Consider the following 129,897-nt stretch of genomic DNA (forward strand, 5'->3'; position numbering starts at 1 on the left):
GATGAAACTGAGAAAGACTTTGCACACTTCCTCTCACGTGATATATCTTACCAGAGTAACTAAAGAAGCATTCGACGTCGCTACAGATGACGAAAACTTGATCTTCGACCCCAGTGATTCGGTTTTCAACAGTGAAGACGTGAATGATCTTAAGTCAGAAGGAAGGATCTCACAGCAATATTCTAGCCATTATAGAGCTTATCCCCTTTTATGATCACATTTTGCAGCAAGTTTTTGATATGCCCAAAGGTAATTTTGATTATATTATTCTCACTTCTAAGTAACTTCTTAGCGTTTTATTCTTTACTTTTTCAATTGCTTACATTAGAAAATATTTTTTAAGTGAAGCCATTTTGTTTTTAGTTTCCACAAGCAGTCTCATTCCAACAATTCAGAACGAAATGATTGCTTAACGAACGAACCTCAAAAAAAGCTGCTAGCAACAAATTAGAGCTTTACCGATTTCGCCATCGTAATGGTTCATTCGAATGTTCACTCATTACAGAAACATCTTCAAGAAGATGCAAAGCACCACAGAGACCAGTTTGATCGACTAATTTTAAACTGTGATGAGAAAAGAAGAAAAAAGTCAGGAGTGGAAACTGACGAAACGAGTGAAAAAGCTTTAAAGAAACTTCAAACGGGTTGGACCTTAAAATCATTTGTGTGTTTTGTGGCCTTGACGACTAAAAAGTCAGAAGCATTGAAAAATTTGTTAATATTGAAAAGTAGTTTAATGTAATTACTGAGCCCGCATCTCGTGGTCGTGCAGTAGCGTTCTCGCTTCCCACGCCCGGGTTCCCGGGTTCGATTCCCGGCGGGGTCAGGGATTTTCTCTGCCACGTGATGGCTGGGTGTTGTGTGATGTCCTTAGGTTAGTTAGGTTTAAGTAGTTCTAACTTCTAGGGGACTGATGACCATAGATGTTAAGTCCCACAGTGCTCAGAGCCATTTGAACCATTTTTTTTGTATTTATTGACGATCTTGTAAATATTCCAGTTTTTCTAAATAAATTTAATAGGAGACGAAAAGACACTACAGTTTGGTGGTGGTCACTGGAAACGACACACTGTGAGCTAAATGTCTTTCGAAAGTTGTAAAATATTTTATAATGCAGACTGACAAGACAATGTGAAAGTCCATACCTTTTCCATCGAATATTGGAGCTTTCGCTTTGAGAGGTTCTTAGAATCGAAACCTATGTGGACGGACACCGAATACAAAATGTATGCTATGGAAATGCAGGCGAATGACAACCAATTAAATCCATGATTGGCCTTTCCGTTAGAAGATCAGTGAACCAGCATGAAACTCGTAAAGAGAAAATAAATTATGATACGAAAGTGACCGGTCACAGTTTTGCAACCCTTCAACATACGTTGAAACTAATTGCTAGTAACGGTTAACTGCAACAGGCCTGTTCTGGGTGCGGCTGGTCAAGCCAGGGCGCTCACGCTTGCTCGCCGCGTGGGCTGTTGTAAGTAGGCTGTTTAGGTTTCTCTGTTGGTAACGCCACGTAGCGCTCTTTATGAAAATCACTGGCTGTGCAGTGTGCAGACTGTGGCTGATTTGGATTGTTGGAATATTTGTTATTGTAGTGTCGGGCAGTTAGATGTGAACAGCGGGAAGCGTTGAGCAGTTGGAGGTGAGCGGCCAGCAGTGGTGAAAGTGGGGAGAGAAATGGCAGATTTTTGAGAGCGGACGATCTAGACGTGTGTCCATTAGAAAGAGTAAATTTTTAGTACTGTATATCATGAACTGATATATATTTATGATGACTTTAGAATATTATTAAGGTGAATACAGTGTCTGTTCTCTATCAAAATCTTTCATTTGCTAACTAAGCCTATCAGTCGTTAGTGCCTTCAGTAGTTAGAATGTTTTACTTTGCTGGCGGTATTGGCGCTCGCTGTATTGCAGTAGTTTGAGTAACGACGATTTTTGTGAGGTAAGTGATTCATGAAAGGTATAGGTTATTGTTAGACAGGACCATTCTTTTGTAGGAATTAATGAAAGTCAGATTGCGTTGAGCTAAAAAATACTGTGTGTCAGTTTAGTGATGATCAGAATAAGTAAAGAGAGAAATGTCTGGGTACGTTCAGTTTTGCTCAGCTGTTAGAAAATCAAATAACGTAAGAGGTTTATCAGCACTGTAATTGATAAATTTTTCTAAGGGGATGTTCCACTAGGAGCGCTCGCTGTACAGTTTACGTGCCGCAGCACGGCCCACTGGTAGCACAGGAGGAGTGCAAATACTGTGCTGCCTTCAGAGGAATGAGCACAATGAATTTCGGCATTTTTATGGTGCGGTGCGTACGCGTACACTTCACTCAAAAATTTAACTTGTCTTCCACTTTACCGATAGCGTAAGACATTTTAAAATCGTGTGTATTGTGAAAAGATGTAGCAGTACCTAAGTTATGAAGTACACGGCGTCATAGCTTTTCGAGTTCTGAAGTTTTAATGCGATTTTCATGGTGTTCTTGAAAACCAGCTTTTGTTACTGACACCACAATTTTCGCATGCTGGATTCTGTACGTACATCCACCAGTCATACCTCAGTGGTTCAGTGCATTCATTTTATGAGAAATAATAGTAATTTGGTTTCAGCGTTTATTTCAAATTTCAGCTTTAAATTTTCTTTAATTATCGATACATTAATGTGATGATGAAATAAACAAATTACATTTTCTGCAATTTTAATACGCAGAAGTATGTCAACATTTCCAGACTACTTTCTGCAAAAATTTCAGTCAGGTTGGTTGGTATTTATAACAAAAATGCTGCCACTCAGCTTAGAAAAGCAAAAAAAAATTTTTTTTAATTTATCAAAGAATGAATGTAGCTGCAGGACACATAGCCTTTTAAATTCACTGTCCCCATGGTGGTTTCCCTTCCTGGTTACATGATGCTTCTTCTTATCATTTGAAAAGCAGGGTAACCTTTCCCTTGAATTTTCTTGATAAAGATCTACTAACGGTCTTCTTGAGGAGATGCAGTGGAAGCGATATCTGATTGTAAGCTAATGCCAATGTGTTTGAACTTATTCACTGTACTGAACAGGACTTCAATCTATTCCCCAAATTTAATTTACACATTCAACAATGAAAGTAACGGATTTCCAATGACTGGCTTCACTGGCTGCCAATTGTTTCACTTCAGTTTCCCTGGAAATCTGGCAACTTGTTTTTGCAGTCTGAGTTATGCCAAGGCCAAAGTAAAGATGGTTGTGTTTGATGCTGATAGAAATGAGAAATTATTTTTGGCATCTTTCGGTATGCCACAGCCCCTTACGCAATCAGTAATTCAAATACTTCTTAGACGCACTTGTAATTCTAATTGGGTTTTAAGAGTCAACTCTGCAAAAGTGTGAGTTGCCAGTAGTTTTCTCTAAATGAAAGGGAAGTTTTAGGCTCAAGTCTTCCTTAAAAGGTAGGGATGAAAGCTAGCATGGTTGTTGCATTAGGAACTTCAAAGCGGTCAGAACATCAACATCTATGTGAGAGTGTAGGATGGCTAATCTACACTCCTGGAAATGGAAAAAAGAACACATTGACACCGGTGTGTCAGACCCACCATACTTGCTCCGGACACTGCGAGAGGGCTGTACAAGCAATGATCACACGCACGGCACAGCGGACACACCAGGAACCCGTCGAATGGCGCTAGCTGCGCATCATTTGTGCACCGCCGCCGTCAGTGTCAGCCAGTTTGCCGTGGCATACGGAGCTCCATCGCAGTCTTTAACACTGGTAGCATGCCGCGACAGCGTGGACGTGAACCGTATGTGCAGTTGACGGACTTTGAGCGGGGGCGTATAGTGGGCATGCGGGAGGCCGGGTGGACGTACCGCCGAATTGCTCAACACGTGGGGCGTGAGGTCTCCACAGTACATCGATGTTGTCGCCAGTGGTCGGCGGAAGGTGCACGTGCCCGTCGACCTGGGACCGGACCGCAGCGACGCACGGATGCACTCCAAGACCGTAGGATCCTACGCAGTGCCGTAGGGGACCGCACCGCCACTTCCCAGCAAATTAGGGACACTGTTGCTCCTGGGGTATCGGCGAGGACCATTCGCAACCGTCTCCATGAAGCTGGGCTACGGTCCCGCACACCGTTAGGCCGTCTTCCGCTCACGCCCCAACATCGTGCAGACCGCCTCCAGTGGTGTCGCGACAGGCGTGAATGGAGGGACGAATGGAGACGTTTCGTCTTCAGCGATGAGAGTCGCTTCTGCCTTGGTGCCAATGATGGTCGTATGCGTGTTTGGCGCCGTGCAGGTGAGCGCCACAATCAGGACTGCATACGACCGAGGCACACAGGGCCAACACCCGGCATCATGGTGTGGGGAGCGATCTCCTACACTGGCCGTACACCACTGGTGATCGTCGAGGGGATACTGAATAGTGCACGGTACATCCAAACCGTCATCGAACCCATCGTTCTACCATTCCTAGACCGGCAAGGGAACTTGCTGTTCCAACAGGACAATGCACGTCCGCATGTATCCCGTGCCACCCAACGTGCTTTAGAAGGTGTAAGTAAACTACCCTGACCAGCAAGATCTCCGGATTTGTCCCCCATTGAGCATGTTTGGGACTGGATGAAGCGTCGTCTCACGCGGTCTGCACGTCCAGCACGAACGCTGGTCCAACTGAGGCGCCAGGTGGAAATGGCATGGCAAGCCGTTCCACAGGACTACATCCAGCATCTCTACGATCGTCTCCATGAGAGAATAGCAGCCTGCATTGCTGCGAATGGTGGATATACACTGTACTAGTGCCGACATTGTGCATGCTCTGTTGCCTGTGTCTATGTGCCTGTGGTTCTGTCAGTGTGATCATGTGATGTATCTGACCCCAGGAATGTGTCAATAAAGTTTCCCCTTCCTGGGACAATGAATTCACGGTGTTCTTATTTCAATTTCCAGAAGTGTACATGTTTCTTATATGCTATGGAGTCATGATAAGTTACTGTTTTATTAATAGACTTAAAAACCTTGAACACGACGGATAAATTCAGTTTACAACTACAGCACAACAGATTTCAGTGCAAAAGATTATGGACACTTGGATGGTAAGCACTGAGAAGCCGAAGTGAAGAAACAAAAGGAAAGAATTCTCTTTTAAGCAGTATGACTGAAGATAAAACATACGAGACCAAAGAAAGAAATGTCTCAATAATTTTCCCAACATATTCACTTTGAAAATACATTTTTGTTTTAAGGAGGAACTCTCAGCGAATGAATATGCAGTTGGGTCAAGTTACCATTTTGCTTTTCACGTTGCAAAGGATAGCGCAGTTCCACTGATTCTCCGGTTATGTTGACAGTGTGGAAACTCTGCTACAGCAGGAACCTACACACCTACATGTTTCGCTGGACGAGTAGTTTCAATGCGAAAGAGGTCTCCTAGACTCCAGTTGAGCCAAAGTAGTGTTGTAAAACATTTCAAGTATGTTGGTAAGATAACGTCGCTGTTTAGAATTACAAGTAGATGCTGCTTTTTTACGCGATAAAGAGAAGGAATCCACCCACAGAAGCTCACTGGCAGACTTCAATGTAACAGCTTGTCTTCGAATTAGCATTACTCGAAAAGTGGTAACAGACATTGGATCGTTCAGTGAACAGCAAAATAAGTAATATTCATTCATATTCCGCTTGTTTACGTTTAACGTTAAATAAAATTGTAAAGAAAATAAAATTGTCAGTTTAAATTTCGTCCTAAACCGGCAACAGTCGTAAGAAATATCAAGTTTCTTTCTTAGCCGTACTCAGTTCTTTACATCAACAAGATATTAAAAAGAGGAGTTCAATTTCATTGTCGGTTCTCATTAATGCAGCAGTCTTAGAAATGAACTAGGGAGGAAGTGTTTTAATGAGCCACCTTGAAGAGATGCACTTGTCTGTCTGTATAACACACTGGGCTGTGTAAGTGGCTAATCTGAGATGTAAGCATATGTCTGAGGAGATTTTCTCTGAATTACCGTTCTAAAAGAGGAGCAGCATCAGACAAATTTTCGTAATGCCAGGGTACCTGTGTCTGCTGTTTGCCGGATATCGCGTGTGGCGGAGAGTAACGTCGTGCGGCCGCCACTCGTGCAGGCGCTGACCTCTCGGCTGCTCCGCCTCCCTCAGCTCGACACTCACCGCTACAGAAGTACTGGGCTGATATCACCTGTGGGCAATTCCGATAACGGGGACTCGTGTATCAGCTTATCTCTTACTGGGAGTGTCTTATTGCCAGCTGCGGCGTTTGTAGATAAATCCCGCTGAACTTGACGACAGACTCGCAACAATTTAGGTAGTCCTACTCTCTCTTTTTGCGTAAAATAATGTAATTTTTGTTTAACAGTATATTCAATGTCTTTAAGATTTATAAATTATGTTACTGCTCATCCACCTATCAAAGCTGTAGAACATCTCTTGTTACTAGAATCTTTCAACTGAAACGGCAAATCGTCTCGAAAAGAGCTCAGAAACAGATGTTCGATTCAAAGCATCATCAAAATATTTTTAAAACTTTCCTTGTAATTCCTTCGAGACCACCATGAACCCTCCAAACCTGATGTTTTCTTTAACACCAGTGATCGTAGGGTACTGGACTGTCTCTGTCAGAGTGCGGTCCTTCTACAACGCGATTTTCTTTTTAAATGCCACCCCGTCAAATCAGAAGGAAGAGGCCTTGTAGTTTCTTATTGTGGGCAGTGTGCAGTCAATTCCTCTTAAAATGTAGTTTCTGCAGATCGTTGCGGATGGTCTAATTGTCGTTCTTGCATTGCGTTTTCCTTCATATAGCGTGTTTTACGTAGAAAAATCGTGGCACGCATGCCTCTTGACTTAGTCAGCATACTTTCCAGTAATACATCATGTCTCCGTACCCTTCGTTCAATTCGACTGAAAACTGTTCCAACTCACAATGCATGTGACTTCAGAAATTTCGCCATTCTTCAAATGCTTCCGGTCTGGAAATTTCATAAAGTGCTTCTTTATATACAGAACAATGAATTCCATCTCTGAACTATTGTAGTTTTCGCCCACTAATTGTCAATTAAATTTTTAAATTCTTTCCTTATGTTGTTGTAGAGTTGTTTCACAACAAGTGTGTAGTACCTGTCGCTTGTGTAAACTGAGAATTCTCATCCCTCCTCCTTCTAAAACAGCCACTGGACTTGTGAACGTCCTTCATATAAAGAAAAAGTAGCGAATGTTGAACAGAGCTGACAGCACGGGTCTGCCGAACTCGAGACTTGTGCCGACCGAAAAAATGCCGCCCAGCAATGCTGAATGCAATGCAGCGCTCTTCTGCACACTTGGAGAGGTTCCGAGCACAGCCGAGTGACGGGCCTAACCTCGGCTCACACGTGGCACGCACACACTGCACGTGTGGTGTCTGGCACGCCGCCGCCGGCCCTGCCCTCCATAAAAGCTTCCAGGTGAGGGCTGTAGGCGCCAGCACACTTCACACTCAGCTGTTCCATGAAGTGTACCACGTGCTGCTCAGTTACTCTGCGTGGCACCGAGTCTGTGCTTTATCGGCTGCTTTGGACACTGAAAAGTAACCACAATGAAGTCCAAAAGAAAAATCGTTAAGAAATAGTTGAGTGAGGACTACACAAATACTGAAACATTCTAAAATTTTCAAAATTAATGTGTTCTGTGACAAGTGGTATATTTGATGCTTTAAGATCACACTGAAAATCTCTAAGCATTGCTAAGTATGAAGAATTCAGAATACTCGGACACAAAGTAACTGTTATGTCATCATCTCCCGCTTCAACAGAAAATACGACACTCTTGATTTAGGCAAAATTTTCGGAGGGAAATCGAAACGTTGGAACGCAACATTAAAATTAAGGAAATTTGTAAGCTGATTTCAGAAATTTCTACTGATAATTTCGTGGGGGACATCGGCTCTAACCGCTGAATACAAGTCGTGATGCGACACTATCAGTAGTCATTCAATTTTATTTTCCATTCAACATCACAACCATTAATAAGAAATCTACTACCAAACTAGGATTCATTATTTAAATAAACGGCTTGACTACCCATATCCTGTTGTTGGAATTGAGGAATGATAATTACGTACATTCCTCTTTAGAATAAATAATGACTAACCTCTGATTACGATATTGCTTCCAATTAATCACCTGCTACCGCCTGCTGGTAACAGAAGCTGTAAATAAGCAGTGTTTGAGAAATACGAGTTGCCTGCAGAAACTAAGTTCCCAGGGCCAAGTAGTCGCATCAGTCTGCACCTGAGCGTCGTTGTGGTGGATGAGATGAAAGTCACTAGGGGCAGGTCGGGGCTGTAGTGTGGATGGTCGAAGACCTCCCATCCAGACTGACTCAACACATTTCCCGTGTCGTTTGCTGCACGGTGTCTTGCATTGTCATGCACAAGATTAGTGCCTCTAGTCAACATTCCATGTCTCTTTCTCTTGGTCACCCTCCTCAGATATTTCAATGCCTGATAATATCAGTCACCATTTAACGTCTCCCCTCGTGGTAAAAACTTGCACAGAAGGACACCTCGTCGATCACAGGACAGTGCACGTGATTTTTTGACAGGCTGCCTAGTTCAATTTGGTCCTTACACGTGAAACACTATGTCACCAATACATGGAATCCTGTATCGTTTCTGGTGTGGTATGCGATACGCCTGTCTCTACTCCAGCGACAACATGGTTGAGCAACTAGTCATATTTCTCTGCTTTCTGCTGCAGGAATACCAATGCTCCAGCCAGACTTTTATTTTTGTGTTTATGTTTCAGTTGCCTTGACACCATCCTGCACGCACTTTACGAAAACCAAGCAAGTGGGAGACAATTTCGGGAAACAACGAGCGAGACGTCTTGGGAATTGACGAGAGAGTTCAGTAAATTTGAAGCGCCGATTCTGCAAAATTCCTCGCCGCACACATTTCCAGCTGTTCTGGTGTCACCAGGCACGGTCGGCCACCGACCACTGAGGTGGTGAATACTGGTTCGTCCTTCAGCGAATCGCCTGCACCATCTTCTGACAGTACTGTCGCTCATAGCGTCGTGTCGGTACGCATGGCACACCTAGCGCTGAATCTCTGCAGGAGTGAGCTTCCGAGCATGCGAACATAGGATAACTGCACGAACCTCGTAGTTGGTGGGAGACAGTGTTAGGGCAACCATTTTGTCCTAGCACTGTGCGGCAACCATTGCCGTCACAACACTACAACTGCACTATATTATTTGAGACGAGCTTCTCTCCGTCTCGTTTAAACAGCGCAGTAGTTACGCCTTGGCTTCCCGCCGGCGCTTTTCCGCGTGGCGGCGCCGTCTGTTCTCCTTGTCTCATGCCCCGCCCCCTAGGTCGGTGGGTTGGAGTGACTGAGTCGTGAAGCGAGGCAGTGCGCCATCGACTCTAGAAGTGCTTCTTTGTCTTACTTGCGGTGGTTTGTTTGGTGTCGGCCGGCTCATTCCACCGGGAGGTTCTATGGCATAGCGTGTCTGACTTGGAGAAGCCGTTAGCTCCGATTATGCTTGTTCTTGTCGGAAGACAATTGAAATAAGGAGCTGTGATGTTGCTGTTCCGGAGAATAGTGGGAGTCGCCGAGGACGGTCGCTCCGGGAATGTTTTGAGCACTGAGGGCGGCAGGTTTTCCTCCGGGACTGAAGTTGGGTATATTTCGCTATTGCCGTTGTGCTTTTGACTTGCTATTGCCTTGTATTAGTCTGGTGTTTGCGACTTCCTTTATGTTGCTGCCGCCGACATTGTGTGTTTTCCGTCCACCGGTTACCTCGCCGGTTCTGAACCTATGAAGGAAAAGGTTGCGTATGCGGAATTTGACTTCGAGTGTGTAGGTTGTTCCTGTACTGCTGGGCTGGTTCCTCGGTTAGGCGTCGACGTGAGCGTGAATTGCTTGGTTAAAATTTGCAGTAGGCACTCCGGGCATGGTAGACGCTGTACAACGAGGATAGTAGAACATGTTGAATCAAAGGTTGTGAATGTGAACGGTTGCTCTGTCATGTCACACCAGGAGACTTTCTAATTAGGTACTGATGTATTGGTGGCTATCTATTGATTCTTGTGACCAATTTGGTAGTCAGTTCCAAGCCTACGTGTTCATTTATGTGAGAGAAAGAAAAGAAATTTGTGTAGTACGTGGGTGTGCACACCTTCAAAGTTGTTGGTGCATGCATTTATCTTAAAGATTGTTTTAATACCGTAAGTTATTATCAGCCCCCTTTTAGACTGAAAGTTTTACGGGGTTAGAGAATATTATTTGCATGTTTGCCTATATGAGCAGTGTCGATTGAGCTGGTGGTTTTTAAGCCAGTTTGTGAAATGTGGCAGCTTTACGCTGCGGTTTAATGATTTGTAATTGAAGGGCATCATTTCATTCCTCTTTGGGGCTCGCCTTGTATTTTTCCTGTTTCGTACTACCTGAAGATTGAAATCATGATACTGGGGCAAGATGACTGATTGGTAGCCCTGCAGCTGCTTGTATCTCATAATCAGCAACTGTGGCTAAACTTTCGTAAATTTGCTGGCCATGTTGGTGTGCGATTGTTTGCATTTTAAGTTTAGATTTTATGCAAGTTTACCTTTTAGAAGTATATGCATGTATTGTTGTCCCTAGGCTTTAAGCTGTACAGTATCAATTGATTTATATAAGGTTGCTAAGTTTTAGGGAATTGCTTCGCTGTATGATAGTTCTTAATGCTTAATGTGGATTCTAAATGTACTGTGGTCCTTAAGGCTCGATTACTGATAAATTTGTTGATTTGCCTTCTATTTTTGGGAACTTGCCTAACCTCAACCATCGGCCAGCCCTTCAGGTTGAGCTGTTTATTAAGTACCTTGATGAATTGGCCCTTCAGGTCCCCCTTTGGACGTTCTACAGCCCTTAAGGCTTTGAAATCCAGTTTTAATACTTAACCTCCCTTGTTAGCGTACTGGGGCCCTTAAGGCCGGCTTACTGATAAATTCCTGGCCATTAATTATTTATGGCAGAGTATGTTTGACTAATTTCATTTATTGCCTGGCCCTTAAGGTCGAGTTGTTAATAAGCACTTTTTATTTTCCAGTTGATATTTTTAAGATTTTCTTATCTTGTTAATTTGGCCCTTCAGGCTTTCTTTGTGATTGCAGCCCTTAAGGCATACGCAATATTATGTTGCGTGGTACAATGTTAAATTGTTGATGAACTAGTTTCTTAAGGTTGATTCTCCCGATATTCATTATCTTGGCAGATTGTACATTGTATTTTAGCTAGTTTTAATAAATGCATTAGAAGTAAGGTGTTGTGTTACTTCTACCAGCACTTGGCCCTGCTTCCTCGCTCGATCCGAGTGGCTCCTTATTTCCTTGATTGTTAGAATTTTTGCCCGTTAAACTATTATAGGTTTCACATCCCGTCTCTACTCCTTCGCGTGTACATCCCTATCACACGACTCAAGCCATCTCAGCACGTGACTGGAGCTTACTTTATGTATGCACCTCACACCATCTCTTATAATGGAGCGAGTCCCATCTTGAATATGACTGTGTCCACGTCTTCTCTTGTTGTTCTTTTTCCCATTTCTTCCACTTTTTCATGGGAGACATATTAGCTTCAAAGAACTAATAGTGACAAATCTACAACTTCACTCATTTTCTCATTTCCTGACCTTAACGATTGTTAGTGTTCATTTGATTTTGTTTTAAAATCACTTCTTTCAGCATCATTTTCTAACCACAAGTTCAGACAATAGCTGCTTTCGAATGCAAAGAATTGAAACCTCTTCAACGTGTGGCTAATATGAATTAGAGCTCATGTCATTGTTACGTGAGGAATGTACTTAGATGCACTATGGCAATTGATAAATGGCCTGATAAAGCTAACTGGTACCACTGTACTTCATTAGTCACACGAATCAAGAGATAACACTTTCCTGAGATGTCCTCACTTGATGAAAAATCTCAGCTACAGACAAGTTGGCAGTTTCTGAGGGTCTCTTAATTTTTAGAGCTTTCTGCATTGTTTTATTGGTAATTAACGTTGTGTCTTCTTTCCTTTTCAGACAACAAATATGCACTGTAGTACTAACTTTAATAGGTGTTGAGGAATTACAGACCTTGGCTGCCAGCGTGTATTGATTGAAATCAGTGAGAAAAGTTGAAAATTTGTGGCAGACTGCGATATGTATCCGAGTCTCCAGCTTACTAGGTAGATTCTCTGATCATTAAACTTCCCGGATGTGCTGGACATTGCAACCGCACGAATTGACCTAACATGCCTTCTGTCCAACCGAAGTATTCAACTTCTCGACATACTACTAATTTAGAGACACCTTCCCCATTATCAATATTACTCGTGGCATTTTGCCGATTCCCGTCAGAGTTCGAGCGTGCTGTGCTTGTGCACAGAGGAGATCATTGGCCATCTCACCTTAATTACATATACACTGGAGACGCAAACAAACAGGTCCATATACCTAATATCATGTAGCGCCCCGCGAGTTCGCAAAAGTGCTGCAACACGACATAGCATGCACTCAACTAATGTGTGAAGTAGTGCTGGAGGGAACTGACACCATGAGTCCTGCAGGGCTGTCCATAAATCCCTAAGAGTATGTGGGGTTGGAGATCTCTTCAGAATAGCACGTTGCAAGGTAATGATCTTGTCTGGTGAGGTCGGTGGACAGCGGGAGCATTTAAACCCAGAAGAGTGTTCCTGGAGCAACTCTGTAGCAATTCTCGAAGTGTGGGTGTCGCATTGTCCTGCAGGAATCGCCCAAGTCTGTCGGAATGCACAATGTACATGAATGGATGCAGGTGTTCAGACACAATGCTTAGCTATGTGTCACCTGTCAGACTCGTATCTAGATGTTTCAGGGGTCCCATATCACTCCAAGCGCACACACCCCTCCATTATGGAGCCTTCACCAGCTTCAACATTCCCCTGGTGACAGGCAGGGGCCGGCCGTTGTGGACGAGCGGATCTAGGCGCTTCACTCTGGAACCGCGCGACCGCTATGGTCGCAGTTTCGAGTCCTGCCTCGGGCTTGGATGCGTGTGATGTCCTTAGGTTGGTTAGGTTTAAGTAGTTCTACGTTCGAGCTGACTGATGAGCTCAGATGATAAGTCCCATAGTGCTCAAAGCCATTTGAATCATTTTGACAGGCAGGGTCCATAGATTTATGAGGTTATCTCTATACCTGTACATGTCCAATTGCTCCATACAATTTCAAACGAGACTCGTCCAACCAGGCAATATGTTTCCAGTCATCAACAGTGCAACGTCGGTGTTGATATGTCAAGGCGAGGCTTAAAGCTCATCGGGAGTACACCAGTGGGCCTACAGCTCCAAAAGCTCATATCATAACGTTTCGTTGAATGGTTCGCACGCTGACACGTGTCGATGGCCCAGCACTGAAATCCGCAGCAATCTGCACAAGAACTGCACTCGTATCAAATTCAACGATTCTCTTCGGTTGTTGTTGGTACCATTATTGCGGGGTGTTTTATGGGCCACAGCGATGTCGGAGATTTGATGTTTCAATGGATTACTGATATTCACGATACACAAGTGGTCGCACGGGAAATTCCCCACTTCATTACTACCTCAGAGGTGCTGTGTCCCAATTGCTCGAGCGCCGACTTTAGCTCAAACTCATTAAAATCTTGACAGCCTGCCATTGTAGCAGCAGCAACCGACCTAACAACTGCGTCAGACACTTGCTGTCTTATATTGCCGTTGCCGACCGCAGCGCCAAATTCTGCCTGTTTTCATATCTCTGTGTTTGAATACGCGTGCCTATACCAACTGCTTGGTTGCTTCAGTGTATATGTGGTTTCTGATATTCCAGACATGTCCGAAATAACAGACACCACATATTCATTTAACAGGTGTTTTGTTAAACTAACATAATTTTTCTAGTAACGATGTGATACTAGCAAATTCGGTAAGATGAGTTGTAGTATTTCCCTCAGTAGTAGGCTTGAAGTGAGTGATAAGGCTCCTCCTATTAAATGCGTCTGTGCTTTGCACGTGGACTCTGTGGTTTGTATCAGAGCCTGCCAAGTCGTTCCCGTCTCGAGCGTCAGTACGGTCAGTGCCTTCCATTCCATATCTACGTCTGCATTTTGTAAGTCGCTTACGGTGTGTGGCGGAGGGTATCTCTGCTACCTCTATGATTGTTTGCTCCCCTCACCTGCTCCATTCGTGAAAGGTGCGTGGACAGAACGGCTTCCTATAAACATTCGTATGAGCTCGGACGTCTCTGATGTTATGGTCGTGCTGAGTTACATGTGGGAGGAAGTGATACGTTCCCCGTCTTTTCTTTGATCGCGCTCTCTCGGGCTTCCAACAGGAGCTCTCTCCATGGTGCAAAGCGCCTGACATGTAGCGATTGCCACTCCTGTCTGCTGGGAATCTCTGTGAGATTCACGCTGCGAGTGAACGATCCCGTGGCAAAACGCGCAACTCTTCATCGAATCTTCTCCGCCTCTCCCGCTCATCCTTCCGTATGACTCTCGTACGCTGGGGTGGGTGTTCTGCTGTCGGGTAGAGGCTGCGCAGTTCACCCTTACAGCCAGGAATGGCGCTCTGTGTGTTTGCGTGAGCCCACACGAACACTAGTTAGTTGACCATAAGATTTCTACCAGATTTCCGCTGTCAGCAGCTCATCCCACGACCCTTTTCCATTTCTTGATTAAAAATGTTTATTTATACAATTTTGTATTAAACGAGAGATAAAAAGTATCACAGAGGGTATTCTGGCATTAGTTTAATAGTGGAAAGTAATTAAAGAAAAACAGCACATTTTCAGTGGACCTGCAGAGCTGCGAAAAGCGTCCGAGATTGTAGAGTCGATACCTAAGGAGATGTAGGTACAGGGTGACAATTATTCGACTATATGAAACAAAGTCGTCACAACTTCTGAATAGTTTACGCGGGGCAAGATGGAAATTAGTATGCGCATGAGTGGTTTGTCTTAGCGACGAAGCCCACCTCATTTGGTTGGGTTCGTCAATAAGAAAAACCGTCAGATTTGGGGGGCTGGGAATCTGCATTGTCTCACACATGGTTTATGTAAGTCGAGATAACTGGGGGTCCTTCTGTAGTGTCTTCCGACACACACACACTGGGACATAGGTTTCTGTTGAGCTGTCGTTTTCTGTATGAGGTCTGTAAAAAATTTCCGTAACGTTTGTAATTTCAGATCAGTGCTGTGCTGGAACGAATTGGGTTGGCATCCCTGAACACGCCTGTGTTAAACGTGTAACTGCTGAAGTTTCATTGCTGTATGTCCGTTAGTTATGGTTCAGTGCTGTGGTGAGTAGAAATTTGTGTCCTACAGCGTGCGAATTTGGAGATGGCAGAGTTAAGGGAGCAACGCGTCTGCATTACATTTTACGTCAAACTCAAGAAACCTTTACAGAGACACACCAAGTGATGTGGGAAGCCTACGCTGATGGGTAGTTAAGCTGTGCTCGGCGTTACGAATGGTTCACATGATGTAAAAACGGCTGGACGGAAGTTAAAGATGATCCTCGTTCAGGACGCCCTTCGACGCCTACCGACGACTCTCATGCCAGGAACGTGAACGAAATTGTAGCTGTCAATTGAAGACTGATTGTCGGAGAGATTGCAGAAGAATGTAACATTTCAGTTGGATCATGCCACGAAATCCTCACACAGCAACTTGGAATGCTTCTTGTTGACGACAAGTTCGTCTCACAGCTTTTCGTTTGGACAAATGAGAACGAGATGTTCTTTAAAATAATCATAGCTGGTGATGTGAGGTGGCTTTCTTGTTATGATGTTGAGACCAAGGGATGATTGGATGATGTGGAAAGAAACACCAGGGCCTTCGAATCAGAGGTTGGAGAAGGAAAGTAAACGAGAGGGCACAATGCAAGGAAACTTCTGGGAAGTCTAAGAGCCATGCAGCGTTGTGAAGGGACAAAAATAATTTAAATGGTTTTGCAGCATCATCAAATGCACATCTCATTTTTGTGTAGTTAAGAATTTTTGTAATGAGAACTGGTCTTTTTTTTCAACAGACTCTGTTAATAACGTGTGCTTCTAGATAATTAATTATTGATTCTTCTCTCAGAAATGTAACTCGTATGTATACAGGGTGCTTGGAACTATCCATTACAATCTTCTAGGACTTGTAGAGGGGAGGGAGTTCATAATATCTAGAATAGGAAGCCGTCTCTGGAAACATTCTGTGTCTCTTCTATTAGAGTTTCAGTTCAGATATTTAACTCATCCACTTATACTTGACGATTTGAATGATCTGTGAGACAATGTGGTTATCAAGTAACAATTCGAAATGAAACATAACGAGAGTTGAACTTACTACTTAAGTACATTTATTTGTATTAGGACTTTAACCTTAAACGTTTACATAATACATAAACAAAAAAGAACCCAGCATGCTGTATGCATAGAAGACTGTTGATGCATTACAACAGGTGCTTGATGTGGCGACCACCTGCGTTGTTATAGACACTGTGCCTATGAAGCATGTCTTGATACACACTCTCCTTCCCACCTAGTGTCTCTTTAATTTCTAGTGCAGTACCCAGAACTTGTGCCAGCATATCTTCCTCTGTCTCTGCAGGAGTTTTATATACCAAACCTTGCATATGACATTAATGACATCAGGTGACCATCAGGTGCAGTGCACGTCATCCTGACTACCCAGCTGCATACCAGGACAAGAAAACTCTGAGGCTTTTCTCTTCCCCTCAGCAGATGTGGACACGTTACACATCTGAAGTGAAACTGTGATAGAACAGAAAGAGTTGATTTCGGGATATAAATTGCTATTCAAGATATTACATACTCAGTCCCTTCTACAAGTTCTAGAAATTTTGTATAAATGCAGATTCTTATGTACGTGGTGCCTTAATACGTACACACAGCAGTAAAGTAATTGCTTTTTCCCTGCAATGAACAGTCGTCGCACTAACATGTCATATAATTTATTGTCTGATATTTTCTACATGGTTGAAGCTGCAATTCTAAGCGGACTATCCCTGTTACTCTATAATGACTACCCATTTTGGGTCCACATGTCTATACTTCAGCACCGACCTTCTGCCCAGGAGATAATAATCATTTATGGTTTGCTCTTGCCAAAAGTACTTCGAGTTACTAACCAACCTAAAAACATATAATTTGTAATTGCTATAATTGTTATTCATCAAATGATGTAAATATTTATGTAATGGGTTCAGTACATCGTACCCAGCCACCGATAGAAGTATCAGAACTTAACTTTCAGTATGTGTATATAAAGGGCGATCAGAAAAGAGGTTCAAATATTTGCAGAGGGTGTAGTATGCACCAAGAAAAGAAAAAATGTTCCCAGAAACATTTATCTTTGGCGTCATGCCCTTTGTGTGTTTACGAAGAGCATATCTTGCCCACCATATACTTTTACACAATACAAATGAGAAAACAGCGTATGTACTAGACATTTATGCAACACATTGTGTTTGCATTCGTATCAAGCATCCACCCAAACCCAAGAACATTTACAGTGTTCCGTAGCATACTACAGTATGTAATGTATTGGTCAGGTATATTATTTTCATCTGGTGTACCCATAGGGCTCGTATGGTGCATTGTTTGCTGTGACAGGGCAGGACATTCGCGTAATTTGTTTGCATGTCTGTCACTGTATGTACAGTATCCAAAGGAGGCCCAGCCTACTACTCTGTGTAGATGGCACATATGGTCTTCTCTTTCTGGCAGGCAGATAGCTTATGGGCATGTAACCTTTATGTTACGAAATATGCATGACATGGTATACCATTTGTAAAGATATTTATTACCATTAAATAATAATGAAATCCAAACCTTCAGCTGCTTATTGGCATTGATAAATATCAATGGGACAGATAAAAAATATGCGCCCTAGACTGGGATTCAAAGCTGGGACTTCCTGCCTACATGGCCAATGCTCTAACCACCTGAGCCACCCAGGACACAGAGGACGGTGGGACTGCAGTGACTTATCTCTGGCATGCTCCCCGTGAGACCCACATTCCCAACTTATTGTCCACACACTACTCGGTCCTTCGTAGCTCAGACAGTGAGAGTGTCTGTCATGTAATCAGGAGGTCCTGGGTTCAAATCCTGGTTGGGGCACACATTTTCCAACTGTCCCCATTGATATTTATCAACGCCTGTAAGCAGCTAAACGTCTGGATTTCATTATAATTTCAATCTTTGAGAGCTGCAAGATCACCAATGGTATGTTTACAGGTACCAACTTCATACGCTTATTACCCTGTTCCAGTGGCAATCGAAAGTGTGATCCTTTGCATCAGGATAGTGGCACACCTCCAACAACCCAAACCTGATTTGGAGCAATGGATATTAGAATGTGTGGAAAATAATTCTGGAACAATGGAGAATAATGTTGGAATGAGTGTCTGAAGAATGGCTGCAAAGTGTGTTGTCTGGAAAATCGTCCATGAAGAGTTGCTCCATCCCTACCAAGTTCAGTGAGTTCTGGATTTGCGGCCATTTAGCCATTTTGCCATTGGTTTTTACGAAGGTGCACTCATATACTGTAGTTCACAGAAAAAATGTTGTTAACTAATGGACTGGGCTACACAAGAGATGGTATCATAAATTGCCATAATACACACACATATAGGCCAATACCAACCCATGTGGGCGTGAAGAGATGTGACACCACCACACATTTAGTATCAACATTTAGGCAGACATTCATTGGAGCGGAGTGCTATGTCCTTACATTACACACCACACAGTGAATTGTCCTAGGAATCGTCATTTTCTTTGGAACCAATTACATGTGTTGCTGGAGAATGTTGGTACATGCATTAGGTGAGGTGATACCTATCACGTATCTTTTAGGTGTGATGGATTGGTTGAAGGGGATCAATACCTTTGCCTGCCTGGCTTCTTGACCTTATTGTTATTGGCTTTTGGCTTTGAAGACTCTAAGGACCTTGCCATATGCAGCGCCATAAATGATGTCGATACACTAAGAGAATGCTTGTTCAATATCTATGACACAATCTGGCAGCAATCGGAAGTGTACCAACAGATGTATGATTCTGTCTGATGTTGGATTTGGATGGAAGGATGCATTGAAATGGCTGGCAGTCACACGGAGCACAGGAACACATCTTGTTTCATACTACATCCTATATATATATATATATATATATATATATATATATATATATATATATATAGGGAGAGAGAGAGAGAGAGAGATTCCTGGATTTTGAAGGTGCTAATCACGCAGAATCTTGTCTAGCTAGGCAGTTTTGCCTATCTTATATTCTGCTATTCTTAAACAGATGTGAAGAACCTTTTCATGCTAGGCGAGCTGACTTGGGTCTGAATTGATGACCTTAATACAAGTATGATATGTCATAGGAGTGAGTACAGAAAAAATATCGCACTCTGTAGAAGCCATTCCTGTAGCCAAACAACTAAGCTCGTTTGCCTGAGAGGCTGTCAAATGTGTGGTACAAAGAGGTTGCCATATGCAGAGGTTGGAACATTCTACTGAAATAATAGGCATATCTGTAAAGGAATTTGGGAAAACATGACTGCACTTACGGTATATTCAACTAACACAGATCATAAGTGGTTTGGGGGTTGTCTAAATTAACTACTGTATGTAACTGATAAGGAACAATGAGTTGTGTAGAACTGCTGGAAGGGATCTCACGTAGTACAGTTCTGAAATCACATATCGCGGACTGATGTATCAGTGATGAACATATTATGGGCAGCGTCATTAGAATAAAAATGTGAAGTTCTCACTGAATTCTTACAAGCTGATGCTGTGTGTGTCTACCCTGCTTCTCGAGAATCACCTCATATGGAACTGTGTTGTGGCAGTAGAAGAGGAATGTGAGTGTGGCTCATTTGAGAACTTTTGTAAGTCACCTCTGATGTTGTGCTGCTTCGAAAGACACTTATGTCTGTACTGTAAATGCACAAAACAAAAACGGAATATCGGGCAGAAGGAAAGTATGTAAGGGTTTTTTATTTTATATTAGTGGCATTTTGTGAACAGTGACCAAAAATTAACGGAAATGGATACACCACAACACATCACAATGAGACTGCCACGCCAGAAGAGGAAAGTGAGTGACCGTTACACAACATTTTCTAGCAAACATCAGTCCAGCTTCCTAAGTGACATCACCTCTTCCTAAGTTTTCTCTTCTTCCACAGGATGACCACAGCATTTGCGTAAAGACTATGTAAAATCAGTATGACCCTATTGTAAAGTTGTTGTTGTAGTGACATGTAGCCTGAAGATGAAGTTTAACCCTCCAAACATGTCGCTAAATAAATAAGTAATACAATAGTTGACAAAGTTTGTGACTGGTAGCGGTAATTTTTTTTAAACTTTTACATTTGTCTTAGTCACGGTCGAAAAATAGTCAAGAAGGAAAGCAACTGGTGTGGCAATCTCAACATGATGCCTGAAATGATTCAAATGGCTCTAAGCACTATGGGACTTAGCATGTGAGGTCATCAGTCCCCTAGATTTAGAACTACTTAAACCTAACTAACCTAAGGACATCACTCACATTCATGCCCGAGGCAGGATTCGAACCTTCGACCTCAGCAACAGTTCAGTTCCGGACAGAAGCGCCTAGAACCACTCGGTCACATAGGCCGGCATGTTGCCTGAAATCGGGCAGTTTTATGATGAGTATTCTGAAACTATCAATTCATGTAAATAACTGCTCTTAGCATAAATCCTGTAAAGACAGTGTTTCAAAGTTAAATTGTTTGAGGAAACACCACTGCGATGTATTAAGCGATTCCTTTTCAAAGGGCACTAACATGAGTTTTTGCTTGGACTCATCTTAAAATACTGATGTAGTACAGCACCATGTCAGGCATGGCACCTTTTATAGTTGTGTTGTCCATCTCTGAGAGTGTTGCTGTCACTAAATGGCGTACACCCATAGCTGAGGATCCAGTATGGCTCTTCTGAATGTTCAACAAACGATCTCAAACATTACGCAACCGACAATATCGCCGATGACACAGTGATGTAGTGATGTGAAGAGTCAAGTATTTCCATCCCCAGAGGAGAAGAAGACTGATTAACTCAAGGAATGGTCTATTGCTTTGCCTACATTCTAATAAAAGTACAACTGACGCAGTCATCGCAAAACTCAAGAAAAATGAAATAAAGTGTACAATTGATAGTGTCCGTCTTAAAGTTCTAATAGCCGATCAGAAGTCATTATCACAGCCATACCTCGTTATGACACAGAAAGTGATAACTTTGGTGAGATGTTTCAATTCGCTTGTGGTTTTTGAGCTTTGATTTCTCCTTAAAACTGGTCTAAATGGGGAGTACATTTCCAGTAAATTCAGGGAATAAGTGAAATCCAACCTTGAACACCGCAATTGTTACTAGTAGGATATCATAAATGTTAAAACCATATATCCAGTCAAGTTAAAGTTTGTAGTGTCATATGTATCTTAATAATGACAAAGACATATTTTTGTAGCCTTCAGCCAAATTATTTCTGACGCTGAGTGGCAGCAGGTACATTCAGTTCAAGACTTCTTAAAATTTCTGGTGCCATACAGTACATTATAAATAATGTTAAATGCTTTATGCATTCCAGAGTATAGTTACTGAACTGGGGGCACAGTATTAAGCACTCCCTGCCTATGGTTATCACTGGCTCTGCTCAATTGTCCGGGATCACAACTACAAACGAGTATTGTATGAATACTTTTATCTAAAATGCGAATCTTGTAGGTCATGATATAAGGCCGTGTAGTTGAATTAGAAGCATGAGTGACACCATTTCGACAATGTGCAATTTACAACTGTCTCGCTGATTACAACAAGAGATTAATAAATGGTCATTATACTACATAGTGAGCTAACCTTAAATTAATCTTTATTGTTCATCTCACTTGATAACTACTGCTTATCTTCAATCATTTTATGCAAATATTTATGTGACCTAATGATGATTGGCAGCTCATGGTGTAAACTAATAGAGCCTTTAGAAAGTTCAGTGATGATATTTCATTTATTAATAAATACTAATTAGTTGAATGACAATTACTACAGCCACCAACCAATCAATGTGAGACATTACTGCACGATGTTGAGCTCTGTCCCAACCAGTAAATGTAATAAGCCTTTACACTAAAAGAAGACAATTTATTTCAGACAAGTTACACAGCTTACCACGATACTATTTATATTTTTCTGTAGAATCACATGGTACAATGAACATTTTTAACCTAAAAATGAATAAAAATATTATGTAACAAAATGTGGAATGGATGACTTTCTGTAGAAAAGAAAACCATGTGTTTTAACACAAATATCTGAAAAGCACAATATATTGTAGAGGAAACATTTATAACCCTACTTTTACTCATTCAAAACCACCTGCTGTGCCGTGACTCCTCACACAGTTGTATTCAGCATTGCTTGAACATGGTCCATAAACATACTTGTCACCCATTATACATAAATGCTTGCTTCTGTTGTTGCCTCTACACCCTCCAATTTGACCAGTCCTTCGAATGCTGCGATGTTGTGATGCGGTATGAGGAAGAGTACTTTGTACTCTTGTGTCCTTGTATACAAGCCAACCCTTCTGCCAATCAGTATATAAACTAATGTCTGCTTAATTTTTCTCCTACTTCCTTACAGAGTACCCAAGCATTTATAGCTGCTAAATCCAAGGCATAGGAAAAATCGCGCATGGGCCATCTGCGGCATCTATGCATCACCATGCAAAGCCAAGCCATTTCATCGTTTACGTCAACGTCATACTTAGTGTTACTGCAATAGGCCACTGACTGGTAGCTTTTTAAAATGTCGTTCATCGATAGTTACTGTGCCACGCATTTAAGTCAAAATAAGCACATATTTGTTCTTTTTCCCCTGATAGCATGTTAGAGTCATATCACGTGACTGGTAGCGGTAGTTGCGTGCAAAAGTGCCACAGCAGATTTTGCTGATCGAGGTATCTCCCTTCTAGATTTCTTCACTGTGCCTACAATGCTTGTACTCTTACGTTTCTATATTTCTGCAAGGCATTTCGTTGTGAAAAAACTGTCGCAGGTTATGCTTCTTCCTGCGGAAACAGAGGGCTGCATAAGACACTTTATGACGTGCTCTGCAAGGGGAACACCTGTGCGACGTTGCTCATCTCTGCCTATGTAAGGAAACCCATTCATCAGATGCTTAGAATTCGTATCAACTGCAAACGAAAACCTTATTCCAAATTTGTCTAGTTTACTGTTCGTGTATTGAATGAAAGAGCATCTAGCCTTGAATGGAAACAGTTGCTCATCCACAGTGATATTTTCACTTTTAACATTTATATTGGAATATAACACCAAAAGGAATTGGCAATGAAGGGATTCCACACAGGGGTAGCAAGTGCAAAACGGTCTGCCTTTAGTCTATGTGACGTGTGCTCTTTTCGTCAAATCTCATAAACCGAAATATTTCGGTGAACTTATTTCTGTTCTTTATGTTCCCAAAAAATGCTGGCCGCCCTATGTATTCGACCATAACAGCATCAACGGAAATTTTTTTTCTATATATACGCCTTGTAAACACGTAAGTGATATTGCGGCTTTTATTGAATCGACGCTAATGGTCTGATCATCATCATGTAGCTCTTGGTTTGCTCTATCATCTTCACATTTCCTTATATTTTGTAGCACCCTGTCATCAATTAGCAGTCTCCATGCACTACAATATACACCTTTCCTGACAATCTTCTTCGCATAGCCTGTAGGTCTCGGTGCTATTTTCAAGTTGTTCTACTGTGGACGTCTTCAAGGAACAGCTTTCCGTATGTGTAACAGTCCATGTTGTTGCGTCATTAGCTGTCCCACTACTCCCAATAGAAGGATTTCCTTCCATCTGAATTTTTTCTTTCACTCTGCCACGGACCCGTCTAGTGCTGTTAGCTGGAGGTAAGCGCACAGTGTTATTTGATGTACCTAAATATACAGAATATAATGGAATAATTCGGTCACTACAAGAACCATGAACTTTAGATTGTAATACAGAAAAATAGAACACATTTATAACGCTTGCTGAAATATCAGTTGCGATAAAACATGAAATTTTAGTAAACGGCTATATAAACTTACCTGCTATAGGTAAAGCAACCCTGGTTTGCAGCTTCTCGGCTTGCTCTTGTCCGGTAGTTGCAACAGCGCTGTCTCAAGAGTCACTGATTTCATTGATGGGTGAAATATATTCCTCACCATCAACAGCGCTTGCAGCGTCGTCTTCTCGTAATTCACCAGCCTCACAAACATCGTGACGATCTTCTCCTTCGTATTCCCAGTATGACATTGAGATCAAATGTTTTAAAATTTGTTCATCAGGCAAACCGTCTCTTTGAACCGCCATTACGAAACAACTGAAATGTCAGCCACACAAACTGCGCCACTTGAGCAGCAAAGCTTCGTTGCTCATCGTCAATGGATCTGCAGAACACAATAATCAAATTAGGGTGATAAAAACAATAGCTTTGTACATGTCCGAAAGCTATTGTTTGGGACACTTTTCAGAATGTTCCTACTGTGTAAATTCTTTGCAGACGTCTACCTAAGAAATATTTATGAAAAGTCATAGAAAATGGAACCAATAAAGATTCCATTTAGGAAAAATAAATCTATACAAGTAGCATACCCGTCAGAATGACAATAATCCTTAAAGCTGTTCCAGATATATGAACAGTTACTGTAGTACTATTATAGTGTCTAGACTGGGTAACTAGTGAGGAAGTACTAAATTGGATCAGGATCAAGGACCATCAATTTGGTAATGGAGGAAAGTTGTGATGGTCTTGGGGATGTGATGGATACTGTAGTGAGAGACCAGGGCTTTGCTACAAGGAACAGGCTCGAATCGATGTAGGTTTCAGAGCTATGCAGAAATGGAGGGACCTACAGAGGGTAGAGTAGTGCGGAGAACAGCATCAGACTGGAGCTGGGACTGAAGCCCACAGCAGCATCAGGGAGTGGTCCACGGCCAGAGGCCGTCTGGTGAGGGGAGAGCAGTGAGCTGCCGCCCACCCAGTCCAGCACTGTAGTGGTCTGAGAGGTGGACCTGCTAGAGCGTGAAGTTTGCCTGGACTGATGTTCGCTGACAGTGCTGCCAAAATTACTTTTCGAGTTGATGTTTGGTTTTGGGGGTGCACAAGTGCATGGCCATCAGCGCCCACACAAATTCCCAATTTATACACAGTCCAATTCTTTTTTTCGCAGTCCAGTCCAGCCATTCTCACGAATGGTGATGATAATGATGAAATGATGAGAGCATTAGGAACACCAAGACCCTGTGTAGAGCAAGTCCCCAACTGGGCTGGGAATCGAACCTGGGACCCCATGATCCAGAGGCAGCAATGCTAGCCACTAGACCACGAGCTGCGGACATTACTTTTGCGTTGTTGAGGAGAGTGAGGAAATATGCCTCCTACTTTAGTAGCAAGATTAAGCTCATTGTCTCTGAGAGAATTTGTTGTGCAGAATGGGCCATTGTGTAACATACTCGCCACACTGCAGTCTAAGGGAACAACCTAAAGCAGTGTATCAGGACAGGAGGAAAGATGAACAGCTGTTCATGTTCCAGAAACATAAGAAAATTTTTCGGATATGTTAGATTAGTTGCCGATATTTTAACATGCAAATGTCAGAGTAAATGTCAGTACCAGCTTTGTGTTCCTAAATATCTGCGCTTCCTATTACAAGTGTCAGCACGTAAGATATAAAAGTCTGTTTCCATTGAAGAACCACAACTTCAGTAATGGCCAGCTTTGAGAAGCCTTATCGAAAAAAACTTTGGGAGATTCATACCTTGAACTAACATATTTAAATTTGCCTTAAAATCGACGTCTTCTGCCTGTTTGCCATTTTACCATACGGAAAGCTAAAAAGGCAGTTATCGATTACTTTCAAGCAAATGGCAACAATACCAACAACATAACTATCAAACTATAATCTAAAGCTTATGGTTTTTTTTCGTATGCGATGAGATGTACAAAGAAATTTTAAGAAAACCTCCAAGTGTGTAAAAGCACTGTTAAGTATATTTACAAAATGGTTCTGAACAATTTGTTTCATATTTGTCAGCACTATAGCCTTAATAGTTTCCAAGCAGATGAAATTAAAATTCAGCGAGAAAGAGCAGCAGCAGACGAGAAATCGGAGGAGCAGGGAGTCCCAGCAGCGGCTTTAGAAATGAGTGCCTATTGTTCAGTAATAACTTGGTGACAGTACTTGTTACTATATTTAAAGCTTAGACATAGCTATTTTTGAAGCCTTTTGCTTAAATTAACTAGCAAATCTAGGTCGTTCGTGTCTGATAACGTTACACCAGTCTACCATTTACCATACACTGCTCTGCTGGGAAGCTCAACATTTCTACATCAACACTGGTGAGTATTGGAACAACAGTGGTACTGGGGCAAAGTACCGTTATCTGAGAGATGACGTCATCCAAGAAGGCGGATTTTGGTGGGAAGTGAATTTTACAGGAATGTGCAACAACCCCCTTCCCCAGAAAAATGGTTGGAAGTTCAAATTCCAACATGATAATGCGTCATATCTAGGAAAATGGCGGGAAAAATCGACTTGTCTTTATTATGTAACCAATTTCAAGAATGTGTGTTCGCCACTAGGTCTGGACTTCAACTGACTTAGTTCGTATCGTCGCCACCAGAGAACACCACCGTGATGTCAGATCATGAGCAAGTACCTTTATTCAAGATGGCTGCTCCAAGTGTATCCACCACGTGGCTTGGTACACAGAGGACGCTGTCTTGACGTCAGCTGATGATGCGAGTACCGTTATCCAAGATGGCGACAATTTTTTTTTCTCCACTCAGGTGACTGGAATTGGTGGTGCACATTCAGTCTTTGCTGAACCGTCGTTGTCAAACCATTGTCATGTGTTCGATCATCGAGATGATGAGGTCTGGACTCCAACTGACTTAGTTCATATCGTTGTCACCAGAGAACGCCACCGTGATGTCAGATCATGACGCAAGTACCGTTATTCAAGATGGCTGCACCCAATGTATCCACCACGTGGCTTGGGACACAGAGGACGCTGACTTGACGTCAGCTGATGACGCGAGTACCGTTATCCAAGATGGCGACAATTTTTTTTCTCCACTCAGATGACTGGAACTGGTGGTGCACATTCAGTCTTTGCTGAGCCGTCGTTGTCAAACCATTGTCATGTGTTCGATCACCGAGTTGAATGTGAATGATGCACTTTCAATAGCTGCACTCCATGCAGACATTCGAGGGAGGCCTGTAACCACAGTTCACTACAACACGTATGGAAGAGTATGATAATGGAGGAGTATAGGAGGAATAAGTACAAGAATTCTGTTCAGCAGATTTCTGCAATGCAGAGTGATGGAGCCAGGATGCATATCATAACCAGCACATGCTCATGTGCATGCACAAACTGCCGAAATATTCATACAGGCAAGAAAAAGGGTTCAATATGCTTTCAACTACTTTTCAAGGTCATCCTACCACTCACTTCCACATCCGAAATACTGGAACATAGATCGATGTATGTAGGAAATGTGATATGATTTTTTGGTAGGTTAGCGAGTAAGACACGTAAATATCCGCTTACAAAATTTTTATTAACTTTTGCATATACATTTACACACAGAAAACATCTTTTTCATTATTTTTGTTAGGTGTAGCTTTAATAATGTCCAACTTAATTTTTAACTTATAGGTTAAATCCACATCTGAATCATTTATTTCTTTCTCAACCACTAACTTGACAAATACAGAGAAGATGTATTCTCGAATTCTAATACTTATCTAAGTTTCTTCCTGTAAAATACTTGTTTTATGGCTTTAACTACTAGCTCTGTTCCTTCCTGCAGTTCTTCTAGGCGAAAGCACTCGAGAATTTTAATTTTTCCTCGTATATTCTCCATGACGCTGCTGTTCAATACTTCCACATCCTCCAGTGTGTATCTCGGCAACTCTTCTGCTCCACATTCTTGCGGGATTTCTGTATAGAACTCTAAGTTTACTACTTTTGCAAGCGAGTGGCCATTAAATGTAGTTATTCCATCAGTTTTAAACTTGGCAAATGGCTGTTCTGTTGCTTGGTGGACAACATCCAGCTCGCCACACTTGGAATATAACCATTCTTTTTCAGTTGATCCAAATGGGAATATAGATTAATAAACACATTTTTCGTGTATCCCTTAATATAATAAACGTTCTCGATTCCACCGATTTCGGACAGTACTCCAACACGTGACCAGTTTCTATGGCTGTTTACTATAAATGCCAGTATTTTGTATTCCCTTTCGTAGTCAGATTTTTCCATACAGAATGTTTAAATCCATACGTAAACCTGGCCTGCACATTGGCAATAGCTTCTTCCTTTACCAATTGCAGCTTATACTCTTGCTTTATAGCAGTTGTCTTTTCCATACACGCCTGTCCCTCTTTGTTTACTTCGAGTTCCTCCATTTCCAGTATTCGTTTCCCTACACTTAATACATTAACTGCACTTATTGGAGTAATTTATTTAATGGGGAATGGTTTAAGTCTGTTTGATACATTGGTCCTTTTTCTTAAGACGTGGGGTATAACATTATCTGTAGGAACCAGTCCCAATTCAGCGATATCTAAATAGGACGGTACTGTGGGGAATGGGGTTCTAGACTGGAAAAAATAAATTTCTCCTGCTCTAACATAACACTTCTGCGTAATACTTATATTGTCTTTGTTGGAGTCAGAGTAAGAATCTCCACGTAGTTTACAGGTAGATAATTAAAACTGTATGCAGACAGAGCATAATTTATAAGCTTTTCTCGGTCTTGAGGGTCCAGCAGACTTACTTGCACAACTGTCAATTTTCGGGTGTTCTTATTGCCCCAGTAGACAAATTGTAGAACGTTGTTAAACATCACACAGCAACTGTTCCGTAAATTATTAGTTAGCTGACACCACATGGATGCAATTGGCATAGAATAAAGTGGGGCACATCATAAATACTGATTGTTGGTGTCCAATACATTTAAACAACTTAGCACTGGGTCGAACACACGATCCATTCTGTAGTTGTATATTGTGGCCTCCAGCCTGGTAATGTCATGCTCCTTAGCCAAAGAAGATGGTGTCCAATACACTTAAACAACTTAACACAGGGTGGAACACACTATCCTTAGTCAAAGAAGACGTAAGAGTTTCCTGATGTCGTGTGTCTGGACACTGTAACATCTATAAGATGGTCACTTAAAACTTTCTTTACTCCTGGACTTGTGATTTGACATATAAGTTTGTTATATACTTTTACCCTACAATTGGACGTCATCCACGTTGAAAAGTCTCTTCCAGCTGTTATATCGTTGTCCACAATCACATTGCTGCTTCCCTGATGGTCTCCTTCCATGTAGAATTCGTGGGTTGATATTAGGTACTCGCACATCTCAATTTAATTAAAAATTCCGGCAAAGTCTATCGTTATGTCTAAATCCAAAAGGTATTAATCGTCCACAAGTAGATGCTACAATATTCTGGGCAACTCCTTCATTAGAAAATCCAATTTAACGTCGGCTAATTCCACTTTATATGGTAAAGCCCCAAGATTTTTATATTTTTTCGAAATCATCTCCAGTGCTTCTTTGCCGATTTTGTCAAAAATTCCTCTAGCTATCACACTGTCGCTTTCATGTAGGAGAAATGGTAGTTTCGCCTTGACGCCATGTCTTGCAGTGACGAACTTGGAGAATTTACTACGTAGATAATAGTTAAATGAGCCACACATCTTCTATTTTAACATTACAGATCATCCCTTCTCTAACTGCTCCTGACAGTCATCTTGATCACAGATTTTAACTACCACAATATTATCGCAAAAGGGTTCTGTAAGAGGAGTAAGCACATTTAAATTCTTCTTGCTAAGGAGCGTACCATTTTCGGTGTAATTTATGTTACCAATGTCAGAAACCAGATTGTCAAGGTTCCCCAGTAGTAACCATAAACCAAACCATAAAGCATCAGTTGGTCTCGTCTTCCTCCCTAATAGTTGAGGCATGTTAAGCACTTTGGAGGAATCCATGTTGACTGATTAGATACGGATGTCATGCATCCTTTTATACCCTACAAATCCGAGATGATTGTACTTCCGGTCACATGATTTCGGGTCATACACTCTTCTTAGACTCTAGTCCTATTGCGCTATTTTGTCGCAAGGTGTCCATAGGAGGGAAGGCGACTACTCCATGGTGGAATTTGAACTTCCCGCAATTTTTCTGGGGGAAGGTGGGCTTGGCACTTTCGCGCCAAAATTCAAACTTCCCACCAAAATCCGCCATCTTCGATGATGTAATCGCCCCCATCTTGGATAACTGTACTTGTGAGAAAACTGTAAGCTGGAATTTGTATGATCAATGTTTTAATGGTTTGTACAGATTGGCATGGATGAGGTCAGATATTTGGAGATACTCAGCCGATTAGTACATTAAACCAAGATAAATCTATATTAGTAGTTCTAATGACATTCCAACAGACATAATATATACAAAACCTGAATTACCTGCAGATAACTCTGAAATATGTTTGCAATGAAGTCTCCTTATTCACTGTTGAACATGGGACAGGTGATTGTATGAAAAACATAAGTTACACACGATCTTGATACTGAAGTATGAGGCACTCATTGTCTGCCCCTGATTTTGCTTGGAGCTGCATTTGACACCATACTTTACACCAAAAAATGAGAAGAAATATTCTGATTTAGCAGGGCAAGTCTATAACTGTGATTAATAAATGTATTGACATTTCAATTAATTACTGAAACAATAAATTCATTTGAATTATGTACTTGATTTATGGGCCAAAGTATAGAATTTTATTTCTGTTACTTTAATTACAACTGTAATTGCACCCGTCTGGCTGATGTGTGTGTCCAGCATCGTGGACTATATGTTGCTGTTTTGTGTTCATAGTTGGCAGTGTGCCTTCTGTCTGAAGTGCAACTTCAGTTCTTTTGACGGTTGTACTTTGATGTCGCAAAAGTGACTGGATAATATCAAGAAAACACTCATTTTATTTTCCGCATACGCCGTCATTCATTCACGACTGTATTAGTACATCTGGTCACTCCTTCATCTTTCTTTACTCTAAACTAAATTGATCTGTGTTCATATTTTATTGAATATAACGTGGTTTCCGATAGTCTCAAAGAGTATTATATTACATTGCCATTGTATCGGAGCTTGTTAGATATTACCTGGCAGTCACTGGCAGTCCTCTGTTTGAAAACTGAGTCTGTAGACTCTGCTGCCTGTTTCGGCAGAAGGTAAACAAATACCTCTTTATCTTTGCAGCCGTTTTTTTAAATATTATGAGCGGTTTCGGGTTTTACCCCTTGAGAGATGAATGGCATTCACGCACTATCTCACATGTTAAATTTTCTGACAGAATTGCTTATGCAAATTCCTTCATTCAGTTGTACACTTCCCGCAGGCTGTAGTTGGGCAGACCGATGCCTGAGGCAGTGGAGACGCTGTCGGCAGGGGCGGCTGTCTGGCCAGGGCTGCTGTGCAGCTGGTAGCGGGGCGGCCCCAGACGCGTTGTAGACGTGATGCCTGACAGAGGAAAATGCACTGAAGACGGGCAGAAGCAAAGTGTGGAAAAAGGGAAAAATATCTCTAGCTTCCTGTCATGTGATAGTGGAGATCAATATACATGATACGTGCTAATACATCTCCTAAGTGGAGTATTACTGCTGTGTGTTCTACTTGTGATTATATGTCATTCTACAATTCTTTCTACTTTAAGATAAACTTTTCAAATGATTAGAACATAAAATAGTTTGATTATTGCTACAAATGGCACACTGCAGTTATACAGATTAATCTCTAAGCTATCTGTCACGCACATACATGAGTCAATTAATTCCAGTGTAAAGTCAAGTGCCGGCTCGCCAGTCGGGAACGTTAGAGCAGAGAGGGCTGTGGAGAAGACGTCTGCAAATAGCACGCTGACTTACACCTCTCTAAGACGACAACGCGACAGCAGCGGCCTCTGAGCGAAGAAAACATAAGGGTAGGTCCCGACTGGTCGCGACCACTTCTGCAACAGCGTCAAGATTAGCCACTTCAAGACCAGCGACTTAGGAATTGTATATACTGAAGAGATTTTTTTTTTTTTTTGCGTGTCGCCCTTTTCTTGCAATACTTCTGTGTTATTGTCAAAGTTAAGTGTTGCCATTCGTTCATTTTGTAATAAAACACTTTAATACTATTTGCTTGAACTGCTGTTTAGTGATCCGAGAAGCAGGTTCCCTAGGCACAATGTCTTGGGCATCTAGGCATGATACAACATTGGCGATGAATGTTAAGAAGAACTCAGTCCCTGACGGCCACGGATTTCCTTTTCTATTTTACTGGCGCCTTAGTTCTGAGTTGGCTTTTCTTTGCAAGGGTGTGTTTACTTGCTTTAACCCTGTGACACATAGCTCCCACTACAGTGGACAGCTGTTAATGGTCGCTTCTCCGGTATTTTCAATCAGTCCTGAGGCTGCTAATGCATCCAGTTCACTGCAGTCGTCAGTCCCTACTGGTGTTGTGCCCTGCATGCATTTGCAACCACATGACTGATTGAAAATGGCAGAAAATTGACCATTATAAGTTGTCCACTGCAGTGAAATTCACGCACCACAGGGTTAATACTTTCTCTCATATTGTTTTCGCAAATCAGTGTTTCCAGGTGGGCGTTGCGGAGATTTTCTTTGCTTCTGTACTTATTTTTATCGCTTGCCTTGTCTGTTTATTGCAGTTCTCTCTTCCAAATCGAACGATATATGCAACGCAGCTAACACAGATGTTTCAGTTTCAGAGCCAGCAAATCGCAATTCTGCTGAGTACAGTACAGCAGCTATTCACCGCTCAAGCCACTAATGAAGCGCAAAATACCACACCTCTAGCTCCGAGTGCCATACTGCCTTTCCGCCAGTTTAATTAACAACAAGACGAATGGTTCGAGTGGCTGCAACAGTTTGAAGCTCACATAATTGGTCACAACATACAAGGTTCTCTGGAACCTCATTATTTCTTACCAATAGTAGGAAGTGCTGTGTTTTGTCTCATTCAGAGATTATTCCCTACCGCTACTCTGAGTGAACTTTCCTATGATAAGGCTGTAGATTCACTAATTAACTATTAAGACCAACAAGTAAATGAGGTAGCAGCTAGATATCAATTCCTTCGTTGCAAGAAACGGTCAGAACAAACTTACTGTGAGTGGGTAACAGATTTGCATGGTGTGACGAGGAAATGCTAATTCAAAAGTGCTTGTGGTGCTTTATATTCAGATGTTATGTCACGTGATGCGATCGTGCACAATGTAACTGATGTCACACTTAGTGATCTGACTTAGAAACTGTCTGATCCATCATTTCAGCAAGTAGTGCAAATACTAGATCAGCACAATTAGGGTGCCACGTCGGCTGATAAATTTAAGCAGCCGCCAATCCGTGAGGTTGAGTCCCTTAGCCAGCCAGAGTGGCCGAGCGGTTCTAGGCGCTACAGCCTGGAACCGCGCGACCTCTACGGTCGCAGGTTCGAATCCTGCCTCTGGCATGGATGTGTGTGATGTCCTTAGGTTAGTTAGGTTTGAGCAGTTCTAAGTTTTCGGGGACTGATGACGTCAGAAGTTAAGTCCCATAGTGCTCAGAGCCATTTGAACCATTTTCGAGACCCTTGCTCCCGACAGGCCCATTAGGCAGCATCCACTAGCGAGCGCCACGCCATGTAAACAGCTCTCTACACAGGCATACAGAGTGAATTCATGCCCCTGGTGCTGTTCACAGACGCCAAGACTGCCTGTTTACACAATCACAGTGTTATGCTTGGGGAAGAAAGGTCATGTACAATCCATATGTATGCAATAGAATAAACATAAACTAAATTGTAGTCACAAGGCCCAGGTAATCAATGCAGTGTAGTCAAAGCCTGCTACAGGCATCAGCATAACTAGCAAGCGACCAGTTTCTTCAGTGCAGTTTCTTCAGTGCGCACAAAAAGTTTGTGGGCAGACTTTTTGTTCATTTGCACACTAGTGGAAAACATGTGAAATTTCAGTTGTACACAAGTGCATCAGTAACATCGCTGAATCGTAACTTTTAGGTTCCCCACGCCTGTATAAACCTACCATGTACCTGATAACTTATAACAGACAAGCCATTCCCGTTCTCAGAATATGTACTTTGCCTGCCATGTATCGCTTACATTAGTGAACTTTAACTTTCACTGTGGTACAATCATGCGATTGTGAGAGGTTATTTGGTCTTGATTCATTTGATTTGTTTGGCTTTCAAATTCAGTACAATGTGTTGGCAGTCAATGCATTCACTGCTAAAGACAGTGTAGCTAGTTTGCTAGAAGAATTCCGTTAACTCATTTCTGAACGTTTCGGCAAGGCTAACAGTTTTGTTCCACATATTAGTCTACTCTGAATGACAATGATCAACCGAAATTTTATCAGGCTAAAACTGTTCCTATTGCATTACTTGGCGAAATAGCCACTGGAAATAAAGACTTGCAAGCTAGCGGAGCTATTGTTCCCATACAAGCTAGTCAATGGGCAATTCCATTGGTTTTTCTTCCAAACTTTCAGGTACATGGTCACCCCACGAACTGTGATTCATACTTACTCCTTACCTCGCTCAGAGGATCTCTTTGATAGATTAGGCGCTGGTCGCTACTATTCAAAAATTGATTAGTGTGATGCGCGTCTTCAAATAACGCTCGATGAAGAATCTCGAAAAGTGTGTATAGTGAATACTCATTTGGGCTTGTTTAAATATTTGCGTTTGCCTAATGGCAGAGCTTCCACACATGATGTTTTCCAATGTTATTAGGAACAGCTGACTGCTCAAGTGCCAAACTGTTGAAACTATTTGGACGATATTGTTGTAGCAGGTCGTACACCTGAAGAACACACTGCAGATTTGCGTGCTTCGTGTGTTACCTGATGCAGGACTGAAGTGTAGAATGGACAAGTGTAATTCTTTTTTAAACATGAGTTACAGTATGTTGGTCATGTCATAAGCAGTCAAGATTTACATCCTCTTCAGTAGCATTTGTTAGTAATACGAGACCTGCCAGTTCCTCACAATGTCACAGAATTGCAGTCAGTTTTAGGGAAAATGAACTATTATTCTGGGTTAATACCGAATGCTGCAGAAATTGGAGCTCTATTCGACCGCTTGCGTCGCAAGAATGTCCCCTTTGTTTGAACAGATAAGTGCCAAGTAGCTTTTCGAGAACTTTAAGATGCGTTGCTCAGTGATCGATGCTTAGTTGACTTTCATCCTGACAAATCAACTGTATTGCCAGTTGACGCTCCCTCTTATGGACTCGGTGCAGTTCTTTCACATAGATTTGGTGATAAAGACAGGCCTGTTGCATTCGCATCAAAAGTGTTTTCCAAAGCTCATTGTAATTATTCACGAATAGAGAGAGGGGCACCGGCTATTGTGCATGGTGTCACCAAATTCCACCACTATTTGTATGGCATGAAATTTTACTTAGTAACGTATCACAAGCCTTTGCAGTCGTTGTACCTACTGGCCAAAAATTGCAATGATGGGCTTTGTTGTTGTCTCAATATCAGTACGAGACTGTAAATCTTATGACAGAATAACGTGGTAATTTGGACGCATTTTCACGTCTTCCGATTGACCCTGATACAGACTTTGACGCTTCCGCAGGATCTTGCTGTCACATCGATGGTCAGGATTCTGAATTGCTTCAACCTTTTCTCCCGAACAAGAGGAAAATTGCACAGGCCACAGAAGCTGATTCCGATTTGAACATTCTGCTAAACTACATTCGCACAATTTAGCCTCGCTCATAGTATAGCATTAAGAACTTCGTAGTGCACCAATACTTTGCACATCGACATAGCCTCGCTATAAAGCGAGGGGTGATTCTTGTTCAAAATGACAGTGGACTGACACTGGGGGATTATTACGAAACAGTTAGCGCATCGTGACTGGACTCGGAAGGGTACGGACAGCCAAATAGTACTGCGTCGCGCATGTGGGGAAATTCGGTCTGCTCCAACATAAAAATTCTCTTCTTGGCCTAAGTCGCAATCACCATGGCAACGTGAGCACATAGATTTTGTGGGATCTTTTTGGTTGCTTGTGGTATACGCTTATGGCAACGGTTTCTCACCTCCTATCGTTCGCATCCACAAGATGGACCATCGCTGGTGGACACTGCTCCACCTGCTCCACCATCCTCAATATCCGGCGTCGAAGTATGGACGCAGACGGTGGGCGCGAGGCGAGATCGTTCGTCGTCTTGGTTTTTGTGTGTATCGCATTTCAGGCCCAGACGGATTGCAGCGCCGACATCAGGATCAAATTCGCCACTGTAATGTGCACAGTGATCCTTGTGTATCTCTTCCCCCTGATTCACAGACACTGAGACAGTGCGGCCACAGCAGCTGTCAAAGGGTGTCGTGACGACACCGTGGGACGACCCCATAGAGACGGAGGCGTCGCCCCCTTCGCCTCCTCTCGTCTAACCGATGGAGCTGGACCCGCCAACGCCGCAGCAGTTTGCGGCTTCTGCATCTGGTTATGGGTCTCAGGAGTTGGGTGTGTGCCCTTCTGTGCGTTTTCTGGGGGACGTTTCCACCTGAGCGCAGGCCAGATGGCGGGCTACAACTGGAAGCGTGACGTCCGCTGCAGCTACAGTTTCCAGTCCATCGCAGCATCCACCCTCCTGCCTTCCCTCCCGTTGTCGCGCTCCTTATACGACGACGGTTCGTCGTTTTGAGGGGAGGAATGTTATAGCGTAAAGTCAAGCGCCTGCGCACTTGTCGGGAACTAGGGAGCAGACAGGGCTGTGAAGAAGACGTCACCCAATATCACGTTGACCGACCTCTGTCCAGGACGACAACGCGACAGCTGCGGCCTTCAGGGGAAGAGAACATGCGCGCCACTCCCAGCTTGTTGCGGCCACTTCTACATCAGAGATTAGTCACATCAAGACTGACTTGGGAATTGTGTATACTGAAGAGATTTCTTTCTTGCATGTCGCCCTTTGCTTGCAGCACTTCTTTGTTATTGTCAGAGTTAAGTATTGTCATTGATTCGTTTCGTAATGAAACTATTACGATTTGCTAGAACTATTGTCTAGTGATCCGAGAAAGAGATTTCCTAGGCCAACGTTATTCGACAGCTTGGCAGTATACAACAAAATTCAGTCTGGAATCGGAACTAATGTGTTGTAAGTACTGGTAATAATATAACTTTTTAACTGCAGACACAAGTTGCTGGACTGTCAGCACTTGAGGTACAGAAGTAAATTCAGTGAAAGATCTCAAATGAAGATGTATTTTAAGTGCAGAGCTTATATGTCAGCAATCTGGATATAAGGAAATTCATAAGAGTTTAATGTAAGTTCCATATAGCACCAAACATGCATCTAAAAAGTATTTTTCAGTAAAAAAAATATTGTAGAAAACTGTTCATTAGTAATCGAGAATTATTCAGTTCATTTTGAATTTTCAGCAAAAGGAGAGTCCCTCTTTGAACTTATAGTAGTCCATAAGTACTCTTGGTGTAATGGTACTTGAGTCGTATGTACTATGTAAATATGGGTGCAAACCAAGGCTGCCGGATATACTTTTCTGTATTCTTTATTTTATAAGTAACAAAGGTCACATGGAAGGCTTTTTTTTATTTTACTTCAGAGTCGTTTGCACTATATTTAGCTTGATCCTAGGATGTCTACGAGCCGCTGGTGGTTGTTCCGCTTGGCTAGGTCCAGCGGCGTGTCCCCATTGTCATTCCTGACTTCTCTGTCGGCCCCTGCCTCCAGTAGCGCAGTCGCCACGCCAGCGTGGCCACGCCATGCCGCATCGTGCAGTGGTGTGTTCCCACTTTCATCACTGGCGTCATGGTTGGCAAAGGATGCTGCCAGCAGCCGCACCACGGGTGCGTGGCCATTCCATGCAGCCTGATGCAGAGGCGTGTTCTGCCAGCGGTCCCTGGCGTTGACATCAGCTCCATCCTCCAGCAGACGCCTCACCACCTCCACGTATCCCCTGGCTGCTGCCCAGTGCAGTGAGTTCTGCTGGTTCTCGTCCTTCGCCTCCACGTCCGCTCCCACTATCAGCAACGTTCGCACCTTGCTCACTGACCCCTCCTTAGCTGCCGCAATCAGCAACTTGCCCTTCTCTTCTCCAGAAAGATCCCTGCAACAAAAGGAGAATACTTACAGCTCCAAACACACACGCCTGAGGAGGAAACACTATGGCAGAAGCAGAACTGTGATGAGTCCCTAAAAGTCAAGAAGGTTACTGCAATGCACTAGTGTCCAAAATTAAAGCTTCTAACTGCGATTTCCCATCCTGTGTCCAATTCACGATGTAATCATGCAAACTGTCAACAGATGTCTGCACAACCGTGTTCTACACGGAAGTTGGCATTCGAGTCAACGGACAACCACGCCCACGACGAAGTCAGTGCAGCTAGCAATTGGGTAGTGGTTGCTGGGTACTCCCACATCCGCAGTCGCTGTAGACACAGTCACAGATGGTGCAGTATGGTACAGAAAAGACGCAATCCAGGCTCTCCGCAGTGGAGGGCCATAGGAAGAATGGGAGGAGGACAGTCACAACCTGATGTGGCCCGATGGCTTAATGTGAATCACTCTGTTGTTTCTCAGATGTGGCGACTGTTCGTAGAGACGGAAACTGTATCTCGAAGACGAGGGCAGACCACATGTGATAAGAGAAAGGGAGGACCGTAATTTCGTTGAAAGGGCATCACGGTACTACTACACGGCTACTGGCACCTCACCTCGCAGGATGCACTGGATGTGTTGTATCTAGGCAGACGTTTTACAGAAGATCTCACCAGAGTGCCACTTATTGTCAGGGGCCCGTGGTTTATGTACCTCTGACACTTCACAGAAAGAAATGTGTAGAGTGAAGTCATCAACATCCCACCGAATGGCCCAACAGTGGGCCAATGTTATCTTCACATGTGAGTCCCAAAATGGTCTGGAGAGCGATTCTCGGCGTATTTTCATATGGAGTGAACGTGTAACAGGATTTAGTGACCCAAATATCTTGCAAAAGAGACTGATATCAGGGAGGTTCTTTAATGGTGTCCTCAGCGATTATGTGGACTACCTGAACACCTCTTCATGACATTGTATGGGTGAATTGGCAATGCTTAACTCCAGTCAGGTATCATAATCTTGGAACCTCATATGCCGTCGTTGAGAGGTGCTGTGGCCTACCACTTCGTATTGATGGACGATAGAGGTATGCCCCATAGAGATCAGCTGATTGAAGTTTTCTTGGAAATGGAAGATATTGCACACCTGGGATGCTAAGGTCGATCCCCCAATTTGAATCCCATAGAGCATATCGCGGATACACACCTCTACCAGAAAGCTTCAGTGAGTTTGTTAAAGCTTTGAAATACTGTGCACGGCAGAGTACACGAGAGGATGTTGAAAATCGTACATTCAAGGCTACAGCGAAGAGACAAAAGAGAAATACGAAACGTATTGTGGTCTTTATGACGCCAACCCATTCTCCCCATAAACAATGGAGGCGGGCCAAGAACTAATAACAACAATGATTGAAAATAGAAGACAGAAGTGGTAACACACTGCAGAAAGCATTAACAAGACACACAGTAGTCGGAAAACGTAGAGACTGCTCAAAAATTAGATGGTATACCTGCAGGTACACCAGGCTTTGCTGGCGGTACAGCAAACCAAATAGCCTCCCAACTGCAGAAAAACCATAAAGCGAAACACAGACTGAAGAAAGGGCATACGAGTAGACTAAATGCTTTCCTAGAAGAAAATAATGATACACTCGATCATAAATTCATAATATCAGAACTGAAAGAAGCAATCAAAAGTTTAAAGACTGGTAAGGCCGCAGGCCTAGATGATGTTGAAAATGAACGGATAATACGTCTTGGTGTTCGCTCTAAATTGTGGCTGGACGAATTCCTGAAATCTAGAGACAGGCAGAAATAACTGCAATTCTTAAGCTTGGTAAGGACCCAGAAGATCCTAAGAGTTATCGGCCAATCTGTCTGTTGTGCACAACACACAAACTGTTTGATACTAAGCAGATGCAAAGAGCTTACTGAGGGCACCCTAATAAATGAGCAAGCAGGATTTCGGCCTGGCAAATCTTGTACCAGTCTAGCTCTCAGCTTATCCCACTATATTGGAGATGGGTTTGAGAAAAGACAGGAATGGTGTTTATAGATTTTATGGAAGCATATGATACCATCGACCTCAGAAATCTCATTGCAAAAGTGCAAAAAGCAACAAAAAGCCCTCAATTGACTGCTGTACTCAAATCAGTAAGGTATTTTGTTGAGTTCCAAGGTAATAAGAGCAGATGGAGACTACAAAAAGATGGGCTTCCCCAGGGCAGTGTTCTTGACCCATATTATTCAATATTTATACAAATGACCAACCTATTAGTCCTTGGTCAAGATCTTCCATTTATGCTGATGATAGGGCAATATCAGCTCAGGCAGTTACTCTTGATAGGACACTGTCATTCAAGTGGCACATTGAGAAGAGCAGGGCAGAAATCCAATCACGGAATAACTTACTTGGCAAGCTAACAACATCAAAATGTCGACCTAATCCAAAAGTTTTACACACCACCACAATAGCACTCTGTTACTCTGCTGCTGAGTTTGCAAGCTGCACACTGTCCTGAACCAGATGTGTGGACATATTACTGGATGTCTTAAGCCAACAAGAGTAGAATACCTATACTGCTTGTCATGAATTGCTCCGCCAAATGTCCGATGTTCAATACAGAGCAGAATTGAACGAACAAAACAGGTTCAAAATCAACGTCATCAGGTCCATGGGTACCAAACGGTACCAAAACGCCTTATGTCAAGAAGTAGTTTTCTCCACTCAACCGAACCGCTCACAGGTTCACCAAAAACTTCTAGAAAAAGACTGTGGCAGGAGCAACAAGAATATGCAGACGATTCTGAGGAAGTGCTGCCATCAGGTGCGGAACTTGTGTGGGAGAGATGGAAAACCCTGAACAGGCTATGTTCAGGAATGGACAGATGTAACAAATCTGCACAAGTGGGGAATTGGTGAAAGTGATTTGTGTCTGTGTGGGAACATCCAGACTATGAACCACCTGCTTCAATGTCCGTTAGTAAACCATCAAAGAGCATGCACTGCCCGGGACCTGATGGCGTGCAGCAAAGTAGCGAGGGCATATGTGGACTTCTGGAAGAATGACATGTGAAACAAAGCCTGTAAAAAATTTTATTATACTGTATATAGTTTTCCATGAATTTTATTTTATAAATTAGCATTGTAATATTGTAAATTTCATAGAGGACAAATTATTCTATAATGTGTGGATTTATTGTAATTTGTTTGTAGTACGCATACGAAATATATGTAGTAGTGAGATGAGTTGCATCACACAAGCATCCACCAACAATTCCATAAGACTTGAGAGTAGTTCTGCAGGAGGAATGGTGTTATTGCCTCCACATGAGATTGAAGACATCATTCACAGCTTGCCGTGTCGATGTCAGGGTTGTGTGAGCCAGATGTGGTCACGGCCAATGCTGAGCACATTATCCAGTTGGATTGTGTGTGCAAATCTGTTAAGTTGGAAATAACGAAGAACATTTTTTTCTACCTTTATGCGTATTGTAGTTGTTCATGTTATTTGTTCTTAACATTGTTCCTACTTCACTATCACCTGTTTGTACTATTTTATGGCAAATTAAACGCAACCTCGCAAAATTTCAGTTTGTTGCTTTAATTTTGGACACCAGTGTACATCGAATTTCATGCGCTTTTCATACCATTCAAATTACTAGGCAATCTGGGTCTTGGCTGCGTGAACACACTAAAGACCTGACAGCATTTACATAAACTTTTGAGGTTCTTGCGGTCTTCAGTCCAGAGACAGCTTTGATGCAGCTCTCCATGCTACTCTACCGGGTGCTAGCTTCTTCATCTCCCAGTACCTACTGCAACCTACATCCTTTTGAATCTGTTTTGTGTATTCATTTCTTGGTCTCTGATTATGATTTTTAGCCTCCACACTGCCCTCCAGTACTAAATTTGTTATCCCTTGATGCCTTAGAACATGTCCTAGCAACCCATCCCTGCTTCCAGTTGTGTCACAAATTCCTCTTCTCCCCAATTCTGCTCAGTACCTTCTCATCAGTTATATTATATACCCACCTAATCCTCTGCATTCCTCTGTAGCACCACATTTAGAAAGCTTCTATTCCCTTCTGTTCACTTCCATTCATGGCTACACTGCATACAAATACTTTCAGAAACGACTTCCTGACACTTAAATCTATACTCGCCGTTACCAGATTTCTCTTCTTCAGAAACTCTTTCCTTGCGATTGCCAGTCTACAGTTTATATAATATCTGTTTCGACCATCAATAGTTATTTTGCTCCCCATATAGGAAAACTCATTTACTACTTTAAGCGTTTCATTTCGTAATCTATTTCCCTCAGCAGCACCTAATATAACTTGACTATATTCCATTATCCTCGCTTTCCTTTTGTTGATCTTCATCTTATATCCTCTTTTCAAGACACTGTCCATTCTGTTCAACTGCTCTTGTAGGTCCTTTTCCGTCCCTGGCAGAATTACAATGTCATTAGCAAACGTCAATCTTTTTATTTCTTTTAATTCCTACTCCAAATATTTCTTTTGTTACCTTTACCACGTGCTCAATATACAGATTGAATAACATTGGGGACAAGCTAGACCATAGGATCAAAACTACCTAAACACCTTATCTAATGTGTGACTGACCAACAAATGTAATGAAAGGACGATCCGCCAGTATAAAAGGAGGCAGAGACACATGTGTTGTCAGCAGAGAACCAGAAATAACAGAATGGCTCCATCAGGGAGGTTCAGAAATTTCGAATGTGGACCTGAGTAACAAATGTACCAGTAATATTTCAACCCTTACATAGTAGCCCTTGTGAAGTGGAAATGCAAAGGAACAACCATAGCAAAAGGTAGAAGAGGCGGATCCATGTACCGACCAATAGGGATCATGGAGCTTTATGGAGGGTCGTTGTAAAAAATCGCATGAAACACCGTAGCCAGCACAGCGACTGTGCACAGGGAGGTAAAAAGAAGGGGGCAAAATGGTCGAGTAGCCCCCCCTCCCCCCCAATGAGCCACACATTTCTGCAGTCAGTGCTAAGCAACACTTACGTTGGTGTAAAGCGTGACGCCTCTGGGCGATGGATGAGTGGAAGTGAATGGTCCAGACAGATGAACCAACTGTGGCAGCCCGATGGAAGGTTCTATTTTCGGTTGATGACTATTACCTGCCATTTTGTGTAATGCCAAAAGTGAAGGAGTGAGAACATGGCGTTACATTATGGGGTATGTCCATGGTTATGTTATTATTCCCTTATTGAGCTTAAGAGAACACTAAATTCGACAGTATATGAGTCACGTTTTTCAGCTTTAGGTACTGCATACAATACAGTATCATTGTTTGTATTAGCATCACAGTGCTCCTTGTAATAAATCATTATCGGTCACATGAGAGTTTGTGGACAACAACATTCCATGAAAGTATAATTCTGCCATGAATTCCGAGCCGCGGGACTGCTATGGTCGCAGGTTCGAATCCTGCCTCGGGCATGGATGTGTGTGATGTCCTTAGGTTAGTTAGGTTTAAGTAGTTCTAAGTTCTAGGGGACTGATGACCACAGAAGTTAAGACCCATAGTGCTCAGAGCCATTTGAACCATTTTTGAATTCCGAGCTGAATCCAATGTAACTGCTTTGGGACGAGTTAGAAGCTGACTTCGCTGCAGATTGAAGAGTCCAACGTTGAGGAAGGATGGGTTCTCATTTTTCCACTGAAGTTCAGACCCATTACTGAATTTTTACTCAGCGGAGTCGAAGCCTTCATAGAGATGAACCTTTGACACATCCCTTATTAATGTTCACTAATGAGTGTCGAGAAACTGTCGATGTAACTGAATGTCTACTGAGAAACGGGCCATGTTATTTGCGTGTGACAGCAACACCTACATTTTGATGTTACAAACTGTGTGTTGCAGCCTCAGGAATAACATGTTAAACTTTCTTTGTGAACTAAAGACATTTCGGTACAAATAAACTCTATTAATCTGTCAAATGAAATTGTTTTAGCCAGTAGTTATCTAATTGGTTTGATGTGGTCTGCCACGAATTCCTCTCTTGCACCAACCTTCATTTCAAAATAGCAGTTACACACTACATGCTCAATTAACTCCTGGATGTAGGCCAATCTGTCTTTCTCTTCAGTTTCTACATCCCCTTCGTCTTGTCAGTCTGTCCCCATGTCACTAATTCTGCAGAGTACCCCCCTCATTCCATATCCAAGATGTCCACCTAATTTTCAACACTTTTCTCTAGCACCACATCTCAGACGCTCGTAGTCTCCTCAGTCACGGTGTTTTGCCACTACGATTCAGTATCATACAAACTAGTTCTCTAAACATAGATTCTCATAAATTTCTTCCTCAAATTATGACCTTTATTTCATAGAAGTAGAATTATGTTGGCTAGTTGTACCAATTTTGTCTTTGCTATTATGCTTTTTATGCCCTTCTTGTTCTGTATATCATGGGTTATTTTGCTTCCAGAATTCCTTAATATAGTCTACTTCATGACCACCAATTTAAATGTAAAAATTCCAATATCTGCTACTTCTCATTAGAAATTTATTTCCGTGGTTCATTCTCAATTAATATTCCTTACTCATCAGACTCTCAATTCAATTCAACAGATTCCGTAATTCTTCACTTTCTCTGAGAACACCATTGTCATCAACAAATTTTTTCTTAGGCATCCTTTCACTGTTAATCTGAATCCCACACTTGTACCTTTATTATATTTCCATCATAGCTTCTTCGATGAATAGATTGAATAGTAGGGGAAACGACTGCACCCTGTCTTAGACACTTTTAATCTGAGCACTTTGTTCTTTATTTTCCAGTATTCTTCCCTCTTGGTTCTTGTACATATTGTAACCTACCTGTCGTTACCTGTAACTTACTTACATTTACGTAAGGCTTTCGAAGATCCTGCAGAATTTTATGTTGTCAAACGCTTTTTCTAGGTAAAAAAACTTTTGACTGTATTTTGACTTTTCGTCAGACTTGCTTCCAATATCAAGTAGAATTTTCGAACTGCCTCTCTGGTGCCTTTACCTCTCCTAAAACCAAACTGACCGTCATCTGACAGTTTCTCAATTTTCTGTTCCATTCTTATTTATATCATTCTCAACAGCAGCTCGGATGTATGAGTTCCAAAGACGATTGTGCTGTTCTTTTCACAATTATCTGCCCTTGTTACCTCTGGAAATAAGTGGATGACTTTTTTTCTGAAAGTGAGACGGTATCTTGATTCTACACTCTAACTTGGATGCCACTTTCCCCTATGAACTCAGTAGTCATGATTAAATTTTATGTATCCTTTTAGCTTTATTTGTTATCAAATCGACCAGAGTTCTTTTAAATATTGCCTCTAACAGTACATCCTCTATATCTTCCACGCCAACACAGATTGCTTCCTCCTCCATGTCATCAGAAAAGTTTCTCCTTCATAGGAGCTGTCAATGTAATCTTTCTATTTATCTGCTCTCTCTTCTGACGTTGGGAATGGAATTCCATGGTAATTGTTATATTGACTTTTCTATATTCTGTGTCAGTCCTTCCTCCGATTGTTTGTTTAAAGTTTTGTCTTAAGTTTTCTGCTGTTATTTAGCCTTGGCTACCTAGAACATGGTACATATGTCAATCCTAAATGACTTTCATGGAGGTGACAAGTTGTGCAAAAGTGATGTGCACATACGAAGATAGCGGTAGTATCGCGTACACAAGACATGAAAGGGCAGTGCACTGGCGGAGCTATCATATGTAATCAGGTGATTCATGTGAAAAGTTTCCGACGTGATTGTGGCCATATGCCCACACAGCGAGAATTAACAGATTTTTCACACCGAAAGGTAGTTGAAGCTAGACGGATGAGACATTACATTTCGGAAATCGTTAGGGAATTCAGTATTCCAAGATCCACAGTGTCAAGAGTGTGCCGAGAATACAAAATTTCAGGCATTACCTGTCACCACGGTCAAAGCCGTGGCTGAGAGCCTTCAGATAACGACCTAAAGCAGCGGCTTGTACATAGGTTGGTCAGTGCAAGAGACAAGCAACACTGCGTGAAATAACCGCAGGAATCAATGTAGAATGTACTACCAACGTATCTGTTCGGAAGTGCGGCTAAATTTGGCGTCAATGGGCTGCGGAAAAAGGTGACCAATGAAAGTGCATTTACTAACAGTATGTTATCACCTGCAGCTCCTGATCTCATGACCACTGTCCCAACGTTCATTAGAGTATCGCGTAAAAATGTGAAGTAAGTCGTTAAGAGCTTTTTGAGATTCTGGTAACATTGTTAACAACGTCTTTTACTTTCGAAATAGTACATACAATGAAGGATTGCAGTACCAAGATAAAGCTGTGCGACGTAAACGAAAGTTGGTAGGCGTGTTTCTACATCTGAATGATGATGACTTTTCGCGGCAGTCACGTCGCTTAAGAGTGGCGCTAGTAGCACCACTGTGAGGGAGCAAATGAAGCCTGCTTTAATTATACGCTGTAACGGGCTCGAGCGTTAGTTACATTTTGAGACTGGACGTAGTGAGTTTATGTAGGGCAAAAATGTCTTTGAGACGAGAAAGACGCATTTATCAACATCTCATAGGGATTAAACGAAGTCTGTAGCGGACTTGCTTGACTGCAAAAGGCGGGCGTAACGTTGATGTTCAGTGCAGCGTTCTTTCACCGTGGGTGTGGTTTGACCTATGTAAGCCATACCACATTGGCACGATATCTTGTAAATTCCGGCCTTTCGTAGTAACAGATTGTCCTTAACCGATCCCACAAGGTCCGCAATCTTCGATGGTGGGCGGAAAACCACTTTTACCTGAAATTTTCGGAGGATTATTGCTATTTTAAACGACGTGTTGCCAACGAAAGGAAGAAAAGCTAAAGATTGTTCCGGCATGTTCTCCTCTTTATTCACTTCCTGCTTCTTAGTTTTAACTGTTAGTGCCCTGTTAATCTGCCGTATGGAATACCCATTTTCATTGAATACTGTCTTTAGATGGGAGAGTTCTTGAGGTAAGCTATCTAGATCTGAGACGGTATGAGCTCTATGAACAAGTGTTTTAAGCAAACTCATGGTTTGCTATGGGTGATGGCAACTCGATGCTTGCAGGTACGAATCAGTATGAGTGGGTTTCCGGTAAACTGAATGCCCTAGAGAACCATCATTCTTCCTTCGAACCAGGACATCCAAGAAAGGCAAACAACCATCTTTCTCTATTTCCATGGTGAACAGGATGTTGCTATGAATGGAGTTGAGGTGATGTAGAAATTCCATTAATTTATCTTCTCCATGAGGCCACATACCACATACCGCCAAAATACTGTTGGTTTCAGGGCAGCTGGTTCAAGCGCTCCCTCTTCAAAATCCTCCATAAAATGGTTGGCCACCAAAGGAGACAGGGGACTACCCATGGCGACACCGTCAGTCTGTTCAAAATATTCTTGATTAAACATTAAATAAGTTGAGGAAAGAGCATGCCTGAACAAAGCAGTGATATCAACAGGAAACATGCTACCAATCAGTGTCAAAGAATCTGCAAGAGGAACTTTTGTAAAAAGTGAGACCACATCAAAACTTACTAGAAGGTTTACACTGCTAAGACGAAGAGCCCCCAGTCTATTGATAAAATCAACTGAAAAAAACTCACAGCCTTTCTGTCTGTTAACACACTGGACCTACATCTGGAGTTATGATCTGGGACAGCAGGAACATTCTCATGGTTATCCCCACACCTTGTCTGTTTCAATCTGGTGATTCGACCCGTTCTACTGCCATTAACGAACAGCATTCCAGGGGCAGTTTTTCAACAGGATAACGCTAGCTCACTTACCGCTCTTGTAACCCAACATACTCTATAGAGTGTTGACACGTCTCTTGGCATGCTCGATCACCAGGTCTGTTTCCAGCAGAGTAGATATGGGACATCATCTTACAATTACTCTGGCATCATTCACCTACAGCATTAATCGTCCCTGTACTTACCAACCAAGTGCATCAGGCATCGAACTCCATTTCAAATACTGACATCCGATACTTGAGCAACGCAACGCATGCATGTCTGCACGCTTGCATTCGACCTTCTTACAGTGCTCCAACATTTCACGTTTCCAGTGGCTTATCTTGCATAAAACATTAACTTGCGATCTTGCGGTGTTAATCAGTTAAATATGTTACCCTGGCAAATGTATTCCAGACGTTCCAGTGTTCTATATTCTTTTAACTCAGTGTATGTATGACTGTAAACTATTTTTGTTTAAAGTAGTTGTCGCCTGTAGTCTTCCAAAGCCTATATTTATGTAGGACCTCTAACTAGTCACCACAGCCGTCTGATGCCGAAGAAAAAAGGAAGCCATGACTCTCTTCGCCCCGTACATTGTTATTCACATTACTACCATGTTACGCACGATCTGTTATCCATCCTGGCTTTTTTAACTGTCACTCAACAAACTTTTCACTCCATTATCGAGTATTGTCTTAATATGTTTCATTTCCTGGTCTTAATATTTTATTTCCTCATGCTGATGTTTCTCTGTCGCTTTGTAGCCAGCTTCTCCTCTTGTTATATCTGTCTTTTTATGCCGAAACATTCTTTCCTTTCCGTGTCTTATCTCTTGTTCAACAACAATAATTTATTTTCTAATTTGCTTTCTGCCCATTTTCTACTGAGATTCTGCCAATTTTATGTCTAGTACGTACAACACAATTTACAGAGGTTGCCTGACATCATATTCATTAATTATTATTGATTATGCTGCATCATCTTACATTGATGAGTTTATGGCTCATCTACATAGTCTTCTTCGCTGTACTCTCTATCTTTAGTCTTTCCTGCTACACTTACTTCTCGTTGGTTGTCTTCTTATGTCAAATGGCATATGCTATTTGTATACGACAAATTGGGTAAATACATATCAGGCTCTCTATCTTAAAAAATTTCAGCGTACATTCTCTGTATCTTTCTATATTATCAGACCCATGGATGAAGTTTTGTTGACTGCCTGTGTGCATAAAGCTTTTAGACTGGGAAAAGTATTCTGAGAGGTATTTGCTCAGTTTGGTGCAAACATTAAATGTAAGACATCGTACATCTGTGGCTGACCATAATAGGTAATTAAAGCCCGAAATCCTTGAATCACTGGGAGAGAATATGTTTTCATAAGTCCACTGAAACATTACTGATCCCATTCTCATTCTTAAAATACTTGGTAAGGTCAGACTCATCTATTGTCCAATAACTTGTTCGATTCTGCTCTCATTAATTGTAAAGGCATGTTGAATACTCTGAATTGCAACTTTTAGGCCTGTAGAATTCAGGCATAAACTGAAATGTGTCCTGCAACAATATCAGTTCACTATCAGACAGGATTATTTTACAAAGCGTCAGTCAAATATCGGTGACTACCACTATAGATCTATGATTTCAAATAAGAAAAGTGAAGACAAGACGAATTTACACTGAAACTGGACTGCGATCAATAGAAAGAAAAACTTCTGTCACTTCACCTGTAAAACTCCCTGAGCTACAGGAGCTTTTACAGCTGTCGATATATGGCTACTGTGTCCATCTCCACTCAACCATGCCAACACAATAGGATTGACCTGATTTTTATTGATCCAAAATGGCCGCCTTTATCAATAGGACATCGACAGGTCCGACTTCCACTTTCGTTTAAGCTTTTGTTGCCACGAATGATTTCCAAAAACTGCCACTAGACGTTGTCACATACGTCTCTCGCAGTAGGATATAAGCCACGGATCTCAACTGATTCCGCTCCCTCAGCTGCGGTGTTACCACACACCCTGTGAGAGAATTTCTCATCATACCGTTGGGAGAATAATCGTGGAAATCCAAGTTAAGGGTTCTTCCCTCCTAGTTAATTCATAAGATAGGAAACCATCTACGAGTACATCCAAGCCTACGTGAGTACTTCGCTATTCACAATAAAGTGCCTGGCGGAGGGTTCTCTGAACCACCATCCAGCTGTGTCTGTACCGTTTCGCTCTCGTACGGCGCGGGAACAACGAGCACCTAAATTTTTCTGTGCGAGGCCTGAGATCTCTTATTTTATCGTGGTGATCATTTCTCGCTACTTAGGTGGGTGCCAACAGAATGTTTTCACAATCGGAGAAGGAAACTGGTAGTTGAATTTAATGATAAGATCCTGTCACAATGAAAAACGTGTTTGTTTTAATGATTGCAAATCCAATTCACGAATCATGTCCGTGGCACTATCTCCACTACTTCGCGGTAATAGAAAATGAGCTACCCTTCTTTAAAATTTTTCTATGTCATCCGTCAGTCCCACCTGATGCAGATCCCACACGGCACAGCAGTACTCCAGAATAGGGCGGACAAGCGTAGTGTAAGCAGCCTCTTTAGCAGACCTGTTCCACATTTTAAGTGTTCTGCCAATGATTCGCAGTCTTTCGTTTTCTCTACCCACAACAATATCTACGTGATCGTTCCAGTGTAGGTTATATGTAATTGTAATCCCTAAGTATTTAATTGAATTTATAGCCTTCAGGTTTGTGTGAATTATCGCGTAATCGAAATTTTGTCGATTTCTTTTAGTACTCGTGTGAAAAACTTTATACTTTTCTTTGTTCAGGGTCAATTGCCACTTTTCGCACCATACCGATGTCGCATCTAAATCATTTTGCAAGACGGTATATGACAGCATCATCTACAAACAATCTAAGAGGGCTACCCATATTTTCTCCTACGTCGTTAATATAGATCAGGAACGACAGAGGGCCTATAACAATTCCTTGGGGAACGCCCGATATTACATCTGCTTTACTTAATGTCTTTCTGACAGTCATCATGAATTCAGTCGCGCAGCTGAGGCAATATTCAATAGGCACGCAGTTAGACTAGGAAAGCCTTCAGGAAATCTAAAAATATGAAATCTTTTGACATCCCCTGTCGATAGCACTAATTACTTCACAAGTATAAAGACCTGGTTGTGTTCCACAGGAACGATATTTCCCAAGCCCTGGCTGATAATGTGTCAATAAATCGTTTTTTTTTTTCGAGGTAATTCATAATGTTCAGACAGCATAAGTTCCAAAACTCTACTGGAAATCGACGTTAGGGATATGGGTCAGTAATTCAGCGGATTACTCCTATTTCCCTGGTTGAGTATTTGTGTGACAAGAGCAATTTTCCAGTCTTTAGGTGCGGATATTTCTGTGAGCGAGCTGATATATATAATTGTAAATATGGAAGTTTTATGACATCATATTCTGAAAGAAACTTGACAGATATACAATCTGGACCGGAGGCCCTGCCTTTATTAAGTGATTTAAGCTACTTTGCTACCCCGAGGATATCTGGTTATATGTTTCTCACTTTGAAGTTATTCTTGATAGGTATTCAGGAATATTTATTTCTTCTTATTTGGTCAAGGCGTTTCGGATAACTATGTATAATAACTCTGCTTTAGTGGCACTGTCACCAGTGACTTCACCATCGTTATCACACAGTCAAGGTTATTGACTGCTCCTTTCCACTAGTGTGCTTAATGTATTACCAGAATATCTTAGGGCTTTCTGAGAGATTACTAGGCAGAGATTTCGCTGAAAACTGAAACTGCTCCCAACACACCAGCACAGTCGTTATTTTTGGGGAAATATTTAGTGTTATCTTACACAAGTCAGCTGTGTTACGAACTGAAAACGAGTCATGCTAAAAACCTGTAGAAGAGTGTATAGATCCCCTCATATCCTTTCCTCGTCGAACGTCAGAATTAATGAAAGGAAAAACTTTATACGAGACCTGCAACTTCTGCTTCGAAAAAACATAGAATAGAAACATTCGATTTCTTGACTTTATCACTTGGCTAACTGCCCAACATGCAGCGCTGTGATTGTGGTCAGTCTACACGTAAAGTGACTGAACTCACCGCAGGAGAGAGACGACGGCGTCATCAGGGTGGGGAGTCGTCTGGGGAGAGGTGGGGGGCGCAGCTGTGGCTGGCCTCCGGCCTTCGTCGCTGTGGCCACTGTGCGGCTGCGAGGAGGGGCCGGTCCTGCCCTCTCCAGCGCTTGGCGTGCTGCACAGAAGGAACACTGCTTCCAAAAGGGTTTCCACGTCGAGTTGAGTGGGCAGATTACCACAGACGATACAGCTGAGGTACTGTCCACACACAGATAATAGAACACACACTGCCAACGACAGTAGTGGCCCACGTAAGACGAATGACAGCATTCAGGTTATCATACATCTTCCTTCTCCTCATTTTCTCATACCTGTAGCCTAGAATATTACACAATATTTGGTACAAAATAAAAGTAAGATGTGTACAAAGCTCAACAACTGTGCTTACAACACCCATTGGTCAACATAATTTCAATAGACAACAGCATAAATCACAAAGAAATTTGAATGACAGTAACCCTTAAATGCACTTAATGTGGTACTACCGTCATGAGATGGTGTTTGCAGCTCGTGTGTTAAGGGGGGCTGGACGTAAAATGGGCTGACTTGGAGCAGAAGAGGCACCACAAGACACTAATTTCTACTGTCTATATTTTTACAAATAACTTCATAGAATTTTTCTCAGCATTACCAGGATTCATAATCATAGCAGTGGAAGTTCAAAAACATAACGAAATAATTTTTTTTACGTGTGAAACTTTACAATTTTTTCACTTACTATTGGCTGCATTTTTTGCTATAGGTACACTTTTCGTCATAAGTAAGAGAGATTCTTCGATTAATTTTGCACAGCATACAATCCATACATAAAGGTGTATGAAATTCCATATTCTATTTAATTTACAAGAAAATCAATGACCTGTTACATTTTAAACTTCATGTTAAAAAAAACTCAAATTTTATAGTTAATTATCTCAAACATTACCACAGTTTTCAATAGAGATGGAAAATTCTAGAGTTTTGCATTAAGGGGTTTGTGTTTAATAAGGATACCACGTTGGAAAAGGAATGGGATATTTATTTTGGATGTTACATGTACCTGCGAACAGAAATTTGGGTTTTGCAGAAAATGGCCATTAAAGTTTGTGGCTGCATTTGGCATCTTTTAGAACTGTCCAGCACCATAAAGAGGTTTTCTTCCATTTTGTAAATCAGTTTTCGTCTTTTCCACATTCCTCCACTTCCAAAAATGATTTACGTGCTTTCACTACACGCTCAATGTTTATTGCATATAAAGCTTTGATGCAGTTCGCATTGGCCTTGATTCCCATTTTCTCTAAAATACATATCCGGCTTTGCACACCATCATTAAAACATGTAACTGCATCCTCACCAGAATTATTTTAAACATAATTAAAGAATCCCTTGAAAAGCGACTGCGTAAAGAACAGGCCGGTTTTAGGGCACAACGCAGCTGTGTTGATCTTATTAACACTCTTAGGATCATCTTAGAGCAAAGCAAAGAATTCCAAGCAACCATGTACCTGGCATTCATTGATTTTCAAAAGGCCTTCGATTCCGTGAAACATAAAGTGCTCTGGCAAGTGTTGCGGAAGTATGGCATACCACAGAAGATCTTAAACATCATAAAAGATCTATATGATGGCTACGAATGCTGCATACTCCACAAGGGAGATATGACAGAGCCCATAAAAGTAACAACTGGAGTCTGGCAGGGTTGCATTTTGTCACCAACACTTTTTCTACTCATTCTAGACTCTGTTATGAGAAGAGTCACATTAGGCAGGAGACGAGGAATCCAGTGGGGGATCCACGAATGTCTGGAGGATTTGGATTTTGCAGACGACATAGTTTTATTAGCTCCAAGGTTGACTGATATGCAAGCTAAATTAAGCTTGCTGAAAGAAGAAGCAGAGACTGCTGGCCTCAAGGTAAATACAGGCAAAACAAAGGAAATGAGAGTAAATTCAGGTAACATGGCGATGCCCCTGTTAATAGGTGAGCAGCGAGTGGAGACTGTCAACTCATTCCTGTATCTGGGTAGTATAGTGGCGGAAGATGGCAGAGCTGGAGATGACGTGAAAAACCGCATTAAAAAGGCAAATGCTGCCTTCATACAATTGTATCCAATATGGAAAAATAAAAATATCACATACAAAACAAAAATCCGTATTTTTAATACAAATGTGAAGGCCGTCCTTCTGTACGCCAGTGAAAGCTGGAAAATGGATAAAAAGATAACAACCCAGTTACAAAGCTTCATAAATAGATGTCTTCGACGCATCATGAATATCTGGTGGCCAGAAAAAGTATGTAATGAGGAGCTCTGGCGAATAACAAACCAGATACCTATAGAAGACCAGATACGAGAGAGAAAGTGGGGCTGGTTGGGGCACACCTTGAGAAAACCAGATGGAGCCATCGAGAAACAACCATTGGAATGGAATCCCCAGGGAATAAGGAAGAGAGGAAGACCAAGGGGCACATGGAAAAGGACAGTGGAAGGGGAAGCAAAAAGAGTTGGCAACACCTGGCCAGAATTGAGGCAAATGGCCAAAGACAGAGACGGATGGCGAGTTCTCTTGGATGCCCTATGCCCCCATAGTGGCCAAAGGAATTAAGTCAAGTAAGTCAAGCATCATAAACACCAACTGCGAGTGCATCTCTTCCCCAAAAAAATGGTTTTTGGCAATCTTTTCCATGCACATTCATTAAAGCTTTCATTGGGGTTTGTGTGCCGCCATCAAGAAATTTCTTCTATGTCAATAGTCCTTTGTTACAAGTATGTCCATCTCTGGCGCAAATATAAACATTCGAATTCTACACAGTGAAATACGCGTATGTATGACAGCAGACGTCTGTGGTAAGGGGTGTAGCGCTTCATCTTGGTACACGTAGGTCCAAATAGCGTGCCTTGTAATCACTGAAATATATTTGTTTTATACATCAAACTATTCAGAAAGATGTACTATACAAAACAGACATAATTTTGAAAAGTCGATTTCTTTTAAAAAATTTTGACTTCCTACCCGCTTAGGAGACAGGAATCGGACTATAGGGGGAAGAAATTGGAGACAGGTATCTAAATATCTCTTTGGGTTCTTTCGTCGCTATTGTCTGTCAGAATCATGCGAAAATAATCCCAGAACACGAAGAAATGGGATATAAATCAAGAAGGAGATGAATTATGCCAGTGATAGGATGTTGTGCAAGGTTGTTAGTCTGTGGGATGTCGCTTCCGAACATTATAGATGGCCCAAAACAACACAAGGACCGCAACGCTCGCGTGACGTGAGATGACACGGTGAATGGCGCCAGTTCTGCCCTGGGGCCAGGATGACGACAGCCTAAGTCGCCAGCCGCCCCGAGCGTCGCGTCGCCCCCTGGGTGAACGGCAGACAGCCTGGCGGCTGCATCGGGGGTCACCACTGGGTGAGGCGAATGCTGCGCCGAAAACTGGAGTCGACCTCCATGTCTGTGTACAGCGAGAGAAACTCGAAAGCGCAGAACTGCTCCTTTGCCAAGCAGACTACTGTCACAAGGGACGTCATATCCGTCTCGCCGCTCGCTACTCGCCATCTAAAACAACTGAGGCGTAAGGTATTTATGGTATAATGAAAAAGTTGATCTATGAGTACTAGAAGTAGACATATAACATGTAGGAATTAATTCTTATCACTTACTGTTCCATCAAGTCGTTAGACTTCCTCGAGTCTTAGACAGAGTGCTCGTACGCCATTACCGAGTAATAGCTGCACTGCGAGTTTTTTTCTGTATTTTGGTATTTTAATGCCTCACACGGAGGTGAGAAAATAGTCAAATACAGTATGTGTACAAGGTACAATGTTGTTGATAAATGTTGCATAATATGAAACGAATGAGGTACGATAGAAGACAGTTACCGAATTTTCAGGCTTTTAAGTGAATTTTACCCACTCACGGTGAATAGAAAGAAATGCTTGTTACTTACTTTCATGTTCCATGCATCAAATTGCACGATAGATCGTCATGTCGTAAAATGATTCATTTCAGATTCAAATTGCCAGTTAATTTATACGTCTATTTGTACTCTAAACATCACCATACAATTACTATTCTTTTCCCCAAAATGGTAACAAGAAATGCGGATTGAGATATCAATTCCCACCCATAACCTTTTACACATTACAAACATAGAAAGTCTTCTACAGAGTGGAAGGAGTTCTCAAGCAGAAACTTTTTCAATTTATTTCCAAACTTTACCATACTATCTGTTAGACATTCTATATCACAGGGTAAGTGGTAAAAATTTTTTGTTCAAACTTTAATGGCAACCTAAAGAAAATATTAATGTTTAGTAATGAATGTAATTTTTTCTTCTATTATTGTAATCATGTACCTCATGGCTCCTTTTGAACTCTAGTAGATTGTTTACGATAAGCTTCATGAGGGGATAAATATACTGTGAAGCGGTAGTCAGTAGGCCCAACTCCTTAATCAGATGGCTACAAGACGATCGCGTGTGAGTGCGACATATTATTGTTAAAACTCGTTTCTGGGCAATGAGGACCTTCTTTCTTAAAGATGAATTACCCCAGAACATTATTCCATTTACGTTTCTAAATTTGCTATGATTCTAAGTGCAAATGTAGCTCAACTAAGTTTTTTTAGGAGTCCCCGAATTTATGTTTTTCCAATAAAAATTCACATCAATATGGGCACCTAAGAATTTTAAAAATATCCACCCTATGTATTACTTCACCACCCTGTGTTACACTTATCACTGATGCAGTACCCCCCAGAGCTGCAGAACTGTATATAATGTGTCTTTGTGAAATTCAGGGTGAGACAATTTGCAGAAAACCAACCTATGATACTTTTGAGAACTTTGTTTACCATTTCTTCCAGTTCTGTATTAATACTGAGAGTGATAACAATACTGTTGTCATCTGCAAAAAGAACTAATTCTGCTTGCTGTACATTAGACGGTAGATCATTAACATATATGAGAAACAGTAGTGGACATAAGATTGAGCGTTGGGGAACCCCATATTTGATATCCACCCAGTCAGAATTATGTCCCTGAATTCTGTTGGTTGAGTTACTACTAAATACAGCTTTTTGCAACCTTCTGGTTAGATATGATAAGATCCATTGGTTGACTACACCATGAACCCTACAAAATTTATCTAGTAGTATATTATGATTTACACCATCAAATGCCTTGGATAGGTCACAGAAAATACCCACCTGTGCTGTTTTGTTATTTAATACTTGTACTATCTGGTGTGTGAACATTTAAATGGCATTCTCAGTACAGTGTCCCTTCTGAAAGGCAAACTGTGATTTGGTGACAATATTATTGTTGCCAAGGTGAGGTAATCTTCTACAGTAGATCACCTTCTCAGAAATTTAGGTAAATGATAGAAGCAGTGAAACAGGTCAGTAGTTTCTGATGTCTCTCTTGTCTGTGAAATAAAAGGTGTCATATTCAAATTCAAAACCGAACGCTATTCAGTCTGTGAATCCAAAGAAGAGTGAAGACACCGTTTGAAACAAGTGTACTGTTACAAATCACTGTTTCAGAATATATAATTCGATGCGTGACAGATAAATTGAAGCATACCGAAAAAGCAGTGAGATGTCATTCTGGTTTCTTACACAAACACGCCATCAGCTGCAGTGTAACTGATCAAGGTTTCAAATCTCCATGACTGGTAGACTGGACACCACAGCACGTTCATATAATGCCCGTGAACAGTGTCAGATGTTGCGTGATACTTGTGAAGGACACAGAGACACTTTCTACGCATCCGTTATCTGCAGCGGACATAATTTGGAAGCTGCTCCACTCTTGATCTCCAGTTGTGTGGCTGGTCTAATTGTGCAGCGATACGATTTTGGGGCATTTAGATGTTACAATGTAGCAGTGTTGAGTTGCACATGACCACGAGGGCAGGCATTATCGTTGTCAAGGTTACAGTCTATCACGTCTGGTCAAGACAAGGGAAGAATGTCATATTGCATATTGGGCTCGCAGTGACCCCTTTACAACCGTGCCTACCATCTGAGACCAAATAATGGTCTTTTACCAGCAATGTGTTATCCTGCACTTTGGTTCAGAGATTCATTTATTGGTTTATTTATTTATTTATGTCATTTTCTCAATACCCTCTCAGGTGGAACAGCGATCATTGCAATTAATAAATAACAGACTCATTAGCCAGAACATTATGATCACCTGCCTATCATCGATTAAACGTGTACTGGCAATAGCAGCGTCACTTCACGAGGAATGACTGCTAGTCAGACTCATGCACAGTCGATGTAGGATCAGCAAATGTGCTGTCCATCTGTAGATGGGGAAGGTATGCTATATGTCTCAGTTTGAAGGAGGGAATTTTATGATGACCTGAACGCTCGTCACGAGCATTTCGGAATGCACGACCTGTTGAGTGTTCGAGGAGCGCTATGATGAGTGCCTTCGACATGTGGCGAAACCAAGGTGAAACTATGTCCAGACGTCATGGGGTTGGGTGGCCATCCCTCATTACATATCGCGAATGTTGTAGGCCAGGCAGACTGGTAGAACGCGACAGATGGTGCAGGCTACAAGTGTGTCTGAACACACAGTGCCCTCAAGACTCCTAACAGTGTGCCCCTGCAGCTGACTACCCATACATTTGCCAATGTTAACACCATGACATCAGCAACTATGACCGAAATGGGCACTTGACAATTAGCAGCTCCTGGGCACCTATGCTGTGGGACAGAGACAAAGTGGCGCTGGTTCCATTGTGCCCTAGGGAAATTCACGTTGACATTCGTAGGTCCAGTACAGATTGTTCAAGGCACCATGATGGCCAACGAGTATTATACACTGGTTCCAGACCACATATTCCCCTTCATGAGGATCATGTTTCTAGATGGCAGTGACATTTTTCAACAAGGTAATGTGCCATATCACAAGGAATGGAAGTGATGGAGTATTTCGAGGAACAGAGTGGCGAGTTTCAATTATTGTGCTGATCCCACACCTCTCCAGATGGGAATGCGATCGAACACATCTGGGATGTGCCTCGACATGGCGTAAGAGCTAATTCCCCCAGTGAGGAAATATTGGGAATTAGGTGCCTTGTGTGGGCACTGTTGTGCCAATTCCCTTCCAGACCATGATGCGTCACTGCTGCTATCCATTGCAAAGGTGGACATATCAGGTACTACATAGGTGATTATAATGTTCTGGCGGATGAGTGTTTTAGTCCTTAGTAGCAGTTTTCATTTAGCCAACTGGTTACTGGTTTTGGGACACAATACCACCTCAGGACATCCTCTGCCATGCTTTCGGGAAACTACTAAGTACCTCAAGTATGTCAAGCTTGTTTTTCTCTTATTTCTTTCTTATCTTGAACATTATAATATGGTATGTCTAATATATAAGATTTTCACTGTCCTTATTTCTGTCTACCAGTATGTCCCAACATTTATATGGATATCGATGTGGTGCTCTACATAGTGGCATTCGTTATTTCGTATAATCTTGCCGAACTTTCCTATTTCATTTTACATATTGCTATTAACACTACAATGAGAACTGATACTGTAAGTGCAGTAATAAACAATATACCTCTTACAACTATTGAAAGCCTTTATTAATACTACATCACCATGAATTTTCTTTAGAAGCTACAACTACTACTGTTACTACTATGTTACTACTGACAGTTGTTACTAATATTAACACTAATACAAATACTTGTACTGCAGTTACAAAAGATTACATTATATTTTCTGACTCAGAGAGAAAGGTTACTATATTACTGCCTTGTATAGCTTCGCTCTTTCCATAGACAGTAGTCTAAGGTGGACGCACATACACACGCAATTTTGGCCCGCATCTCGTGGTCGTGCGGTAGCGTTCTCGCTTCCCAAGCCTGGGTTCCTGGGTTCGATTCCCGGAGGGGACAGGGATTTTCTCTGCCTCGTGATGGCTGGGTGTTGTGTGATGTCCTTAGGTTCGTTAGGTTTAAGTAGTTCTAAGTTCTAGGGGACTGATGACCATAGATGTTAAGTCCCAAAGTGCTCAGAGCCATTTCACACGCAATTTATTAGAAGGTGGGGTCAAATAAAAGCAGCCAGAGATTAGAGTTCTATTGTACAAAGCAATACAACAGAGAAAAGTAAATGCAGCACTAAGATGACTATAGCAGCTGTTGAAAATGAGCACCATTCATCTCTTGATGCTTTTGGGCTCTAGTCGGTAGGTTGCTGAAGGCGGATCGAAGGCTAGATGCTTGAACTGCTGCAGTCTCATCTGGAGTGTTCTGCAGCAGTTCTTGATGACTGTGAGGGTTGTTGTGATTGTCTTTGCTCTTGAGGGCTCTCGTGCAGGTGACAGAGGTCAGGTGACAAAGATGGCCAGGTAGGGCCCCAACCAGGCTGACCTAGGCTAACAACTGTGAATCATGAAATTGTGTATCTGTGCTCAAAGGTCCGGCTTGCTGTATGACCAATTGCTCCATCTTCTTGGAAGTAACTGAACGCCTTTCCCTCCTCCATTAATGCTGCCAGAAATAGCTCCAAAACGTTGGCAATGTGATGGGCCAAAGTCAGCAGCTGATTGAAGAAGGTGAAACCAGTAATGCTGTGTGCAGACATTGCACACCAAAATCCAACCTTATGGTTGGAAGTTCTGCTGACTCTCTGCTACCCAAGACCTGTGATTCTGTTAGTTGACATAACAACTCAGCTGAAATTAGTCTCCATCAGACATAAAGAAAAGATCCATGTCCAAGCCATTCATTGTTATCTCAGTGAATGGCCATTCACAAGTGTGGAGGTGCTTAGGAACATCTGGTGGTTTTAATACATCACCAACAGGCATGAGATAGGGATATACAGGTTGGTCCATTGATAGTGACCAGGCTAAATATCTAACGAAATAAGCATCAAACGAAAACACTACAAAGAGAGACACTCATCTAACTTGAACTGGGGAACCAGATGGCGCTATGGTTGGTCCGTTAGATGGCGCTACCATAGGTCAAACGGATATCAACTGCGTATTTTTAAATAGTAACCCACATTTTTTATGACATATTGGTGTAGTACGTAAAGAAATGTCAATGTTTTAGGTAGACAACTTTTTTCGTTTTGTGATAGATGGCGCTGTAATAGTCACAAATGTACAAGTACGTGGTAGCACGTAACATACCGCCAGTGCGGACGGTATTTGCTTCGTCATGCATTACCCATGTTAAAATGGACCGTTTACGAATTGCGGAAATGGTCAATATCTTGTTGACATATGGCTATTGTGATCAAAATGCCAAATGGTAGTGTGCTATGAATGCTGCTCGGTATCCAGGACGAAATTATCCAAGTGTCCGGACCGTTCGCCGGATAGTTAGCCTACGTTATTTAAGGAAAGTGTTCAGCCACATGTGAAATGTCAACCACGACCTGCAACAAATGATGATCCCCAAGTAGGTGTTTTAGCTGCTGTAGCGGCTAATCCGCAAATCAGTAGCAGGCCAATTGCGCGGGAATCGGGAATCTCAAAAACGTCGGTGTTGAGAATGCTACATCAACATCGATTGCACCCGTTCCATATTTCTGTCCACCAGGAATTGCATGGCGACGACTTTGAACGTCGTGTATAGTTCTGCCATTGGGCACAAGAGAAATTACGGGATGATACTACAAGATGTTTCACTGCATGACAGAATGGCGATGTACTTCCAACATTATGGATGTCCGGCACATAGCTTGCGTACGGGTGAAGCGGTATTGAATAGCATATTTCATGACAGGTGGATTCATCGTCGAAGCACCATACCATGGTCCGCACGTTCACCGGATCTGACGTCCCCGGATTTCTTTGTGGGGAGAGTTGATGGATATTTGGCATCGTGATCCACCGACAACATGCGTCAGCGCATTGTCAATGCATGTGCAAACATTATGGAAGGCGAACTACTCGCTGTTGAGAGGAATGTCGTTACACGTATTGTCAAATGCATTGAGGTTGACGGACATCATTTTGAGCATTTATTGCATTAATGTGGTATTTACAGGTAATCATGCTGTAACAGCATACGTTTTCAGAAATGATAAGTTCACAAAGGTACATGTATTGCATTGGAGCAACCGCAATAAAATGTTTAAACGTATTTACGTTCTGTATTTTAATTTAAAATACTACCTGTTGCGAACTGTTCGTCTAAAATTGTGAGCCATATGTCTCTGACCATTACAGAGCTATCTATCACAAAGTGAAAAAAGGGGCCTAACTAAAACGTTCATATTGCTTTACGTACTACACGAATATGTAATAAAAAATTAGGTTTCCTATTTAAAAAAACGCAGTTGATATCCGTTTTACCTACGGCAGAGCCATCTAGTGGACCAACCATAGCGCCATCTGGTTTCCCTCTTCAAGCTAGACAAGTTTTTTTCATTTGACGCTTATTTCGCGAGATATTTGGCCCAGTCAGTCAATGGACCACCCTGAATATGCAGGCCTGCATAATCAGTGTGATATCATGGTCTCTTGTGACAGGTGTTGGATTGATTTGGCAGGTCTCTGAAACATTTTCTGGTGCACTGCAGCCATGTTTTGTGGTGTGCAGGGGAGTGTAGGCATCTTTTTTCCCTGGTTCAAAACAGATCCTGTTTGACAGCACTTTCGGATTAAGCGTTGTATAGGACTCGTTGCTCACACTTTAACACCACTAAATTTTGCAGAAAACAACTGCCCACACCGTTTCCATGACTTCGTTCTCACATAACTTTTCACAACGAACGCCTGCTGCTCCACTGTGAGTACCATCGCCCCCTTTGCTCTGCTCCACTCACACTGGCACAGCCCGCACTACAATCTGAACTGATGTGTATCACGTGGAGTATCACATGGCGTGCATGTCACAAGGTGTGGCTATATGCATAGATTCACGTGCAATCGTATCCAATCTCCCAGGCCATTTTCATTTGCTCCAACCTGTACTAACGGAAGTATCTAAGGTCTCTCTAGGTTTGGAGCCAGATAGGCCACGCTATCATGTCCGGCAATATTTTACTGCCTCGAGACAGCATTGCAACCGATCAAAGTGTAGCACTTATATTTCACTCATTTTTCTAATCTTCTTAGATACACTCGTGGTCACCTCCCTTAACACTTTTGTTATTGGACCAGCCAATCGTAGTAATGTATTGTTTTGTTCACAGTCCCTAAGGCCATGAGCATGTCCTCCTTGTCCCTGCATTGGTGTCAGAGACTACTAGCAGATGGACTATGGAACTATTCAGCCACGTGTAGCTGTCATTACTACCAACACAGAGAAGACTTATGTTGGAGTGGTTCTGTCAATATAATGCATAGACTACTCGCATTACAGCAATGAATCACATTTTGTACTGGCCCAGACGAGCATCGTCAGGCACTGTGGCGGCGACCTTGGTAGAGGTCGCATTCTTCCTGTTTTCTGGAGACGTGCAGCAGTGTTACTTCTGGTGTCATGGTGTGTGGATCCACTGTGTATGACCTCAGCTCAAGACTCATACTGACTGAGAAAGCTGTCGGCACAATGGTACGCCACTGACATCCTGTGTCCCTATTTGCTGCCTCTCTTTCAACAGTGTTGAGACATCAACAATCAACAGGAAAATGCTCACCCACACATGGGATGTATCTCCCTAAATTTTCTGCGTGATGTTGAAATACCCCCATGTCCCAAAAGACATCCAGATCTAACAAGTAGGATCATGTCGGGTGTCAATCCATTGCAGTCGTAGTAACCGTGATATCAAGGACGAATTGCAATGGTTATGGGCCATTTTGCCTCAAGAGAGGATATAATGACTTTAGGATGTTCTTCCCAACAGGACCAACGCATGTGTCCAGGTAAGTGTGGTTGCAATGCCAAATTATAAATCGGTTCATGCCACTAAGTTCTGTGTAAATTTGATTGGATTTTTCAATGACTGATATAATGTCACATACTGTCTCAACCTGTGAAGTATCATTTAGTTTCGTTAGCCCTTCCAGATACTTCAGTACTTGTTGATGTATATTTAAACAGAAATTCCACATGAAGTTATGTTCATAGTCTTACGTGGAGGTTATCTTTCCAGTCTTACATGCTTCACTTTCTGCAGACTCTACCTTTCACTTTTGCAGCTGGTAAAGTCCATAAATTTATGTTCATTTCATATAGCAATGCACCAGCAACCTACTTCCACATCCATTCCCTTCAAGATTAATTTGGGAGATATATAACCAACAATGAAACTAGAAACTCCATCCACTACATTAATAAATACAGAAACTTTGGAAAAGAATTTTAGCTTAGGAAACAATCCCCATACTACCACACTGAATGAACATAATGCAAAGAAAGATGTTGACATCGATTAAAACAATAAGTTTACTGTTAACCACTGCCATCTCTGATTTTTAGAAACTAAAATTCGATTTTTTCGCCATAACATTTCGCTAACGCCACCCTCCTCCAATTTGTTTAAAGATATGCTTATGTAGTGACAGAACTCACGACATGCCACAGACGGGGGTTGAGTGGGGACCTGTGGTCTGCACAGCTGTGACGACGGTCTGGCCACAGTTGCTGTGCTCACTGTGTGGCTGTATATTGGGGGTTGGTCCTGCTGTGTCCAGTGGCTGGCCCACAGTGCAGAGGTAGACTGTTCCGATACATGTAGTAAGACAGAGACCACTGGGCAACTGTCCATCCACAGATAATGGGACCAACACAGCCAAAGGCGATTGTGGGTCGACTACTCCACTAAGATAAATAACTTACTAGTGAGACAATCAGTTTACACACTGCCTCTCATGAGTTCCTCATACTAGCAGTTTAACATACCAAGTTACAATCACTCAGAAATTAGATTGGCAAAAAGTTTAAATTTAGTTAATTTGCTACTATGTCCATCAGATGGTATTTGTAGGTCATATGCTATAGACTGGGCGGTAGGGGGAACATACAGTAAATATGGTGACACATACTTCTGAAATGACAGGGGAAGAAAATTCAGAGAAAAATGGAGCACAGTACTTGTCATATTACGAAGCTACTGCAGTAAAAATTTAACTTCCATTAAAACCTTTATCACAGAATTGAAACTCCTGCCAATAGATTTGATTCACACTGGCCAATGAGCACTCACACGAAACAGGTGAATGTTGAATAGTACCTGACTGGGAGGCTGAACAAGTTTATGAGCATGATCAGCAAAATAAGCAGACATATATATATATATATATATATATATATATATATATATATATATATATATATATATACGCCTAAGAGCTGATTACGGGTTGTCTCTCACTGAAATCAAGAATTTGGTTTTGTTACTAGGTTCTGTGTAATGATATTTATCAGACTGTAGTAGTATATGTCATGGATACAAGAATGATTCAGTATGATTAAAAACCATGAGAATTAGGTTACATAAGCCAATGCACCAAATATATCTCAGTAAAGATTCATGAAATCCTGCTTTCACATAGAAAGTAGAGAAAGTCCATTGTGCCTTCTTCAGGTTAGAAGAAAATACAGGCAAATATCTGGAGACTGCAAGGTAGTCACTGAAGTGTTTGAGTGTGTGTGTGTGTGTGTGTGTTATGTTAGTGCATAATAATTTAAACATAAGTGCAATGCACAGACAAAGGAACTATGCTACATATGCCTGTTGATGGAAATTTGTATGTAGTGTGATAACCAGTGTAAAAGTTGTGGCTGGTGTTTGGACGACGTGCAGTTTACAAGTGGTGCTTATGAAGCAAGTGTTGTCATGGAAAAATACAAGCATTTCCCAAGCTCTGCAAACAATGCTACATGTAGCAGCGGTGTTCAGTGGCAGTAACTGGTTGGAGATATGTGTATCAAATGAGAACTATGTTACTGAAGCTGTGGCAATTTCTACTTTTGGCAGTTGTAGTTGTGTGTGTGTGTGTGTGTGTGTGTGTTGGTTAACGTTTGTGATTTCTCACGACGAAACTGGGCGATGAATTTACCATTGACATAAGAAGAGAGGCTTCATGTATATGCACGTAATGTGGATGGATACTTGTGTGTGAACTGGTTGTCATGGTAAGCAGATGAATAGCTACAATGCAATAGTGTACATAGCTTGAGGCAATGAAGAAGATACTGGTTGGGTCTTGTGACATGCACGCTATTTAAGTTAATAAGTGGATTTCCCAACTTTACTTCTAAATAATTCAGATAGAATTACATATTTAAAGTTAATGTGTAAATAACAGGCATCTTGAAAACATGGCTGTGGCGATAAGCATTTTCATTCAAACATTGATTTTCCTTTAAAATTATGGAATACACTTCTGTAACAATAAAAATAAATGAGAAATGAGTAATTGAGTGTAAGGATTATTATGTGAAGGATATGAATTCCAGTTTTTGAAGCAGCTCAGTAAGTGGTGTACAAATATTCAGTTATATCTAAAAATAAATGTAATTTATGATAATTACTAGTCACTAGCATTGTAGTGAGCATTTATAATGTGATATGTTCATAAAAAAGAACTGAAGTATCTAAAGATCTCTTACATTTTTACGTGGTTGGGGATGGACCAATAACTGGAACACGTCAGAAAAGGAAAACACTAAGTTCTACCAGATGAAAACACTGCGGAACTAATATTTACAAAAACCACAGGGAAAATTAAGCAATGACTGGTCAGTAGATATTTGACAGACCCTCCTCTAAGAGCCAAGTACGGAGTTTTCACACAAAAAAGCGCCTTCCTTTGTATGTTGCACAAGGGAGTGCACTGAAGTATGGCAATATCATGGGAAAGAACAGACTAGAAGCGGGAAGGAAATGTGAAGGAAGACAGAGCATTATGTGGAACTGCCTGAAGCGGCAGAGCTGTTGTGAAACCCGGTCGCCTTTCTTGTGAGGTGGTCATGTGGTGTTTAAGAATTATGTTTTCATATCATCTCCTTCAAGGGAGATGTTCCAAATATGCTCCGATTGAGAATGACAACATATTCTTTAGAGATTAGTAAACTTCAAAAACGTTTTTTCTAATTCCCCTGGAATAGTTTTTTAGAGTTAATGAATTTTGTTACAGAAATTGTCAGCGAAGCCCGCATATGTACCTAGAAAGTAAAAGGGAGACACACAAAACTGTTGTACTGATATGGGTGTAGCGACTAATGTGGCTGACCACTACAACGAAGATTTCAGGTTTTATAGAATGAAAAACATCACGAATGGGGAATTTATAATACGTTGCTGCACACCTTGAACCGTGCTGCAGCATTCTAAGATACGCTATGTCATCAAAAGTATCCAAACACCTGGCTGAAATTGAATTACGAGTTCGTGCCCCCTCTATAAGTAATGATAGAATACAATATGGTGTCGGCCGACCATTAGCCTTGATGACAGCTCCTACTCTCGCAGCCATACGTGGAATCAGGTGCTGGAAGGTTTCTTGGGGAATGCCAGCCCATACTTCAAGGAGTGGTGCACTGAGGAGAGGTATCGTTGTCAGTCGGCAAGGCCTGGCATGATGTTGGTGTTCCAAAACATCACGAGAAGTTCTGTAGGATTCTGGTCAGCACTCTGTGCAGGCCAGTCCATTACAGGAATGTTACTGAGGTGTAACCACTCCGCCCCAAGCCGTGCATTCAGAACAGGTGTTTGATCGGGTTGAAAGATGCAATCACCACTCACGAATTGCCCTTCATCATAGCTGCCTCCGAAGTTTACTGTTGGCACTACACACACTGGCAGATGACGTTCACTAAGCATTCGCCACACACACTACCTGCCATCGGATGGCAACATTGTGTACCGTGATTCGTCACTCCACACAACGTTTTTCCACGGTTCAGTCGTACAATGTTTACTCACCTTAAACCAAACGAGACATTGTTTGCATTTACTGGTATGATGTGTGGCCTATTAGCAGCCACACGACCATGAAATCCGAGTTCTGTCACCTCCCGCCTAACTGCCATACTACTTGCAGTGGATCGTGATGCAGTTTGGAATTCCTATGTGATCATATGGATAGATGTCTGCCTATCACACATTAAAACCGTCTTCGACTGTCTGCGGTCTCTGTCGTTCAACAGACGAGGTCGGCCTGTATGCTTCTGTGCTGTACGTGTCCCATCACGTTCCCACTTCACTATCACATCGGAGACAGTGACCTAGGGATGTGCAGTAGTATGGAAATCTCGCGCACACAAGTGACACCCAATCACCTGACCACGTTCGAAGTCCATGAGTTCCGCGAAGCGCCCCATTGTGCTCTCTCACGATGTCTAATGACTACTGAGGTCACTGATATGGAGTACCTGGCAGTAGGTGGTAGCGCAATGCACCTAATATGAAAAACGTATGTTTTATGGGGAGTCCGGATACTTTTCACCACATAGTGTAGATGTTTCCCTGGTCCTGGTAAGAGGCGACAGACTTGCTCCGCTTCTTCACCTTCACTTTACACAGTATAACGCCATTTACAGGTATCTCATTCCCAGAAGCAGGGGAGACAACAAACGAGAACAGAGGGTACTTTGAAGGAAGAGGTTTAGGGTAGCATGTACAGCACAGAGAACAGAGCGGGATTTCCCTAGCTGCCAACAGCACATGTCACTGTGGTGTCTGTCTGTGATCTGAGCAGTCCATCATTGTGTCCATCACTAGAACGGAACCTGCAGTGGCCACAGCCAATTTTCCTTTTTATTCAAACATTTCAGGAACTAACGTAAATAACAGCTTGTTGTACACATGCAATTCAATAGAAATGTTGACTGCAAATAAGACCTAAATAATCCACGTAGCTATGGAAATCTTGGCTATTGCATGATTCTCTTCTTGCTAACTTATCTGCCAACAAAAGATTTGATGAAAATGTTATTAGAATTCAATGAAAGCATTGTGAGCCTTCAGAAAGTGCTATTTCTATTTCCAGTGTATGTGTTTATGGCTCTACTGTGCAATGGCCTTCAGACATCCATGCATGTTAGAAGAAACAAGTACTGCTTGAGCTACAGCTGCGTGAAGTACAAGAAACGTATTCACAATCGTGAATACAATGAGACTCCAACTGTACAGTTTGCTGGTGATGTCAAAAGCTTGATCTCAGACCTGGACTGGAATCTGAATTTTCCAATGTGCAAGTATGATCGCCGAACAACGTCGTCTATGCGAGGATGCTTCAATGACCGACCTTAAACCCCACATATCACCGTGAGTTTCCATGTCTTGCTGTAGAACAATCACTGTTACTGTCACACAGGTAGAAACTTACTTATTGTTGCCACGACCTCTGCCTGGGCATATGAATACTACTTACAGTGCCTGTGTTTAAAAACCTCCTATGGCATGTCCTTCAGACAAGGATGCATGTCTGAAGGAACAGACCCTGCTGCAGTTCACAGCTGTATTTAGCATAAGAAATGTGTTTGCAGTTTATGATGAGATTCTCACTCTACAATTTACTGGTGACATTAGAAGATTTGTGCCAGACTGGGACCCGAACCTGGATTTCCCACTTTATGCGAGCAGTGGCCTTAACAACTTCCAGGTTCCAGGTTAGAGTGCCAGTATGGATGAAGTTTTATTATTTTGCCAATATATAGGGTAAATCACCTAATGCTTCCTCCAGAAGTATTGCAGGTATTGGAAGTGCTATTCATCTGCTGTTTGCATACAGTGGATTTGTAGTCTGGAGCTCGTATTGTTAGCCAATCCATAGATTGTACTAATACCTAGTAAGTGTATTTGTTGTGACAAGATAGACTTTTCAAAATAGACCAACTCCTATTGACATTAACAAACGAAGAGTAGCGTAGATCAGAATGTCAGTGGTGTTTGTTGCAGGATCCAAGTACGAGTCGTTTACGAGATACCATATTTGAAATGTTCGACATCGGCACTTGTTTGCGGCATTCAACCTGCTTAGTTGCGAAGTACAATGTCTTTATGTTTGCTTACTTCGAGCATGCGTGTTCCTTCAGAGCATTTAGACAAGCTATTCAGCTAGTGTGTGACAATCTAATGCAGACAACGCCGGTATTTGTATGACATACATTATGTGACCAAAGGTATCTGGACACCCCCAGAAACATTCGTTTTTCATATTAGGTGCATTGTGGTGATACCTACTGCCAGGTACTCCATATTGGCGGCCTCAGTGGACATTACACACCGTGAGACAGCAGAATGGGGCGCTCCACGGAACTGACGGACTTCGAATGTGGTCAGGTGATTGATGTCTCACTTGTCATACGTCTGTACGCGAGATTTCCACATTCCTAAACATGCGTAGGTCCGATGTGATAGCGAAGTGGAAACGTGAAGGGACACATACAGCACAAAAGCGTACAGGCCGACCTCGTCTGTCGAATGACAGAGACTGCCGACAGTTGAAGAGGGTCGTAATCTGTAATAGGCACACATCTATCCAGAACATCACATGGGAAATCGAAACTGCATCGGTATCCACTACAAGTACAATGTCATTTAGACGGGAGGTGACAAAACCAGGATTTCATGGTCGAGCGGCTGCTCTTAAGCCACACATCGCAGTGGTAAATGTCAAATGACGCCTCGCCTTGTGTAAGAAACGTAAGCATTGGACGATTGAACAGTGGAAAAACGTTGTGTGGTGTGACTAATCATGGTACACAATGTGCCAGTCGGATGGCAAGGTGTGGGTATGGCGAATGCCCTGTGAACGCTCTCTGCCAGCATGTGTAGTGGCAACAGTAAAATTCGGAGGCGGTGGTTTTATGATATGGCCGTATTTGTCATGGAAGGTGCTTGCACCCCTTGTTGTTTTGCGTGGAACTATCACAGCACAGTCCTACATTCCTGTTTTAAGCGCCTTCTTGTTTCCAACTGTTCAAGAGCCGTTCGGGGATGGCGATTACATCTTTCAACATGAAAGAGCACCTGTTCATAATGCATGGGCTGTGGCCGAGTGGTTGTATGACAGTAACGTCTTTGTGAAGGACTGGCTCACACAGGGTCCTCACCTGAACGCTACAGAACACATCTGGGATATATTGGAACGCCAGCTTCGTGCCAGGTCTCACCGACCAACATCGATACCTCTCTTCAGTGCAACACTCCTTGTAGAATGAGCTGCCATTCCCCAACAAATCATCCAGCACCTGATTGAACTTGTGGCTGCGAGAGTGGAAGCTGAGGTCAAGGCTAAGGGTGAATCAGCACCACACTGAATTCCAGCATTACCGATGGAGGGCTTCATTGAATTTCTAAGTCATATTCAGCCAGGTGTCTGGATACATTTGATCACATAGTGTATACAAGAAAATGGATATCAGTAGTAGTGTATTTTACTGGACATGCACATCTAATTAAACTTTGTGGTGGACATTGAAGGTTTGTCAGTACACACACTTAGAGCTGTGTAACATAGTTGAGCAGCTTGTCTCACGCTTACCTGGTGTCTGTCGGTGTCTCTGCAATCAGGTGAGTCAACTCCACAACAGTTTGTGGGTCGTTGACTAAAGCCTCAGCCCAGCCCTGCGTCGCCATCACACGGAGCAAGTGGGCCTTTATGAAGGCGACGGCGGCCTGCTTCAGCCTGTTGGCGGAATGCCTAATCGCGATAACACCTGCAGCTGCCGCAGTCTCGACAGACAGCTGGGCGACCACCTGTTGCTCACAGTGCGCTTTCAGTACCGACAGGCCGTATACGTCGGCGGCGACCAGCAGCTTTTGGGCCATGTTGGGCAGCTGGGGCACCTGCAGGGTGTAGAGGTATGCCAGCACCTGGCGCAGCACAGGACCCTCTGTGTCCGAGAGTACGAGCTGGCTGCTGCTGCCCTCTACAGTGACGCGACGGAACATGTCCGCAAACACGGGACTCCTGGCGGCCAAGACAGCCCTGTGAGCCACAAGCCGCGTGTCCCCGGCCAGCAGAGTCACCACAGCGCCGTCCCCGGCGTCCAGCAGGGCACCCAGATCCACGGCCGTGGCCTTCTCAGCCCCCTGAACTCGTCCCACTGTGAGGGATTCTGGAACACAGTTTCCCAAGGGAAAGGTGGGAGTGGCTGTCAGTGCAGAGTTAATCATTTTATCAATTTAAAGGCATTTATAAAGCTGCCAGCAGTATAAAATGCACACACAACATAGATTAAAGTGTGTAGATGAAGGAAATAATACTTTTGAAAATATATTACATCTCCTCTTAAAACTTCTCTATTTGCTTGTAAAAAATGGCACGGGAGGAATACAGGCCTCCTATCATTTGTCTCTTTGTACAATTACTTGCTCAAAGTATCAAAATGGAGATCTAGCACACTACTAAGAGATTATTTTATTCAACACACAGTCCCAATTTCTGCACTTATTTAAGAAAACAATGATATTTTGTGTCTGAAATCTGTATCCCTCTGCCCTTAACCGCTAGCCCAGCATGTTTCTCTCCGGGAACTGATACAGGGGATCAACTAACTGCTGTCACAGTCTGGAATGACTTTCTAGAAACATGATATAGAGGTGGCGGGCATAGCTTGATGGCAACTTCTCACATATTACCAACATGACAACACCAAATATTTTGTAGGGTAGTGGCATAGCGGACCCCTCGCCCCCCCCCCTCCCCCAGTGGATAAAATTAAATTTTGTATGGGGTACAAACAACTGTGTCCAACTGTGTTTCGCTCACAATACTAAATTATTTCTAAAAGTTCATGTTTATCATAACTATTTCACAACAATGTAATAGTTACTTCATAAGTTAACATTAGTTAATTTTTATTTTCAAATAATAGAAGTAATGAATGACACAATGTGGTGCATGCTACAGCTTGTCAAACGAATATATGAACTTCATCTTCCATACATAATCCTCCTGCTGCACACAATAGTTTTCACTTTGTACCATGATGGAGAAATCGAGACATATAGATCACATATATTTCAATATCTCATAAAAATTTGTAGCAAATGACTAGAAATTTCGTCATCACTCACTTCATAATAATAAATGAAAAAATATTAAACTTCAACTCAACACTTACTATGTATTGGCTACTATTGTAGTGTAAGATGTGTAGAGTACTTTATTTTTATTGTTATTTGTGGCACCTAGTCAGACTCAAAGCGTTGGCAAGTTAAAATCGTTCGGTTTCTGACACTGCAAAAGTAAGGAGTCCAGCAATCAAGTGATACAGAAACAGTAAGTAGAGTGCACGAATTTTCACTTGACTGATTTTAAGTAAAGGTGCAGGGTGAGGGTGACACAAGTGTCAATAGAGAGAGAAGTGGTGTAGAGGAAACAAGCTTTGTAACAACTGCATAACTTCACTGCAGACAGTTAGCTAACTTCCATTTTTGAGTAGTCTTAGACACAATGAGAACGGCTACATCATTACAAATAAGAAGTACCAATTGTATAATTGACACATTAGTCTGATGTTTAATAAAACGTCTACAAAAGCTAAGTATCATTTACCTTTCATCACATTCAAAATAAAAATTTTCAAAGGAAATATTCTTCTTAGTGGAGTTTATTTAATTGCTAAAGACGATGACTTAGTGTGTGTGTTTGGGAGGGTAGGGTGGTGGAGTGGGGGAGGTGGAGCTATAGTTAGTGTCTGTTTGCACTCTGGGATACAGCCATTACTGTAGGGGGATATGTCAGAGCCAGTCATAGAGAATATGCCATATTTTCAACACACATTTTTCCGTCATTTGATAATTGATGACACCCTACCAAATTGTTGCAGATGGTACTGATAACTGACCTTTGTTCGTGTGAGTTCTTCATTTCAAGCTGTTATTAGCGTTGAAAATAGTCAGAGTTCCAGTTACTATGTTAGATGATCTGGTTGATCCTTTAATTGACATTTTAAATAACTACTATTTATTGCACTTATTTTCTATCAGCTAGCTCTGAAAATCCGAGAAACAAGAAAGCCCTGGGAAAGACAACATTCTAGCCGAATTTGTCGAATGTGGAAGTATTGGAATTAGAAATCTGTTAAATACTCCCCAGAGTAACATATAGAAACGGGAATTTGCCCTCAGATTCTAGAAAAACATTATACGATATTTGTCCTTAAAGGAGGAATGTCTTAAAATACGAAAATTACCGAAGTCTTAACTTAGTTGTGAATGCCTTATCAAATAAAGGCTTCCACTGTCTTCGAACAGTGGACACACGATTATCAGAAAGTCAGTTTGGATTCGGAAAAAAACGAATAATTCAAGAAGGAGTAATATCATTAAACTTAATTTGAAATTGTAAATACATAGCTTTGGTAGGTATACAGGAAACGTCTCATGATGTAAAATGGCCAAATAAAGTTAGAGATACAGGAGAGAGTAGGAATATGCATAGAGACTGAAATGTCATGTGGAAGCTGTATAATAAAAAAGAAGACTTCCATTGGAGTGCACTCTACACAGGTTCCACACATGTTCACAAATGAGTCCAGCAGGATGGTGTACAAACAACTATCTTTAATCTGAAACTTCCTGGCAGATTAAAACTGTGTGCCCGACCGAGACTCGAACTCGGGACCTTTGCCTTTCGCGGGCAAGTGCTCTACCAGCTGAGCTACCGAAGCACGACTCACGGCCGGTACCCACAGCTTTACTTCTGCCAGTACCTCGTCTCCTACATTCCAAACTTTACAGAACCTCTTCTGCGAACCTTGCAGAACTAGCACTCCTGAAAGAAAGGATATTGCGGAGACATGGCTTAGCCACAGCCTGGGGGATGTTTCCAGAATGAGATTTTCACTCTGCAGCGGAGTGTGCGCTGATATGAAACTTCCTGGCAGATTAAAACTGTGTGCCCGACCGAGACTCGAACTCGGGACCTTTGCCTTTCGCGGGCAAGTGCTCTACCAGCTGAGCTACCGAAGCACGACTCACGGCCGGTACCCACAGCTTTACTTCTGCCAGTACCTCGTCTCCTACATTCCAAACTTTACAGAAGCTCTTCTGCGAACCTTGCAGAACTAGCACTCCTGAAAGAAAGGATATTGCGGAGACATGGCTTAGCCACAGCCTGGGGGATGTTTCCAGAATGAGATTTTCACTCTGCAGCGGAGTGTGCGCTGATATGAAACTTCCTGGCAGATTAAAACTGTGTGCCCGACCGAGACTCGAACTCGGGACCTTTGCCTTTCGCGGGCAAGTGCTCTACCAGCTGAGCTACCGAAGCACGACTCACGGCCGGTACCCACAGCTTTACTTCTGCCAGTGCCTCGTCTCCTACATTCCAAACTTTACAGAAGCTCTTCTGCGAACCTTGCAGAACTAGCACTCCTGAAAGAAAGGATATTGCGGAGACATGGCTTAGCCACAGCCTGGGGGATGTTTCCAGAATGAGATTTTCACTCTGCAGCGGAGTGTGCGGTGATATGAAACTTCCTGGCAGATTAAAACTGTGTGTCCGACCGAGACTCGAACTCGGGACCTTTGCCTTTCGCGGGCAAGTGCTCTGCCAGCTGAGCTACCGAAGCACGACTCACGGCCGGTACCCACAGCTTTACTTCTGCCAGTACCTCGTCTCCTACATTCCAAACTTTACAGAAGCTCTTCTGCGAACCTTGCAGAACTAGCACTCCTGAAAGAAAGGATATTGCGGAGACATGGCTTAGCCACAGCCTGGGGGATGTTTCCAGAATGAGATTTTCACTCTGCAGCGGAGTGTGCGCTGATATGAAACTTCCTGGCAGATTAAAACTGTGTGCCCGACCGAGACTCGAACTCGGGACCTTTGCCTTTCGCGGGCAAGTGCTCTACCAGCTGAGCTACCGAAGCACGACTCACGGCCGGTACCCACAGGTACTGGCAGAAGTAAAGCTGTGGGTACCGGCCGTGAGTCGTGCTTCGGTAGCTCAGCTGGTAGAGCACTTGCCTGCGAAAGGCAAAGGTCCCGAGTTCGAGTCTCGGTCGGGCACACAGTTTTAATCTGCCAGGAAGTTTCATATCAGCGCACACTCCGCTGCAGAGTGAAAATCTCATTCTGGAAACATCCCCCAGGCTGTGGCTAAGCCATGTCTCCGCAATATCCTTTCTTTCAGGAGTGCTAGTTCTGCAAGGTTCGCAGAAGAGCTTCTGTAAAGTTTGGAATGTAGGAGACGAGGTACTGGCAGAAGTAAAGCTGTGGGTACCGGCCGTGAGTCGTGCTTCGGTAGCTCAGCTGGTAGAGCACTTGCCCGCGAAAGGCAAAGGTCCCGAGTTCGAGTCTCGGTCGGGCACACAGTTTTAATCTGCCAGGAAGTTTCATATCAGCGCACACTCCGCTGCAGAGTGAAAATCTCATTCTGGAAACATCCCCCAGGCTGTGGCTAAGCCATGTCTCCGCAATATCCTTTCTTTCAGGAGTGCTAGTTCTGCAAGGTTCGCAGAAGAGCTTCTGTAAAGTTTGGAATGTAGGAGACGAGGTACTGGCAGAAGTAAAGCTGTGGGTACCGGCCGTGAGTCGTGCTTCGGTAGCTCAGCTGGTAGAGCACTTGCCCGCGAAAGGCAAAGGTCCCGAGTTCGAGTCTCGGTCGGGCACACAGTTTTAATCTGCCAGGAAGTTTCATATCAGCGCACACTCCGCTGCAGAGTGAAAATCTCATTCTGGTATCTTTAATCTATTCAACGAACAGGTACTTAGAAAGGCGGAGAAGTGTTACATGTAGTAATACAGGAGAATAGAGCAGGTATGCATGGCACAGCTGTTTTATCTGAAAGTCAATACAATCTAGGCCCATGCTAGTGGCCTCTGTGTGCATCAGAAACACAATGGTCCCAAAAGTGCTCCTCCAGGGTGAATTTGTATAATCCATGAGTGGACATTGCACACCACACACTCTCTCATTGAGGGTGAAGTGACATCTCGATCGCCAAATACTGACTCTCAGCCCCCAACCGTGCCAATTTCACTTACTGACGAAGCCATACAAATAAAAGTGGTCGACAACAACATGGGGTGTTCGATGGGCATTCTAATTCCCATCGTGTCCCGCGGCTGGGGCATTGGACTGGATGAAGAAGACCCATTGAGTTCCTTCCACGGTCGCCAGATCTAACAGCTACGGACTTTTACTTGTGGGGAACTGTGAAAGATAACGTCTATCGACGTAAGCCACGCACGCTGGAGGAACTTCGCCAGGAGATTACAGCGACATGTGCAGCGATCTCCACTGTAACAGTGACTGACATAGTTGCGACGAGCCGGAAGCTGTGGCCGAGCGGTTCTAGGCGCTTCAGTCCGGAATCGAGCTGATGCTACAGTCGCAGGTTCGAATCCTGCCTCTGGCATGGATGTGTGGGATGTCCTTAGATTAGATAGGTTTAAGTAGTTCTAAGTCTAAGGGAGTAATGCCATCAGATGTTAAGTACCAAAGTGCTTAGAGACTTGTATCGACCGCTCGTCATTCTGCTATATGTATAGCCGCCGACTGTGGACATTTTAACACTTAAAGTAACCCTATGCTAAGCTGAAGGTTGTACAACATATGTGATGAATTATTAAATGTAAAATAAACATATAAATAATAGTTTTCATTCCTTATGGTGTGCATACATTTTTCTGGCTGACTGTATAAAAGAAGAAAAAAAATGTTAATTAGTTACAAAGTTCGGCGTGTTAGAATTTATTCAAAATGTAAACGTCACTAAATATATTCGGATTAAGGTTATGACATCTTCGATGTGCCTGCCGTCATTGGCGATCAGGTGGCGCAGATGAATAGCGTAATTCTGCGTGACCCGCTGAAGTGTCGAAAAATCGATGCTGGCGATGACCTCCTGAATGTCTGTTTTCACCTCAGCAATAGTCTCTGGGCTATTGCTGTACACCTTGACCTTAATATAGCCCCACCGAAGGAAGTCGATGTATACAGACCAGGAGAACATGGAGGCCAGTCGAGGCCCATGCCCGTGCCTCCTGGGTACACCAGAGCCAGAATGCGGTCCCCAGAATGCTCCTCCAGAACATCAAACACTTCCCTGCTTCGAAGGGGTCGAGCACTATCTTGCATGAATCACATCTTATCGAAATGAGGGTAACTTTGGATAATCGTGATGATATCATCTTCCAAAACCTTTACGTACCGTTCGGTAGTCACCAAAAGCATGTTGCACTGATTATTCCGTGACTGGAGACTGCACACCACACAGTCACCCGTTGAGGGTGAAGAGACTTCTCGATCACCGAATGCGCAGTCTCAGTCCACCAAATGCGTCAATTTCGCTTATTGACTAACACATCCAAATAAATGTGGGCTTAGGCGTGAAACGAAACCATATTCACATCAAAGTCCTGTTCGTCAATTCTGGAGACAAGAGTGTAGGCGAAACACGACTGCTGTTCCATGGCCCTCTGGCTCAATGGCTGAGGAGTTTGAACTTTGTATGGGAAATGATGCATGTCTTCAACAACTATACGTCGCAGTGCCTCCCAGTTGATTCCCAGCTGTTGTGCAGCTCGTCTGATCGATTTCCTGGGGCTGGTTAGAAACACAGCGCTTGTCGTCTTGATGTTTTCAGGCGTTTCCATCCGTTTCGGTCCACCGACATTGCGAACGCTGTCAGCAAGAAAGCTACCCGTTCTCCCAAACTTGCGAATCATATTCTTGATTTTTAGCACACACGGACCGGTTGTCTTCATCTTGATCTCGATCACACCACTTCCTTTGAGCCGCATTTGGGCTGTTATTGCTCGTGTAGTAGGCCTTCACAGGTGGTATATGTTCAGGTACGCTGTACCGTGACGTTTTCTCGTGCACATAGCCGACAACAACAAGCCGCACGTGCATACGCAAACTAATTCCCATCATCCCCCGCAGCCAACAGTGCAATTTGAATGTCATAAAGCAAACCGTCCAGAAGCTGTGACGATTTCATTTCATGTAGGTCAATAACTGACACCCTCAAACTTCCTGGCAGATTAAAACTGTGTGCCGGATCGAGACTCGAACTCAGGAACTTTGCCTTTCGCGGGCAAGTGCTCTGTCGACTGGGCTACCCAACCACAACTCACGTCCCACCCTCTGGGCTTCAGTTCTGCCAGTACCTCGTCTCCTACCTTCCAAACTTCACTAGCACTCCTGCCAGGAAGTTTCATATCAGCGTACACTCCGCTGTAGAGTGAAAATTTCAGTCTGCAAACACTCCCCCAGGCTGTGCCTAAGCTATGTCCCCGCAATATCCTTTCTTTTTTGGAGTGCTAGCCTTGCAAGATTCGCAGAAGAGCTTATGTGAAGTTTGGGAGGTAGGGGACGAGGTACTGGTAGAACTGAAGCCCAGAGGAGAGGACGTGAGTCCTGCTTGGGTAGCTCAGATGGTAGAGCACTTGCCCGCAAAAGGCAAAGGTCTTTAGTTCTTGTCTCGGTCCGGCACACCCTTTTAATATGCCAGGAAGTTTCATATCAGCGCACACTCTGCTGCAGTGTGAAAACTTCAATCTCGAATTGTCACCCTGTTTGAATAACTTTCCTTCCTGATTTCTATCGTAAACTTGTTGTTGTTGTTGTTGTTGTTGTTGTTGTGGTCTTCAGTTCAGAGACTGGTTTGATGTTGCTCTATCCTGTGTAAGCTCCTTCATCTCATTCATATCTTGGTCACGCTGCTCTCCAATACTGAACTGCTGATATCTCGATGCCTCAAAAAAAGGCAGACCAACAGATCCCTTCTTCTAATCAATTTGTGCCACAAATTTCTCATCTCCCCAATTCTATTCAGTACCTTCAGATTAGTTACGTGGTATACTTATTTAATCTTCAGCATCCTTCTGTAGCACCACATTTCGAAAGATTCTAATCTCTTCTTGTATAGACTATTTATCGTCCATGTTCCACATCCATACATAGCTACACTCCATAAAAATTCTTTCAGAAACGACTTCCTGACACTTAAAACTATACTCGATGTTAACAAATTTCTCTTCTTTTGAAACGCTTTCCTTGTCATTTCCAGTCTACATTTTACATCCTCTCTACTTCCACCATCATCAGTTCATTTGCTCCCCAAATAGCAAAGGTCATCTACTACTTTAAGTGCCTCGTTTGCTAATCTAATCGCCTCAGCCTCCCCTGATTTAATTCGACTACTTCCCATTGTCATCGTTTCGCTTTTGTTCATGTTCATTTTTTATCCTCCTTTGAAGACACTGTCTGTTCCATTCGACTGCTCTTCCAGGTCCTTTGCTTTCTCTGAGAGAATTCCAATGTCATTGGCAAACCTCAAAGCTTTTATTTCTTCTTCGGATTTAAATTAATACTCTGAACTTTTCTTTTGTTTTCTTTGCTGCTTGCTCAGTACATAGACTGAATGACGTTGGGAATGGGCTACAACCATGTCTCACTCCATTCTCAATAACTGTTTTCCTTTCATGCCGCTCGGCTGTTATTACTGCCATCTGGTTTCTGTACAAATTGTAAATAGCCATTCACTCGCTGTATTTGACCCCTGTCGCCTTCAGAATTTGAAAGAGAGTATTCCAGTTAACATTGTCAGAAGCTTTCTCTAAGTCTACAAATGCTAGAAACGTAGGCTTGCCTATCCTTAATAAACCAAATAATCGTAAACATACGCCAGTGTATTGCCATTACGTCTTTCACCTTACGCAAATACATTTTTTTCAGCTTTGGAAGGCAACAGTCAATGATGAATGAAAAACGAGCGCAGTACTATTATGTCGTCCATCAGTCCCTCCCGATGGGGATCGCACACCGCACAGCAATACTCCAGAATAGGACGGACAAGCCTGGTTTAAGCAGTCTCTTTAGTAAAACTGTTGCACCTTTTAAGTGTTCTGCCAATGAACTGCAGTCACTGGTTTGCTCTAAGCACAAAATTATCTATGTGATCGTTCCAATTCAGGTTATTTGTAACTGTAATCCCCAAGTATTTAGTTGGATTTACAGCCTTAATATTAAGTGTGACTTATGGCGTAATCAAAATTTCTTTGGATTTCTTTTAGCACTCATGTGAATAACTTCACTCTTTTCTTTATTCAGCTTCAATTGCCACTTTCTGCACCATACAGATATCTTATCTAAATCATTTTGCTGTTCGTTTAGGTCATCTGATGACTTAACAAGACGGTAAATAACAGCATCATTTGCAAACAATCTGAGAGGGGTACTCAGATTGTCTCCTATGTCGTTAATGTTGTTCAGGAGCAACTGAGGGAAAAATTTGGAAATTTGTGGTAAGGTCTTACGGGACCAAACTTCTGAGGTCACCCGTCCCTAAGCTCACACGCAATTTAATCTAACATAAACTAACTTACGCTAAGGACGACACACAGACCCATGGCCTATGGAGGACTCGAACCTCCGATGGTGGGAGTCACACGGAGCGTGACAAGACGCCCTAGATGGCGCGGATAGCCCGCTCGGCAACAACAGATGGCCTATAACACTTCCTTGGGGAACGCAGGACATTGCTTCTGTTTTACTCGGTGACCTTCCGTCTATTACTACGGCCTGTGATCTTACTGAGAGGAAATCACGAAGCCAGTCGCACAACTGAGGCGATTTTCCATATTCATGCAGTTTGGTTAGAAGACGCATGTGAGGAACGGTGGCGATAGTCTTCTGGAAATCTAAAAATATGGAATCAGTTTGACATCCCCTGTCGAGAGCACTCGTTACTTCATGAATATAAAGACCTAGTTGTGTTTCACAACAACGATGTGTTTTGCATCCGTGATGTCTATGTGTCAATAAATCGTTTTCTTCGAGGTAATTCACAATGTTCGAACACAGTATATGTTCCAAAACCCCACTGTAAATCGACGTTAGCGCTGTGGGCCCGTAATTCAGTTGATTACTCCTACTTTCCTTCTTGGGTATTGGTGAGACTTCAGCAACTTTCCAGTCTTTAGGTACGGTACTTTCTGTGAGCAGGCGGTTGTACATAATTCCTAAATATGGAGCTATAGCATCAGCACAATCGGAAGGGAACCTCAGCGGGACACGATCTGGACCGGAGGCCTTGCCTTTATTAAGTGATTTAACCTGCTTTGCTAGACCGTGGATGTCTACTTCTATGTTTCTCATCTAGGCAGTTGTTCTTTACCGGAATTCTGAAATATTTTTTTCGTCTTCTTTGGTGAATTAGTTTCGTAAAACCTGTTTAATAACTCTGCTTTAGTGGCACTGTCATCAGTGACTTCGCCGTTGTTATCGCGCGGTGAAAGTATTGATTGCGTCTCGCCACTGGTGTGCTTTACGTATGACCTGTCGCTGTCCTTGATCACCGTCAACTGTCCTCAGTGCCAGTGATTGGCCGCAGACACGCACTGCTGCAGGAGGAACACCTGTTTCTGGAGCTGAACCGTGTGCCAAGTCTAGACCTCGGAAAGGGGTTGCCTGGACTAAAAAGGCTCCCTCTTCTGCCTCTCGCTAAAGGGTTAATAAAGGTGGCGTTTGGGTATTTAAGCTGCTGACTCACACCAGCTTACACCACGGCACTTCTGGTGGTGGTGGTGGTTAGTGTTTAACGTCCCGTCGACAACGAGGTCATTAGAGACGGAGCGCAAGCTCGGGTGAGGGAAGGATTGGGAAGGAAATCGGCCGTGCCCTTTCAAAGGAACCATCCCGGCATTTGCCTGAAACGATTTAGGGAAATCACGGAAAACCTAAATCAGGATGGCCGAAGACGGGATTGAACCGTCGTCCTCCCGAATGCGAGTCCAGTGTGCTAACGGCACTTCTGGGGTGAATACGTATACACAATCACTGCATACCCACACATATGGAACTTTTGTGCATTGTGTATTGGCTTTTTCTTTCACACATTTGCAACCACACGGACAACGTTTATATATTCTCTTTGGCAAGTATTTCTATGGTTGTGTCCCTTTGTACGTATATCCACACACAACTGACTGTGCTTACTCATTAAATGTCGTCGTTGAGGCTGCTCGTTGCCGAGCACAGAGAGCTGTACCTCACCGTGGTCGTCGTATTCCACGCCAAGACAACTTGGTGGCCAAGGAATCAGGATTTAAAAGATGTTTTGCTCTAAATGCAAGTCCGTCTGGAGACTACACACCCTGTTCCTCGATGCTCAAAAACTCGGTGATGTTTTCACAATTCTTCTCTTACCTTCGTTTCTGCCCCTGTGTGGTCAACAGAGAAGAGGAGATTGCTTCAGTGTCTTTCTTTCGTCAGTGAACAATATACTGTTGTGTCTATTTTTTTTAATTCACTACAGTTTATCCATAATTCCTGGTCTCATTCCTGAATAACGAAAGACGTCTCTGCTCTATGCACATTACATCTGTTTGTTACCAGGTTTTTCTGACAAAAAAAATTAAAGATTTCTGAGGCAGAAATTAAAGGTTAATAAGATTAACTTAAATTGTATAGGCACTTAGGTATTTAGCAACCATATATACTTCTTTCAGTTTTTTTTATATATCTTGTGTACTTCACCGTCGTAATTGTACGAAAAAATGGACTACGCCTGTCACTATAGACTTTCATTTTGCCTCTACGCATCCACCCTTCAATACCTGATCTGCTGCCCATAGAAAAGTACACTTTCAATGGCTTGCTTGTGCCATGTGTACTTGTGCAAGTGTGTACTTGTGTACATGTTGCAAGCAATAACCTATCTAAAACGTACGACCACTAACAGCCATAATTATTAGTCTGCAAAAGGCGCAAGTACTGATATAATATTGTTTAGTACACTGTTCTCAGTCACTAGTAGAAATATCTTCAGTTGTACCCATTACACCATGTATATCTACATGTGGGAAGGTGAACGATCTGTACGTATAACTAATTATACACACTAAGCATTTGAATGTTATATACACTGAAGAACCAAAGAAATTTCGTGTCAGGCCCCGCGAGCACGCAGAAGTACCGCAACACGATGTGGCATGGACTCGACTAATGGGGGGGGGGGGGGGGGGGGTTGATTTGGGGGAAGAGACCAAACTGCGACGTCATCGGTCTCATCGGATTAGGGAAGGATGGGGAAGGAAGTCGGCCGTGCCCTTTCAATGGAACTATCCTGGCATTTGCCTGAAGCGATTTAGGGAAATCACAGAAAACCTAAATCAGGATGGTCAGACGCTGGATTGAACCGCCGTCCTCCCGAATGCGAGTCCAGTGTGCTACGACTGCGCCACCTCGCTCGCTCTCGACTAATGTCTGAAGTAGTACCGGAGGGACCAAAGTCAGTTCTGCACATATTTCTATAATACCGATAGTTTGAGAAGTTTTTTCACTTCATCAGTGGCTGCTGAATGAGGTACAGCTGACAGAGCTTTGTCAAGAAGCAGCAGACAAGAAGGCGAGTGCGCCACCAAAGTGCTCTTCATTTTCTCTCAACTCTGAGAGTACGATGAGCTCTTTCTTGCTCTGTAGTGCATTCGTCCCTATTAATGAGCTGACGTGATTGGAGTTCTGTACCCATTACGGTAGTTTTGTGCGTACTGGATGGAGATATCGCACTGATGGAACAGTCGACAGTAATTTAGTTGCTGAAAGCGATGTTTGGCCACTATCGAAAAGAGTTGCTGCAGTTCCAGATGACGCAGCTGCAAGGGTACTACTTTATTCCCACCATATGTTTTCTAAATAAATTAAACGGACAACGTTCTGATTTTGCCTCCTGGGGCATGTAGGATAAACTATCAACGACATTGACTTGTAATTGTACGCATGGTTGTGTCATAGCCTATATGTTGCTCTGGAACCAATCCCAGAAGATTCGTTTGAACAGATGTGCCCAATTAGTCAACGTCATAGAGTGTTTCCTGCTGCTTATTGTGAACAAAAACGTTGTTTGAGGCAGATTCGGGGCAGCCATTCCCAATAGTTTGTTAGGGACTGATAAGCGTATGTCGTCCATCAAAACCAGCACCTCATTATAGAGGTTTGGCGTGAATCGAATGTTCGGATTTTGATTATTAGAATGCATGGATGTTAACCCTTAACTGGAAGCGATGTTTTAACGAACGTAACTAAAATCACGGGTACAAATGGACCCTTGAATAAAAATTCAACACAATCCCCATAAAAGATATAATTCATATGTAAACGTGTAATGATTGTATTAAAATAAATTTTATTTCAAATATAAATAAACTTTTATTGAGTAAAAATTTTACATTGTGTTATTTGTTTAACTTTAAGTCCTATGTCTTATATTTTATAAGAATTTTTAGCATGTTACTTTGGAATGCTACATGAGTGCTTACATCAAAAAACCTAGATATACTGTGGGGTTTCTCATAACTTCCGCTTAACATAAATAACGACTCTACATGCCATCAGTCAGAAACAAAAACAATGAAAATGAAACATGGAAGTGCTTAAATGTTATCTGTATCAGTACCTGAACGAAGAACGGCACTTGGCACGTAACACTTCTTTTCCTGCATGCCGTTTACAGATGAATTTGAAACAAGTGTCGCATTTTTGTGATTGTTTGCTGTCAGTTTTAGGACCACATAAATTACGTTTTCCTCTTTTTCGTGATCCACATTGATTAAAATGTGAATTTTCTGGTCATTGGTCATTTTGTGGTTCATCAGCTGCCCCTAGAAAATTATCTATTCTACTCCCAAATCTACTGAACATGAAGAATCTTTCTTTCTGTGATTAAGGGCCTTATCAAATTTAGTCCAATTTCTTTTCTGTAATTATTACTTTTCATACGTTTTCCACCATTTGATGCCTTCCATAATACGAATCCATTTTCACTCGCAACATTGAATGTTCTTGCAAAGACTGAAAAATGGGCGAATTTCTGATGTAATGTATCAACACCACCTTTCGTTCTGTTGTAAAATTCAACTATCTCAGGTTTTCCACTACTTTCATTGACTGAAATCTCATGGTGCATTGATGAGACCACAACTGCGCTTCCATCCTTCTTAGGGACATAAGATGCCAATGTTTTATCCTTCATGAAAACAAATAACGTAGATCCTACTACCCATTGTTTATTGGCTAAAAATTCTGGTGGTATTTCCCTTTTAATTTTGTTCATCGTTCCAATGAAGGTCCAACCATTTTCAATCAGTCTGTCAACGAGCTCCACAGGAGAAAACCCATTATCGGCAGTTATATTTCTATTTGTTCCAAATAAAGGTTCTGCAAGCTGCAGTACATTCTGTGTTGGAACTGAAAGTTGGCTTATTTTATTAGTAATTGCTTTGCCGGTATAGATAAAAGCATTGTATAAACAGTGTGTTTTAGCGTCGCAAAGGCACTTAATGTTGCTGCCATATTTAGCAGACTTCGAGTTAATATAAACCCTGAAAAAACATTTCCCTCTAAACGGGCAAAGCAGTTCATCAACTGTCAAATACTCTGAGCAGCTATTTTTTTTTGACAGTTCAGAATGAAATTTCGAAATATTTCTAAGTCAGAGTAGCGCGTCCATTAGTTCTCCTTTCTTCCCTAGAATTCATATATTTAAATCTCAAAGCAGATAACAGGAACATAAATCGCTTCACTGACATCGTTATTCTGAATCGTAAACGAAAGCATTCTGCATTGTTTGGGTGACCAGTATACAAGCGGCCTAACCAGTCGGACGACTCAAACTAGGACGACCTGAAACTGTTCTACGATGTTGGCGGCGTTGCAACTTGTTCGCCGATATTTTCTGCTACAGCGTAAAGTCAAGCGCCGGTGTACCAGTCGTGAACGATAGAGAGGAGATGGCTGTGAGAATCGCACGCTGGCCGACGCTTCTCCAGGAAGACAACGCCAGAGGACGACATTAGCGCCGCGCCCGACTGGTCGCGGCCAATCTGAGTGGTAGCTTCAAGGTCAGCAAGTTCTACAACAGCTTCGAGATTAGGCACTTGTATATCAGCGACTTAGGGTTGTTTATACTGAAAAAAATGGTTCAGATGGCTCTGAGAACTATGGGACTTAACTCTCAGGTCAGTCCCTCAACTTAGAACTACTTAAACCTAACTAACCTAAGGACATGGCACACATCCATGCCCGGGGCTGGATTCGAACCTACGACCGTAGCAGCAGCGCAGTTCCGGACTGAGGCGCCTAGAACCATTCGGCCACAGCGGCCGGCGTTTATACTGAAGATCATTGCGTATTTTTCATGTCGCCCTTTGCTTGCAATACATCTATCTAATTGACAAACTTTTGTTATCTTTTCCTTTTGTAATAAAACTCACGAATACGATTTGTCTGAGTGTTGCCTAGCGATCCGAGAAAGCAGGTTTATCTAGACGCCCCATATTTGACGACTAGGCTGGATTTAACATTTTCCCAAATTGCCAAATTCCACTACTCGCTGTTGGTGTGAGACTTGCACGTTTTCGAGGACGACGGTGATTGTGGTATATCGTAATGATTAACTACTGCACTATCATTGTTACTTAGTTTTAAAGTGATCGATTTTCCGGTATCTTCAGTCAATGGTCGACGACAAAACTGGTATCATTGCCAGGTGTAGTCTCGCCGACAGTCATCTTTTCTTACTTTTCCAGCATTTCCCGACAGGCATGCAGGGACAATCGCTGTTGCAGAAGTCATATGGACTAGAAATCATGTTTTGGTTGAAGACTTCCATTAAGTATGGGTCAATGTCGACTTCGGGTATTTGTACTTCTGTTGATCAGTGTGAACTTGCCTGGATTTTGTGGTCAATAAAATAGAAATGTATGCGTGTGACACTCCTCTACTTTGCCGTTCAACGGAATACATCCAGAAGCGTATCTCTCCAAAACCATGATGATCGGAAATGAAAATTATTCAGAACTTCTGTGTTTGGTTAATGTGAGGCGCAGAACATATTATGACATTCAGGTGATGACCCTCTAGTGAACCTAAGTTCCTTTACTTCATCCCATGAATATCTGCGTGTGAATATGTTAAAATAACCTGAGTGGTCATTTGTGCAAACAAATGTTGATAGGGTTATGTCACCTGTCACTAACAATGATAATGTTGAGGGTGATGAATGTAATTTCGTCTGTTTTTCTTATCCACCTGCTCAGAGCATTGCTGGTGTTTCATTTTAGAGGGCACTACAAGTTCCAATTATCAGTTTTTACGATAACCCAACCTGTGTGGTGCCTCAAATCATAATTAGCACCACAGTCTAATGCACCAAGATATAGATCGGTATGCAGTGTTGGTCTGAATCGAAAAGCGTGTAGTCGATTGCTTTCCATTCTTACTTCACGTTGCTCGTTTGTTTCTGCGGTTCGTGATGCCTTTTTCTTCCGTGCTAGAGGTCTACATTGACCAATAGCTCTTTGTAAAAATCTGATTTGAAGGGAGGAAGGGAGGAAATAGGGGCTCAAAGTCCCGTCGAGATCTAGGTCATTAGAGACGGAGCACACGGTCGGAATGTTTCAATGACGGGGAACGAATCCGGCGGTTCCCTTTCAAAGAAACTACTCCAATATTTGCCAGGAGCGACTTAAGGTAATCACGAAAACCTAAATCTGGATGCTCAGACACAGATTCGAAACCTTCGTCTTCCCTTATAAGGATCCAATTTGGTAACGACTGCACCATCCGGTTCGCTTGATAGTGAAAGTATTGCTTCGCGGAAACAATACAATTAGTTTGTAAAAAGAAGAGAAAATGGAGTCAGTTGTGTTATGCCGAGTTGAAGTTTGAAGTTTATAATTAACACCACTTGTTACGTCAGACACGAACTGAAATATCAATATCTATGTTTAACTCATTTCACATACGTCATACATAAGGGAATGCAAGAACTGCCGCTGAACAATGTGAGACACACAAATATGTTGAAAGGACAGCGCACCACATATTCGAAAATAAAATTTTGGTAGACGTCTATGGTAACGCCTCAGTGTTGGCGCACCTGCACAGACGGATAGCGTTTTCGCCTGCCGCCACTTGCATTCAGTTGCAAGTTGGCAACTTCCGAGGTGCATCACAGTTACTTTTGCATTGTGTGTTACTGCTGCTACAATGTTTGCTTCACTTTTATCAATAATTGCTCTTGTTTTTTCTTGGCATGTTCTATTCTCGACACTTACAGTTTCTAGATTTTCCTTAAACAACTTTAATACAATTCAAAAGCCTCCATTTGTTGACACACAACAGATCAGCAAAGTTTAATTGCAAATAATCGAATGGTATAGAATCGAAGGAAGGACAAATAAAGAAACGTTCATACATAGAGGTAGGGGTGCAAATGTGGAAGCGTATGGGTAATGTGGAAACGTCTAGTACCTGGCGTGCAGAGTGTTGTACTCTAGTAGGGCAGCCAGAAATTGTTGCAATAGTTCCTATTTGTCATGGTTGAGGGTTAGCAGTCAGTTGAGTAACAGACGCTGTGACAATGATGCACTTTACGTTTGCGCATTTTCTAAACCTTTTTCGAGGTAAGTTGTGATGTTATATTTATCTACATACTTTGTAGTTATCTTTCTTTACGTCTGATAGCTTATAAAGGGAGGTGCATAGAAGGTTTCAGCAGTCCTTTGTCAACCTTAAATGGATTGTTGCTTAACGTAATCTACCGAAATTTAAAATGGCCGCTGTGTAGGTAATGTGGAAGCGTACATAGGATGGCATTGTGGAAACGTTTCTTCAATACCAACATCAAATACATTACTTCTAATACGTTTTGCGTCTGTTTCTAGATGCCACGAAAGCTAACTGATGGGAAACCAAGAGTTCTTGTGAAGAAGTGGGATGCTGAAAACATGATTAATACTATAATAACCCTAAGGGTAATAGGTAAATGCCATCATTCAGGCTGGATTCAAACTGAGCTCTTCTCAGAGTGGTTTGACAACTTCATTTCTAAGGCACAAAAAAAAAAAAAAAAGGTTCAAATGGCTCTGAGCACTTTGGGACTTAACATCTGTGGTCATCAGTCCCCTTGAACTTAGAACTACTTAAACCTAACTAACCTAAGGATATCACACACACACATCCATGCCCGAGGCCGGATTCGAACCTGCGACCGTAGCGGTCACGCGGTTCCAGACTGAAGCGCCTAGAACCGCACGGCCACACCGGCCGGCTCTAAGGCATATACCTCAAAAGAATCTTCTGTGTTGTTAATTCTTGATGGGCATAACAGTTCTGCCAGAAACCTTCAAATTATAGAACGTGCAAGGGAGAACCATGTTACAATCGTAAGCATCCCGCCTTACACCTCTCATAAAATTCAGCCACTTGATAAGACCTTTACGGGCACTCTAAAAACCTATTACGCTTTGTTCGTCAATGGTTGCAGCACAGTAGCCGGCCCTTAGGACCATATGACATATCTGTGATGTTTGGGAAAGCCTACCTAAAGTGCCAGACTGGCTCTACTGCTGCAAAATGATCTTTGGAGACTGGAATTTTCCCATGTGACAGGACTGTTTTTGCATAAATCGACTTTATAGCTGTAACTTTGACTTTAGATGAGGCCAGAAGTGTGAGAGGACCTGATGAGAATCCAGTATCTCCAGGTGGAAGTGGTGACCTCAGACAAGAAAACACTCAAAACGCATTCAAACCTGTGACAACTGACAGCCCAAGTGAAGATGGACAAAGATAAAACAGAAGGTCAACATCGTTGTCAAATACCTCATCAAACACGGGTGTGTCTGCACAAGACATCACGCCAATCCCTCCTCTAAAGAGGAAGGTTTACGACAGAGCTGTTTTGACATCTTCGCCTTATAAAACACGCCCTGAAGACCCCTTAATGAAGGGAAACAGAAGCTTCCTGAGGCACCTGCCAAAAGCAAGAAATCCAATTGCTTAAGTTGTTTTCGAGTGATTTCAATGCTGGGTCGTTCTTACATTAAAGAGCTTTGCATACAGAAGCCGTATTAAGTAGAAACTAGCAAAGAGGTTACATAAGATGCAAGACAAATATAGACAATATCTGTAACAGTGATACAGGTTCGACAGAATGGTCGGTCCCCAAGACAGCTACATGTGAGGGTAGTTCGTGATCGAAAAATTACCACGCTGACTGAAAGCAGCACATTTAATTCGGGATTTAAATGATGTTTGTTGACTTAACATTTGGAGCTTGCGATATGGTACAGGCCCTGCATTTCGTCGCCTATCTGCTTGTCTGTCGTATCAACACCAACATGGCGAATAATGCGCTATGTATGAAGCAGCAAGGTGGCGATACATACAGCGAACTTTGAGAACGGAGGACTCTACTGGCAGCCACAGCGGACTTCAGTCTTATATTAACTCTGTTTCTGCCTGGCAGGCTAATGTTGATAATGCCGCGCTTTAAATGAGAGCTACAGGCATGCAACAGCTTGGCCAGTAACACCAGAGGGAGTTTAACAATGTTAAATATAACCGTAGTCTTCCGCAGCCACTGTCACAGCCAGTAAAATTTTTCTGGGTTTGTGACTGCATTGTAAAACCACCGACGTTTCTCTCACTGTTGCAAGTGACCTTCTTCAGTGTGTTTTGGTTTAACGTTTTGTAAACAAAAATACCCTGAAGAAGGACATATGCAACAGTGACCGAAACGTCAGCAGTTTTATATACTGACAATGCAGTCACAAACCCAGAAAAATGTTACTGAGTTTACCATTCTTCTTATCGAAGTTATCTACGAGGAGGAAGTATGGGCATGCATCAGATCAACTGTACCGTATGTACAGGGAGAGTCACTAACGGATGCCACCTAAAGTAACTCCGGAAGTATGACAGTAGCTAAACAGTTTGTGAGACAAATGTTGCATGGGACAACGGGGGCTACAATATGACGTTGGTTTTTTGTTGCTAGATAGGGTCGTGTCAGAGATACGAAGGTCAACTTTTTCTTAAAATGAGATGCTATCGTTTGGTATTTGTTTTCTGATAGCAACTATCGAGACGAATGCAATGATGTGTAACAGTAAGGTCATTGAAGGTCAACGAATGTCCAAAGGTGCCATGAACGTCCATTTACAGAAGGTGTTCGAAGTGATGACCATCGGTATCAATGCATTACTGCAATCTTCTTATCATGGATTGATTGGTATTCCTTACCACATCACCACTTAGAGCAGCACCTACTCTGACAACTCTCTCTCGTATATCGTGCAAATAGTAAATATTCGCCGAATATGGTATATCCATCTAACGTGCCTTTCACATGTAAACACCATTCGACGGTTTCGCAATACAGCACTAATATCGTCGAATCAAGCGAATGTGTACGATGTATTCCTTCGAAGAATAGGTTGATATGTTTCTCATTTACGGGGAGTGCCAACGAAATTCAGTGAGAGCTAGAGACTTATATGCTGAAAGATATCCTCAACGGACTCACCCTATACGACGTACATTTACCTATGTGTATGATAAATTGAGAACAACTGGATATTGAACGTATCGGAAGCATATCTGGCAAAGGAAAGTTACTAACTAGGAAACGGAACTTGGTACTCTTGCCACTGTGGTTCGAGATCCTTGTGTCAGATCACGTCAAATCACAAGGGAATCTGGCATGAGCCAGAGTAGTGTTGTTCGTGTTCTGCATCTACATAAATATCATCCTTACCATAACAGTCTCCACCAAGAATAACTGCTACCGATTGTATGCGTCGCATTGAATTCTGCCGACGGGCTCAACTACATATTCAGAGGGATGACAGATTTATTAATTTGTTTTTGTTTACTGACGAGGCTACATTCATGGAAATGTTAATCTGAATAACATGCATTAGTGAGAAACTGAAAATCCATGTTGGCAATAGCAAGTTTCACACCAAAAACCGTAGTTGGTGAATCAATAGTCTGGAATGCTGGAGGACAGAATTATAGGCCCCTACTCATCCAAGGAAATCTTAATGGTAGGACGTACACCACCTTCCTGCAAGGAACATTACGTCTGTTATTGGAAGAAATACCTTTGGGAACGAGGAACAGAATGTGGTATCAACACGATGGGTGTCCGGAACATTTTTCGCCGATAGCTAAAAATGAGCTGCAGGGACAATTCCCAAATTGTTGGATTGGACGCGTAGGAGATGTGTCGCGGATTCATTCGCCAGACCTGACACCTCTGGATTTTTTTCTTATGTGGATGCGTAAAAGACATTATTTATAAAGACGTTCCTACTACACCTAAGATATTCAAGAGAGAAATGTCAGAGATGGTGCTTTGATAAGTGCTGATGTGATGACGAATACCACTCAGTCCATGATAAGAAGGTTGGAGACATTCGAACACCTTCTGTAAACTGACGTTCATGCTACCTTTGTGACCCTGTTGACCTTCAAAGAATTTACACGTCATTGGATTCGTCTCGATAGCCGCTATCATAAAATAAGTACCAAACTGTAGCATGTTATTTAAAAAAACAAAATTGACCTTCATATCTCTGACACGACTCCACCAAGCAACAAAAAACCAACGTCATATTATCGCCCCCATCGTCCCATGCACCCTTTGTCCCACAAACGTTTCAGGTTCTATCACACTTTCCAAGTTATTCTTGGTGGCAATAGTTAGTGACTCACACTGTAGACACTTGACCGCGCAAATGTGTCGTGGGGTGGTGGTGGAAGGGGGGTGGGGCGGTTGGGGGATTACCCCGAGAGTATTCTCTGTATTTCAGCACTGTGCCAACAGCAGAAGGGGATCTGAACCCGGTACCTCACAGTCTGGGACAGTATTAGAGAGTCGGCACAGGTCATTTTAGTAATATGGCCTGCCCTTCTGCTGCTAATGGCCTGCCGCACTGGTGTCAAGAATGAAGCTGTTAGGGTGGCGGTATGACCAGGACAGTGTCAGAAGGATCGGCGATCTGTGAGGTTAACTGACGATGACTACGATCTTGCAGGTGTGGCTAGGCTGAGGTGTGGACCTCACACTATACGCTCCTCCTCTGCAGTAACGACGCTACAAGTACCAAAAGACTTATAAGAACGTGTAGAGTGCGAATCGTCAAACACGCAACACAGTCAACACACGGGAGCACATCAAAAAGTGGTCGCTACGAGAGCTCGCTTGAAACTGTCATGTAGGGTTCTCAAGTATGCGTGACAGCAAATTTTCTCGTAATCCAGAATAGTGGGATCCACAATGGACTGAAAAATCGGCCATTGATTAACGGAGATATTAGAAACTAATAGCTTTTAATTTTAACCCACTCTCCACTGAATTTAGACGCTTAAGAAAAAGGGAGGTTATTTCTCAAACACAAATCTTACATTTTCATTTCGGTAACCCCATCAACTCTGTTCATCTACGTATACATCTGCATCCATACTCTGCAAACCACTTTGAAGTGCATGGCAGAGGGTACCTCCTAATGTATCAGTTATCAGGGCTTCTTCACATTCCAGTCACATATGGAGCTTGGACATGATTGTTGAAATTACCTCTGTGCGTCCTGTAAGTCTGCTAATTTCATCCTCACGACACCTGTGAGAGCGACAAGTGGTGGGTTGTAGTATATTGCTATATTCGAGGTGTAGAGCAGCTTCTTGAAACTTTCAGAGTGGGCTTTATCGGAATAGTCTCCGTCTATCTTCAAAGTGTGCCAGTTCAGTTTCTTCATGGATCAAAGAAGTATTGAATGTTCATGTTGCTCTTCTCTACGTCTTTACAATACCTGCTGCCAGTACTATATAATACGGTTCCTACATACTAGAGCAATATTCTCGGTATCGTCACATGAGACAATTGCAAACAATCATCTCTGTGGACTGATCCCATCACATTAGTATTCTACCAATGAACCGAAGCCTTCCCACCTATCTTATCTCCAACTGAGATCACATGATCGTTCCGTTTGATGTCCCAAATTGTAACACCCAGAGATATGTATGAATTAACTGGTACCAGCTGTACTCTTTCATTGGTGACTATAATTTTTTTTTATCAAGATCCTACTCAATATTTGTGCAGAATTCTTCAGATAGTACATCATTATAGATAACTGCATCATCCACGAAAAATCTAGAACTATTACATTGCTGCAAGACGATTAATATATAACAGAACCTGTGAGTCCCAATACACTTACATTGTCCACACCAATTTCTCTGCTTTGAAGGTAACACGCTGAGTCCTCCCTACCAAATAAATCCTCAGTTAAGCCACAAATTTCGCATCATACGCCATATGATCTTACTTTTGGTAATAAGTGTGATTATGGAACTGAGTCAAATGATTTTATCGAAAATCCGAAATTACTGCATTTATCGTACTGTCTCGATTATGGCTTTAAGGATGTCATGAAGGAAATGTCACTATGTTTGAAATCCATACTGATTGACAATGAGGTCCTTCTATTCAAGGAACCTCATTACCTTTGAGCTCAGAATATGTTCAAGAATCCTATAAAAAATGGATGGCAAGGATATTATACGGTAGTTTTGTGAATGACTCCTGCAGTCCCTCTACTTGATGGGTGTCTCCTCGGACTTCTCCCAACTACTGGACACTGTTATTTGTGATAGAGATTTACAATTTATTATTGTGTTATCTGTACGAGGATTTTGGTTAAGAGGGGGGCTAACTTAGTCGCAAATTCGGTGTAGGATCTGATAGAGGGTCCATCAGGCTCTGGAGCCGTGTTAAATTTCAGCTGTTTCTCAACCCTAGTGACACTAAATCTACATCTATATCTGTCATTGTCACAAATTGTAGCAATACCCCACAGTACCATCTCTAAACAAACATTTCGGAAAAGTAATTCAGAGTTTCTGATTTTGTTTTGCTATTCTTAATTGCTGTCATTACCCAGTCTACGAGTGTCTGAACACTAACTTTGGTACCAGCTTTATATAGTACCGGAATTTCCTTGGTTTTGTGAGAGATCCTTCCCATTCTATTACAATAGTCTTAGTAGGAATCAAATTATGAAAAATCCAGGATGGATTGTGACAATATTACGAAAATGAAACTTGCAACTCTCCATAGACGGGAAATGCTGAGTTGCAGATAGGCACAACAAAAATCTTTCAGAATTAAAGCTTTTGGACAATAAGGCCTTTGTCAACAATAGACGACAGACATGCATACACGTACACCCCCCCCCCCACGCACACATACACACACACACAAACGCGCGCGTGGAAACGCAAGAGCAAACGCAACTAACACACACGACTGCAGTCTCAGGGAACTGAAACCACAGTGTGACCAGCAGCACACGAGTGCATGGTGGGAGTGGCGCCTGGGTGTGGGGAGAGGAGGAGTGGCAGGGTGGTGGGGTGGTGGACAGTGAAGTGCTACAGGTTAGACAGAGGGCAGCAGAAGGGTGTGGAGGGAGGGGAAGTAGCAGAAAAGTAGAGAAATATAAAGACTGGGGTGGTGGTAGCATGATGGCTGGGTTGTGTTGGAATGGGAACAGGACACCCTGCTGGATGGGTGAGGGCACTGACTAACAATGGAGGACACCAGGCAGGTTGTGGGAGCCTTTGTCAGTCACTGTCTTCACTCATCCATCCCCTTCCCTGTTCCCATCCAGCACTACATAACCGTCATTCCACCACGAACGTGAGTGTTTCTTTAATTATGAGAGTCTTTTTGTTGTGCCTGTCTGTGACTCAGTAGGCTTAGTAGGTTGGACGGAATTTTCTCTCATCAGCCAAAAACATTTAGCGTCTTCCAACATGTAGGGCTACGTTTTGCCTAGCATTCATTGACCAGTTGTCTCTTTTTCTTTAGATGTTTCTTTCAAATGAATGTAGACTGTTGAGTGTCCCTCTTATCATGAACTGCTTTACATACGTACCAAGTGCACAGCTGACTGTTCTTGTGAACCTCAACCACAATTTTTCTACATGTTGTTCTCAAGAGCTAAATATTTCGAGTTCTGTTTTCAAATAGGTCACAATTGCTTCTTTATCCTGTTTGCTGAACATATATGTTTTCTGCTACTTGTTTTAGTGGCCATTTGCATGTTGTAAATCATGGTCATTGATACTAGTTTCTGTGTGAGCTTCCTCAAAGAGGTATGGTCATTTTGAAACTATCAGGCGCTACATCATGAGTGGGCTCCCAAACAGACTGTTTTAGGTAATCATCAGACAACTCATTTAGAAATGTATCACCAGATGTCTTGTCTCCCCCACTTCTTACTGAACTGTCATTTAACCAGTAGATTGTTGCACAATTAACATCTATTTCAACAATGAGAGAGTGACTTGGAAACTTATATAACAGTGGTTTAGCCTTCTGCATAATTTTTGGTTGCATCTGGAGTAGGTCTAGAAGTTGACAGAGGGACCGGATTTTAAATTAATGCCCACCATGATACTGAGTCTTTCCCAGAAAGCCTCACACGCAATTTATGTTTCTGTTTTGGTTGGCACAATTTGTTTGTGACCTGCGGCAAATGCCATACTATCTCAGTGTATATTTTCGATACAGGTTGAAAGTTTTATCAGTGCCTCACTGTCGTCCATTCCGTGTTTTCACCATCTTTCTGTACCGGGTATTATGTGAGCTGTTCTGGGGTAGCTTCAAACCCTGGCACGTTGATATCAGTGCTTCGGAAGTTAGTCATTTCAACTCTAATACTCTTGCAAGTATGTGACACTTCTTTGGAATTATTACTGACACTTTCAGGTCCCTATCGTTATCTGGACTGGATGAAGAGTAATCTAAAAACATGTACACTCCGCACCCAAACAGCTACCTGAGCAGCAGCCTCTGATGTGTACCACACACCTGACCCATTTAGGGTGTCCATAGAGTACTCAACCCCTTCATGCAAGTCCAAGAATTTTCAGGCTGCTTTGTCACAGAACCTTCGAACTCCCTGAGTCAGTCGTTCCATTCGATTTAGAACGTGGGATGCACGACCAGTTTTGCACTGCAGCAAATTGTGAGTCTCACTGAAATTAGATGAGGCCAGCTTTGTCAACCTTCTCTGCCATTTGAATGATCCAAGTGTGGCCGCAGAGCACAGTCAGCAGCTGGTAGCGCCCGGCTCTCTCAGCGGCTGACTGAATGGCCTCTGTAGCATGCTGAATAAGGCTCCCAGCCATACACACTGAGTGCACTTAGTGTTCCCTCACATCGCTTTTTGCATTTCCCTAAGGGATACATTCACTTGCCATACATGTGAACTTCCTGCTGTTAATAGATCCTATCCTTTTATGTTTGCCTCTTCTTGACACAGCACATACCATGTTACTCAACAGCTGAAGTCAGTCTCACTGACTCAGTTTCGATTTCAGTGGAAGCCTGCTCCTCGTATTTGTTGGTTATGGTGATGAGTACCACGTGCTGATTCCTCCCCGGTCCCTGCCTCCACCGTCCATGCAGCCTAGTACTACCACTAGCAGACCGCTCACAGCCAAGTGGATGAGCGGTGACAGATCATGTACCTCGTGTAGAAGTGACAGCAAGATATGATAGTAACTCAGATACCTGTGGTATATCGGATACATGACTGTTGGTAACTCTCCCGAAACACCCACGCACAGCAGCTTGCAGGCGGCTGATCTTAGCTTATGAACGTCGGCTTACTCTTCCCACGTTCGAGGAGAGTGTTCATAGTAGGGCTGCAGTGTGGCTGGTGTAATGTCTTACAGAATAGTAAACAAGTGTCATTAAATTAAGCCTAGAGAATCATTTTTATACTCTGGACCAGTTAAGCTCCAAGTATGAGGAGTTACCGTTATTATCTGAAGCAGTCCGTACTGAAATCGATGTTTCCTTTACAGCCTCAGTATCACCTTCTATAAACGCTACTAATCTCCTGAAATTTTTTAGAGGCTGTAGTCGAAAACAAATTCAAGATAATAATTACTTTGCGGTGAATGCAGACAATGGAACACGACATGCAACTTACAACAAGCGCTACAAAAGCACTGATTTTCTACGACATACGTAATTCTCATCACTGGTAACTTATTAAAATTCTCAAAAATTTATATTTATTCACGTTGATATACATCGAATGATCGAATAAACGTATCATTGAATGAGATTGCTACTCCGGAATTTTTATAGAGGATAAATGCTGCTCGTAACGGATGCTATAGCACAAAATTCGATTCTCATGGCACACACCGTACGAAAATACGGAATATAGTGCGACACAAACACGGATTTTGATACAGTTTACACGAATAACTTGTTTAAAATTGATATGAAGTGTTAGGACGTGACGTTTAGAGTCGAATTTATCTGACACATCTGGTTTTACTCGGACACGAAGGAAATAGCGGAAGTTGGCTTGTATACGAAATTATGAGTAAGTAGCCAAGGGAACTGCCGGATTCTCCAATTTGCTGGTTTCGTGTCACATTTGGCACTTGCGTGTGAAAGATGAAGTCTGCAACATCAGTACGTCTCTAAAACAAAAGACGTACAGTGTGCAACATAATGCAACTAAAGGCGCGTTGGTAACCCTCTTTGAAAATTTTACTATTACCTCTCGTAGACAGATTGCTTTTATCACTGTAAGGGTCTATGGAAGATGCTAGGTGATTTTTTTCTACGATGTACAAACAATAGGGGTTGATCAGTGAGATGATAAGGAACAAAAATGTTCTAATGATGTCCAGAAACGCATGGTTCCCATGACAGAGACCATTTATTTAATCATACTTTGTTACAGAAGCTGCAGTGCAATACCACGCAGCCATACTTTAGAATGCATTTTTTCCTCCTAGAGGGTCTTACTGTTTCTCGCACGTCATGACATGCAGGAAATCATGAAGGACGTACCCGAAATGAAGAGACACTAGACATGGAAAAAAAATGTGATTAAAACTGTCAATACCAGGCAATGGACCGGCCTGAACGGGGTAAGCCAGACGACCGTGTAGAACATTCTCCATGACGATTGTTACTACCCTTATCAGTTAGAGCGTGTGAAGGGGTTACTAGCGACAGACTTTCCACATCGGCAGCAGTTTTGTCGTCGGTTGCTTCACCAGGCAACCATGAGTGCAGGATTTGTGTCGTCCATCCTATTCACCGATGAGGCCAGCCTTACGTGGAGTGGCATCTTCAACTTTCATAACAGTCATCGGTGGGATAATGTGCAGAACCCATGTGGTACGATGACAGCGAATCATCAGCATCGGTGTGGCCGGTATGGGTGGGCTGGGATAATTTGCGACCGCATTTTGGGACCAGTCTTCCTTCCATGTCACCTAACAGAGGGGAACTATCGGCGTTTCTTACGGGCGTCTTGCTGTAAGAAGTGCCATTGATGATTCTAATGGTTATGTTATGATGGTGCTCCAGCCCACTTCGCCATTAACGTCCGGATGCATCTCAAATGTGTCTTCCCAGGTTGAAGGATCGGACGAGGGCTCCGGTTGCATGGCCTGCTCATTCACTGCATCTCAACCCGTGCGATTTCTGGTTATGGGGCCACCTCAGAAGTATCGTGTACACAGAGGACATTCCAGATGTGGAGACACTGGAGCAGTGTATTCACCCTGCCTATGACGCTGTTCGTATGCAGCCTGGCCGATTTGAACGTGACAGACGGAGCACGCTACTGCGCGTATACACGCATGCGTTGAGGCACACGGAAACCATTTTCATTACGTACTGTACCTGTCGCTGCGTGGTACAGCGAGTATAAGACCGCATTATTTGTAACAGTGTATGAATAACTTGTGTCTGGTGTGGAAACCATGCGTTTCCTAACATAAATCCATTAGACCTTTTTATTCCGTATCCTCTCATCGATCAATCCCTAGAATCTGTATACGGTGGTAAAAACCATCCTGTATACGCTACGTGATGACTAAATGGCATTCGAACTGGAGCTTTCTAGAACACCAGAAGCGATGATACACTGATACCCAATGATGTTGGGAAGCTCGCTCGCAGTATCCTTATGTCTGCAACGTGACACAAAGCAGATACACGAACAAGTTCACTCCGGCGTATACCACGGGTGCTATGCTACTGGCAAAGCAGTAGCGTGGGACGTACGTATTGCCTGTCATCCAGGAGCAATGAACAGTACTGAATACAAGTCTGTGTGACCCTTGGACGAGACAGCATTCTGAACAAATGAGATATCACATTATTAAGATTAAATTAGTGCACAATTGTTTTACATCATCTATCGCTGTTTTAAAAATAAAAGCTCGATATATTCACGTAGCAATCTACTGTGTTTGAATATGACCGCACGGCGCCTTCGTGGACGTCTCAGACCACCAGATAAGACTGCCGTGATTAAATAAAATAGCACCAAATGAACCCCGTGGACCATGAGGTGTTTTTAGTAGTAACGGATCAAACACTTACCTGAGTTGTCAGTTGCTGAAGTATGCAAGGTGACTCCGGTATGGGATTCTGAAAAAGAAATTCGCAAAAAATCTCAATAAAAAATTAAGCTTATTGTTCATTATTTCACCATAAATTGTTATCCATTATCATACTCAGACTCTTATGAATCGAACAAAGTAAAATTTTTACCTGTAACAGGAACTGGGTGACTGTAGCCAGTAAATATGACCACCGCCACAAAAATGCGGATGAACCAACTAAAGCTTCTGCGGAACATGGTGGAAGGACGAAGGTGTCGAGCCAAGTAAGGAAATTTTCTCTCAAAATAACTTCACCAAACTTGCAGTCTGCTGAACAACCTGAAATTTTACGAACAAGTGTAACCACAAAACACATTTTTTGCCACTACCTGTGTATTAAATAAAGTAGCGCAAATTAATTTGAATCACACCATTTTACAAGGTGGATGCTACTCCGTTGTTCCGAATATACAGTGTGATTCATGAAGAGATGCAAATATTTTAATATGTTTTTCTACAAGTAAAACGAAAGAAAAAAGTTCGAATAAACATAGATCCGCAAATGCTTGGTTACCAAGTTACGGCTAATAAAAGATTTTGCCTGAACTTTAGCAACTTTGCTAATATGAAGCCATCGCAAAACTGAACGAGGTTAAAGTAAAGCACGATTTCCATTTATTTTGTGGTTATTGGTCTGGTGAATATAATAAAACATGCCCCACATGTGTATCTGCAGTACTTTTCCAGAACATCCAAAGAAGCAAATAAGTAGTTTCGTAAAATTTTTAATTTATTACTTGCCCCAATTTTGTTTTTTTAGATTCCAGACAACTGCCCAAAGTTTTCAACAGAAGGTGCAGAGAAATTGATTTTGAAAAAAATGATGGCAATAACGTTAACTGAATCTGTATGAACGTGTCAGATTATCTGATTTTTTTAGTGTCATAGCACACGTGAATTCATCTTAAGCCAGAAAAAACGAAAAAAACGAAGCTCAGTCTTAGGAGAATTCTACAGTGTACATACAGATTCATAATACATTCACAATAAATGTTCAAAAATGTCTCCACTGAATTCAATGCATTTAGCTGCACTTCTATGAACAGATTCCGTTGCTCTACATTTCGTCTGTTGCGCTCACAACGCGAGCAAGCAATGCCTCACGTCTATTTACTCTGTCCTATGTCTTCTCTCATCCCCATAAACAAAAAAGCATTGGTGTTAAATCGGTCGATCTGAGTGGCCACAGACGTGTAGCACTTCGACCAATCTATATCTGGGGAGAATGTGCTTTTAAATGTATAGTGACGGGTTGGTGGAATGTGGAGGCGCACGGTCATGTAGGAAATGCATTTGCAGTCTTGTAGCTAGTGGGAGATCTTCGAGCAAGCGGGGCATTTCTCCCTGAAGGAATTGTAAGTACTTCTCGCCAGTTAGACGTCCTGGGAAAATTTTTTATTAGATTCACCACATCAATAACAACAAAATGAATGGAAACAGTGCTTTATTTTAATCTTGTACAGTTTTGCGATGGCTTGATATTAGCTAAGGAGCTAAATTTCAGACAAAATCTTTTGTTATCCGTAACTCCGTAACTAAACTTTTGCGTATCTCTGTTTATATGAACTTTTTTCTTTAATTTTACTTGTAGAATAACATATTAAAATACTTGCATATCCTCGTAAATCAACCTGTATACTGGCTGATCAGCTGAACTGTTTACGTCAAAAACGTTTGAAAGCATTTAAGAGATCGTTATGATTAAATGAGAGAGACTGCCGTATGAGCCACGTATAGTCCGTTGTCATACTCATATTCATTGCAGGAGACGGGGATCAACTTCTCTTTTTCAAATGAAACTATAGTACACTACTGGCCATTAAAATTGCTACACCAAGAAGAAATGCAAATGATAAACGGGTATTCGTTGGACAAATGTATTATACTAGAACTGACATGTGATTACATTTTCACGCAATATTGGTGCATACATCCTGGGAAATCAGTACCCAGAACAACCACCTCTGGCCGTAATAACGGCCTTGCTACGCCTGGGCATTGAGTCATACAGAGCTCGGATGGCGTGTACAGGAACAGCGGCCCATGCAGCTTCAACACGATACCACAGTTCATCAAGAGCAGTGACTGGCGTATTGTGACGAGCCAGTTGCTCGGCCACCATTGACCAGACGTTTCCAGTTGGTGAGAGATCTGGAGAATGGCCAGGGCAGCATTCAAACATTTTCTGTATCCAGAAAGGCCCGTACATTACCTCCAACATGCGCTCGTTCATTATCCTGCTGAAATGTAGTGTTTCGCAGGGATCGAATGAAGGCTACAGCCACGGGTCGTAACACACCTGAAATGTAACGTCCAGTGTTCAAAGTGCCGTCAGTGCGAACAAGAGGTGACCAAGACGTGTAACCAATGGCACCCCATACCATCACGCCGGGTGATACGCCAGTATGGCGATGACGAATACACGCTTCCAATGTGCGTTCACCGCGATGTCGCCAAACACGGATGAGACCATCATGATGCTATATACAGAACCTGGATTCGTCAGAAAAAATGACTTTTTGCCATTCGTGCACCCAGGTTCGTCGTTGAGTACACAATCGCAGGCGCTCCTGTCTGTGATGCAGCGCCAAGGGTAACTGCAGCCATGGTTTCCGAGCTAAGAGCCCATGCTGAGTCGTGTGAAATTAGCACCCATATTTCGAGAAATATACATTTTTTCATAGTTCTTGATAGATGTGCCATAGTTCTAGAGTTCTTTGTGCAACATTTCAATAGTTCTACAGAATTTAGCGAAGAAAACAACAATATTCGTAAAAATTATCTTATCGAAAACATTCTTTGTCAATTTTCGCAAATAGTAAATATGTACAACAGTTCTGAGCACAGTTCTGAACAGAACCCCGAGAGTTCTATCGAAAATCTAAATAATAATTTTTTGTGCAGCTAATAGTTTACGAGATAATTGCAATTTAAGGAGAAAATCTTTTCACTTAATGTGAAGTTGGCATCCTTTTTTTCAGAATTGTATATTTTTTTCAGAGTCCTTGATAGATATGTCATAGTTCTAGAGTTCTTTGTACAAAATTTGAATAGTTCTGCAGAATTTAACGAAGAAAACAACAATACTCGAAAAAATTTTCGTATCGGAACATTCTATGTCAATGTTGGCAAAAAGTATATTTTTACAACAGTTCTGAACAGAACACCAAGAGCTCTATCGAAAATCCTAATAACATCTTTTTGCGGCGATGATAGTTTATGCAGTAACTGCTTTGATGTTAAACCCACTGTCTCCACAGAAATAAATAAATTCGTACAACAGTTTTGATGAACAGTTCTGGATAACACCGCAAAACTCCTATCGATAATCATAATAACAATTTTTGTGGTTATAATAGTTTGTAAGGTAATTGATTAATTGTGGGGCACACTTACTCTACAAAAAAATTATGTCTATTCTTACGTTCTGATGACAGCTCTGGATAGCATTGTAAGAGTTCTATCGAAAATACTAGTAATATATTCTGTGCAGGTAATTGTTTACGTAGTAACTACATTTAATAAGGAATGCTTATGAGCATTTCCCGTGAAGTTTGCACCCCTTTTACGAGAAATATACATTTTTTCGTAGTTCTTGATACATATGCAATAGTTCTAGATTTCTCTGCTCAGAACACGAATAGTTCTGCAGAATTTCGAGAAGAAAACAATAACTTGGCAAAATTTTGATATGTTAAAAAATTATTTGTCAGTTTGGGAAAAATAAATTTGTATAACAGTTCCGTTGGCAGTTCTGGATAGCACCCGAAGAGTTGTATTGAACATGATAAGAACATTTTTGTGGCGATAATAGTTTATACGATATTTGTTTTAGTCTGATACTCACTTTCTCTACGAAAGCAAAATTCGTAGAATAGTTCAGATGACAGTTCTGAATAGCACCCACAGAGTTGTACGAAAAACTATAACCACATTCTTTGTGACGATGACATTATATGAGATAATTAATGTGGGACTCACTTTTGTAATGTAAAAGTAATAAATTCGTATAAAAGGTCTGATTGAATTTCTTAATGGAACCCTAAGAGCTCTACCGAAAACTGTAATAACTTTTCAGTGGGGATAACAGTTAATGAGATAATATCATTTACGAGAGACCCACTTGGTCTACATTATACCTCATAACATTTTTATGGTGCCAACAGGTTATGAAATAGATTGTGTGTTCTCTCTGCAGTGGGTGTGCGCCGATGTGAAACTTAGTGGCAGATAAAAACTGTGTGCCGGACCGGGTCTCTAACCCCAGGCTGTGGCGAAGGAATATCGTCACAATATCCTTTCTTCCAGGAGTGCTACTTCTGCAATTTTCGTAGGACAACTTCTGCGAAATTGGGAACGCAGGAGATGAGGTACTGCTGGAAGTGCAGCTATGAGGACGGATCGTAATTCTCACTTTTATTTTGGAAAACCGTAAACCGAAAATCCGGATATATATTCTACTAAATACAAAAAGTCTAAATGTTCAGCACTGTACAAATGCCAGTACACCTTCTTAAGACTGACTGTAGTAACTGTAGGTGGAAGCTTAGATGATTCAAAGAGAGAAGGCTCGTCAGTGCAAAACAAACAGATGGCTGAGGGAGCAGATACATTCACACGCGCCACTAACCAGATGGTGTCACACCTGTCGAGAAGCGCATCAGAGGTACAATGAGCTGTGGTGGAGTGCTGTTTTCGTGGTTACTATGCAACTTACTTGATGGGTACCAATACACCGTTATGTTAAGGTACAATACTTGAGAAACAATGTCATTCACACACACTGAGTTCGTTATCACTCAGTACTAGACTAAATTACCGGCCTAGTGATAAGCATCCTATGTACCTCACCGACTACATATCTTCGTGTTATAAGAAAAAAGAGAAAAATACCAAGACACAAAATATGAATCCGGATAAACCGGAAATCCGGATTAGTGAGGACCAAATAAACAAGATTCTTGTTTACAAATTTCGAACTCCTTATTAACGTCAATACTGTGTCCCTTGAACATAGTAACACCTCTATCAGTCATGTACTGAATTTGGATTTAAACTTACTACTTAGTTCGTTTGCACAGTATATTCGTTTAAATATACTTACATTTCTATACATTGTAAAGACTTGACTTTCGCTGTAGTGTAACTCATGAAACTTTCACACTTCCTTTCTAACTAGAACAAATTTGTGCTACAATACTAACGACAGAATTTCAAATTCATTCGTTTCCACACAGCACATGTTTTTATGTATCCTGGCGTCTGGTGATGTTGCCACCTAACTTTCATTCATGAGGGTCCTGGGCAATATTTAGCTGTTATTGGGTCCTGGATGTCATGAGATCTCAAAGCAATTACTGCTTTACGTAATAAAATTCTTGTGGTTCTTCCTGATTCGAAAAATATACACTTCATGTACAGTAGACTACCTCGTCATTCTCGTGCTTAAATGTCATTTCGTTTAATTTGGGCGCCGCAGTTTCCGTAGAACCTCGTTTATGTAATACCTTTGAAGAACCTGTCGACTGTCGTATGTGCAGGAAAAATGTTTACATAGCACAAAACAAAATCAGAATGCGTTTCAACAGTTGCAATATGTTTTAATGGTGGAGTAAAAATGGTTCAAATGCATCTGAGCACTATGGCACTTAACTTCTGAGGTCATCAGCCCCAAGAACTTACAACTACTTAAACCTAACTAACCTAAGGACACCACACTCATCCATGCCCGACGCAGGATTCGAACCTGCGACCGAAGCGGTCGCGCGGTTCCAGTCTGCAGCGCCTAGAACCACTCGGCCACTCCGGCCGGTCTGATGGAGTAAAGATTAAAAACAATGAGCAGAAGAGGCATCAAAACTAGGAACAACATGAAAATTGTGGTGGTATGGGCGGACAGGTGACAAGTCACATAAACTGAAAAAGGTACTGAAAGCATGAAAAAGGATGCCAGAATAACAAAGAAAAGAACCAAAACTAAAGAAAATGAAAAGGACATGAAGGATAACAATAAGATTATGGAGCAGGAATGGTTTGCAATGTCACCGTTGAGAAAAAAAGAAATAAAATCTTTAGTTTCGATTTTCTGTAATCAACTTGTTAGCATACAGAGCTACTGTTACCAGTATCTCATCCACTATTAAAGCTATGTTAACAAAGCTATGGATGAATAATGATATAGTGCTTGCCTACACACTGAACCACATTATTCAACAATGGATTAAATATTTTAAGCTGCAGTATGTCATATTATGTTCCTAAATTATTAGGAGAAAAAATGGACTCTTAAAATACACTGTTTTTAAAATAATCAAAACATGAAACTGGTAAATATTACTGGTTTGCTGTTTAAACAAGGCAATAATTCAAAGAATAAAATTTGTTTTTTATCTTGTATTTGGAATAGTGTGTAAGTAAATTGAACCTAAAACAACAATTACATGTAATTCAGTGTGTATGAAAAACATCAGTATTCACTGCAAAATGTATTCCACAGATTTACAATGTATTTCACCAAGAACTCACAATATACCAATTCTTTGATAAAAGTTTCATTCCTGAATCTATTAACAGTCTTGCATTACTAAATTTCAAAGTACCAGTAAAAACTACAGGCCGTGATGTACAGGTCCCCTTAATAGCTCTTCTTCAGAATACACTAAAACCCAGAAAGAAATACATATGTAGGGAATTCAGCAATAAATAAGCATAGAATTTATGAGGTGTGAAACAACTAAGTAAAATAAGTACAAAAAAATATATATGTGAAATTTAGGGCATAAAATGCTTTTAGTCTAGTAACTAGAACAGGAGGGCTGTGGTTCCAGAAACAAAGATATTAAGAATTAACATAAGAGCTGTATTTGTAGTATTTAGATATCAATTTTTAGCAATTGCTTACCTTATGAAGCAAAGTTCCTATGTAGGAACTACTTGTTTCGTCTCGTCGGTCTTGCAGCTGCCATTTGAAAACTTTCCTGTCTTGACATATATGAACGGGTGTGGAGAAATTATCGTTTCTTTTGAAACTCTCTGTGCATCTTTATACAAGTCATCTTACTGCTTCCAGTAGGTTCCATCGAAGACATACTCTGTGTAGTGTTTGATGGAGCTATTATAATGAATGGCACCAATGAAAGTGTACTCTTGATTGTTGACTACGATTTCTTTCGTGATCGTTTGCAACACACATTTCTTCCTTTCATTCGCAGGAAACTGATCTTCAGTTAGTGGACAAGTTGTTGTACTAGGATCCATCATCAAGTAGCATCCAAATCTCTTCTCTTCGACTGCTTGTCCTTTACATTTCTGACATTTTATGATAGTCTTTAGACCTCCATTTGTTACATTTACAGCCTCTTGCATGAAATTATAACCAAGTCTGAATAGCACATACGTATCAACGGAAATACAATGTAGTTTCACATAGGCACGTCATACACGATATCTTTTTGTTGCAAATCGGGATAACTTTTAATATTGTCGCGTATAATTCCCCAACATTCGACTCTGCATTCAGAGACAATATTTTTCGAGAGATTACTCCTTTTTTTAGGAATGGTATCACATATAAAATATCAAATCTCTGCTTAAAATGCTGGGAGTTTATAATTTTTTTATCCAAAACATCCAAAGCCAGATCCAAAAATGGAGGTCTCACCATTTGAATGGTACTTTTGAAATCTTCACTGAGTGATATTGCTTGCATGAATGAGGTCATCGAAGAATCGAAACCGCACGTTCCCTTCAAGTTGTAGGTAGCAGATTTGAATTTGCTTGAGGACCCATTTGAGAAAAGTGGCAAATTAATGTCTATGAATTTCTTAGTCGAATTCTAGTTTGAGAAATCAGCTAAGTAGTTTTTCTTGCTCTTAGTTTGCATGTTCGATTTGACAATGATTTCATTTTGAAGCTTTTTCAGCATTGCACTCTCCTAAATATAATTGTTACAGGTCTCTCGGTTTTCTTCTGTTTTCGAATACAGAATGAAATTTCAGTGACATCCTTGGTGAAGTACGGTTCTCGATAGTCTTTTGTGGAATGAAATATCTCTTAAGAGCCCAAATTCGGCAGTAAATTATTATCTGAAGAGCGCTGAAAACACACACTATCACTCTTGTCTGAGAGACTGTTGTTCTCCGCATTCATAATAAGTGAGCTCGAAGTAGGAGAAAATATGTATTCAAAACTATTAAAAATTTTGTTTAACTCTGTCTCATTGCCATCATCGTGTTGGGTCTCACTTCGTAAGGTATTATTCAGCGTGCTCTCAGAATTATCAAGGATACGATTGCTTTTGGGTTTTTTACCTTCAGCTTCTTATTTTGTCCTTTCCAGTTTTCTTCTTCATGGTAAAGCAATGATGCTTCAGTTGGTTTGTGCTTCACAGCTTGCTTTGAATCTTGTTTTTCGATCATAAATGGCGCTAACAATTTTGTTTCCTCACGCAGCCACTTCAAACGTAGAAAAATGAATTTGTCTACTCGTAAAGGCAGCTTGTCAAAGCCCATTGTCTTTAATTTTGAAAATTATCCTTCAGTCGCTGCTGACGAACGAATAGATAGAGGAATATGGAAAGAAGGATACATCACAGTCGTCCACAGTGTTATATAGTACATCAACTCTTTCAGCATCTCTGCAGCATTAGGAATGTTGTACGGATTCACATCAAAGAGATTGCCATCCTAAGTCTGATTCGCGATGACTTCAGCTTCATTGCAGATACGTTTTGCCCTATCAATCCACGCGTTTGCAGTAGATTCCTTAGTGTTCAAAACTGATTCCAAAAGACAGTCATCATTGTTTTCAACATCATCAGTTTTCTTGTCATCATCTTTCTTTTCTTCATTATATTAATGACGTGGACCACCTCTGATAATGTTATAAAGGTGGCGCTGATGTTCCACTGATGAATATTCTTGACTGCACTCATCAATACGAAGATGTTCAATCAACACAACAACCAAAAGTGAGCGCAAAGCACTTTCAATATCACGAAAATCTGTCATCATGTAAATATGGGCCAAAACTCGAAGATAAAGTTGTTTGACTTGTGATTTACCTCTTGAGAAGCATTTACACCTCGAAATCATGACGATACAATAGTTTAAATCTATCCTCAAACAACACGAGGGTAGAATTACTCTTTCATGCAGAACAATATGACTATAACACCTATTGAAATAATCTGTTAAGTCCGAGCAATTGGCTATTGCTCTAGAAATGGCAACCAACAAAGCCTTACCAAAAGCAGTTACCATGATTTTTAGTCTGGGAGCTCCAGATCTGACGATTTCCATAAAGGAAAATGACAAGAATGATGTGTCATGCCTAGAGGATATCATCTGATAAGTTGGGCAACTGATTGGTGATCAGTTTACGATATTTGGATCTTTACTAGTGACGTTTACTTCGCAGATGCACATGTACTGATACAGGTATATGTACTTTGACTTAATTTCCACATAGTCAGCCCTGTTTGACAGATCCCCAAATCGTGAAATAACTCGAAATGCAACGCCACCTGTAGCATCTACTGAATCGTATACACTGCTATTGATTGGATGACAGTATTTTTGCAACTGACTTTGATCTTTCAGCCAATATATACAGCAGAATGGGTCCAATCCCATTGCGTGAATTTCGTCCCGATGGGTTGTATGTTTTGCGATTTGCAGGTTTTCAACAGGCATACTAGTTATTATACCAAAACGTTTGTCCCTTTCCTCTTCTTTAGCCTTTCTCAATACATCAGCATTTGGTAGATTTGGAGGAATCATGTCTCCAAAAGACATATTTTTCGCTTCATAATTTCGCCAAAGAGGCATCTTGTTATCAACCATTTTAGCAGCTACCTGTTGTCTTCTCATGCCACGAAAGTCTGCAGTTCAAAATAATGTCGTTGTCCTTTTTTTGCATCTTCAGAGTAATCCCTTCGAAAGTGGCTCCTTAGTCTGTACATCTTCCTGTAATCTTCAAGAAGTACTTTGAACTTGAACTTTCACACACTTCCGCGTATTTGGAAGACAAGGCACATGGAATTTTGTGATGTTCATAAATTTTATCAGCCATCAAATCGGTTCATTTCCCTATTTCCAGTTTTGAAGGCTTTCCAAGTTTCCTCTTTGTTGGTTTTACGGTAGACCATTTTTTCCTGCTTCAGTAGTAGGTCAAATTGCTTTGTCATGTCATTGTTGCACGAAGAACCGAAAACATTCCACGACTCATCTTTGCTGCTGTCGTCTGTTTCTTCAACGAAACATTCCAGCCTGAAAGTGTTTCTAGCAAAAGTAAGCAGATCATGAAGATCTTCTTTAATTGTAATGTAAATATGTTTGGAGACATTTTCGAGCCGATGTCGGCCATGGCATCAGACAGTTTTTGGAAGACCGGATGAGACGGAGTGAATTGAATGCCTCTATCATCAATTATTTTAAATTCCTCCATGCTGAGAAGACGTTTCAATTCTGGTTGATTGTATATTTTTATGGGTATTACGGTTCATAAATATCATATACACAACAGCACCGACTGCACAAAAGGCACCGACTGCACAAGAGATCTGACTGAAGGAGCATAATTATTATTCCCATGAGTGTGAGTAGTATTGTTACGTTTAGTCATTAGCGGCAGACCAAGGAGCGAAGTGCAGTGTTGGCGGGCGGCTTCACACAATGCGGCGCGCACCACCCAAAAAGTGCAGCTGCTGTTGTCATTAGCTTTGATGCTACCGCGAAAAGCTTTGATGCTACCTCTACTGTAACTGCTACGCTGACGTCACTTGCCGATTATTTAAAAGACGCAGTTCACGTGTTCATTGTTTCCAGATGTAGTGCCACGACTTTTGCATTGTTGCTGTGCTTTGTTTATTATTTTTTGGTCTTGAGAGGTCTCTGGGACGTATCATAGTTTACATTATCCTTCCCACAGCCCCATCTGTTCAGATTGATACATGTCGAAATTTTCTGTAAATTACTTTTCAACAATTTGCAGTATTGGCCTCTTCTCGTTAATAGCTTCCTTTCTCTGTATGCCTTTCATTGTTGTATGATTCAGTATCGACGCTAATTTTGATGTTGTTCTGTGACTCTGTAAACCTATATATCAGTCAGGTCGAAATGTGAAAGCGGACAACTGGTTTACTAGTACTGGAATGATAATAGAGTTATGAAGGGTGAATTTTTCTTTTGTTGGCACGATGAAGAAAAACAAGCGTGAGATTTCTGTAGAGTTTGCTATCAGTAAAAGAAGGGCTGCCCACAGTTCCTTTTTTGGCTTCCATAAGACTGAGCTCCAGTTTCCTCCGTACCTAAAAAGGGGAAGTGTGTGATCCTGTCATCACGTTTTCATGAAGATAATTTGATAAATGCTGACAATGTAGATAAATGGTAGCCATCCATCGAAAACGTTACAATAGCGTTAGGTGTGGTATTTTCGCAGCGGATAAGCTGAATGCTTTGTACAACGCTGCAAGAAATTTGCGCCACTGGTCTATGGTTATATTTTTGTAATGATCAGTACGGTTGGCGTCTATGCACAAGTGATTTTTTGTGGCAACAGTAAGAATTGTATCAGAAGGAAACGGTTCCTGGATAAGCTATGTTATACATTGTTGTTTTCTTCGCTATATTCTCCAGGACTAGTCAAATTTTGTACAAAGAACTCTAGAACTATGCCATATATATTAAGAACTCTGAAAAAAATATACATTTCTGAAAAAAATGGTGCAAACTTCACAGTAAGTGAAAAGATTTTCTCCTTAAATTACAATTATCTTGCAAACTATTAGCTGCACAAAAAAATGTTATTGGGATTTTCGATAGAACTATTGGGGCTCTATTCAGAACTGTCCTCAGAACTGTTGTACGAATTAACTTTTTGCGAAAATCGACAAAAAATTGTTTCTATACCACAATTTTTACGACTACTGTTGTTTTCTTTGCTAAATTCTGCAGTACTATTAAAATTTTGTGCAAAGAACTCTAGATCTATCAGGAACCCTGAAAAAATATATATTTCTAAAAAAAAAGGGTGACAGCTTCATAGTAGGAGCTCTCATGGAGTTCTTAATTAAGTTTAAATTATCTCTTAAACTATTACCTGCACAAAAACATGCTACATGCTACACATGGTGTCCAGAACTGTCATCAGAACTGTTGTACGAATATATTTATATTTTCTGTAGAGAAAGTGTGTCCCACATTAAATCAGTTTGTCTCAAACTATTATCGCCATAGAAAAATGTTATTGGGATCTTGGATAGAGCTCTTGGGGTTCTGTTCAGAACTGTTATACAAGTTTAATTTCTGCGAAAATTGACAAAGAATATTTTCGATACGAAAATTTTTTCGAGTATTGTTGTTTCCTTCGCTAAATTCTGCAGAACTATTGAAATTTTGTACACAGAACTCTAGAACTATGCCATATCTATCAAGAACGCTGAAACAAATATACATTTATGAAGAAAAGGGTGCGTACTTCACAGTAAGTGAAAAGATTTTCTCCTTAAATTGCAATTATCTCGTAAACTATCAGCTGCACAAAAAAATGTTATTAGGATTTTCGATAGAACTCTTGGAGTTCTTTTCAGAACTGTGCTTAAAACTGTTGTACTTATTTACATTTTGCGAAAATTCACAAAGATATTTTCGATACGATAATTTTTTCGAGTATTGTTGTTTTCTTCGTTACATTCTGCAGAACTATTGAAATTTTGTGCAAAGAACTCTGGAACTATGGCACATCTAACAAGAACTGGGAAAAAAATGTATATTTCTCGAAAAAGGGGTGCTAACTTCACACGACTCCCATGCTGCTGCAAACGTCGTCGAACTGTTCGTGCAGATAGTTTTTGTCTTGCAAAAGTACCCATCTGTTGACTCAGGGGTCGAGACGTGGCTGCACGATCAGTTACAGCCATGCGGATAAGATGCCTGTCATCTCGACTGCTAGTGATACGAGGCCGTTGGGATCCAGCACGGCGTTCCGTATTACCCTCCTGAACCCACCGATTCCATATTCTGCTAGCAGTAATTGGATCTCGACCAACGCGTGCAGCAATGTCGCGATACGATAAACCTGAATCGCGATAGGCTGCAATCCGGCTACAATCAAAGTCGGAAACGTCCTTACACGAGGCATCACAACAACGTTTCACCGGGCAACGCCGGTCAACTGCTGTTTGTGTATGAGAAATCGGTTGGAAACTTTCCTCATGTCAGCACGTTGTAGGTGTCGCCACCGGCGCCAACTTTGTGTGAATGCTCTGAAAAGCAAATCATTTGCATATCACAGCATCCTCTTCCTGTCGATTAAATTTCGCGTCTGTAGCACATCATCTTCGTTGTGTAGCAACTTTAATGGGCAGTAGTGTGCATGTCAATACGTGGTGATCTACTGTGCAGAGGGGAAGGAGGATGGGGGGTTGAGGGGTTGTTGTGAGGGAGGATGCCAGACGGCGAGGCCATCGGTATCATCGGATTATGGAAGGAGGGAGAAGGAAGTCGGCCGTGCCCTTTCAAAAGAGCCATCCCGGCATTTGCCTGGAGTGATTTAGGGAAATCACGGAAAACCTAAATCAGGATGGCCGGATGCCAGGTTGAAGCGTCGTCCTCTTGAATGCGACTCCGGTGTGCTGAACACTGCGCCACCTCGCTCGGTCTAGGATGTGGGCGTGTCTCGCCTACAGCAGTGGCGTCAGCCGGCTAGACGAGCCTTGGGCTGGTAAGGCCTCTCCAGCGGGTACATTCGAGTGTGGTGTTTGGGGAAACTGCTGTCTAACAAACGAATTCTGTATGGAAAAGTATAACCCCATTTCCAAAACATCATAACTATAATGCTATTTAAGATATGTGCGTGAACAACATATCGAAGGAAAGAGCAAACTCTCGAGCCTTACATGGTTCCCGCTTGTTTGCAGGGGTGAGCGCCCACCTCAGTTGTGGTAAAAATGGTGTCCGGACAACCGAAAGCGTTTCGTGTTTTACGTTTTGCGCAGTGCGTTTCAGTAATAACCGTTCAACGTGACTTTCGTACTAGGTATGGTGTGGATCCTCCTACAGCACAGAGCATTAGACGGTGGCAGGAACAATCCGTAGAAACAGGTTCTTTGTGTAAAGGCAAATCGCCGGGCCATCCCCCAGTGTCTGACACAGACGTCGAACGCATTCGCCATAGTTTCACAAGGAGTCGTCAGAAATCCGTTCGCCGTGGAGCTCGACAGCTCAACATGCCACCGATGTCCATCTGGCGTGTGTTGCTTCGACGTTTACGCACGAAACAATACAAAATTCAGCTAATACAAGCTTTTAGTGAAGGTGACAAACATAAACGCCTGGAGTTCTGTAATTTCGCTCTTGGGAAGATGGAGAATGACAGTTTTCTGCCACGCTTAGTGTTTAGTGACGTGGCAAGATTCCATTTCAATGGGAAGGAGAACCGCCATAATGTGAGAATATGGAGTACGGGGCAACCACATGGAGTTGTACAAAATGAGAGCGACTGTCCAAATTTGGATGTGTTTTGTGCACTTTCACGGTAAAAGATGTACGGCCCATTTTTTCCTTTTTCTTATTTTTTTTTGCCGAGATCACTGTTACAGGAAGTACATATCTCGATATGCTTGAGAACATTCCTATCCCACAATTGGAGACTGATTCGAACGACTCCATTTACCAATAGGGTGGGGCACCGCCACACTGGCATCTGGAAGTGCGGGAATTTTTAAATCAAAGGATTACTGAACGATGGATCGGTCGCAATGGACCAAATGTTTCAGCCTTACATAACTGGTTCCCAAGGTCACCAGACCTGACTCTATGTGATTATTTCTTGCGAGGGTCTATGAAAGACTCTGTTAACGTGCCTCCATTACCAACAACAGTGAACGAACTGAGAAATCTCATAACAGCAGCTGCGGCAGCTGTAACTCAAAGACATGCTCGCTGTAGAATGGGAACAATCTGAATACGGCATTGATATTTGCCGTACGTCTCAAGGCTGGCTTATTGAAGAACTATGAGAAGGTATGAAAAAAAACTTTGAATTTCCCGTTCATAAACAAACCAATTCAATTGTATTTGTTTATTAGTTTCAGAAGTATGGGTGTGCCGTATAGGATGATTATTTTTGATGCTGCCTGTATAGTGTCGGTAACTGAGGGTGGCTCGAAACGGGACACTTTCCTAAACACCATATCATGAAACTAGGGATATGAGAGAGATATTCGTCAAGAAATGACCTCACCGCAACATGGATCACAATTTTGCGATATTTATTACTATATTTAGGAATGCTTTTGATTACGAATATTGCGATAGGCCTTTCATAATTAATAACTGGCTCGCTCTTAGAGGTGTCGTACCATATAGGGTGTCAAATCAAAGCTAGAGACGGTCATAAACACTAAAAAAGTCTGATTTCATTTATGTAACTTGCTCTGTCTTCTAGCAGCACGATTGTGTAAACGTGACAATATTCTGAATTAGCCACAGTTGAACGAAATAAGATGGTAGTTTAAGTTACTCAGTTGCATAGGTTATCATAATCGATGACGTATACAATAGCTAATGTTGAATACCATTTCATACTAGGTTTACTCATAAATGCAAATCGGCGTTAGTAAAAAGTGCACTTTAAGTAAAGTTTTAAAGAATAAATGAACAGATGCCAGATGAACACTCCTTTTAAATTAGTCACACATTATATTTAAATTAGTCACACATTATATATTTAAGTAGCTCAATTTTTGAGAGTACTGAAGAACGTACCTAAATATGATTTACATTTTTCTTAATATGTTAGGTAATACCACACAGCTCATGTTTTGAGTGGCAACAAAATGATTGTGATAACTTTGAGGTTATTTTGAATTTAATGATTTGGAATTAAATGTAAAGTACGTTTGAGGGACAGCCTTACATATGAATATTTTTCAGTGTTAAACGTCGGGTCAGTGTTGGGCGATGCCACAGAGAATGTGGAAGGGCGTGGATCACTGCGCGTGTTCTCTTTGCGTCTTTCGGTTCATTCGGTATTTGGTGTTTCGTCGTTCGAGTTTCGGCAGCTTTCTGTCTCGGAGTGTCGTTCCGCTTATCTCACGAAAGGTAGATCTGAACAGTGATCTGGTCGGCGAGTTAACGCGAACTGTTTGCGGGTGCAGAGCGCTGGACTTCCATTAATTTACTGAGCTCTGCCCCACGCTTCCTGCAGGATTTGGAATACTATAAATACAGTTTCGATGATTAATTTTGGAACACTTGTTGGACCTTTAGCTTCGTACTAGTGAGAATCAAGGCAGAAATGAAATTACAGGGTGAATATTATTGAAGTGAATGAAATAAAATCGCCATAACGTCTCAACGATTTGCGTTAGGACGTTAAAACTACGCGGTTAGCCATGGGGCATGATGGGAATTAATATCCGCATGCGTTTGGTTTGCATTAGTGACAAAGCCCGGTTTAATTGGCATGGGTTCGTCGATAAGCTAAACAAGGGCATTTGCGGGACTGAGAATCCGTACTCCGCGATCGAGAAATCACTCGATCCTCAATGGGTCACGTAGTAATCGGTGCGATATTCCTTGACGGCACGGTGACTACCGAAAGGTACGTGAAGGTTTTCGAAAATGATGTCTTCCCCATTATCCAAAATCACCCCGATATCAACAAGATGTGGTTCAAGCGAGACGGAGCTCGACACCATCGAAGCAGGAGAGTGCCTGATGTCCTGAAGAAGCACTTTGGGGACCGCATCCTGGCTCTGGTGCACCCAGAGGCCCCCGTCCTGAGCCTTCATTGACTGCCATAGTCTCCGGATATGAACACATGTCACTCCTCATTGTGCGGCTATATTAAATATAAAGTGTACAGCAATAACCCCAAGACCACTGCTTAACTGAAAACAACCATTCAGGAGGTCATCGACAGCATCGAAGTTCCGACGCTTCAGCGGGCCGTGCAGAATTTCGCTATTCGTGGGCACCACATCATCGCCAATGATGGCAGACATAACGAACGTCTCATAACCTAAAGTCGAATATCTGTAGTGACATTTACGTGTTAAGTAAAGGGAGTGTACGCCCGACAGTTTGTGACTAATTTGCGATTTTCTCCATACAGTTGAATAATTGTCACAGTGTAGATTACTTTGCTGTAGCTGATATTATTGGTGGCATGTGAGCAGTGAACCATGTTTTGCATCGTGTGTAGTAAAGAATCAGAATTTCTTGAAATGTTTGCACATAGTTTTGATAATTACTGTTTTGAGAAAAAGGAAATCTGCAAGCATATGTTCTGCGTTTACGCTGTACTTCTGCTCTTTATTTGTGATTGTTTGTTAATGACTTTGCTTTGAATCCACACTGAAGTGAGATCAACATTCACAGATATTTCAGTAATATCAATAAATATTTATAAATGTTGAACTATAATCGGATTGTGTTGGTCAACTTCATTAGCCCTACGGTTTTGATTGTTCAGTCCATTTCTCAATACTCCGCTAAATAGCCTATAAATTGCTTGAGAAATGAATCATTTCTTATCTGCGTACCGGCGCATTAAAACGCTAGTGTGCGACCAACCTCTGTGACACATAAAGGAGAGCCAGCGCGCAGTGCAGGTCTGATATTCTGGCCTTGCGGCGTCCAGACACCGCTGCCAGAAGACATGGTGGATACTCATCTGCAAATAAAATTTACAGTTAGGATTTATGTCTTTTGAACATCGAATCGAAGCTTTGTTGTACGTAAATTCGCGAATTCTTTTGGAAGTAAGAAAATACGAAGTTTTCAGCTCTCAGTACAGAACTTAATAACTGGAAAAATAAATTATTCTATTCTACTTCTTTGCAAATACTGTGGACAAAAGCCAATAAGCTTTATGATTCAACAAATTTGAAAGTTAATTCAGTGGAAGTATTGAAGCCATATGTCTCGACACTATGTGACGCAATGGTATCGAAACGGGGGTTGACAGACAGCGGACATACTAAACTTCGTTTCCAAAATTGTTTCGCTCGGGAAGATCTTACTATGGTGCCTCGTTTAATTCATCAAGCGAACATCTGCACAACAGATATCGAAATAAATATCCATTGGAAAGAAAAACAACTGAAATTATTCTGCAGAGGAATAGGCACTGGATCTGACAGAACATCAGTCTGTTTCTATTTGCAGTATGCGAAAGAATTTTCTCCTCTTCCAGCAGCAATATACCGTACGTCATTTGAGGAGCGAAGGGTTCCTAGATTTGGAATTGTCTCTTTAGAAATTCTTATTGTATTATAAATAAAAAAAGGTAATGGAACGTTATCTACAACTTGTACAGAAATAGGACTGCAATTATAAGGACATGAGACGATAGCTTTGAAGCATATAGCGTACGTAATTGAAAGTACACGTTGATCGTCTTGTGAAGAAACCAAGGGCAAATTGAGAAAGGAAATAAAAAATTAAGGGAGAAGAAATGTAAAATTTAAGATTATCTGACGAAACTGTAATTATGTCACAGACTGCAAATGATTTGAAAGATCAATTGAACATAACGGATACAGTCTTGAAAATAGGGTGTAAAATGTGAGTCAATAAAAGTGTGACAATAGTTCTGAAATGTCGTCGAATTATATGAAGTGTTGACTAGAGAATTAGGTTAGGAAATGAGTCACTAAAAGCAGTTGCAAAACTTTGTTCTACAGCCTGGCAAATAGCTGTTGATTCCCAGTGTAGATGGGATATAAAATGCGGACTGGAACATCACGAAAGGAATTACTGAAAAGGAGGAATCTATTAAGATCTGATGGCAATTTAAGTGCCAGTTAGTGGTATCTGTTACGAGTGCAGCCGTGATTTGAAGTGAGACGTGATGGATGAATAGTTCAGCAAGGAGATAATGGTACATTTTGAATTGTGGTGCAACAGGAGGGCGTTGAAGATTAGATAGGTAGAGTGAATAAGAAATAAACATGGAATAGACACAAAATAAAATACAAAACCTTTATCTTGAGTGTAATCGTTAAACTGTACAATATTTTCTGTCACTGAGCATTTGTGTAGAGTCACAGATATGAAACATGCAGTATTTTCGTTGGATGAAAGGATAGACTCTTATTGTATGACTACTTCAAATGACAGAGGGCCATGTATTTATTTCAGAAAAAGATTAGAGTTCGAACCAAGATATGGTCTTAGTACGGTAAGTGAAGAAAAACTCTCTCATATATCGGCCATTGAATGGACAGGGCCTAATGACGCCAAGAAATTAACCACTACGTGTGCGTATCGATCTCCTGGTGATAGTGTGGACATTTTTCTCATTAAATTAACTGATATACTACCTAAGGTCTCAAGTAAAAAAGTCTACATATTGTTGTGTAAAGACATAAACATAAACACAGGTACCATAAATGAAATTGGTAGCATCCTCAAAAATATCCTTCAGAGTTTTTGGATGTCTCAGTTGGTCAATAGTACAACAATGGTTACTACAACAACGGCATCAGTGATTCACCATGTGGCCAAAAGTATGGACAGAGAAAAGTGTGAAATAGCTGTACAAGATCTTGGATTCTCAGAGCGTTTCTGTCAAATAACAGTAAAATCGGGTATGGAAAATTCCCTAAACTGCAAACTTCTGAGATATATTTATCAGAAATCAAAATACAAGATTTTCCAAAAGAACCAGCAAACCAAACCTGGGATTAATTGTAATGAGAAACGAATGTAAATGTAAAATCGTCTGGATTCTCAACATTATTTAAATTGAATTTTCAAAAGACCTTTTGAAAAGCACCCAAATCACTTAAAAATGTTTCCATTTATGGATAACAGCAGTTGTTAAGAAGTCATTCCAAGTCCTTCTGTGCCTCAGTTTCATTAAAAACAGTCATAATGAGCCAGAATTATTAAATCTTTATCGAAGGTGCCGAAAGATTTACAAAACGTTGCTAACTGCGGCAAAAAGTCATAAGTACACTTTTGTTGCTACAACAACAGAGCAAGAAGCTAGTAAAACTATGCAAAACTAAAATATAAACGGTCTAAAGGATTAGATGAAGTAACAATGTGTGTACTGAAACACTCCCTTAATAAACACGACAGATGAAATCTTGACATCAGGCAAATTTCCAGAATTTTTAAAACAGGCAAGAGTTGCATCCCTGCTAAAGAGAGGTATGAAGACAGTATAGAAAATTAGTGGCCCATTACGCTATTATGATCATTCTAAGAAAATATAAACATTCATGAAAGACAGAATAATGAGTTACTTGAATAAATACAATATTTTAAGTGATTAATTGTTTTATTTTCGAAGTAGTAGGAGTATAGAATTAGCCATAGTGTAATTCATAACTTGATGCTCTTGACAAAGACGAGTGAGTGAGACACAGTTTTTAGATTATTGGAATGCTTTTGATACTGTAAACGATAGCATTCTACAAAATAAGTTAGAAACATTAGTGATAAGAGCAGTAGCTAACGACTGGTTCTGATCATACCTAGCACACAGGGTACAAATTGTACAGATAACACATACCACAAATAAGTCAAAGGTCTTAGTAAAGCATTTATCAGAGTCTAAACATATTAATACAGGAGTGAAGGAGGGTAGCATGTTGGGAATAATACTCTTCTAGATATACATCTCAGGCTTTTCCACTTGTGACAGTCATGGAGAAATAATATCTTTTCTGATGACAGCAATATTGTAGTCTCTGAGAAAACTAGGGAACTCCTTGTAGAGGGAGAAAACAAGGCCCTTAAGGAGTTTTACAATCGGACAATATGCAGTAAAGTGACACTGAACATAAAGAGAACGAACGGCATGAATATTAGTTTTAAGAGTGAAAGTGATCCTATTCACTTAAATGTAGATGGCACCTCTATAGGCAATATAACAAATGGAAAACTTCTAGGGATGAATACTGATTCTCAGTTGAACAGCCAAAGGTACTTGCGAGGTAACGTATTCAGCATGCTATGACCTTAGAGACCCACCGTCATTGTACACTGAAGCACCAAAGGTATTGGTATAGGCATGCGTATTCAAATACAGAGATACTTAAACAGGCAGAATACAGAGCTGTGGTCGTCAACGCCTACATAAGACAACAAGTGTCTGACGCAGTTGTTACATCGGTTACTAATGCTACAATGGCACTTCGTCAAGATTCAAGTGAGTTTGAACGTGGTGTTACAGGCGGCGCACGCGGGATGGGACTAAGCATTTCCGAGGTAGCGATGAAGTGGGGATTTTCCAGTAGGACAATTTCACGAGCCTCCCATGAATACCGGGAGACCAGTAAAACATCAAATCTCTGACATCACTACGGCCGGAATAAGATCATGGACCAATGATGACTGATTAGAATCGTTCATCTTGACAGAAGTGCAACTCTTCCGCAAATTGCTGCAGATTTCAATGCTGGGCCATCAACAAGTGGCAGTGAGCGAACCATTCAACGAAACGTGATTGATATGGGCTTTCGGAGCCGAAGGTCCGCTTGTGTACCCTTGATGACTGCACAATACAAAGCTTTACGTCTCGCCTGGACCTCTCAACACCGAAATTGTATTACCGACGACTGGAAACTTGTAGCCTGGTCGGATGAGTCTTGTTTTAAATTGTATCGAGCGGACGGACGAGTACGAGTATGGAGACAAGCTCATGGATCCATGGACGCCGCATTCCAGCAGGGGACTGTTATAGCCCGTGCAGGCTCTGTAATAGTGTGGGGCATGTGCAGTTGGAGTGATATGGGACCCCTCATATGTCTACATCCGACACTAACAGGTGACATGTACATAAGAATCCTGTCTGCTCACCTTCACCGATTGATGTCCGTTGTACATTCCTACGGGCTTGGCCAATTCCAGCAGGAAAATTCCAGATATGAACATCATTGAGCATATCTGGGATGCCTTTCAACGTGCTGTTCGGAAGAGATCGCCACCCTCCAGTACTCTGACGGATTTAAGGAAAGCCCTCCAGGATTCGTGGTGTCTATCCTCTCCAGCACTACTTCAGACATTAGTCGAGTCGTGTTGCGGCACTTGTGCGTACTCGCGGGAGCCCTGTACGTTGCCAGGTACATGTACCAGTTTCTTCGACTCTTCAGTATATTACGGCCAGCATCTTTTAGTTACATACTGTCCATGTGTACGCTCAATTCTTAATTATGATATTGTCTTCTGGAAATCAAGTGTACAAAATACGATCACAGCTTTCAAACTGCAGAAAAGTGGCATAACATCAGTAACCAAGCGTAGTACTCGAGGTGATTGCAAAGATCTGTTCAAAACGCTGGGGCTTTAAGTGCACTGTGTGTGTACATTTACAAACCAGTTGTACACATCAAAGATGACATCGCTTTTACTGCACGAAGAGCTGGAACAGGATAAAGACGGAACTTGCCTTTAGCAAGAAAAAATAAGCAGAATTTTAAGTCAAGGAATAAACCTGAACAGTAGGTTTCTGAAGGAGATTACGAAAATTGCTAAAACAAACCTATTTAAGCAGGAAATTGAAATGTACCTGTTAATTCAAACATTCTATACAGTGACGGAATACGTACATAACACAGAGAATGGCCTGGTAAGAAAATGTAATACGAAAAATAATGATAGTATAAAACCTAACATTCGACATAAGTTTTTCACTCTACATTTCCCCTCCCCCCTTTTTTCCTTCCCTTTTTCTGGAGGGATTGCGCCTCCCAAAGCTGTGCACCGTATAACGGTGATACCCCTGTCCTCTACCTGAGCTAAGCACCCCACTCGTTATAGAGGGATGCAGGCTCTGTTTTCCAGCTTAGCAGGTGCGAAGCTGCGATGCACTAAATGCTCATGAGGTCAGCTGATAGTGTGTGCGTGAGCAGTGCTGTGAAACAATGTGTGTACAGCGTGTTTAGAGTGTGAACTGACTGTGAGTGAGAAGTGAATGGACAGTGTAGCATTAGCGTTCGATCACTGTGAAGTAACACGTTTGTGAGACAGTACTGCACCGCGCACGCTAGTTCCCTGACAAGGCGCCGGCTACCCGTCAACAAGGGGCCGTTTCCCCACCCTGGCCTGGGGACTTGCCGAGTTGAGGAGGCCGCGAGGCTGCCGAAAACGAGGCTGTAGAGGCCCGGGCAGCGTGAGCCGAGCTGAGCCGTGTTTACACCTGGAGACAGTGAGGTACCACGTGGAGAGGAACCGAAGCTGTGTCCAGTAGAATAAAGTACGGTCATAAGGATACGTTTGACGCTGTGTTTACCTGCACATAGACTGCGTGATAGTGCAGGACAACAGGTGTAGGCAGGCATTAAACTTTGGCTGCACTTGCCAGCCATCTGGTCCTACTAAACGGCAGTGATGTGAGCAGTTGCAGTTCAGACATAGAAAGAGATGAGCTTCCAATGTCATCTAATCTTTAAAGAAAATGAAATAACATTTGGCAAAACTCCAGCACCACTGCACGCTTCTTAGCTGTCCAGACGGAAACCGTAAAATGCTCTCGTTCTCACCTGACATAGTGTAAGTAGGCTGTTTAGGTTTTTATGTTGGTAACACCACGTAGTTCTCTGTATGAATATCGCTAACTGTGCTGTGTGCAGTCTGTGGCTGGTTGGACTCATTGCTGCAATATTCGCTAGCGTAGCGCTGGGCAGTTAGACTTGGACTGCGCGTAGCGTTCGGCATTTGAAGGTGAGCCGCCAGCAGTGGTGGATGTGGAGAGAGAGAGATACCAGAGTTTTGAGAGGTTACTATGAACTGACGATCTGAACGTGCGTCCGTAAGAAAAATGAAATTTGTAAGACAGGATGTCATATACTGTTTTCAACACTATTCAGGTGAATACATTCTATGTTCTCTATCCTTCATTTTCTATCTATGCCTATCAGCAGTTAATGCCTACAGTAGTTAGAATCTATTATTTAGCTGACAGTATTGCCACTCGCTGCATTGCAGTAGTTCGAGTAACGAAGATTTTTGTGAGATAAGTGATTCATGAAAGGTATAAGTTATTGTTAGTCAGGGCTATTATTCTGTAGGGATTATTGAACGTCAGATTACGTTGCGCTGAAATATTATCTGTCACTTTGGTGATGATCAGAATAAATAAAGAGAAAACAGTCTGAGTACCTTGAATTTTACTCAGCTGTTTGAAAATCAAATAACGTAAGATTTTTTCCAGCGCTGTCATTCTTTACATGCAAAGGGCCAGTTTCATGGGTCGACCCTTAACCGAGGTTACCTCATTGGAATCTTCTGATTTTTTCTTGTATTTCGTGTAATTAGTGTAGTTATTGTTTATTGCTAGCGTGCAACTGTAGAGAGAATCTCCTTTTTAGTTGAAGTTTTTAATTGTTGTACATTAAAACAGTTGCGACATACATGTAGATTTGCACCAAGTATTTAGTAGCCCCGCTTGCAAATAATTGGATATTATTTTCAGTGCTATTTTAATGTGTTTTCTTATTTTGCTCTTCAAATTGGGTTTCTCTGGGTTATGGTGTCAAATATTTTGCCAATTATGGCGTGTGAAGAACGCAACACCAGGCTGCAAAGTAAACTGAGAAAAGACAGTGAAGTTGTGTGTTAGCGCCACCTTGTAATGAATTAACGAATACTCAGAATAGTGATTTGGTAATTGTGCATAGGGAAATGGACCAGGCAATAAATAATGGTGTAGACAGTGAAACTGTTAGTGAACAGGATAGTATTGTCGATCGATCGGTCGTCAACTTCACCCCCAGGATTCCGAAATGACAGGACACAATCTTGTAAATACCGTCGATTCAGGATTTGCGTCCTCACCTTTTTCTCAATTAAGTCAACACAGATTTTCTGCTTTTCAAGATGCGAATGTTTCCGGTGCAAATGCACTGCCGAAAAGCACATAGGAACAGGTTCCAGACACAAATACATTATTATCACAATTAATGCAACAAGTGAAACAAAATCAAAAACAAATGGAACAAAATCAGAAACAATCACAGCAACAAATGGAACAAAATCAGAGACAAACATAGCAACAGCTTCAAGAGTTAGACAGCACGCTTGAACAAACATCGTAACTAAATGTCAAAAAAGTCTGTAATGACGTAAAAACACAAATTTATTAGCATTTTCAAACTATTTATTTGTGGCATGAAAATGCATTACAGAATCACGATGCAGCTATAAAACAACTGCAAACTAATGTTCATGAAAATCACGACACCTTGTGGGCTAAAACAGACGGAGTTGCATCTACCGCTTCGGTTATGCAACTTGCAAACACCCAGAGAAACTTAAAGTACACAGTAGATACTCTAGAACTAAGTTCAGAAAAACACACGGGAGAAATCAGTTCATTATCGCAGAAAGTAGACGAACTTTCGGATCAGTTTACTAACTTCTCTACTAAGGTAGATGATGATCTGAATGACAAAAACCCGGTAGCCATCACTGACACAGAAGAGTATGAACAAATTACGAAATTCAAACAAAGTCAGAATCAAATCAATACACAGTACAAAAGAGAAATCCGTGAAGTACAAGATCAGTTGACACAGGTAATACAAGAATTACATGTTTCAGAGGAGAATCGCGCTCCAACACGGGAGGAGGGACTTAGGAATACGGAAAAAGCCACAAAATAATAGCACAGGTCATTTCGGAAATTATGAAAGTAATTGGCAAGGTGCACCAAAATTTGAGATGTAACAGCCTACACAACATAACAATGACCGATATGCGACTCGCCGTCATAATGATTTTGACCATAAGCTGTTCATTACTACACGTAAATTCAAAACATTTAAGAATTCCGGCAGTGGCATTCATCTAGCGTGGCGTCATCAATTCTCTCATTGTTTTCCTCCCAACTGGTCATTAGAGCACAGATTGGAATTTATGTGTGGCTATTTGGAAAATAAACCTGCTGTAAGAATGCGTTTGGTCATTCGTGATTGTCACACTGAAGGAGAATTTTGTCATGCCTTTCTCTCAGCATATAGTTCTCAAGCTACTCAAGACCAAGTAAAACATATCATCATAATGATGAAACACTTTGAACAATCTGAATTCTCCAGTCTTGTCAAATATTTTGAAGACAAACCCATACAGCCTCTCGGAACTCATCCGCATTTGCTTAATCAAATCGCCTGAACATTTAAGACATATTGTTTTGGCAGGACGTTGCAAAGACGATATCGAAGCTTTTAAATGACTCTTACAAAGGAAACTGACACTGACAATCGCGGGACGCAAAAAAAAAAACAACAGTTACAGATGACATCCGTCACAATTCCGTGACGACGGCAATATTAACTGGACAGGACAAGGCTTTTCTTACATCGCAGATCGTGACCAAAACAGACACCATCCGTATGACAACCGTTGGCAGAGTAATAATAATTACAGGGAAAGATCACCTATCTGTGGTAATGACTATGACAGACACATAGAAACAGACAATATGGGAACCAAAATAATTCTTATCAAGGGAGACAGAATAGCTTCAGACGCAACAGCCCACAGCACAGTTACAATTGAGGGAGAAATTCTCCACCACGTGACAGACAATAAAGAATTTAAAGAAATTACCTACACGATGACAGACGATATAGTCTGAACAACAGACCATAATTTAACAAAAATTGGTGTGATTCAAACAGGGCACGGCCCTCTCGAAAAGCTGAAATTGTGGAGGTTAGATCTCCAGATTCCAATAGCGACCCATTACAACAAAGAGACAGTAGACAATGACTCACACCGCTGGCAGCCACAAGACGTACTTATGGAGCTGACCATGTAGCTGCTGTGGCTATTAATTACGTATAAATGGAAGACTTTAGGGACTTCTTACTCCAGGAACACGACGTGAAACATAACAACATTGCATATCCCGTAGTTCACATTATAGTAAATGACGCAAAATTTATAGCAGTGCTTGACTCTGGCAGTCCCATTTCAGTAATTAGTGAAACAGCTTTTAGCAAATGCAACAAATCGAACGATTGCCCCACATTTCCTTTGCGTAATATTATATTACAATGTGCAATTTTTGGAAAAGGTGTAGATGTACACCAACAAACTTAGAATTCTTTTGTCAAAGCCACAGATTCATTATGAACTTTCTTATGGTTCCATTATTGTCGACAGAAATTATATTGGGAGTTGACTTTTTGAATGAATAGGAAACAATCTTAAACTTTCACGATGCTGAAATAAGTTTAGAGAATGTAAGTCAATAGCTTTGAAATTTGAAGATTGGCTCTCAAACCACGATGAGAAAATTAAGTGGCTTTACCTCTTGTTAGACAACAGTTCGGAACTTTCGACGGACTTGACACTAATAATCACTTTGCAAGTATTGACAGGGATAATATCGACGACGTATTTGATACTAATGAATTAATTCAGAATAAAATTCAAACAATTGAGATATGTAATGACACTGATAGGTAGGACCTTTTTGACATTTTACAGGTACCGGGTTCGATCCCCGCCACTGCCTAAATTTTGATAAATAATCAGCATTGGCGGCCGAAGACTTCCGGCATAAGAAGTCAGCCTCATTCTGCCAACGGCCTTGTCAAAGACGGCGGAGGAGCGGATAGAGATTCAGGGCACTCTCTTGTCCTAGGGGTGGGAAATAGCCCCTAAAGGCGGAAGAATCAGCAATGATCAACGACATGAGGATGCAGAAGGCAATGGAAACCACTGCATTAAAGACACGTAACGTGTATCCACAGGACATGTGGCCTGTAACTGAAGAAGTGTCTTGATGATTTCTCCATAGGCAAAAGATTCCGAAATAGTCCCCCATTCGGATCTCCGGGAGGGGACTGCCAAGGGGGAGGTTACCATGAGAAAAAGATTGAATAATCTACGAAAGGATAACGTTCTACGAGTCGGGGCGTGGAATGTCAGAAGCTTGAACGTGGTAGGGAAACTAGAAAATCTGAAAAGGGAAATCCAAAGGCTCAATCTAGATATAGTAGGCGTCAGTGAAGTGAAGTGAAAGGAAGACAAGGATTTCTGGTCAGACGAGTATCGGGTAATATGAACAGCAGCAGAAAATGGTATAACAGGTGTAGGATTCGTTATGAATAGGAAGGTAGGGCAGAGGGTGTGTTACTGTGAACAGTTCAGTGACCGGGTTGTTCTAATCAGAATCGACAGCAGACCTACACCGACAACGATAGTTCAGGTATACATGCCGACGCCGCAAGCTGAAGATGAACAGATAGAGAAAGTGTATGCGGCTATTGAAAGGGTAACGCAGTATGTAAAGGGGGACGAAAATCTAATAGTCATGGGCGACTGGAATGCAGTTGTAGGGGAAGGAGTAGAAGAAAATGTTATAGGAGAATATGGGCTTGGGACAAGGAATGAAAGAGGAGAAAGACTAATTGAGTTCTGTAACAAGTTTCAGCTAGTAATAGCGAATACCCTGTTCAAGAATCACAAGAGGAGGAGGTATACTTGGAAAAGGCCGGGAGATACGGGAAGATTTCAATTAGATTACATCATGGTCAGACAGAGATTCC

The 129,897-nt window shown here is 41.8% G+C and overlaps 1 protein-coding gene across 1 annotated transcript; it reads right to left on the reverse strand.

The window, feature by feature from the left end:
- Positions 1-37,691: 37,691 nt before the first annotated feature.
- On the reverse strand, positions 37,692-101,353 carry LOC126108871 (poly [ADP-ribose] polymerase tankyrase-1-like). Its single transcript, XM_049914234.1, has 4 exons — positions 101,320-101,353; positions 71,612-72,188; positions 52,163-52,312; positions 37,692-38,267 (listed from the first exon to the last, which is right to left on the reverse strand). Exons 2-4 carry the CDS (start codon positions 72,019-72,021, stop codon positions 37,781-37,783), a joined length of 1,047 nt encoding a protein of 348 aa, XP_049770191.1. The 5' UTR covers positions 72,022-72,188; positions 101,320-101,353; the 3' UTR covers positions 37,692-37,780.
- Between the last annotated feature and the right edge of the window lie 28,544 nt (positions 101,354-129,897).

This window comes from Schistocerca cancellata, chromosome 11, assembly GCF_023864275.1.
Source record: "Schistocerca cancellata isolate TAMUIC-IGC-003103 chromosome 11, iqSchCanc2.1, whole genome shotgun sequence".
In the NCBI taxonomy this organism is placed as follows: Eukaryota; Metazoa; Arthropoda; class Insecta; order Orthoptera; family Acrididae; genus Schistocerca; species Schistocerca cancellata.

What these genes read in the sequence shown, in the direction of transcription:
- LOC126108871 (XM_049914234.1), bottom strand. Translation starts at nt 72,021, where the DNA reads ATGTTCCGTCGCGTCACTGTAGAGGGCAGCAGCAGCCAGCTCGTACTC. An exon ending in GAGACACCGACAGACACCAG is followed by an intron (nt 52,313 to 71,611) that starts GTAAGCGTGAGA and finishes CCTTCTGTGCAG; the next exon opens with CACGCCAAGCGCTGGAGAGG. An exon ending in GCCGTCGTCTCTCTCCTGCG is followed by an intron (nt 38,268 to 52,162) that starts GTGAGTTCAGTC and finishes CTTTTGTTGCAG; the next exon opens with GGATCTTTCTGGAGAAGAGA.